The sequence below is a fragment of the Thermochaetoides thermophila genome (assembly GCF_000221225.1).
Source record: "Thermochaetoides thermophila DSM 1495 unplaced genomic scaffold scf7180000011821, whole genome shotgun sequence".
NCBI lineage: Eukaryota > Fungi > Ascomycota > Sordariomycetes > Sordariales > Chaetomiaceae > Thermochaetoides > Thermochaetoides thermophila.
Genome location: NW_006383037.1, coordinates 1,739,341 through 1,856,719, shown reverse-complemented (window position 1 = coordinate 1,856,719; position 117,379 = coordinate 1,739,341). Strand labels below are relative to the sequence as shown.

General features: G+C 51.5%; 32 protein-coding genes and 1 non-coding gene across 33 annotated transcripts; 15 read left to right on the top strand and 18 right to left on the bottom strand.

The window, feature by feature from the left end:
- Positions 1–1,743: 1,743 nt before the first annotated feature.
- On the bottom strand, positions 1,744–2,076 carry CTHT_0064300 (uncharacterized protein; the record flags this gene model as incomplete). Its single annotated transcript, XM_006696672.1, has 1 exon — positions 1,744–2,076. The coding sequence occupies one exon, from the start codon at positions 2,074–2,076 to the stop codon at positions 1,744–1,746; it is 333 nt and encodes a 110-aa protein (XP_006696735.1).
- Positions 2,077–10,440: 8,364 nt separating this feature from the next.
- CTHT_0064290 (uncharacterized protein) lies at positions 10,441–10,884 on the top strand (the record flags this gene model as incomplete). Its single annotated transcript, XM_006696671.1, has 1 exon — positions 10,441–10,884. One exon carries the CDS (start codon positions 10,441–10,443, stop codon positions 10,882–10,884), a length of 444 nt encoding a protein of 147 aa, XP_006696734.1.
- A 278-nt stretch (positions 10,885–11,162) lies between these two features.
- CTHT_0064280 (uncharacterized protein) lies at positions 11,163–12,254 on the bottom strand (the record flags this gene model as incomplete). Its single annotated transcript, XM_006696670.1, has 1 exon — positions 11,163–12,254. One exon carries the CDS (start codon positions 12,252–12,254, stop codon positions 11,163–11,165), a length of 1,092 nt encoding a protein of 363 aa, XP_006696733.1.
- Positions 12,255–13,105: 851 nt separating this feature from the next.
- CTHT_0064270 (uncharacterized protein) lies at positions 13,106–13,966 on the top strand (the record flags this gene model as incomplete). The annotated part of the gene is made up of 3 exons (XM_006696669.1): positions 13,106–13,354; positions 13,415–13,591; positions 13,652–13,966. 3 exons carry the CDS (start codon positions 13,106–13,108, stop codon positions 13,964–13,966), a joined length of 741 nt encoding a protein of 246 aa, XP_006696732.1.
- Positions 13,967–17,303: 3,337 nt separating this feature from the next.
- CTHT_0064260 (uncharacterized protein) lies at positions 17,304–20,624 on the top strand (the record flags this gene model as incomplete). The annotated part of the gene is made up of 1 exon (XM_006696668.1): positions 17,304–20,624. One exon carries the CDS (start codon positions 17,304–17,306, stop codon positions 20,622–20,624), a length of 3,321 nt encoding a protein of 1,106 aa, XP_006696731.1.
- A 3,257-nt stretch (positions 20,625–23,881) lies between these two features.
- Positions 23,882–27,058, bottom strand: CTHT_0064250 (cysteinyl-tRNA synthetase-like protein; the record flags this gene model as incomplete). The annotated part of the gene is made up of 7 exons (XM_006696667.1): positions 23,882–24,114; positions 24,174–24,975; positions 25,023–25,220; positions 25,268–26,212; positions 26,260–26,286; positions 26,341–26,793; positions 26,993–27,058. The coding sequence occupies 7 exons, from the start codon at positions 27,056–27,058 to the stop codon at positions 23,882–23,884; spliced, it is 2,724 nt and encodes a 907-aa protein (XP_006696730.1).
- Positions 27,059–28,981: 1,923 nt separating this feature from the next.
- Positions 28,982–30,979, bottom strand: CTHT_0064240 (isoamyl alcohol oxidase-like protein; the record flags this gene model as incomplete). The annotated part of the gene is made up of 3 exons (XM_006696666.1): positions 28,982–29,898; positions 29,959–30,139; positions 30,194–30,979. The coding sequence occupies 3 exons, from the start codon at positions 30,977–30,979 to the stop codon at positions 28,982–28,984; spliced, it is 1,884 nt and encodes a 627-aa protein (XP_006696729.1).
- A 1,084-nt stretch (positions 30,980–32,063) lies between these two features.
- On the top strand, positions 32,064–32,177 carry CTHT_0064230. The gene is made up of 2 exons: positions 32,064–32,101; positions 32,140–32,177. It is a non-coding gene; the product is annotated as a tRNA-Arg (tRNA).
- A 5,562-nt stretch (positions 32,178–37,739) lies between these two features.
- Positions 37,740–38,606, bottom strand: CTHT_0064220 (uncharacterized protein; the record flags this gene model as incomplete). The annotated part of the gene is made up of 1 exon (XM_006696665.1): positions 37,740–38,606. One exon carries the CDS (start codon positions 38,604–38,606, stop codon positions 37,740–37,742), a length of 867 nt encoding a protein of 288 aa, XP_006696728.1.
- An 82-nt stretch (positions 38,607–38,688) lies between these two features.
- CTHT_0064210 (uncharacterized protein) lies at positions 38,689–40,839 on the bottom strand (the record flags this gene model as incomplete). Its single annotated transcript, XM_006696664.1, has 6 exons — positions 38,689–38,776; positions 38,839–39,338; positions 39,389–39,773; positions 39,826–39,974; positions 40,033–40,174; positions 40,235–40,839. The coding sequence occupies 6 exons, from the start codon at positions 40,837–40,839 to the stop codon at positions 38,689–38,691; spliced, it is 1,869 nt and encodes a 622-aa protein (XP_006696727.1).
- Positions 40,840–41,958: 1,119 nt separating this feature from the next.
- On the bottom strand, positions 41,959–43,085 carry CTHT_0064200 (uncharacterized protein; the record flags this gene model as incomplete). Its single annotated transcript, XM_006696663.1, has 2 exons — positions 41,959–42,705; positions 42,765–43,085. The coding sequence occupies 2 exons, from the start codon at positions 43,083–43,085 to the stop codon at positions 41,959–41,961; spliced, it is 1,068 nt and encodes a 355-aa protein (XP_006696726.1).
- Positions 43,086–44,531: 1,446 nt separating this feature from the next.
- Positions 44,532–46,852, top strand: CTHT_0064190 (uncharacterized protein; the record flags this gene model as incomplete). The annotated part of the gene is made up of 2 exons (XM_006696662.1): positions 44,532–44,679; positions 44,742–46,852. 2 exons carry the CDS (start codon positions 44,532–44,534, stop codon positions 46,850–46,852), a joined length of 2,259 nt encoding a protein of 752 aa, XP_006696725.1.
- Positions 46,853–47,237: 385 nt separating this feature from the next.
- Positions 47,238–47,777, bottom strand: CTHT_0064180 (uncharacterized protein; the record flags this gene model as incomplete). Its single annotated transcript, XM_006696661.1, has 1 exon — positions 47,238–47,777. One exon carries the CDS (start codon positions 47,775–47,777, stop codon positions 47,238–47,240), a length of 540 nt encoding a protein of 179 aa, XP_006696724.1.
- A 763-nt stretch (positions 47,778–48,540) lies between these two features.
- CTHT_0064170 (uncharacterized protein) lies at positions 48,541–49,248 on the bottom strand (the record flags this gene model as incomplete). Its single annotated transcript, XM_006696660.1, has 1 exon — positions 48,541–49,248. One exon carries the CDS (start codon positions 49,246–49,248, stop codon positions 48,541–48,543), a length of 708 nt encoding a protein of 235 aa, XP_006696723.1.
- Positions 49,249–49,784: 536 nt separating this feature from the next.
- Positions 49,785–50,882, bottom strand: CTHT_0064160 (uncharacterized protein; the record flags this gene model as incomplete). Its single annotated transcript, XM_006696659.1, has 2 exons — positions 49,785–50,627; positions 50,679–50,882. The coding sequence occupies 2 exons, from the start codon at positions 50,880–50,882 to the stop codon at positions 49,785–49,787; spliced, it is 1,047 nt and encodes a 348-aa protein (XP_006696722.1).
- A 7,408-nt stretch (positions 50,883–58,290) lies between these two features.
- Positions 58,291–59,079, top strand: CTHT_0064150 (uncharacterized protein; the record flags this gene model as incomplete). The annotated part of the gene is made up of 2 exons (XM_006696658.1): positions 58,291–58,393; positions 58,448–59,079. The coding sequence occupies 2 exons, from the start codon at positions 58,291–58,293 to the stop codon at positions 59,077–59,079; spliced, it is 735 nt and encodes a 244-aa protein (XP_006696721.1).
- A 1,485-nt stretch (positions 59,080–60,564) lies between these two features.
- CTHT_0064140 (uncharacterized protein) lies at positions 60,565–61,011 on the bottom strand (the record flags this gene model as incomplete). Its single annotated transcript, XM_006696657.1, has 1 exon — positions 60,565–61,011. The coding sequence occupies one exon, from the start codon at positions 61,009–61,011 to the stop codon at positions 60,565–60,567; it is 447 nt and encodes a 148-aa protein (XP_006696720.1).
- A 4,004-nt stretch (positions 61,012–65,015) lies between these two features.
- Positions 65,016–68,206, top strand: CTHT_0064130 (uncharacterized protein; the record flags this gene model as incomplete). Its single annotated transcript, XM_006696656.1, has 2 exons — positions 65,016–68,042; positions 68,099–68,206. The coding sequence occupies 2 exons, from the start codon at positions 65,016–65,018 to the stop codon at positions 68,204–68,206; spliced, it is 3,135 nt and encodes a 1,044-aa protein (XP_006696719.1).
- A 1,296-nt stretch (positions 68,207–69,502) lies between these two features.
- Positions 69,503–70,626, top strand: CTHT_0064120 (uncharacterized protein; the record flags this gene model as incomplete). Its single annotated transcript, XM_006696655.1, has 4 exons — positions 69,503–69,510; positions 69,605–69,659; positions 69,738–70,402; positions 70,455–70,626. 4 exons carry the CDS (start codon positions 69,503–69,505, stop codon positions 70,624–70,626), a joined length of 900 nt encoding a protein of 299 aa, XP_006696718.1.
- Positions 70,627–70,897: 271 nt separating this feature from the next.
- On the bottom strand, positions 70,898–71,863 carry CTHT_0064110 (uncharacterized protein; the record flags this gene model as incomplete). Its single annotated transcript, XM_006696654.1, has 4 exons — positions 70,898–71,025; positions 71,076–71,494; positions 71,551–71,735; positions 71,840–71,863. 4 exons carry the CDS (start codon positions 71,861–71,863, stop codon positions 70,898–70,900), a joined length of 756 nt encoding a protein of 251 aa, XP_006696717.1.
- Positions 71,864–73,349: 1,486 nt separating this feature from the next.
- On the top strand, positions 73,350–76,803 carry CTHT_0064100 (putative transcription protein; the record flags this gene model as incomplete). The annotated part of the gene is made up of 4 exons (XM_006696653.1): positions 73,350–73,356; positions 73,443–74,200; positions 74,253–75,710; positions 75,787–76,803. 4 exons carry the CDS (start codon positions 73,350–73,352, stop codon positions 76,801–76,803), a joined length of 3,240 nt encoding a protein of 1,079 aa, XP_006696716.1.
- A 4,422-nt stretch (positions 76,804–81,225) lies between these two features.
- On the bottom strand, positions 81,226–81,980 carry CTHT_0064090 (rhodanese-like domain-containing protein; the record flags this gene model as incomplete). Its single annotated transcript, XM_006696652.1, has 3 exons — positions 81,226–81,419; positions 81,494–81,608; positions 81,786–81,980. The coding sequence occupies 3 exons, from the start codon at positions 81,978–81,980 to the stop codon at positions 81,226–81,228; spliced, it is 504 nt and encodes a 167-aa protein (XP_006696715.1).
- A 5,605-nt stretch (positions 81,981–87,585) lies between these two features.
- On the top strand, positions 87,586–88,997 carry CTHT_0064080 (uncharacterized protein; the record flags this gene model as incomplete). Its single annotated transcript, XM_006696651.1, has 5 exons — positions 87,586–87,815; positions 87,870–88,018; positions 88,074–88,216; positions 88,281–88,449; positions 88,507–88,997. The coding sequence occupies 5 exons, from the start codon at positions 87,586–87,588 to the stop codon at positions 88,995–88,997; spliced, it is 1,182 nt and encodes a 393-aa protein (XP_006696714.1).
- A 637-nt stretch (positions 88,998–89,634) lies between these two features.
- Positions 89,635–92,083, bottom strand: CTHT_0064070 (uncharacterized protein; the record flags this gene model as incomplete). Its single annotated transcript, XM_006696650.1, has 6 exons — positions 89,635–89,964; positions 90,022–90,170; positions 90,240–90,341; positions 90,408–90,716; positions 90,878–91,338; positions 91,488–92,083. The coding sequence occupies 6 exons, from the start codon at positions 92,081–92,083 to the stop codon at positions 89,635–89,637; spliced, it is 1,947 nt and encodes a 648-aa protein (XP_006696713.1).
- Positions 92,084–94,454: 2,371 nt separating this feature from the next.
- Positions 94,455–95,449, top strand: CTHT_0064060 (metalloprotease MEP1-like protein; the record flags this gene model as incomplete). The annotated part of the gene is made up of 3 exons (XM_006696649.1): positions 94,455–94,730; positions 94,792–95,315; positions 95,371–95,449. 3 exons carry the CDS (start codon positions 94,455–94,457, stop codon positions 95,447–95,449), a joined length of 879 nt encoding a protein of 292 aa, XP_006696712.1.
- A 669-nt stretch (positions 95,450–96,118) lies between these two features.
- On the bottom strand, positions 96,119–97,236 carry CTHT_0064050 (uncharacterized protein; the record flags this gene model as incomplete). Its single annotated transcript, XM_006696648.1, has 2 exons — positions 96,119–96,916; positions 97,228–97,236. The coding sequence occupies 2 exons, from the start codon at positions 97,234–97,236 to the stop codon at positions 96,119–96,121; spliced, it is 807 nt and encodes a 268-aa protein (XP_006696711.1).
- A 2,318-nt stretch (positions 97,237–99,554) lies between these two features.
- Positions 99,555–100,226, top strand: CTHT_0064040 (uncharacterized protein; the record flags this gene model as incomplete). Its single annotated transcript, XM_006696647.1, has 1 exon — positions 99,555–100,226. One exon carries the CDS (start codon positions 99,555–99,557, stop codon positions 100,224–100,226), a length of 672 nt encoding a protein of 223 aa, XP_006696710.1.
- A 1,555-nt stretch (positions 100,227–101,781) lies between these two features.
- Positions 101,782–104,860, top strand: CTHT_0064030 (uncharacterized protein; the record flags this gene model as incomplete). Its single annotated transcript, XM_006696646.1, has 3 exons — positions 101,782–103,272; positions 103,323–103,709; positions 103,757–104,860. The coding sequence occupies 3 exons, from the start codon at positions 101,782–101,784 to the stop codon at positions 104,858–104,860; spliced, it is 2,982 nt and encodes a 993-aa protein (XP_006696709.1).
- Positions 104,861–105,527: 667 nt separating this feature from the next.
- CTHT_0064020 (uncharacterized protein) lies at positions 105,528–105,896 on the top strand (the record flags this gene model as incomplete). Its single annotated transcript, XM_006696645.1, has 1 exon — positions 105,528–105,896. The coding sequence occupies one exon, from the start codon at positions 105,528–105,530 to the stop codon at positions 105,894–105,896; it is 369 nt and encodes a 122-aa protein (XP_006696708.1).
- Positions 105,897–106,632: 736 nt separating this feature from the next.
- On the bottom strand, positions 106,633–107,263 carry CTHT_0064010 (uncharacterized protein; the record flags this gene model as incomplete). The annotated part of the gene is made up of 4 exons (XM_006696644.1): positions 106,633–106,776; positions 106,886–106,933; positions 107,007–107,047; positions 107,131–107,263. The coding sequence occupies 4 exons, from the start codon at positions 107,261–107,263 to the stop codon at positions 106,633–106,635; spliced, it is 366 nt and encodes a 121-aa protein (XP_006696707.1).
- A 2,153-nt stretch (positions 107,264–109,416) lies between these two features.
- On the top strand, positions 109,417–110,150 carry CTHT_0064000 (cutinase-like protein; the record flags this gene model as incomplete). The annotated part of the gene is made up of 2 exons (XM_006696643.1): positions 109,417–109,608; positions 109,665–110,150. The coding sequence occupies 2 exons, from the start codon at positions 109,417–109,419 to the stop codon at positions 110,148–110,150; spliced, it is 678 nt and encodes a 225-aa protein (XP_006696706.1).
- Positions 110,151–110,421: 271 nt separating this feature from the next.
- CTHT_0063990 (uncharacterized protein) lies at positions 110,422–111,333 on the bottom strand (the record flags this gene model as incomplete). The annotated part of the gene is made up of 1 exon (XM_006696642.1): positions 110,422–111,333. The coding sequence occupies one exon, from the start codon at positions 111,331–111,333 to the stop codon at positions 110,422–110,424; it is 912 nt and encodes a 303-aa protein (XP_006696705.1).
- A 641-nt stretch (positions 111,334–111,974) lies between these two features.
- CTHT_0063980 (putative covalently-linked cell wall protein) lies at positions 111,975–113,339 on the bottom strand (the record flags this gene model as incomplete). Its single annotated transcript, XM_006696641.1, has 3 exons — positions 111,975–112,288; positions 112,363–112,807; positions 113,157–113,339. The coding sequence occupies 3 exons, from the start codon at positions 113,337–113,339 to the stop codon at positions 111,975–111,977; spliced, it is 942 nt and encodes a 313-aa protein (XP_006696704.1).
- Between the last annotated feature and the right edge of the window lie 4,040 nt (positions 113,340–117,379).

The following is a 117,379-nucleotide window of genomic DNA, read 5'->3' as shown; positions in this document are numbered from 1 at the left end:
TAGTCTTCAATGAGTCCACGTTATGTGACTGGCTCCTCAACTTTGGCAACTTTCTCCGGTGACTTCCCCTTATTCGAGGGCTACAGGGTCGTTCAATGGGCCCTCTGTCTGAGACCGAGTGAGACAGGGGATCAGAAGTACCAGCTGCAGCACGAGATGCAATTCTTGGAGCATGTCACGCACCGCACGGAGAGCAAGTCACGACACTTCCCTGTGCTGCATGCCTGACTGTCTACGGCTGCTGCAACCCCCTCATTATGTCAGGGCAAATTGCCAACGCGTCCTGGGGGACCTGTCGTGCCTCTTGCTCGCATCAACTCATGAATGGTTGGGGTCGAGGTATCGAATATGGGAATGCAGCCCTATCTCGAACAGTGCCACGGTGATGATGCTTGCTCTCGATTCCGGCTCAGCACTTTCAGGACTGCCGATGATGGAAACTATGTCTTCTCTCTTATCAACTGAGATAATCGTCTGTACAGATAGTAAAAGAAGCTTCTGGCCTCATGTGGCTGCACTCCAATCCCCAGGAGGAACCTCCATGTACTCAGGCTGAGACAGTTAGTACATCAGTTCCGCAGCAACCTCACTGGATGCACTACCCGAGTTCTCTTCTTCTCAGCCTCAAATAACTGGTCTTTATTGGATGCTCCTTTCTTCCCAAGTGTAAGTGACCCAGTCCTCTAGCCTGGGTAACACACAACTCCCCCATCTATCGACTGATGACTCGCCTCTATCCTCTCATCTCACATCTTCACCGGCCGACTTACCCTCATTTCCTACACTTCGATGTCACATTCTTTTATCTTGTTGTCTCCAGTAGAGGAAATAAATGAGCCACTAGGGTCCCTTGCCGAAGCTGGATCATGCAGATGAGCATGCTGAGGACAAACTGGAATACTCGGACCAGTGTTTTCCGGCTAAGAGGGAAACTGTGGTGACTTGATAGAGAACAGAGGTGACACGAGTAAAGTTTACTAAACGATGCCTTGGATTGTGAAAGGATTATTAACATGTTCTCGTAGATTCCATGAGGGACCTCGTCGAATTTTAGATCTTGGGTCGATGGAAAGTTGGACGAACCGTATCTAGCACAGAAAGCTTATCTTTGTTTCGCAAATGCATTTTGCGTGAGCTAGCATCTTTTGCGTCATTATGAGCAAGTCTTCTGGAAGTCCCGTTCTCTTCCCTGTGGCTGTTCGGTAGGAATATATGACAAAAGACATGATAGTCAAGGTATGAAATGAGTGGTCATCGGTTCCCCGAGTACACAAAGCTTCATATCATAACCAAACATTTTCCCGTTTGCCCAGGTTATCAACATGGCCATCAGATTTGAACACAGCCTGTTCCTTTAACATCCCATCAACTAATCCATAAGACGTGCGCCCAAACCGCGGCTGGAAGCTCACTTGCCAAGTCGGCTTCACGGCTATGTGTGTAAGACACCGTCAAACGAGGCCGCTAAATGGTTGTTGACAAGGTGGTTAGCGTCTTGTCACAGCTACCAGCTGTTCGTGAGAGAAAATTGGTAAGAACGGACCCTGTAGATCCTCCATGACTGTCTTTCCATGCTTCTCGAGTTAAATCCCCCAGAGAATTGAGAAACATAGGAGAGAAAAGGATAACAAGGAAGAAGGTAGACGTTATCAAGGACAAACGATAGTGTAAAAAAAGAAACAAGAAAAATGGAGTGAAACATGAACGAGCAGAAGAGACATGACGCTATTGTCAACCCACAGATCAAATCCTCCCCTTAATCCTCCCCTCATGCTGCACCCTCAACCGATCCAACTTCATCTCGATTTCCTTAATCTCGGCAGTGGTCCGATCGATCGTCGCGCGCCGGTTGCCCTCCAGCTTCCAGCGCGCAATGTCCTGCGACATCTTCTCGATGCGCCGTTGCTTCTTGTTAATCTCGTCGCAGAGTTTGCAAATGTCTTCCTGAAAATAGGCCGTCATGACCAGACGCAGACCGCACGTCTCGCCCATGCGCCGCTCGCGCGGGCACTGCTCGCGGAAGACGGACCATTTCCAGTAGCCGCAGCGCCAGACTAGTTGGTCGTAGTAGCACATTCTGGGTTTTTAGGTTGGATATATGGTTGTTGTGTTTGTGTTTATGTGTTAGGTCTCCCTGGAATGATATTGAAGACTAGTTTGTAGGGGCGTTGTTGATGAGCAAGATTGTTTATGTGACCCTAAGCTGGTTCAGGGGGTTCACATAGGAGTATACTTGGTGATGGGCGCGGCCGCAATGATGAGGATGACCCTTCGTTAGAAGACAGTGATGACAGTGGAAATTAAGTGACCGATATCTCTCAGTGGGTGGTATCCATACTCTAGATATAAAACAATAGTTATTAGTGTCAGGTTGCCCTACGAACTTTAGCACTTGACGGCACTTGGGGTACCACAACAGCCCACGTACGTACTGCTCTGGGTTGCTTCAATTACCTTGAGGCAAATATACTGGATGGATAGGCCACGGATGCTTGTTAAAATCTTAGAAGGGCGGTTGTACTCGTGAGCCAAATCTGCTCCACAAGGCTCAAGGTGTCGAAGCGGTCAAGGGGTAGCTTGGAGGTCAATGATATGTGTCCCTTTTTGTGTTTGTTAGACAACTGCCACCGACACAATTCGACGTCTAATTCACCGCTTCTTATACCACCCTCGCCGTGTCCTTTGTCCGGTTTCCATCGGACTGGACCATTTTGATCGAAGTGGCCAACTTCGCCATGCATCAATCGGCGTCAAGGGTATGAAAGACACATAGCCGACAGGCTAGAAGCAAGGTGAAGGAAAAGATCCTTTCCCGCTTCCCCGGAATGGCGCGGTAAGCATGGAAGGGTGGGAAGTAGGAAGGGGAAAGATGCCAGTGTCCTGCTTGTACGTACACTCCGTTAAAGAAAGAAAAGAGCCAAGGGCGCAATTCAGCCAGCTGGCAGGCTCGACAGCTTCTTATCCAGAGGGATAGACACCTGTACTCCATATGTTTTGGGAAGGTCACTCACTAACCTCTAGTTAAGTCCACAAAGGATGTCGATAAGGAAGAAGGCCAGCCGGTTGTTGTAGGGAGTCAAGGCATGTACTTGCCGGCTATGTTGTAAGTGAAGTAAGTCCTCGAACCACACCCCGGGTGAGCCATCCTGCGTAATGGCAGCCACCGACTTGAGCCGGCAGACAGGTCCCGTTGATCTGGCCCGCGGAAAGGGGCCATCATCTCTTGGGATGGCCTTCCATAGGAGCCACGTCGTTCATGGCATATGAGAGACAAGAAAAGGCCCGTCCGTCCTGCTTCCCCACCGTGCTGCACAGCGACGCCATCGACTGCTTTGTGCTCGTCTGGAGAAAAGGCTTAACGAGGTTAGATGGGGCGTATTACACGTAAATATATTGTCTCAGTATGTTTGAAAGGGGGGGCAGGTTAGAGAGCTTAGAGAAGAGGGGCAAACGCTTGTCACACTGCTCCGTAGCCTTCCAGATTCCACGCGCGTCTGTCTTGAGCAGGACCTGTATAATTGGGCCGAGATAGGTTTATCGTAGAGAAATTCCCGCTTTGAGCTACTAGGTCAGCCATGGTTACCTTTAGCCCGCTGATATTCCGTTAACCATGCCTCCCTTCCGCGCAGAGGTCTCCATGCATGTTCCATGCACGGGGTAGCGGGGCACGCTTCTTTGCCGATGCCACTGGTCTTTAATGCCCGTTTCTGGACAATGAGACCCACAAAACCTCAAGAAACATCCTTAATGGGGCACTATGAATCTCCAGGGATTCACTTTGTTAGTTCCTGCCTAGACCGGACATGGTCTTGCTCGAGGCCTTGACAACCAGCCCCGCGCTTGATTCTCGACTAGGCCTGACAAGACCCATTCACTAGCAGAAAAAGGGATCTGCCCGTTGAGCTCGGGGAGCCGGCCGGGCGGGGTCCCCCGTCCGGTATCGTTCCATATCCGGAAAACATTGGTCCTTGCCTTGGCCGCCCTGGCCGCGGCCACGGGTCGGTTACGGGGCCAAGGAGGGGCAAGGTCTCCGACATGTGTCCATGATGCCACACACAGACAGAAAGAGAAAAAAAGACAGAAAACTTTGTATCAACTGTTTTTTCATGTAGACAAGGCTCTTGTCGTGCGGGGAGAATGTGCCTTGCATATCCCACCAATAGGGGATAGGAAAAAAGTGGCTGTTTTGCATGATTTGGGGGAGGATGAGGAGAGGGGGGCCAGAGCTTTGAGTGAACTTCTCGACAACAATCGAGGATAATGCTCACTCTTGAAAACGTTTAGTGATCCGAGGAACGGAATAGGAGAATAAGTGTGTGAATTGTTCAGAAGGATGATGTCCTGTTAGTCCACCTTATGCCATTGCAGTTATTAGGAAGGTTTCAAGGACATAATGATATCCAAGGATGCTTTCTTACTCATTAGTAGTTCTCTGATCCCCAAAACACTTATCAGGAGAAAGGCGGGCTGGACGCTCAAAGCACAATGACAGCCCAACTCGGATATCATGGAATGCACCCGCAGTTTGCCACGGTGCGGGACAAATCATGTCAGGTTAAGTTATCTGTTATCCTGATGAGGCAACAGACATTCATTGCCTGGTCCCAAACCTCCTCATGGCGGCAAACACTACTAGAGATTTTTCCTAATCAAGGTTTTAAAACGCCATGATATACGGTGGCAATACACACCTGGGACAAATCTGCGCTTGCCGGCGTCTACGCTCTACAGTGTCAATTTTACAGGCTTACACATGTTTGCTAGAACGGGTCTTCCAGGGGACAGGGTTCCGGTGCATGCAACTTTGTCACTCTCCAGAGCCGGTACAGCAGTCCAATCCGGATTTTACTCACTTCCCCGGAAGGCCTGACCCCTCACGCCTCAACCTTGCTCTCACAAAGTTCTTTAGCTGCAGAGAGCTCCGCTCTTGCCCACATATATGGAGTAGAATCTTCCGCTAAGCGCGCCATGCTCGCAGGACATCTCGCTCACATGAACGAGCGGCCATCTGGCCTGCTCCCCACTATCCCACGAGTCCAGTCCATCACGGAAGCACGGAAGAGGAGTGAAATTGTGATTTGCGTAAGTTTTCGGAGGCTAAAGCCTCTCCATACAGGCAGCTGGAGGGGGAAGGCAGACAGGCAGTAGTAGAGTTATCCCCACAAAACGGCCCGCTCTGAGCCCTGGAGGGTGGGTAGGGTTGTGTGCCAGAGAAATGACGTGGCGACACTTAAGTAGCTAGCGACTGTTGCCTTTTGGGGGAGCTTTGGGAGATATGGTTACAATTGAACGTGATTTTGGATCAGGACCGGCGTCTTCAGCCGTTAGCCAGCTCTCTCCCGTTGTCTGTATCTCAGAGGGAAGGTTTCTCTGGTCTGTCAGCCTCACTTAGAGAAGGATGTTTCCCACAATAGGAAAGAAGTAAAGCGCTTCATCCGCGAACTTCGTGTTTCTGACTTTTGTATGCTAGTCAAGATAAGTCACGTAGAAACGAACGAGGAACCCAAACTAAATCGACACAGGAAAAGAAAAATTCACCACATTCATTATCTAGCCGACCAAGTCCGCGTTGATCTTAGAATGTGACTGGGCCGCAGCGGAAGCGGCCCCGGAACCGAGAACCAGATTACCAAACACCGACCCACGATGCATGTCATTCTCGTCGTGGTGTCGGCGGCCTCTCCCTCGCAGTCCGAGTCCTTAAGACTCTAGTCTCGGTTCTTCGTGACCGCAGGGTTTTGAAGAGTGATGATTGGCGTGACAGGAACCAGCAGGCTCAGCTCGCAGACCTCTCTGGTCACAGTAACTTCCACCTCGTAGAGTTTGTCGTGGGGTAGTGCTACATTGTCCACTGCTAGGTGCGAGCTGCCCGCTGCAACTGAGACTGAGCTCGGATCGAGAATATCGAAACCTTGCCGGCCTTCTTCACTGTTATACCGTATGAACCATGTTTCCAAATGAAAGGCCCACAAACTCGGCCTTGATTTGGTGACCGTATCTGGAGATTTTACTCCTTCCCGCTGTACGTAATGATCTCTGCCAATGCCAGGCTAGCGAGTGGCCGCAGCCGGACCGCGGCAGCGCCAATCTTCCGGCCAGCGTCTGTATATCAGCTGGGAGAACAACTCAAGAGGAACTCGAAGGGGCAGAAGAACGGCAAGGACCCTTGCAAGCTGGTCACTTGGGTTTGAAATTGACCACATAGGAAGCGAAACATAGAGCGCGGTGAAATCAATGTGGACATGGCCGCTAAGAATGCAACCTAGTGGAGCATAGTGAGAGACACAGGGGTGGTTGTAAAGCTGGTCGCCCCCCGCAAGGCCATTGTGTGTTTCTGTGCCCAATGATGAGCTGAACAGAGGGCACAGTTTGAATTTTCCCAGACGCATGAATCCAGTTATCAATTGCACCGATTGAGTGGCTATAATAGATTCAGTCAATCGAGAGGGAGCGGCCCATTTTTGAGAATGGATGGTGACCTTTGTCATTTTTAAAATCATTTAACTCCCTCGTCTGCTGGCATGCGGAGCCGTGGCTTCAGATCAACTTCTCTCTGTGGCTGTCGAACTGTCAATCTAAGGCTTCCCAGAATGGTAATTACAAGCACATGGGACTGATCCAAACATGTTGCTCAGAGTTTTGCGCGAACAGAGCATGACAACACTCAATGACTTGAAATCTGTATCTGCCACTTGCCAATGCTGATGATTGTAGACACAGCTCTGTTGTGCAGCCTTGAAACGTTCAAGAACCGAGATCGGCCTGCACTCATAGTGCACCGTTACTTCGTGGATCTGTAAAAAGACACACAACCAAAATAAATGTTATACTTTCGGATTTAGACATCTCCATGCTTAAGGAAAGCTCTTTGGTCAGCGATAATCTGGTGCAAGACATGTCGAAACATATGAACTGACGTTAAACGACCTGGCGCGCTAACAGCGGGTAACGGGGATCAATCGTTTTAGGCACAGCCTCAACGAGCCCATCTGGGCAACATCATTGGCCAGCCCTAACTTCGGCAGAAGCGGGCCCTGGACGCGGCCACAGGGGCACCCACGTCGCGGAACTACTTCCATCAAAAGACCTTTTGGTGATCAGAATGATGTCTAATATACAAGACAGAGGCAAAAAAATTACTTAGATCTCTACGCTGGATTTCAGATGGTCATGGCTGCCGGCGTATGCATTGGTATGCATTGTCTTGCTGGCTCCTTGCGCACTTTGAGGTTCTGACGGTCAATATATAGCTGGAGCCTGTTCATGGAAATAGCGTCGATAGCCTACGATGCGTTGCGTGAGGGCTCTGAGTTGGCTTGGGCTTAACCTCTTCGGGCCCTCGTTCAACATGATGAAAACCTGCCGCGCCAAGCATTGATGATGATGAGAGTACCCAAGCAAGCTCGAAAAGCTGACAGTCGGAGTGCTTTAGATATTGTTGGTCCTCGGCTTCCTTGACTGTTGTATTGTATTGTATTGTATTTTCGGCCCGTCTCACCCTTAAGGGTCCTTGATCGTGCCCAGACGGCGGCGGGCAAGAGATGATTATGGACTGCCTAAACTACACTATATACACGCGGGAAAGCCCAAAGGAGAGAAAAAGCCGGTGTGTTGCTGCGAGGGGATGGCTTCCTTGACTGAATAGGCATCGTGTGAGTGATGAAGAAACCCGGCCGCAGACGAGCAGGCCAGCCCCGCGTGTTTGAGCCGGCCAACGCGTCAATGCTGTGATGGAGCCAAGAAGTGGGGATTGTATTTTTTAGCTCATGCCTACCCTCAATCTTGAAGAGCTATGATGCTCCGCAAGTGAGCATTAGCTGTCAAGGAAATGGATAATCGAAAAGACGCCTAGCTTGGACCCAAAGTCTCAGCAACCTGCAGACGGGCGGCGTGCATGGCGGGCGGCTGCAGAAGGGCCTGGAGGGGATGCCTGAACAGTGGCACAAGCTTCCCGTCGGAGAGCTATACTGGAAGGTTGGTTTTGTGGCACCCTGGATTGCCAGCCGCGCGTCAGTACGACGCTAAAGCCGCTAAACAGAAGACTCGCAGAAGCAGGCCCTTTGCAGCCCCCTGCGCGTCGGGTTGTGGGAGATGGCAGCGGCACGGTGCAGGAGATGCTAGGCGTAGACAGATTATATGAGTAGTTTTCAGGTGCCGTTTGCGCGTTTCTTAGACTGATTGAAGACAAGAGAGAGAGCTTGCGAGACGTGGGGAAGCTGTTACAGTATTGGTAAGTTTTTCGGTTTGAGCTGTTTTACGGGCTGCCTTGTCTGGGAGAAGGATGCATTGATATTGGCCGTATGTAGGCGAGGACCGCAGCACTTGATGGACTGGACACACAAAGACTTTCTAATCCAACACCTCGAGACTCCAGCAACGGGCTTCGCAAGGGAGCCATACTGACTGGTTTTTTTCTCTTCGCGAAGTCTGGAAATCTGAGACAGTTTGCGAGAAGCTGTGCTGGGAGAGGCGCTGGAAGACTCTACTAACGAGCTAACTATGGTTCGCAGATCGGCTCCACCGTTCCCACATTTGCTTATCGAACGTTATCGCGGAAAGTCCGGACAGAAGCTTACATAAGTGACCTACCCCAGAAACAGTAACACCGAGGGGGAAGTGCCGGCCAGTTGGTAGTGCACTCCAGCGAATTTCGTATTAATCCCTACTAAAGTTTATCTGGTAAACAAAATGATAATATAACGTCAAGCAGTGCTCGTGCTTTATGTTCCAACAATTTAAGAGTTGCACGTCTTCCCTTGGAGGTTATGCCTGTCTTGACCGGACAGACCGAACAACATCACGACTTCCGTGCGCTTAAAAAAGGGAAGGCGGGGAAACAACCAGGGTCATGACAGGGGCGCTCTTGTGGCTGCGCTGCCTGTCGCAGGTCCTCGTCTCAGATGTTCTTGCTGTTGCCTTCTGCTTTCTTGCCTTGCATGCTGGCTTGGTGTAACGCATCTTCCGGTTCGTTCTCTGGCTCTCTTAGCCTACGTCAGCCTTGAGTTCCCCGGCAGTCCCAGCCAGTCAACAATCAGACGAGCTAGAGTCATCTGAGCGTGTATTGTGACCATCGCGACGTCAACACGGAGACGCCGTCACCTTCATCCCTTCGTCACGCTCACTCCCCATTCACAACAACGCCCTGATCATGTCATTAGTCTCTCAACCTGTTCACAGGATTCTGAACTCTCACAATTGAATGTGTCTGCCGGTTATACATACCTGTCCTCCTCTCCTGCTTTCGATCGGCCTGTACTGTGCACCCTCCATCCTCTCCCACCTTATCCCCAAGAACCAGCCACCTCGGTGACTTGGTTGATCGCGCGGGCCATCTCGGCGACCAACTGCTTGACCTGCTTTGTCTTCGGAACTGACGCTACTCTGTGCTCCCTTGCCTAATCCGTCTAACACTGTCCGAGGTATCATTGCCGCCAGCCGCGCCACGCTCCCCATTGCACAACCGTCTTACAGATCTGTTCGCAGCAGATCACACAAAGCTTTGGCTCTAAGTAAGCTGGGCTAGCACATGAGATAGGCGTTCACGTTGCTGGCCCCAAAGCGACCGTCGGCTCAGGGCTAAACTTGGTGAGGTGGCGAGTTGAGCACGAAATCGAAGAGACCATCGGCCATTCGTTTAGTTGCCCCGCGCTCGGTCTGGCCTCCGCAGGAGCGATAGTTCTCGGTACCAGCAAAAAGGCGCTACGGCAAGGTTGGAGACGCCCAGATAGCTGTTGTTGCGTGTGCCGACGACAGTATCCCGCTGCCAACTCATCAGTCCTAAGCTGGTTCACACACGCGCCTCACCCTTTGAGGAAGAGATACACGTCCTCTAGAGGGGACTTGGTTGTGATGGCGCCATTGCTAGTGACACCACGTCAAGGCCAACAGGATCAGATTCAGCCAGTGCTAGCACAACAGCAGACAGACACTTCAGCTCTGGATCTGGGCCATGTCGTCAGTGTACAACTCATCAACAAGACTGACAGGCTCACTCTTTTGGGCCATAGTCCATCGGAGCTTCCCAGTGACATGTCTGTTCAGTGTTCCCTTGTGATTCGACAGCTCTCAGGACACAATGTCCAAGGTTCGGGAGACGTCGAGATGGAAAGCAAAAAGCCGTGTGGTAGCTGGAAGAGTCTGCTCGACTTGCCAAACGAGATCCTGCTTCACATACTGTCCTATGTGGATGTTTGCGATTTGCTGTCAGTGTCGAGAGTATGTCCTCCCTACCCTCTGCCCCCTTGATCTTTCCTTCAGGAGTCGAACTTACAAAACTTCATCACTCTCTTCATCCCCTTCCCACGTTACTACAAGTTCAATCCTCAACCTTGATATGTACCCCGCTAACAATCAAAGGTATGCCGCCGTTTACGAACTCTTTCCGTCTCTCCCTTTCTCCATCGCCAACGCCTACGTCGCGTTCGCGACACTCTGCCGCCCATGCTTTTCTCTGCAACTCGGCCATCCTATGATGAGCTTGTCCGCCGCTCCATCTTGCTCACTCGGACAGCTTGGGCCTCCCGCCGACTCGCTCATAACCTCGCCTCAGCCCGTCTTGCCCGCCGACTGGCCATGCGGCCTTCGGCCGAGGAACTCGTTGCTCGTGCCGTCCTGCCAGAGGAGTGCGTGCCTTCATGGTGGTTCCGAGGCGGGCAGTTACCGAAGAGGAATGGGCCGGCAGTTGCCCCGAGTCTTGTGGAGAAGAAGAGGGCTGTGGAGAGGGAGCGGGTGAAGGATCAATTGAGGGGCTGGTTGGAGAAAGTGTGGATGGTTGAGGTGAAGAAGAAGGAAGAGATGGCGAGGGCTTGGCTCGAGAGGAAAGGCATTGGGAGGGTATGGCGCATGAGGGTTTTCTGGGAACGGATGGCTAGGGGAGAGGCTTAAGTTTTTAAGGGCTGGGCGGCAAATATGTGGATGGCGTTCCGGTTTGGTATGACATACTAGAGGTTTTTGGTTATGGGATGTATGATCTTGGAATGATTCCATAAACCAAATCATGTAACTAGAATTATTTATGACACGTACCGTCATGGTACACGATATTGTACAGACATTTCCGAAGTCCGTTTTGCTGCCACTGAGGCTTTTGCCAGCCTCTTCTTCCGATATCTATGCTCTTCCTTTGCGTTCCTCAAGACTCGGCTTGCCCAACCGTTCATCTTTCAAGCTCGGAAGCGGAACCCATCCCAATCATCATCATCATCATCATCATCATCATCATCCTCATCATCATCCTCATCTTCCTCTTCTTCCTGCACAAGGGTGGTCGCCTTTCCCCCCCTGTCTCCCTTTTCAACTGCTGCTACCCCCTGCCTACCACCAGCGCTCATCACCCTCGCCCTCAACGCCTCTCTTTGCTCTCTTAACCTCCTTGCCCGCGCCTCTAGCTCCTCCATAACCTCAAACTCCTCCTCCAACTTCCTTGTCGCCTCCTCTTTCTCATCCTCCAGCTGTATATCCACCAGCGCCCTCCGCCGCGCCTGCTCTTCCTCTTCTGATTTGGCGGCCACCTCCTCTGCGGTCATCGCTGGTGCTAAGATTACCGCGTCCGGGTTCATCTCCGGGTTGGTGAGTGTTTTTACGGCGGACGGCTGCAGCAGGTCGGCTTCGAAGGCTGACCAGAGGGCTTCGTCTACTTGTTCTTCGGAAGAGGGACCGTTTGGCTGGGTATGGGAGGGGCCATTCGGGAGGGCGGGCTCTGGTTGGGAGGCTGATTCTTCGGTAACAAGGGGGGAGCGTCCGAGGGGCGCGGTTTTAGGTGTCAGGGACATTGGTGTGCCGGAGCCGGTATTGGAGGATGTGCCACCTGGTGTGGCGGGGCGTGAAGGGATTTGGACTTCGAGGCCAAAGCCCATGCCGGGTAGGCGCCGTTGTTCTGAGAGAGTGGTGGCGTCATCCGGCTTGGGGCGTTTTCTGCGCTCATCGTTGGCGTCTTCGCCATTCTCCGCTACGGGTCCCGGCTCATCATGCTTCCTCTTTGCGCTGGGCGCTGCCCTCTCCCCTTCAACGTCGCCTATAAACCCCGCGCGGGGAGGTTCAATCGGTCGTGTGGAAGCTTGTGCTTGCTGCTGCTGGCGCTGTAACCGCTGCCGGTGGCTCGCGCCATGTAGGTGGGTGTCCCAAAGGGACTCGATCTTGATGTACTCCTGGCACAGGGTACAGACGAGCTTGCCATTGTCTAGATATGCAGCGAGCGGGTGGTTTATTCGGCGTGCGGCGCGCTGTTGTCGTAATAGGGCACGGGCATCTGCCATAGTCGAAGGATGAGATTGAAAGCGGTGTAAGTCGTTGGGTGTAGTTGAGGCTAGAGCGTGGCGGGGAGAAAACTGAGGCTTGCGCGATGGGTCAATTGATGACGTAAGGCGACTAGTGAATCCGACAATCTTGATTATGGTGATGTGAGCAAGTTGGATAATTAAATGGCTGGGAACCGCGTCGGCATGGATAAAGAGTCGAGAATGAAGGGAGACGAAACTGTTGCGCTGAAGCTTGTTCAAGAAACTTGGGTCTGCATAGGGTCCACTCACTAGCCACTTCATATGGGTAGCTGCAGCCACAGCCGTTGAGGTTCTCTGTGGCGTAAATCTTCATTAGTCGCATGTATACTGACGATGTCGGATAGAACACTGCAAACAACGCGGCGAGTGTTTTAACGAAAATAATGAAAATTGAGAAGATTCGATACTGAGCAAAAGTACTTACGACCTGAGTCACTTGTTGTGAGGGAAATTGATTTGAAAAGAGCCTGGACATTCTATAACACCAATCATGCCAAGTCCTAATACACCGATAGAGTACCTGGGCCGAGCGAAGCAATGCAATTAAAGGAAATATTGTATTACGGACACAACGTTATTACAATCACCATCGATAGCTGCGCGTGAACGCTGCATTCTGCCCCGCCAACCCAGACTCGGCACAATTAGCTTTCACGAACTTGAAGCTCGCGCCGCCCCGATGGAGGAGCGAATCCCCTAGTATAAGCCAGACTCAGTTGAGCTTATCATTACGAATCTTTTTCCGATCCAGTCGGCGACCAAATGCGACAGTGCCGCGGCAATAAAAATCACACCCCATAAGCCTTGCACATCACTCCATTGACAAGATGGATTCCAGCGAAGACGATGGCAACAAGGTCGCGCACCTTTGGCCTGACCCTCCGGCCTTCTGGAAGGACTTTACACCAGAGAACATTGAACGGTATAACGCGCTCAAGCAAACCTATGCCCAGCAACATGGCCTCAGCTCCGACGCGTTGGTTAGGATCCCTGATGTCCCAGCGGACTTGATCAACCTGCAGCCACCGCCAGAACCAGTTGATGGGAAGTGGAAGCTGTATGGTCAGCAAGAAGCGGTTAGTTACTAGATACCACTGTTTTTCTGGCAAAACTTATGCTGACATACACTCATCTAGCTCGCAAACTCTCTGCAGAGCCTCGAAGATGCGGGCATTCAGCGGCTGGCTCCAGCTAGCGAGACCACCTCTGACAGCAAGCATTTTGATCGCGGATTTGAGCTCAAAAAGTTGGCTAAGTCCCTGCTTGTGAACTATCTTGAGTTGATGGGCATTATGAGCATCAATCCCGCCCATGTAAGTTCTGCTGCTACCCGAGATCATCGTTAGAGAACCCTAGCTAATCCCGTATTCCAGGCCTCTGAAAAAGTCCAAGATATTAAGACTATTGTCCTCAACTTCCACCACATCCTGAATGAATACCGCCCGCACCAGGCTCGTGAGCAGCTTATCCAGCTCATGCAAGACCATCTGGATGCCAAGCGCAACGAGACGGCTGCTGTGCGCGCCGTCGTTGACAAGGCGAAACGCTTGATCGAGGGTCTAGCTAGTATCGAGATCCCGAAGGTCGAAGACGACAACGGTCGGAAGGCTGTTGAGGTGGAGAGGGCAGCGCTTGCCGAGAGGAGGGAGATTGCTGCTTGGCAGGAGGCAGACGCGTTGTTTACTTGAAGGGGGCAGAATGATCATGTTAAGCTCGATGTGAAGAATCACCACCATCTTCTTGGCCTGCTTTCGACACCCCTAAACGGAACATCAATGGGAATACAACATCAACCCGTTGCATTCCCGCCCGCTATTTGCAGCAAGCTGCTGGTTTAAAAGCTACTGATGATGCTGGAGGCCTACCGTATCGGTGGAATTCTGGACTCCAACATCGATATAGCAGTCGCGAACAACAGGAAACAGTCGGCCTGTGTTCAGATGCCAGGTTCCATTATCTTTCGGATGTTACGCAAATATCACAAGCCTTCATCCGCCGCCCGAATTAAGATCTCAACGCGGATGTGGATTGACCTCTACCACTAATGCTAGTAGTGTCTACCAGACACCAGGGCGCAAAAAGGAAGGATGTGGGCTTTATTTTGGGAGATATTTGGATGTGTGCTCATATAGAGCCTAGACAATCCGTGCAGTACTGATCTCCAGCTAGTACACAAACGACCGGCCATCACCCGCAGTTCTATCTCCAAACAAATGGACAGCTTACCATAAAAAGACGGATAATTTCTAGCCAGATCGCCAACTGATGTAAAACATGATACCCGTAACTTGTCAAACAGACTGAATTTTTCTCTCTCAGCCCGAATCAAATCGCAAACGCAGCTGAACACTCAATGCCGATCTCTCACATCGCCAAGCAACACATCACACCCGCCGACAAACGAAAGAGTGAGCTTGGACCTGCATATTATTTGGGTCCGCCCAATCCCCGGCGCCGATTCTAACGCCACAGTCCCCGGCTAAACGGCCTGCGCACAGCGATCCTTGGTGTGAGGTCTTTCTTTTGCGGGACTGGCATCATGGTGATGGGCGTGGCTTGCGGGTAACAGGGGTTGGTGGACGGTTCGGTGGTGTCGGGATCTATTTATGGGGGACTCACCTTGGCTTAGAGAGGAGAAACGTCGATTTATTTTTTACTCTTCTCTGTGCTATCGCCAAGAAGGGAAGTAGACTCACAGTAAACAATGACCAAAATGAATGGGACATTTTTTGTCCCAGCGAAGCCAGCTGCGTTCCTTCTTCGGCCTGCCCGCCATACTTCTCAGATCCGTCTAGGTACCGGTCGCCGCCACTTAACTTCGCTTCTCTTACCTTACCCCGAATGTGCTAGTAATGAGGTCGCTTGTCCTCAAGGAGGGTGGTGCTGTATGTTCCCTTCCTTGTTCGTCTTTACCCTCATGGCTTAGCAACTGACCTGTTGGAAAAGGCGGTGCGAACGAGTCATGCGCGCTCATCGTTGGTGCCTTCCATTGCTGTCCTATTGAGGCTGCCGCGTCTGGAGGATGCAGCAGGGTCTGTGCTGAAGGAGACTTTGAGTGTGGAGGGGTTTGTTGTGCTCTTGGACAGGCGTGCGGTGAAGGGGGAGGATATTGCTTGGATCTTGCGGCAACAGGTGCCGTGGAACAGACGCCGCTGGAAATATCAACCATCACGACTTTCACTAACGGTGTCACAGTGGTATTCTCTTCAACTCGCTCTGTGACGTCAGCAACGGAAAGGTCCTCTGGCCCCTTCAGCCCGTCCTCAACCTCTTCCTCAACCAGCCAAACCCCCTCACATTTCCAGCTCCCGTCCTCATCTCCAACACCATCGCCAACTCCCCTTCCAACGAACCCCACCTCCGCATCTTTACCAACACCGTCCTTACAACCCATCATCCCAAACCACAGCCACGGCTTCTCCATCTCAGGCCAAATTGCCATCGGCATTTTGGTCCCAATCCTCGTCATTCTCATCATCACGGCCCTTTGGTTTTTAGTTTTTCGCCGTTCTGCAAGGTTCCGTCGCCAGGATGACAACTGTGGTGATTTCGGCGAGGATGAGCCCAAGAGGCATGGGCGTGGGCATCGACACATGCAAGCTCCGAGTTCAGATGGTGGGACAGTTGTAGGGTCCATCTCTGGGTCTGCTGGTAGGCGTAGGACTACCAGTATTACGAGGGACACGTCGAGTGTAGGTAGTCCAGCTAGATCTGTGGCAAGAACGGGGACAGCTGTCTTGGTGGGTGTTGGGACAGAGAAAAGGTCTCCTTCTTTAAGTGCATCTGTTCATGTTAAGGCTGAGAAAGGTTGGTTCCGACTAGGACGAGGCGGTCCAGACGAGGAAAGAAACTTTGAGGCGGCTGGCGCTGGCGCTAAGAGCAAGGAGAAGGTCGAGATGTGGGAGCCGACTCGGGGGAGGTCAACTGTGTTTGCGGGGGAGCCACATCCTGGGAAGGAGGTTGTTGTATAGGTAGTGGTTGTGGATGGTTAAGGAGTGGCCTCGGAACGACAGAGAACAACAAGAGAGGGATCTTCAAGTGACAATGGTTCATTCAATATATGTTTCATGTTTTTCAGAGGAAGATCTTGACTCTATTGTCGTTGATTTTGCCTTGACAATATTGTCCAGGCAAAAGGGGCTATTACTCGTTGCATAACCCTCAAAACCAGGGCTCTAGAATTACTTGGCAAGCGGGACCTAAATGCCCTAAATCCAGGCCTGGAAGATAGCTCGGGTAGAGTTTGCTTTACAGCTAAGTCAGCATGCGAACAGAAAACATGAACTTTGCCTTCAGCCTTTACCTTCCATGCCTTCAGGCACTGGTCACCTGCTCCTGAAGGGGGGGGGGGGAGGAAATCGTCCCCCAGTGTGCTCCTGGGCAGGAGTAAGCAATCTTTTTTCAGGATATCCTTCGCCACAGGCCCCGCCGGCTCCGGGCAATCACCATTTGTTGGAATCTTCCCATTCTCTTTGTTTTCTACAGACCATCCATCATTGACAATGAGCAGAAGCCTTCCTTCAAGCAGCGCATCATCCATCGCGTCTTGCAAATACCGCTCTATGAAACACTCTAACAATGTCTAAAAGGATCGATAATATTTTTATCGCGCTGCATCTGTTCTTGTGGACTGGCTGGCGTCTTTGCCCTTTTCTGGTATTGGCCTGGCATGAAGGATCAGGCTGGGAGCGCTGCGGCTGACTTGAGGACAACTCTTGGCTTGCTGCCTAATGGACAGTATCCATCCCGTAACATCAGTAACATCAATGAGGACATAAATCTAACATGACTCAGCCGGCGTTCGGCAATTAAGTCCTCACTTCACTTAGGCTATTCAGTTGGCCGCCGCTTCATTATCTCTCGCCTACAAAAAGCATCAAGACTTCCTCGTCCGGTCCCAAAACAGTCATTCTCCTTGTCTCCCCAAACCACTCTCGCTCTTAACATCCTAGCACAAACACCCAGCACCATCAGGCAAGACCAAGCCAACATCTTAGAGTCATAGTAATTTGAACAGAGACCAATATGGAGACGACAACGGCTTACGATCTCCTCATTATCACGGACGCTACGGGGTCGATGACTTCCTTCCTACGTTCGCTGAATGACTCGATACCCGAGATCATTCGCCTGGCTGCCCTGACTGGCTGCTTTGGGCGCATCGGTCTGCTGGCTTATCGCGACTACGAGCAAGTCTTGGTGGACAGACCTGTCATCGTCTGGTCAGGCTGGTACAGCCAGCGAAGCGACCTGTGTGAGATTGATCATGACTCCTTGCTCTCCACAGCCATGTCCCTCCAACCCATTAGTAACAGCCAGTGCGACTTCCCAGAGGCTTCCAAGACGGCCCTGGCAAAAGCATACAGCGTCATGCGACCCGACGCCACAACCGTCATCATTCTGTACGCTGATGCTCCGCCGCACATGAAGAACAGGACGGTGGGATGGCAATACAGTAACTGGTACGAAGCCGAGCAGCAAGAGCTTCAGAGGCCCGATTCACCATATGGCCCCAGCGCTGCGTGCTTCGCCGATTGGATCCACGCCGGGCATATGCTGGCCGACGCCAAAAAGAAGGCCATTGTCTTCAGCATAATCGATGGCCCTGGTGAAGCACTCCCCTACTATGCCTACCTGTCAGCTCGAACCGGCGGCACCTGCTTGAAGCTGTCGCGCAATGATTCCACGTCCATCTCGGCATTATCTGTCGGCTTGATAATGGCATGGATGGGCGCCACCAAGCAATGCGCGACGCTAAGTACTGAGCGGTTGGCGAATCACATCGTCTTCGAAGGTGGCAAGGAAAACTTTGAATTGGGGGAGCTCGGGCCGGAGGATGACCCGCGAGCGCAGAGCATCTTGAAAGACATTCCTCGCTCTGAGATCACCTTTAATCCTCGTGGTCGTGGTTGCGGTCGCGACGGAATGTGTCCCTCATCAACCCGGTCGCGGAGGATGTGGTCTTCTACGGTCGTGACGCTTGAGGCACTGAATGGCATTGTGCCACGCCGCAAACCTCCTATTGTGGACTTTTCCAAGCGCTACCGCGAGGATGAGGAGTACCGCAAACTGGTTGTCGCTGAGTTAAGCGGTATCATCGACTCGAATGTATTGACTATGGCTCTCAACCCGGTGTTTAGCTCTCTCTGGCGCGCCGTATGCAGCGACCGAAAGAACCCCGCGCGTGAGGAGCTTGTCACCCGCTTTAGCCAACAGGTCGACAAGATTTCGAATGCTCAGCAGCAGGCACGAATGAAGAAGTGGCTGGAGGAATCGTACGACTTTGTAGGCGAGATTCTTCACACTATTCTTTCAGTTCCTGAGGACGCTCGCTTCCCCTGTGTCTTTCTTGATCCCACCCTACGTTTCGAACCTAGTTCGTTGTCCGAAGACACCTCCACAACCTTCACTCGCGATGAGCTTCTTGAGATCGGCCGATCCTGTGATGCGCGTATCCTTCGCCGTATGGGTCGTGTCTTGACGCGTCTGACATACGTTGACACGGCGGATGCCCTCCCCACGCATATCCTTGCCGCCCCGGACAAGGACGTTCCCCGCGTCCCAATGGCTTTGGCTTCACCCAAGTACGGCCGCAAATTCTGGCGTATCCTGCTGCACACCATACTCCCTGGAACCATGCTTGGTTCTCGGCCAGCCGCCCTTCTTGCCGCGCTCAGCCTTCGCATGGGTATCAAGCCATTGGAGCAGGCTGCATTGGAGGAGCTCGTGCATTGGCGTGATAAGTGGAATACCCTTGACTTTCCGGAGACGTGGAGCCTTGGGTGTCTGCAGCTACTACTTGAGGCTGACAAGAAGGCTCAGGCGGCTGGCATGCCGGACGGTGTGCTAAAGGATGTCGATCGCCGGATGTTCGAGACTCTGGTCGACTATAAGCTGCTTGAGTTTAACCTCGATACGAAGCTGACGGCTCGTCTTGGCTGGACACCGAACAAGACCAAGTCTGTCCTTGGCCCCATTGTCATGTGCAGGTGGTGCGGCTATTCAAGGTCGGTGACCATCATGGCTGGAGATGGGGTCTGCGGACGCTGCCTAAAGCTGAATAAGCAATTACCCGTCGGTAAGACTGCAGACGAATATCTTGCTATCGGCGTGTCCAAGTCATATGGTCCCGAGACGCAGGCTAGTTGGGTCGAGTGCTCCATGGCAGAGTGCCGTGCGCAGTATGTGGTGTACGACATCGAGGGACTCCGGGCACGGCCCAAATGCCACTACTGCCGCAATAAGGGAATTGTGTCGCAGGATGATCCAGCTTACCCCCGGTTAACCACCGCGCCGTGCGTGACCTGCTCCCGGTGCTTGAACCGCGTCATCTGGCCTAAAGAGTACCGCCCTGCTGATTTTGACGCCGCAGCCTATGTCTGCCCCGCATGCGTTACTGCGCCAGACAAGACCATCATCGACGAGGAGATTACGCCGCGGAAGTTGATGGCCGAAAACGGCTTATCCTTTCTGCTGCGTAACGACGATGCCGTGCCCGGGGATGTCATCTTCAATGGGCGTTCCATCTTCGCTCTCTTGTCCCCCCTCTCGCCTGAACAGCGTGCTGCCCTACCTGAGAAGCTCGTTGTTCTCCCGGCTTTGCAGGCAGAGTCCGATCTGACCCTTACAATCAACGGCAAGCCCCTCCACAACACTCTCCCCCTTCTCCGCGATCTCAACAACTGGATCTCGTCTCGCAGCGTGCAAACCCACACCTGCACCCTGTGCTTCGATTCTTTTGCACCATCTCTGCTCCGTCTGGCTTGTGGCGGTCGCCGCGGCTGCCGACAACCCATCTGCGCAGGTTGTGTGGATGGCTGGTACGGCGTCAATGCACCTGGCCGGGTGATCAACACGTCAGCGCTGTGCTGTCCCTTCTGCCGGAGGATGCCGAGAGGCAATGGTGTGTTACCGGCACGGGTGAGATTTCTTGCCGGGCTGGGCGATGCGGTGCGTGAGAAGGGTGAATGGGTATATGGCTGGTGTCGCGGGTGTGGCACGGCAAAGAGGTTTGCGGAGCGGCGCTGCGCTGCAGGGGTTACGGATGTGCCGGAGGGCTGGTTATGCAAGGAATGTGAGGAGCAGAGGGCTAGTGAGGGGCTTGTTCGGGGCAAAGAGAAGGAATTTGTTGTGAAGATGTGCCCGCGGTGTGGAGTCGCTACGGAGAAGGTGATCGGGTGTGATCATATCACTTGTCCTTGCGGCGCCCATTGGTGCTTCTACTGCGGGCAGGAGAAGAGTGCGGAGGAGATTTATCGGCATATGGCGCAGGAACATGGCGGTTGGTATAACGGGGCTCCGTGGATGGAAGAGGATGTGGAGGAAGAAGAGATATTTGCTGCATGATGGTCGAGTGGGGATGAATTAGGAGTTTGCGGAGTAGTCTTTGGGAAGCCAGGTTAATGTGGCCTGTAGTTTGTGTGCGATTTACCGAGACTGTTCGAAATTGGGCACCTGCACTAAGCACCGACCAATTGACCATCATACTACAGCTATACGCGACATTCATTGTGCTCCTGCAGCGCTTGTACACAACTAAAGCCTACTTTATTGCTAACCAAGCCCTCTACAACCATGCCTGACCTCCCCAAAGATCACAGCCACAAAAACGGAACGCTTAACTCCAGTCCCCATCCCAGTACCGACATGCTTATTGACATCCCTTGTGAATAGTATGCTACTTCACCGCACCGTCCTACTACTGCCACAACACACCAGCAGCCCAGATCTTTCCCTCCCCATCCCCGTCTCCATCAAAAGGCATCTCAATCGCCCTGCCAAGCCATTCCTTAAGCCAGCACTCTGCCCCGTTATCATCCCCCTGTCCGTTCAGTGATTCTGCTTTGACAGCAAATACTGCCCCTACACAACTATCGTACAATGCGCACGCTTCGAGACAAGCCGCCAAACTCTTGGGCTTTGGAATGCCCACCCCGTTCCCATCTTTACTAGTAGCGGAGGTGATGTTTTGTTCAGGGGCAAAAGTGGGCCCACTTCGTTGCCCCGGAAACAAACCCAATGAGCCGTCGCCACCGGGATAGTTTGCGCCACAGTGGATGCGGAAGGTTTTGTATTTTGTGGTTGTGGATGTTTCTGGAATTGGTGAAGCGTTGGAGTCGTGTGAGGGGACCGTAGTGGTGTAGTTTGTGTTGTGGGAGGATGAGCAGGAGGGGATGTCGAGGTCCAAGTTGACATCAGATGTTCGGTGTTCCGGAAAAGAGGGCATGCCGGTTGAGGAGGTCGTAACGGTATCTGAGTCACTGCTGGAAAAGGGTTAGCTTTAAAGAATAATGGTGAAATTGACAGAGAACTTGCCCCTTACGAACGCCCAACCCCCCAGACACGACACCCACCAGAAGCCCAGTTAACAACAGGATTATCCCCACGGCAATAGCCAACGCCCAAAGCATCAAACTCCTCCAGATTTGTCGTTTCCTCCTCCTTTCCTTTCTTCCTATACCGAGCTTCCACTTCCATCTTCCCGGCGACCCCAATTGATCTGGCGTCCCCTTCTCCCCTTTCCCAGGAATTGACTTAGGAGAGGTCTCTGGACTCCCGACTTCACTCCACGCCCTTTGCAAAGACCGAATCCCTTCTGAATCCCGCGACAATACCCTATCACCGCGTGAGTATCCGACCTGGTGATGGCTCAGCACAGGCGGCGGGAAGGGTAGTTCGAATGCTGCTGGTCGCGGCAAAGTTTCCCCAGTCCTATGCCCGTACCCCGTGGCAATAGTCGTTCCCGCTCTGCTAAGCTCCCTACAGTTATTCCCTGTGCTCCTCCATACCCAATTGCCTATTGTTCCTCGTGTTACCGGCGATACAGGAGAGACGACATCTGGACTTTGTACCCCCGTCCCAGGACTTAACAACGTCCCTGTCGGAAAAACGATGTCCACAACCTCAGGGTAACTCTTTTCCTTCTTGAGACCTCTTTCTTCTGGAGGAACCACCTCAGGGTATGGATATGTTTGAGAAGCGGGGAGCGTGGTGACGGGGATGAGACCGTCGAAGCATTCTTGCTGTGGTCGTTGTGGTCGAGATGGGCGCTGGGGGAGGGGGCTGCTTCGGGGAGGGAATTTAGAGGGGGGCATGGTTGGGCTTGAGGTGCAGGACATTCCTAACAGTGTGTCGGTGGGCACTCCAGCGGACAGAAGTCGACTGAGAACGTCGGGGTTTAGAGGGTATCGCCAATTGAGAGAAGGACGTTGTCGGTAGGTTATGAGTCAAGCTTGAGTGATTTCAGACAAACACCGATTTGTCGATGGCTATGTCGTCGCAGATTGACAGAGTAACAGATTAGAACCTCTTGCATCGCAAGACTTGAGTCGGAGGGATTAGAGGAAGTGAGGATATCCGTTGTCTATGGAATAAGCGAATGTTTGAGCAGATCCTCGTCGCCGTCGATAACCCGTTCAGTCTGGACCGGGATGCCCTTTAGGCGAAGCTTGTGTCAGACCAAAGACAGGATGTGGTGTGATCTGATCTCTTATCCTCCCATCATCCAAACCGTCAACGACGTCGATCTACCTGTCCTTCGGTCCGACAAGATTATCGGCTGCGTTAATCATCTCACAACTCCATGAAGAGGAAAGGAAATAGAACCAAGATTGATGCCTGCTTGCTTTCCCGTGCATCTTCCCTTCGCCCAACTAAACCCTCCCTTTTCCCCCAAAACCCAAACTCCCAACTGTTCAGAAAACGCCGCATTCCCTGGGAATCGAATGCGGCACTGCCCTCATCCCTCACACATCGCCGAGTCCCCAACCTGCTGCCTGTTCGCACAACATCCGACACGAACCATGATCGAACCCCCAACACTGGCTCTGAAACCGGTGAACCAGGCACACCCGGGACCCTCTCGTTCCCCATTTCTGCAACGGGAGCAAGAATTCCCTATTAAGCTGAGAGATCCAAAGCAATCGCGTACATAGCCCTTAAGACCGCCTCTCGCATTTCAGCTATTCGGTTGCCTAAACCGTTCCTGCATGGGGGGCCAAGCAGCCAAGCATGGGTTGCTGCAACTCGAGGAACATTGGACCTCGTTCCTGCGAGGCACAGGCCTGCGGCACGGTAACGAAGCGTCTGCTGCGCCGTACTTGTATCGTAGCAGCGATGCTATGCCCCTCTACCGAATGGACCGGGGATCATAGTAATATTGTGTAAGCGCGCGCGTGGCGGCAAACTTGGCTCGGGAGAATAGCCGCGGTTAATATCTACTTGGATCTTCTATACTCATCGAAGGCTAGCAGTTCATAAAAAATTGGCAAGGAAAAATGCTTTTGTGGAAGATCGCTGCGAGAGTACGATCGGCGAATGGGAGTTTGGCTGGGTTTGCTTGTATTATCCGACATTGGAGAGACACCCGCCAAAGACATTTGGGGGCCATTGCGGCGCATAGCGTACAGAACGCCCCGCTGCAAGTCATCCATTCAAAAACCAACACTCCGTCCCCTAAGCCAAGACACAGATACAAACCGATTCTGAGCGGGGCCTCGGATGGTGACAAGCAACAGCAAGTATCGCTCACCGGAACACTAAAGTTCTCTCGCCAACATATACACATATTTTTACCACCAAACCAACTAAATCATTATGCTAGATCACTGCCCACCAAACTTACTCAACCACTCCTCATGAAGCTTCTTCTGCCGCTCCCACTCCTTCTTGAGCTTCTTGACTTGGCTCTTGGGCACTTCGCCACCATCCGCCAGCTTCGTCGGCAGCCCATCAGCATCAAACTCGGCATACTTAGGATCGCTCTTAAACATCTCTTGAGGCGGGACCTTAGCCTTGGCCCACTTCTCTTCTTCGGCCTTTTCACGGGCTTTGCGGGCTACTCTATGTTAATATTTTTATTGTCAGAAGTTGGTAGAAAAAGAACAGGGGACTCACCCTCCTCCTTCTGCCTGGCCTTCTCCGCCGCAGCGGCAATCTTCTCCTCCCTGGCAGCAATTAACTTGGCCGCCGGCACAAACTTGATCAGACTCGGTTTGTCGACCTGATCATCCAGCTGGACACCAAGATCAGTCAAGTCATAGTCGCGGATGCGGTCACTGAGCGCAAGCACCGCCTTCTTCTTCTCTGACTCGAGCGTGCCCACAATCGAGCGCAGCTCGTCACGCAACCGGGACGTCGCGCGAATGTACGGAAGAGCAAGCTTCTCCATGTCCTTTTCGCCAGATGTCTCGAGGTTGGAGAACTCAGCATCGGGGGTTTGCTCGTCCAAGAGGACCTGGATGGCAGGAGCGTCGAGCCCAAGGGCCTTAATCTCCCCACTAACTCTTTCATAAACTTCCTTGTACGGCTTAACAGCCGTCTTAGGGTCCACGTTCGCTGCAGGTCCGCTTGTGGCTGACGACCAGCCCAACCCATCATACGGCGGCTGCGCCTGGGCATCCAGACCAAAGATACCCACAATTTTGGTCACCCAGCGGGCAACAGCTTCAAGCACGCGCAAGCTGGGCTCGATGGTCTTGTCGTTCATGTAGATGTTGGCAGAGCGCACCAGGCGCAGGATGACCTGCATGGCGGTTGGGGTATCGAAGGAGTTGCGCAGGGCGAGGTCAAGGTCGGTCTTAGCCTGCTCAAGCTCATCGAGAAGAGCTTTCCCGGGACCGTCTTCGAGGGAGATGTCTTTGACACCCTCGGCAAGTTCCTCGGCAGCGATCTTGGCTTTGATGTTGGTGAAGAAGTTCTGCCTTGTCAGTACTCGACTTATCAGAGGCAGGCTTTAGGACATACGTCAATGGTACTCTCCCAAGCATCGGCCTGCTTGCGCATGTCGGAGGATATCTCAACACCGTCGTTCCAGCGACCCATCAGGAAGACAATGCGCATGTTTCGCGCTGTGTACGTCGTCGCCAAAGCATCCTGGATCGTCTGAAAGTTCTTTAAGCTCTTGGACATTTTGCTGCCGGCAATGGACAGATGCCCCATGTGCTACTCCAGTTTAGTTAGGCCCTTCAACGGCAAGAGATGGAACCTACCAGAAAGTAATTGACCCAAGTATGCTCGCCCTTCCCAGCCTCGTAAAAGTAGGCCTCGCTCTGAGCCAGCTCGTTGTCGTGGTGAGGGAAGGCAAGATCGATACCTCCCGAGTGGATGTCCATCTGCTCACCGAGCTTGTCAGACGCCATGACCGAGCATTCAATGTGCCAGCCGGGACGACCAGGGCCCCAAGGACTCGGCCACCAGGGCTCACCCGGCTTGGACTTCTTCCACAGCGCAAAATCACCCGAACGCTTCTTGCCCTCAAGACCCTTGCTCAACGAGCCCTCACCCTCCTCCTGCAGGGCCTTGTCGTTCTTGCTCTCAGGCCTGAGGCGCGCATACGTGTTGCCAGCCTTCTCGAAGGCGGCAATGTCGAAGTAGACAGATCCGTTAGCCTCATAGGCGAAGCCCTTGTCGATGATGCGCTGCACAAAGTTGATAATCTGTGGCACATACTCGGTCACGCGGGTGACTGCATCGGGAGGCAGGACGTTCAGTGCCGTCATGTCGTCATTGAACGCCTTCTCCATGGCCTGTGTCAGGTTCGTGAAGATGGACTGGTCGCTTGTGTCGAAAGTGTCCTTGTAAAGGCTGTCAAGGTAGGGGAGAAGAACCTCCTCCGCGCCATCGAAGCCGGTGCCGTCACGAAGGGCCTGCGCAGCAGCATCCATGGCGCTGATGTGCATCTTCACTTTGGCCTCGGCGTCGCTCGGCTTGCCTTCGCCCGAGAGCGTGCCGCCGGCCAGCACGCGACCGTAGGCAGCATCGCGCCGCTCAATGTAATTGTTCTCGTCCAGAGGCTCGGCGCCAGCCAAAAGAGGCAGATTGCTCTTGGCATAGGCCTGGAAGGCCTTGAAGACCAGCTCGCGGACTTGTTCCGGGGTATAGGGCTTCTCCTTCTCGAGCTCAAGCAGGCGCTTCCTCCGGGCTTTGATGATGATCTAGAGAGTCAGAAAGAGCTTTGGAACGAGGATTGCATGCCACACACCTTATCGTCAATATCGGTGTAGTTCATCTGCACTCGTCAGTCACCTCATTTTAAAACCTCACGCTTTGACCCTTTACTGACCACAAACTTGACCTGGTAACCAAAGTGGTACATCAAGATGCGGCGGATGATGTCGGTCGAGACATAGTTGCGAGCATGGCCGAGATGGCTCAGGTCGTAAGTGGTCGGACCGCAGGCGTACCATGACACCTTGCCCTCCTCGCGAGGGACAAACGGCACGGGTGCGCCGGGCTTGAGAGAGTTGTGCACCGTGATGGGGGTAACCATGGTTGGGGCCCGTGATCGGGGTAGAGAGGAGGAACCAGAACAGAAACGAAAGGAACTGTATCCAACAAATTTACGGCTGCTGATGCTGATGTTGGCAGCGGCACGACGGAGAGCTTGGGGGCTGGGCGACGGCGGAAAGGGTCGAATGGCGCTGGCGGCGGCCACGAATCTCATCCAGACAAGGCTCTCAATTCCAGCAGTCGTCCGGCGCGCAGGGTCCGACTCGAGTCGCCTGCGAGGTGCGAGCTGGTAGAGTCAGAAAGGTCAGCGTGTCGGCGTGTCAAGCTGTGGCTGCGGTGACTCAGTCTCAACAGCCCAAATTGCCTAAGCGTCGGTCAATTCAGCGCCGACGTTTCACTTTCTTTTTTTCGCTTTCAGTGGCTTCCAGGTTAGGTCACAGCTACCTTCCGTCCTAGAGCCTCTTTTCCGCTTCCGCTTTCTGTACCTGCCGCTTGCCCCTCTTCCAGGTTGTTTTGTCGCGTGCCTGAAAACCAGCGCGCCAATCGCGCATTGCGGGGCGTGAGTCTTGCCCCACCTTTTTTGGACCCCTCCCTCGATGGCGCCATAAACTACATTGGGGCACGGACCACATCTTTCCTTGATGCGACTGCCATTTATGGGTTGACTTCGCCGTCTCCGTCCCCTGAGGCGCATGAGCCAGTCTCGATGTGTTGACTCACTGGTCCTGGGACAATTTGTGGTTTGCTTTTCTGAATTTCTACTGGAGATTCAGGTCAGACAAAGACCATGTGCAACGAATTCTTCATCGTCTCGTCTAGACCTGGGCCATGCCTGGTTTGACCTCAGAGGCTGGATGTACTTAAGGATCAAAGAATACCCTGCACCTACAATCTGACTTCTCAGAAGCCAGTTCTTGCTGCTTGGGCTCCCTCTCTCAACAAGCTGTCTACACTCACAACTCCCTACTGGCACCCGTTCTGACCTTTCAACCCCAACTACTAACACCTCGCTCTTTTTCATTAACTACTACTGCCCTGTTCCATGCGCCATCATTAACTTTGAACCCTTTGGAAGGTTACTTTTCAGTGAGACCACTTTTCACATGTGAAGGCTAGTTGACAGTGCCTGCGCAATGTGTGCCACACACCGGGCGGCAGTACCAGTCAATGAGCGAATGCATCATCACTTGTTGATTGAGGCGGAGTATAACTTGCGGGATACTTAAGTTAGTGGTTTCACCTGCTCATCTGCTCGTGCTTTCCTCGAAAAATATGGACGCTAAGAGGTTAATATTCTTTCATGACGCTCATGGCGTCATTCTCAACACAGCGCACAGGCGAAGACTCACCCACTCTCTGTCAGCTATCTGCTTGAGCACTTCTTTGGAAGCATGAGAGACACTGCGAGATCTTGGGAACGTAATAGTGCACGCCTCCTAATGAGGATCCTTCTCTTTTGTTTCGGGTTGTCTTCTGTTTGGGCAGCATAACAGCATCTCCTGCGCCTGGTTCTACCAGAAGTGGTACAGCGACACTTATTTCGTCAAAACCAATCTCCGGTCTTTCCACAATGAGCTTCTTTTGGCAACTGACCTACAGCTGGATAAGCACAACTCATATGTACACACTGCAGACACCGATATGTAATACATATGCAGTGTAAAAATCGACATGCACATCCTTGGTTAGCTGCACATGTATAGCACGACAGCATCGGGCTACTCTTTGATCGCCCCAATGGCTGCCCCGACACTTCCTTCGACAATATCAGGCTCTTGTGTTTGGACCTATTATGACATGATCGAGTTCTTTACTTCACACCAGGCACAGTTCCTGAATCGGATCTCATTTTCACCACATCTCCTCCGCCTCAACCAGACAGCTGCAAACCAGCACAGCACGCCGTTCCCATCACACTGACGGCGCTAGCATCATAGCCGACATCATTAACGTTTACAGCCGTCAACAATCATATCCAGGACTTTATTAGTCCCTAGATAACCTATGCCGGTCTTCTCCAAAAACAACAATCGCAATCACCCATCGGCGGATTCACCTGACGTACACTATGCAGTATGTCGTTGAAGTTCGCTTGTACAACCCAACTAACTCCCCCCCCTTCGTGGCAGGAGTCGACCAGTCACCCCACCAACTAATTGTATTGGCAGTTTGTGAAAGCCTGCTCTACGCCACCTGTTACGCTTACCGGCGTTTCAGGCCTATGCTTCAACCTTATCGATCGATGGGAATGTCCGGAACTTGTGGTCAATGATGAACTATGGGATCAGTTCTGCTTTAGTTGCTTTTTTGTATCTGAGTTGTGTGATGACCCAAGCTGTTGCAATCTGTGCATGACTTCATGCACATACGTACATGTACATCACACCTATGAGATGCAGGTACCTTCCACGTTCAGCTCAAACCTCTCAATTAGATCCCCTCGATCTTATGTGCCGGCACTCCCTCCTGCCCCCTTACTTCCTGCACAACTTTCCATCCTGACTGGGCACCCATTCCTTCTGCCCCGTCACATACCAATCCTCGGACCCAACTGCTGTAGGCGCGTAGAACACCCCGTTCGGATCGTACTTCTTCTTAAGGGAGTACAGTCTAGGATAATACTCGCCATAAAACTCCCTTTGCCAATTCGGCTCATTAATATCCGCCTCACTCATGTATGTTCCACTGCCAGGCGACACGGCCCTCCACTTGGCCAACCAATCTGTCGTGAGCGTCTTGCTCGCCTGCTGGATTTGTGCCAGAGTGGCATTCGCAGGCCAGGTTGCTCCCAGGATGAAGAAAGCACGAGCCTTGCGCCAGGCGGGGTTGACTGCGTTGTTTTGGTTCGCGATGGCGTTGGGTGCCGAGCGAATGTTGTAGCCAACGAGGATGCCGCCGTTGGAGATCGCGTGGCGGACTGCTGCGAGGGTATCGTTGAGCTTACGTGGGTCTTGGAAGTTTTCTTTGGGGAAGAGACGCGAGCCAGAGTGGTTGTCTACCGTGCCGACGGTTTCGGGACCGGGGAAGGCGCCCTGATAAGCTTGGAACACAGAAGGATAGGACGTGATGTTGGGGGTTATTTCAATGCCTAGGTTGGCAAGGTCGTTGAGGTAAGGCTGTACAAGAGAGATCAGTTGCGCGGAGTTCATGTTGTTGGCCCAGAAGGGAGTCATAATGAAGAGGAACTGGTCTGGGCCGATGTTGAAGACGAAGAAGTAGCCGTAGGCGCCGGTGGTGGCGAAGCGGTCAAAGTATTTCATGTAAACGCGGATGCTCTCCCAGAAAGTGTCGGCTGTGACATTGGGAGATGTACCGTAGGCGAAGGTGAGCGTTGAGACGGGAATGCGGGGGTAGGCGCGGACAGTTACTGAGGTGACAATGCCGTATGTGCCTATTATGATGTCATGTCAGGTATCAGCAAAAGTTAGAAAAGGAGCACAAGAAAACCTACTCCCTCCGGCACCGCGCAGAGCCCAGAAGAGATCAGGATACGAACGCTCGTTGACAGTCACGAACCTCCCATCAGGAAGGACTACTTCCATGGAGAGGACCTGGTCGGCGCCCATGCCGAGTAGGCTTGAGAGAGGGGAGTGTCCTCCGCCGGCAATAAAGCCGCCAGCAATACCGACAGTCTACCTTGTCAGTTACACATCACTCACTCGCAACATCTCTCTTAGTGAACTTACCCTGCACTCCCCTCCTACCACAGAGACCCCATACTTCTCCGCTGCAGCATACACTTGCTCCGTGAGCACACCACTTCCCAACTTAAACGCCGGCCCTCGATACCCGCTATGCGCACACTTGTAGTCCTCTACAAACTGGATATCATTCAGCTTATGCGTCCACACCGACAGCGCCCCAGCCCCGACTGATTTTGCATTAAAGTCATGCCCCGTATTCTTCACCACCAGCCTCAAGTTCGCATTCCTCGCAAAGTTCACCGCCAGCTGGATCTGCTTCACATTGGCAGCCGCCACGGAGTACGAGGCATACCCTCCCAACGTGCAGTTCCCTCCATCAGGGAGACAGGAGCGGCCTTGATAGAGAGGGAACATCCCCGAGCCAGGGTCCTCAACATGCAAACGGGGATTTGTCCAACTCTCTCTCACGCGCTGACATTCCTCAGGGTTGTAGTACTCGCCCCATTCAGGGTAGCATGCTGCTGCCAGGGGCACGGTCTTGATCAGGGCGCCGCCGAGGGTCTTGTTGAACTTTGCCCAGGTTTGTGCGCTGGGCCAGGATGACTCGCCTGGGAAAGCTTTGCATTTGAGAGAGGGCTTCGAAGACGTGTTGAAGCCGAAGAGAAATGCGTCAAAAGGGGAAATGTCGCGGGAGGAGAGCTGGACATTTTCCCATGCGAAGCGGTATGGGCATTGAGGGGGTGGGTTGAGCTTGGACTTTGTCGCCTCGACACCGGAGACGGCGATGAGGGTTGTGAGAGTGAGGGACCGGAGGTTGAAGCCGGTCATTTGGATGTCGGGGGCTACTTTGGCCGGAGTCGATCACCGAAGGACTTGCTGTAGGCCGAACTGGATCCCAGAAAACACAGACAAGTCCAGGCATCACTACCCGGGGGATGTGATAATCCCCGGTTTAAATAATGTCTCTCATCGCTGTTGACGCGGTGAGAGTCCCTCGAGGTTACTCTGGGACGGAAATGCTCTTCCCCGAAATTTTCTCCCCTCTTCGTCAGCATCAAGATCGGACTATCCCCTGCAAAAAACCCATGCATCACTGCATCCTTTGCATGCGGTGCTTCTACTCCGGCAACATCGCTGCGCTCTCGGCGATCCTTGCATGCACCGTTGCATCCCTCGTGGCGTGTGGGGAAGCACCGATACCGAGAAAGAGAAATGAAACGGAAACGAACCCACGCGTCCACCAGCCCAGTCACCCCGTCGCCGAGCCCGGTGAGCCGAGCAGTTCAACCTCCCGCAGACAGGGACGCTCGTCTGTTGGTCGAGTCGATATTACGACGCAGCCACACAGTTCCGGGTGTTCCTGGCCCGGCCAGCCGGTCCAGGTTGCGTTCCCGCCGGCCGCGAACCAATCGGGGAGGACGGCCGTATGCAGGTGCAGCAGGATCAGCATGCCGTGTCGTGGCGCCAGTTGACACTGCGTTGGCCCTGGAGATTTATCATCCGAGCCCTACCTGCAGGATGGAAAACCCAAAATCGTGGGACTCGGCTGGAGAGCGCCAGAAAGTTCAGGACTGGGCGGAGTTGAAGAGAAGGAATCTAGAATCAGCCTATGCACATGGAATTGGAGGTTGAGGGCGGCTTGAAGCGAGAGAAGTGTGAGCGAGGGGAATTCCGCGCTTACATTCAGCCTGGCCGAGTTAATAACGAGGTGTCATCCACCGTCTTTCGTTGCAACCCCGGCCACAGCCAACTGCTGCAGTGGAATAGGCATGCATCAAACTATTACCATGCCAATCTTTGTTGGCTGTCGTCATGATTCGATCGCGTAGCCGTTAACGAGAGGCCCAAGCGGCCAGCTTTTCGAGGAGTCCCGCGGCTCTTAGGGTTAGACATTGCCCTGAACCTTCAGCAAGGTCCGCTGGCTCAATGGCAGAGCGTCTGACTACGGTTTGAGATTCCCATCCATCAATGATGAGATCAATGACCAGTTATCAGGAGGTTCCAGGTTCGACCCCTGGGTGGATCGTTTTTGCCCAGCTCAGATCTGCTGTATGGAGCCGTGATGTTAGCGCGCCCCATCTCCGATCTTTTTCGAAGGCAACATTACAGAGGAACCCCACAGCACTTACCAAACGTAATGTCAGCAGGAAGCACCAACAGTAAGAAACACGGGTCATGAAAAGGGTGATATGTTCTGTAGAAGGGCTTGAAGAATTTGTCCAAACAGCTGGTCTCTATCCGTGTTCACGTTGGCTCAGTAATGAGCAAAGGATTGATATGGGGATCATAATGGATCACGTGCTTCCAACTGCACCAACCCAGCAGGTACGATGTGGGTTTTGGGTATTCCCTTCCAAAGTCGACCTCTCTCTTTCCTCTCAAAATATCAACTGGTAAGAGGGCTTCTCATGTGTATGATGCATGTAGCTTCTTCTTTCTCTCTTTTCCCAGCTCCTTCCTTTTTTTCTGTGGAATAAACGCCTTGTCTGGAAGGCAAGAGCGAATGCTCTCTTGCAGCCGCTCGCGGAGCATGGATTACCCCCCATTCTCACCAGACCAAAATTACGGTTTCTTCCCTTCTTCTGCTGCCCACTAGAATTAATGAACATGCCATTGATTAAGTGAATGCATTACCACCTCCATTGGAGTCACCTATGAGGTGGGCCATGATGAAGCAATGTGAAGCCGGTCTGGGAGATGGATGGCGATAAGACTCAGATGTTGCTCCTAGGAGAAGCGAGAAGATGAAAACCGCTTATATGATCATGCTTCTATGAATCTTCTGCTCATTGTAGGACAAGAGGATAATGGTCAGTTTGAAACATGGCAGTGACACAAGGCCTAGTGTCGGGCTGGGAGGGTCGCACCCTCGATGAATTCCCAGAATCTCCAAGAGCTGGAAAGAGTGCAATGCCAAACACTCAAGATTACCAAACAGGGGGTTGAAGAGTACCGAGAAGTTCTTCATAATATGAGTAAATTCGCATCAGAGGTTTGCAGGCAACGATGAAAGCACAGAACAGCATGCTACAGGCCATCAAAACCAAGCTCAAACCACTGCTTGATGCACAAGCCAAAGGAGCCAGATATGGGAAAAGGCTCGATGTTGAGGCTTTTCACAACGCCATCCAAGAGTTCCGCAAAAGTAAAGAAAGAGGCAGAGGGCATAGCCAAGAAGGTCCGACTCGAACTCGAACACCGCATCACGGCGCTCCAGGTGATGGCTAAGAGACTCGAGGAAACTCAACAGACTTGCCAGGTTGGAAACCAGCCAGCAGAGGGAATCCTCCACTAAGAGCGGCAGCACTTCATCAACCAAAAGTGGTACTGCTTCATCGACAGACTAGTCCTACTTCCGGTACCAAGGCTGGTGCCAAGCGATAACCTCAACAAGGTGGTAATACCGAGTCAACTGTTTTTGTGGGCTAAGGTATAAAAATAAAGATATGGACATGAGTGACCTTTTGTGGTCGAGATTGCTAGCAAGATGACTGTTGAATCGCTGTCGTTCCCACCCCGGTCGCTATCATGTGTGCTTTGGGATTCCAGGATGGATTGCGAGAGCTGGTTGTTCATAAAGGTGTTGATGACATGGTCATTTCCGGTTTGAAATATAGAACTGCTGGACAGTTTCTCTCGTTCTAGAAGCCGAGTTTCGTACTGTTCCTGTGATATGAGAGTGTGTGATGCGAATTAATAGATAGACGCAGATGTTCTAGTGCAGGTGTGTGCATGTAAGTTGTCTATCACGTTGTCCGAATGACACGATAACTAAGAATCAGGAGCCTATGATTAAGATGATCAGTAAAGGTTTTTCATTCTGAACATTTTCCTGGGCCTACTATACGTCCTTTGGCTCATCATACCCTCCACTCCACGGCCAGCATGGCACTTATTGAGCCTAGTGAAGAGAATACAGGCGAAAATGCTAGGTCTTAGGTTTATTGGCACACATGCATGTGGATTGACCATTACCCAGGGGTGGCAATTCAGTGGCAATGGCATGGCATGGGTGACATACATAGAAGCTTTTGTGTACTTAATTGTTGATTTATTGATAGCATGCTTGCACGGCAGGGTACCCTCATTCCGTTTATATTATTTGAGCTTAACATCCAATAGCTTGGCACTGTCCAATGCTAATTCTGATCTTGCAACGCTATGCAGATGTAACGGGTGGCTTGGTCTGGTGCAGGAAGGGATCGACAATAGGTCAAATAGGTTAGATGATGACCACTGACGATGTGGGGTGCACAGCGAAGTCAATTACTACGTGTAATAATCTTTCTTGGTCCTCAGTGTCCTTGTGTCAGGGAGAGGAGGAACCAAGGGGAGACTATCATGACCGGGCAGCTTCCTTTATAGAATCCTCATCATGCCTCGGCCATATGGCTCATTCTCTTCGGTCATCCGGCTCTAGACATCTTCCGGATCAACCACGTGTTTGTGCCGCTCACAATCATCCTGTCTCTGGTGTCCCTTGTGTTGGCAGTCGGAGGCATCCCTTTCCTTGGACTGCCGTGTCCATGTGACAGCAGAAGCCATCGACGTGGAAAAACGCATGCGTCCAGTCAGTATCCGATAAAGTGTAAGCTGTATCTGCCCGGAGGACATCAGGCATATGGAAGCTCTCCCTTGCAGTATAAAGTCAAGCAAACCTGGCTGCCTTATACACTCGTAGCTTTAAGCCAAACTGCACCGTCCCGACTGACACCCAGTTCGGTACATTTTTATGTTGCAGTAGCTGTGTTAGTCAACCAGAGCTTTACCAAACAGAGTGCATGCTGACAGCGTAGCACCAACAATGTGATTGCATACATCTAGTCTGGTGTCTCTGTGCTTTCTAGCCGCAGATTTTACAGTATAAAACATGCAACAAAGTTTTGCTTGAAGGCCTGAAATTTGGGCACATCCATGAAGTGCTAATATTTAGGCGCCCTGCACTATGCAAAGAAATTGAAATAGGTTGGGAAATAGTTGGGCAAAGGATCGTTACGTATCACTCGGCAGAGGAGACGTTCCCAAACCCTAGCACAATCCGACGTTCGTCAACTTCTGCCTTTTCCCCAAATACTACGCTGAATAATTTCTTGTCGATATCTGGCTTTTACCTTGATTGGCGATCTCATTCTCACTCCTGAAATGTAATTTTACTATACTCGCCCGGTAACTTATCGAGTCATGACCTTGCTTTATGTAGATGGACACTCTTCTTTCATATTACATCCTCTAAACAGCTGGTGTTGCGGTGTCAACTCCACAAGCCTTAAACATTCCGGTAACTCAATCTACGGTAATTAGTTTATAGCAAATGTCAGCTGTGTTGATGAACATGATTGCAATTTTGAATGTGAGAGAAAGTTGAAGGAGGAGGGCAAACTAACATATGAAACCTGGTATGTTGAGACAGAAACGTATGCTTTGTAACTGTTTCTGCACTAAAAATCCTGCTAACACTATTCATTCATTTTTAAGAGCATATCAAACCAATTTCATGTGTCATTGCGCCTGACCCTTACAAATGATTCAGATTGTTCATGACGTACAACTATCAAAACACATCTGCTCCAGGCTCACAGGTCTATTTTGCCCAAACGACGGACAAACATCATTGGCTTCTGCTTCATCATCTACAACAGCGAAAGTCTCGGAACCAATAAACTCTCAACTCGGCTGCACGTCATTAAACTCGACTTAATCCGAGTAAATCCTAATCATCGAGCTCCGTAGCTACAATAATCCACCTATCGGGGCTATCGTTGTCGGAGCATTGGCGGTCTTACTTGATATGCATGACCATGATCGTTATTGTTTGGATTTTGTGTCAGAATAAGAGGTTAGCGGAGACAGATGCTTTAGTATCGTCATACCTTATGAGAACAGCCACCAGCCTATTCGAAGACAAAGGCCTATAACATGAACCTCCCTGAGCTGCCTGGGAGTGCGCCGCCAGTTGAAGTTGCTTCTTCGGACTCTTTCATGCTCTCAATAAGTTTGGGACCTCAGAGGCCATTTCTCCCAGTAGAATTGCCTAGGGTATTTCGGCCGGAGAGTCTAAGGCTTATGACAACTCAAATTGCACTCCACGAATGAATGATAAACTCTAAACCGGTACGATGACTTGTGTTTGTCTTTCGTTCTTGTATCCACAAAATCAAAGCCATGGAGACAAGAAACGTACTTTCCATCTGCCTAACCCTAAGCCAAGCTCTCGGTCCATTCAATCCCTGAGACTCAAGGTTTCGAGCAGGCTTCTAAAAAGTGCAACCAAGCGCTCATTGCTCTTATTCATCCATAATGGGGAATTTGCAATGCTGTTTGTGCTCACGTCAAGTTTAAAGCATAAGGAAAAAGCAAGCTCGAACCCAGGTTAAACACCACACCTCAACATATACAATATGGCTCCGCAACTTGCCCAGTTGGAAGCTGGAGTTAGCCAGAGAAGAAATCCCCGCCGAAGATTGGTCATTCATTTGAGGCCAAGCCTAACAAAGATAATAATAAAATCGCTCGGTCGGCTTTTCACTGATCTATACGGAGAAATTTTAGTTAGGTCGTGGGTGCTATGTCGGCTGTAAAACTACCGTTAGCATTGTTGGGCCTTGGGTCTCATGTCTCATACGGAAGTGTAATAACGGTTGGTCATTGGGTCCGACTTTGTGGGACAGATAAGCTGTTGGCTGGCTGGGGAGTATATGATCTTATATATACGTGTCGCACGGACTGTCACATGGACACGGCAGTCCAAGGAAAGGGATGCCTCCGACTGCCAACACAAGGGACACCAGAGACAGGATGATTGTGAGCGGCACAAACACGTGGTTGATCCGGAAGATGTCTAGAGCCGGATGACCGAAGAGAATGAGCCATATGGCCGAGGCATGATGAGGATTCTATAAAGGAAGCTGCCCGGTCATGATAGTCTCCCCTTGGTTCCTCCTCTCCCTGACACAAGGACACTGAGGACCAAGAAAGATTATTACACGTAGTAATTGAACTTCGCTGTGCACCCCACATCGTCAGTGGTCATCATCTAACCTATTTGACCTATTGTCGATCCCTTCCTGCACCAGACCAAGTCACCCGTTACACGGACACAGCAGTTCAAGGAAAGGGGTATACCCGACTGCCAACACAAGGGACATCAGAGATAGAACGATTGTGAACGACATAAACACGTGGTTGGAAGAAATATGGAGCCACACGACCGAATGAGCCAGATGGCCGAGGCAGGAGGACGAGACCTGTGAAAAGCCTGGAAGGCCGAGGCACTCACAAGGGCAAGAAAATTCCATAAAGATGCCCGAACACGATGGACTTCTCTTAGTTTTTCCCCTCCCGAACACAAGGACACTGAGGGCCAAGAAAGATTATTACACGTATTGATTACCTTCGCTGTGCATCTCACATCGTCAGTGGCTATCATCTAACTATTTGACCCATCGTCGATCCTTGTCTACACCAGACCAAGTCCCCTGTTACAATACGTGTAGAGAACTGTGGGATAATTGAACAGGTTGTTGCGAGAGTGAAGGAGGTTCCAGTGAAACGGGCTTCATATGCTTAGAAATACGAGATTCCTCCGTTTCTATGACTTTGCTGACTCTCCTGTGTGCTTATCATTCTCATCTTGCCCTTTTGGACAGGCTTGCGCCCTCGCCAGCGCCATCTCCTCCCGTATCCTAGCATCACACACCCCGGGATATGGGCAGTCACACTTGATCTGCTCCCCTCTCCTGACTTTTCTCATAGTTATGGAGTATCTCCCTTTCCTCGGTACCGCAACTCCATCCACGACATCATTCTTCCTCGGCCTTATTGCATGCGTATACCCATACCTCGATGGGCCCATCATCAGAAGCAACGACCTCGGGGGAAGCATGAGATCCCACGACGGATGCACCGTCTCATCTCCTCCCGTCTGAGATGACACTGAACTGGGAGGAGGCGGCGCTGCCCCCTCCCCTTCACTTTGCATGGCCGATCTCCTAGGCAACCTCATTTTCCTAGCATCATTCGGCCCCGCCAGACGAAACGTCATCGGTACAGCGCTCCCAAACGACAAACTATACAACGGTTCCTCAAACATAGAGTGCGTATCCACATGTGGCGGGATTCCTGTCCCGGGAGGATAGTATTGAACGGTGAACTGATCCGGAATACAGTCCTGCAGGGGCAGTCGTGGCAAAAAGGCAGTGATGTAATCGGGAATGGGGGAGTACTCTGTCTCGGATGCACCGAAGGTAGTGTAGTCGAAGTGGTATCCATAATGCTGGGAGACGCGGCGCTTGGGGTTAAGGTCGGGGTCGCGGGCGTGGAAGGCGGCGACCATGGTTGCTTCTTCGGAGGGGGAGATGAAGTCGTGGATGAGGGTGAGTCCGAGGTCAGGCCAGCGATGGATTTTTGTGTTGTCGGGGTCGATTATGGGCTCAGGAGGTAGGGTTTTGAGTGTCATTTTGGCGAGTTCTTTCACTTTTACAAGTCGAGTGTTGGGGTCGAAAATCGGATCAATGAGACGATGAGGGGTGAAATTCACTTTAGCTAAGCCAGCATTGAACCCTAACCTTAGCAACACTGGGGCCTGACGAGTTAACCCTAACCCTATAAGGGCAGAATCCTGACTTCCTAGCACCAGTTAAGAGTACTTGGCGTATGCTCCATTGAAAACAACCACCTAATGAGCAAACCTGAAATCCAACCTTTTACTCCCCTTATCTTTTGTCGTGTTCAAATAATGCTCCTTCTCGTCCGGCGTCATCCTACTCCAAGCCTTTTCCCGTTGATGGTTCCTCCACATATAATACGCCTTCACTAACAAATAAACCACTAAGTTCATGCTCGCAATTCCGACCAACACTCTATTTCCACGTCTATACTCCGGCCGGTCATCCTTCCTGTAGATGTTAGCACTAATAATACTATTCAGTTGCACAGCCATGTTATAAAGCGCCGCCGATACTGTCCTAGTACGAACGGTGTTCGAGTTGCGACTGCACCAGCCAACTTGCATCGGATGTGGCGAGGGATAGGAGAGCAGAACAGTGACCAAGGCATAGGCAGCCCAGCGATCAGTGCCGCTGGGGAGGACTGCGAGAGCAATAACGCAGGGAAGGAGCCAGATTTGCACGAAGGCCCCGAGGAGCGCGCGCTGGTTTATTTTCTCAGAGAGGTAAGTTAAGACGAGCATCTGGGGTTATTAGTAACTGGTGTCTAAGAGTGGAAACAGAATGAGCTCACGTTAACAGTTGTGGCCACTTGGCATGGGATGCTGAGCAGATTGGAGTCGAATGTGTCAAACCCCAGCTGTCTCAGGGTCAAGGTAAGGTATTGGTCGGGAGGACCGGCCGGTATAGAGAAGGTCAGGCCAATGATGTAGATCGGCCAGAGGTCATAGTCACAGAGTGACTCCCACAGCAGCTTCCAGGTGATGGCTTGCCGGTTGTGCATGTCACTCTTGGACGGGTCGTCACGCAGGATGCGGTTGACTAGGATCTTCTCTTCATGTTCTGTGAACCATCCCTTCGGTCGCCATGGAGCTTTGGTTTGTGTTGGTGAGGGAACCATGGCGAAGATGGACCAGATACCGATGGCGAGTGTGAGGAGGCCTTCGATGAGGAACATCCTGTACCCGATCAGGAAAACAGTCTCATTTGGATACAACAGCAACTACATACCATCTCCAACCCTCGTAGCCATGGTAACCACGCAGTCTCAGAAGACCATAGGCCATCAAAGGGGCAATGACGTCGGTCAGACGGTTGGCCATCCAGAAGAGAGCCAGTCGGAAGGGCAACTCCGTGCTCTTGAAAAAGTAAGACATGTACTGCACGAGTTAGCATCATGTAGTAACTCCTATCGACCTTGACTTTAGGGGCACTTACTAGGATTACATCAGGAATGAACCCTCCCTGAAGAAGGCCGATCAAGACGCGAGTCACTAAAAAGCTCGCTCGTCCATTAAGCCAGAACTGAGCAGCACTGACGATACTCCACATGATCATGCACATCGGAATCCAACGGTCACTGTTAGGTCAATTCTCAGTTCCTTCCACAAGTCAGACAAACTGGGGTAAAGGTACTCACGGTCCAATCTTCTTGCTTACCAATTGACTCGGCAGCTCAGCACACAAAAACGCCACCCTAAACACCGTCTGCCCTAGATTATAGTCATTCGTGTCTAGCCCCAAATCCTCTAAAAAGTTATCAGTGTTCGCCTGACTGATGTTACTCCGATCTAAATCGAGCGCAAAGAAGGCAATGCAACTCCACGCCGTTACCTTCCAGTCAATCCTTTTCACAAGTGGCAGCTCCTCGGCCCAGGTCCATCTGAAAGATGGATCAAACCGATGCTTATTCTCGTACTTCTCATGTGGTTGAAAGTATGGCGCCAACTTAGGATCGTCAAACACCGAAGGTTGGGTCGCGATGTCATTGAGGCTGATGCCTGACTTGAGGGGGTCGTTGCTCCACCAGGACCAGAGGGCAGAGAGATTGGTAGCGGGACGCTGCGCGGCGATTTCTTCAGCACGCTGTTCCAGGATGCGTTGGCGGATTGCTTCGGGGTCTTCGAGGGCTTCTTCGTCTTTTTTGTCTTTTTCATTGGTAGAGGTGTTGGACGAGCTGGGATTGTGAGAGGTGTGAATGTGGACGGCGATTTTTTCGTCGTTTTGGTGGGACTGGGGAGCCATAATGATGGGGGACGGTTGATGGAGTAACTCTAAGAAAAGGTAAAGCAGCTTGGGCAGGTTGTCAACGAGATGTAACTACTCTCTTCGTGTTTCTTGGATCTTCAGCAGATGATATGTCTATTTATGTAGTCAGTTACTCGTCATCTCCAAGGAGATACCCCGATATCTCCGAGGTAAAGTCCTCTCTCGATGAGAGGTTTCCCTCCTGCGCTGGAACACGGCATCTTGGCTATTACTGGTATCACCATCTTGCTGCGTGATGTCAAAATCATTGTTATTGGTGTAATGCAACATTCTCCAGCTGGTGGTTGGACCATTGCACTTGTTATCTCCCTTGGCAGATGGCATCAACGGTGATGTCGATGAGAAACAACAGTTGTCAACCTGGGGTTGACAAATCTTCGAAGTGCATCAATGTGGTAGCCAAGAGGGCTTCAATGGAACAAGATGAGGTAACATTACAATAGAGAGAAATGAACAGTATGTCGTGCTTGACGGCAGCGATGTCGATGCACCATCAGTCATGCAGTCTCGCCCATTTCGTTGGTACTGTGTAACAATGAGCATTGTGGAATATGGCATGTAGGAGATGCTCATTCTGCATGTTGTACGAGGCATTATATTGTCAGATTGGTGCTGCGGCTTGTGATAATCTCCTTGATGGATTGCGTGTTTGGCCAAGAGTCGTGCCATGTGTAAAAGAGGCAGGTTGATATCCAACACTGTTCGTATGCCAACTAGTGAAATTTACAACCAATCCTGCTTCCATCTCTCAGCCTCTAATGTCCATAAAAGGCTATTGTTCAAATAAATGACTGCATATGTGCTGTGTCGACACCAACCATTTGGTTATTGTTTGGATATGGTAAGTTAGAGCGGTGATTGGAGGGAGCAACATATGATTTTTTTGGGTTAGGGGGGGAAGGGGGAGCTAAGGCGCATAGATTCTGATCTAGGAGGAAGCTATTACTCTGGCTTGGACAACAGTATTTTCATTCCACATAATTGAAATAACACACAAATGCCTCCCATCCTACCTCTATCCATACCAAAACATCTAATAATGTTGTCCCACATATACCTCGACACACCATCCCTTTTCCCCTTAAGCTCTGACTCCTACTCCCTAACCCTAACCCTAGCAACAACAACCGAGTTCACCACTTGCCCATAAGGATGCACAACCACACAAATCTCCAACCTCTTAAGTAATCCCTCCGTAGCGATCTGCACTTCTGGATACAAACAAGTTCTCATGCCCCACGCACTCCTGACAACCAACAGCGCGCCGGGCCTCATCCTGTCTGCAACTTGCAAGATAATCATCTCCTTCTCGGCCTGCGACATGCCGACTAGCGCGGCCATGTAGACCACATCGAACTCCACTAGGTCTTTCTCTTGCACTGGGTCTGTGACATCTGCACAGATGAACTCCATGCCTTGGCCTGGTGGGCCAAGGGCGAGGGACAGAGAAAGGGAGGAGGAAATGGCCGCGGGGGAGCAGTCAATATTGAGGACTATGGGACCAGATGAGGGTTTGGTCCCTGACAAGGGTTGAGAAACCAATGGGTCGTGCTTTAGGGCGTCTAGAAGGCAGAGGGAAGTGAGTGGCAGGGGACCGGAGCCGATGAAGGCAATGCGAGAGGGTGGTCTCTTGGTTGCGGAGAGGATGGCACAGAGCTCGAGGCGGGTGAGGTCCTCGTAGTTATGGTAGTAGGGGAAGCTTTTTAGGCGGGATTGGACTTCTTCCGGCGTGCATCCACGCAGGATGTAGTCCGTCCAGTGGTGCTCAAGACAAGCTTCCGCTTCGGCACATATCTGCCGAAGGGAGGGGAGCAGAGACTGGAGTGTGGGATTATTGAGTACCTGAGGTGGATTAGTCGGTCATGAAGAGCCTCATTGTTCTCAGTCCGCAGCTGTCATACCTGATTCACAATGTCCTGGTCGTAGATATCGGAACAAAGTGTGACAAGATCTCCCAAGAGACGGTTGATAGTCTTCCCCGGTCTCAAGTCCTTGAGTTTAAGCAATTCTGCGTGGGTCGACACAATACTTTGGACGAGTGACCTGGCTTTCTGTGACTTGGCATCAGCCAGCTCATCCTGTAACAGCTCGGCCTTCTCGACAATGGTGAGAGAATCATGGGAGTCACAGGGACAACAAGGGTGGGGCTTGGACGGGGTGCTCCCCAACCGCCACAACGAGGCAAGCAATGACATCCTCGCTTGCGATATCGACGTCAACATGATCAGATCCTGGGATCGGATGCGAACAACTGACGGTGTGGAAGTCAGTTCATGTGCTAAGTGTGGTAGCACCGGAATATAAGTAGGATGGTAGGACCAGGAGAATACAATCGATTCCAGAATCCTGGACAAGAGAGGACCAAGATATAGAACATGAAAGGCGAGCAGGGCAAACAGAAACAGACAAACGCAAGAGGGCGGACAATTGGACAATTGGCTGCTTCTATATCTGCATATTCGCTCTGTGTCCTGTGGGAAGAAAAATTGTGAGCTGCATGTAACACAGGACCGATTCATCGAATCGAGTACCCACTAGCGCTAGTAGCACCTAATCTTGCATTGTGCACCCACCGCCTGCTCAAGGCAGCGTTCCAGAGCGCTCAATCTCCCGGCTCCCGTCTCCTCCTGCCTGTCATGGCACTGCTGACGGCACGGAGAGTCCTGCGAAGGGCATTGTGCGCTGAGAGGAGACTGAGCTGTGTGGTCCGTAGATCGGCGTTGTGGACTTTTGGCCATCAAGGTTCTTGCAAATCTGGCACGCTGACATTGCTTCGCTTGGCCATTACGGTTCTCAATGTTTCATCGAAGGGCAACCGCTCGGTGAGATCTCGCCGACGAAAGAACTTCCAAGCCGTCCAACGAACCGGAAAGAAGGAGGGGAGAGAAGGGCGGTCAAACGGTCAGGGTAGCAGGAGCGTTGGACGAAAGCAAGGGAATGGGCGGGTCCTCATTTATCAGATTTATTGCCAGATCCATCGCGATCCGGAACGCTCCTGCAGCTGGAGAGGCCTAAAGCCATCAAGGTTCTCACAAACTTCCCGTGTGCTCCTAGGATCCCAAGCAAGCAAGCGGCTGCTGCGTTTGGTGGTTTCACTCACACATTGCTCTGCTCGTTTCCCGCGGGGCTTGAGGCCTCTACTGTGCCGCCGATTATCGTCCGTTCCTCTCGCAAACATACATTAATCCGACCCTCCGGGCCCGGATGTTTGTTATCGCTCTCTAACTTTCTCCTCTGCAAGTCGCGAAGCTCAGTCAACCTGCGGTCGACGATCATCGTCGAAACAGGAAGCTTAACAAGCAAGCTACCAACTCGACCACTAGACGGCTGCGCAATGACATTGTAGGTCATCCGAAACATATCTCGCTGTCAACTCGGGTCAACTTTCGTGCTCCTTCAACCCATCAGGTTCGTGGCATCCCTTTCCTTTCTCCCCTCGGTTCCATCACTGCAATAAATCCGCTCCATAGTTTCTGTTATGGTACTTTGCCGGCCAACATATTCAGCATCCTTCGAGTTTTAAGCTATTTATAGCAAATGCTAACTTTTTGACTTAACAAAGTATCGTACAGGCAGCAAAACAAAAGGTTAGGCACTCTCTCCATCACTCGAGCCTAACTTCAACTATGGGAACCGACACCATACCGTGTTCTGAGAAACTACACGAGATGCCCCACTCCACGGCTTTCGAGCAGCCCACTGCCATGGACAAGGGCCATACTTTGCCAAACGGTCAGCCTCTCAAGCGCTCCTTCGAAGAGTTCCAGTCCTCAAAAAGTGCATTGACTTCCAACAATAATGGCCGTCGAAAGAAATGTAAGTTATGCTACACACCGTGAAGTCTACTTATAAACTCATTATTGACAATTTCTGTCCAGCAACTGTGTCTCTCTGTCCACCGATCTTGGTCGATGTTGTTCCCCTTTGCGACCTTTACTCTGTCATCAACATCGTCATCTTTCCATCATCCAATTACAGCACCATAAACGGAACAAGTAATCAGAATGGGCTTCACAGAGTCAATGGCTCTAATGGCATCAATGGTACCGATCATCGAGCTTCTAATTCTGAGGCCTTTAGCCCTCTTGCAGCTGCTTTGACAGCCATTAGTTTGGGGCCTGCCAACTGGAGCCCCAGTTCCCTCACTGTTTTTACTGCCATCCTGCCCTTACAGGATGGTTACATCTACCGATCTGACTTCCTTCAACTCCGTCTCCAAGACTGCCCTATTCCGATAGTCAAGATTTACGAAAATGTCAAGCCTCTCGAAAAATACAAAGCTTGGACTTTGCCACTCACGACACTGAGGACGGAGGAGGCCCTTGCAAGTGCTATCGAGCAGGGCTATGTAGCAGGTGTCATCCAGTGGGCTTCACTTGAAGCAACCCTATCCGTCGTCGATATGTACGACCATCTGAAGCGTTTGGTGACAGAGCTGCGTTGCCGTCTGCACAACGCTCCTTGGTTAACGTCCAAGCCAATCCCCCGCAAGCGCGTCGCCCTTATACGCGGCCGGCCGAACCTCACAGCTGGTGGCCCTATCTATCGGACAGCAAGAGCTCTTGGCTTAGAGCTTGTGATTGTGGATGAGCCGGGCCACTGGCTACAGCCTGATACGGAAGAAAACAAAATGTATCGAGAAGCTTTCTTAGCAACAGACATGACCGAAGACGAGGGAGTCGTTGACCGGATTGTCAAGTCACTTCGGTCCTACCCTCTTCCAATTCATGGGGTATTCACCCTGTCGGACAACTTCTTCGTCACTGTTGCTCGTGTTGCGGAACTGCTTGGGCTTCCGTGCAACCCGTCCTCGGCGTTTGAGATCTCAGTCGACAAATATCGGTCACGTCTGCTTCAAGAGATGCCTGGCCGAATTCGCCGAGTCAAAACGATGAAAGATTGCAAGGAGTATCTTGAATCTCCAGAAAGGTGGCAAGGGACGTTAATTGTGAAGCCAACCAAGGGCTGGAGCTCTGAGTGCGTTTCTAAAGTCACAAGGGTAGGCGACCTGTGGCCAGCTATCAGCAAGGCCATAGCGCGCCATGGAACAGATGCCGTTATCGAGCCCTTCTACGATGGTCCCGAGATCGACGCTAACTTTATTCTCCAAGACGGCGAAATTCTCTTCAGCGAGATTGCTGATGAGCCGCCCTTCGAAGCCGATTCTCCGGAAGCTAGTCCTGACTCTACATTCTCTCCCGAAGCGCTGACCATGCCCTCAGCTCTTCCAACCATTGAGCAGGAGATAGCGAAATCCACACTTCGTGACCTCCTTCTCAAGGCAGGCTTCCACACTGGGGTTTTCCACGTTGAGGCCCGCATCGTCTGCTCTTCAGCAGTGTATAAAGATGTCGACGGCAGTGGCGTCGTTGATTTGATCCCCAAACATAAGGCAGGACCTGCCAGGTTGCAAGTCTCTGACTCATGCTACAAAATGACCCCAGCTGATCGGCTTTCTGATACAAATGGGGATATCGAAAATCCCGAATGCAAACTGCTCGAGATCAATGCTCGCCCTCCCGGTTACCGTGTGACGGTTCCTGCCCGCCACACCTACGGCGTCGACTACTTTGCTGCCCACATGCTGGCCTGCATCGGCGATACAGATCGTTTGCGCCTGGCAGCCTGCCCGTTCGCCTTCCAAGACTACCCCGAACACATGGCTCTTCCTGCCGCTCAGTACCATTCTCGGATTGTTTATATACCTGCCCCCGCTGCGGGTATTGTTCGCTGGCCTGTTACAGGCGTCCCTCCGTGCGAAGAGCTGAAGCAGCGCAGGCCAGATCTGGCGAACTACATTGTGCTCGGTGTGGATTACTGCGTTCCTGGCGACAAGATTGAGTTGCAGACAGATGGTGCAAGGACGTATGTCGCTCATTTGCTTGTTGTCAGTCGCGAGAGTAGGAGGAAGGCCATTGAGATTGGGAATGAGGTTGCTAGGGAGTACAGAATCATCGTCGAGGGCGGTCAGCAGGCGAAGCAGCCTTAGGGGATGGAATAGCCTCTGGGTACAGATCTCGTGGCGTAATACTGACGACGCACATGAAACCCAATGAGTCTTCCAGGCTCGGCTCAGCGGCGTATCAATATCCGAATTGAAGGACAGGCAAACAATCTGTCCTCAAGCACTAGCCAAAGGTACATGCTAGTGCTGAAAAATCTGGCAATGATCAAGGTTTTGTAGTTGGGTTCTGGCTGGGGTATTGGTTGGCTTTCTGAGTTCCTTGGTATGATCATTTTATTTTTGGCTCCTCTAGATGTTGTATAACACAGATATATTAGATTGTCATGTAGAGTCGTCAAATTGCTGCCAGATTTCTCTTTTTACCCCTTTTTCCCCTCCTCATACGGGCATCATCCCCCACTACACTCCCTCACCTCCCCAACCCATCCTGAATCATAGCATCCACGATTAAGCAATGCCGATCCGCATTCGTCTCGCTGAACTCATTATCATAATTCAACCCATACGGCCAGAAATGCCCACCACCGCAGTTGATCTTAGCATTCTGTCCATCCCAGCTCCTCAGCAGTCTCAATGCATTAGGCCAGTCCTGCGCAGCACACTTCCTATCGAAGGATGCGTGTGTGCCGACACCCAGGGTATGACTGATCTCGTGCAGCGCAGTTCGCTCGTTCATGTAGGCACGATTCGAGCCGAAGCGGATGTTGCCGTTGATGTTGCCATCGGCGGTTTGCACGCTGGGCACGTATTGCACGGTGATGTATTTGTTTGCTCGCGGGGCGAGACGGTTGTAGCGTGCCACGGCCTTGTCCATGGCTGCGGTGATGCGGTTGTAGGCGTCTTGTTGGTCGGGTGTGGGATTGGAGACGCGTTGGAGTGAGTAGGTGAGCCAGGCGGAGGTGGGGGCTGTGAAGGCCAGGGCGGCCGCCAAGAGAGTTGGGAGGTGCATGTTGGCTGTTTACTGAACGTGTTGAAGTGTAAGTGAGGTCAATGATAAATGCGCAAACGTTGTTGAACCTCAAGAATTAGTAGTAAATGATGTTTTTGACTCGAGCCCTTCACATCTTTTAAATACCTCTGAACTCATCGCCAACGGAGGACAACATCCGAAAACACAACTTTCCCCTCCCTCTCTCTTCATGCCTGCAAACCAGGATTCGTGGAAATTCACCATTGTCCCAGAACCGATACCGCTTTCCGTGCTACCACGAACTAGCATTTCCCCCAGATTAGGGTTCACTGGCAACCCCTGGCGCCGTTACGCCGTTTCGTTTCAGCCGTCTGGGGTGCAGCATAAGGTACCATCCGAAAGGTTGACAAGGAAGATCGGCAGATGTGCTCCGGCTGGGCAGGTGATGTCGATATTAAAGTGCCGTGCGTTTATGCTCTGTATAAAGGAGGCACAGAAGCTTAACAGATCACTTTATACAGGATGTCGCTATTGCTAGCAGCCGATCCAACGCTGGGATATTATTACCAGCCTTGATGGCCCCCATTAACACAACGATCTTGCCCAATGGCGTGGCCGAAAACATTGAATGTATGCCAAATAGCTTTGTTCACAAACCAAAACATATCCCCTTGCCCTCGCCCATCAAGATCTTGCCATCCTCCACGCCGAAACCGAATTCTCAAACTCATGGCCCCTTCCCCTACCAACACTTTTCCAATCCATAACCCTACCCTTCACATCCATAGGTACTCTCCCAAGCTCACAACTTCTCCTTCACCAACACAAAACACGCCTCCCCTCTAGCACACACCACCCGTCCCTCATCAGCCCTAACCTCGCCCTCCAAAAAGAACTTCCTCCCATCGCGCTTCACCAACCTCGCACTCACAAGCACAACCTTCACCTCATCCCCTTCTCTCCCACTCCCCGTCTTCACGGGCCGCTCAAACCTCGTGTTCAACCACCCCGTCACAGGCATCACATCATCCCCTCCCTTGAGCCTCCCAGAATTCCTGTTCACAGCAAATACCTGCCCCATTACCTCATCAATGAGTGTGACTACCAACCCCCCATGACAAATACCCTCCCACCCATTCACATCATGCCCCAGCGCCAGGAGGGAATGCACTTCTCCGATCAGATCCTCTGCTGTCTCCGGGAGAACATAAAAAGTCACGTACGCCGGGATGGTACTCAACGTGTTGAGAGTCTTAGACAGAAGCGTATCCAGCCCCGAGGTCGGGGGCTTCAATTGGCGGGAGACTGACTGGTCGATGACAATGCGCGGACGGGACAAGAGTGCATTGCACCAGGGGATGGCGCGGAAGAAGGCAATTTGGGCGGCGGCGGCGCGGGCGTTTTCTTGGGGGAGGTTGGCGGTTGTGAGGTTCGCAGGTGGTGGGGGGATGAATTGGGCTGGGGAGGGGGTTGATGGTTGAATTGATGGGAGTTGTTGTGTTTCTGACATTGTGAGAGCGAGAACTTGCAGTGAAGTAGTGAGCTGACTGAACCCCTGATCCTAATGATGGCGTGGTACGTGTGACTTTATAAGGAGGTATGTATCTATGTATGAGGCTGCAGTGTAGCTTCTAGAACTGGTAATGGAAAAAAAAAGTTGCGATGAACTCAATTCGATTTGAGTATTGAGATCGACGGAAATCCGATTCAAGGCATGTGAAAGGGAATCCCCGTGGTTTAGTACGGCCAGGCCAGGCCCCCGGGTCGGTGGACACCAGAGACGGACAAGGCCCACAGCTGCCGTGGGCGCCGACGCACCAAAGCCGGTTGTGTGCCGAGGTTGGAGATCAGTCAACACTCGATATGTGCATAGATACATCTAACGAATGTTCTATATATAACCGTTGGGTTTTCAAAAGACTAAAAGGACAGATTCTATGATCACTAATCGACCATTGCATGTCTAAGTCTATGAGTCTAGTATTATGGGCAAAATAGGTAATTCAAAAATACCTCAGGCTATCACTTGACAAGCCCCTTGGGGCTTCACAGGCCTAGCGGACCAGGGAAGCTTCCAACCACACCATCCTCACCACCATCAAACAGCGCGTTGATGCCATCCAACGCAGCAAAGTGCTGCGCGAACTCCATGCCTTTCCTGCGCTCATACTCGACCCTCCTCCAATCCCACTCACCATTCTCATCAATCTCTCCCAGGTCATCAGGGGTACCAACCCCCTCAGGACCGCCCCTCCATCCTTCACCAGGCCTTTCCGGCAAGAAACCGCCCGCTTCAATCACCAGCGCCGGGTGAACCGTGAACCTGCCCAGCTTAAAGACATACTTCGAGATGGCCGTCGCAAAAATGTACTTGCTCCAGTCCTCGTCCTTGACCTCCTTCCCGTCCTCGCTACGGACGATTTTTGGCCTGGTTGGACCCACCTTCTTGCCGTCCCAGCTCGTCGGCTTGACCTTGCCCTTCACCACGAAGTGCGTGATAATATACAACCACTTGCGATCCCACGCCAGAATGCGGCTCCACATCTCGTATCCCTGCAGCGGGGCAATTTCGCGACGGAAGGAGCAGAAAACTGCGCCCAAGCCAATGCCGAAGCTACCTTTGACCACCTTACCCTCCTTATCGAGAACGAGCTTGTTTTTCTCATTGTTGGCAATGATGGGGATCGCGGGACCAAGCAAATGAGTGACGTGATGGGAACGGCCAACGTCTAGGTCCGCGAAGTAGGTGCTGTTGGACTTGTGAATGTTATAGTCTGTTTCGAGCAGGGATGTGCGCGAGGAAGCGATACTGTAGTGGAAGAGGGCACGTTGCGGGAGGGACTTGGGACGACGGAAGAGGTGGTAAAGGAAAGTGTGGAAAACGCGGACCTATTGACGTTAGTAACTATGACGTGAAGGCATCGTAATAAGGCAACGTACCGTCCAGGCCAGCGGTAAACTCTTCCAGTTAAGGATGATGAAGATCAACAGCAGGATACGACTCGTACGGCCAGGGCCAGTGAGGAACTGATGCACCACTATCGACCAGTCGACCTGCATGGCGCGGTGGCCAGCGTAGGCCACAGCCGCCGCGCTCATGGGCAGGAATACGGGGTAGAAGAGGGAGAGCGTGCCGACACCCATCTTGACAACAGTCCCGTTGGGACTCAGGGGCGGGCTTTGGGGAGGGACGGTATGATGTCAAGGACGTCGAGATGCTGCCCGAAGGTCAAGGAGTGTGATGCCAAATAGCAGGAAACGGACGACAACGACAAAGTCAACGACAGAACCGCGACGACAACCAAAAAGAAGAAAAAAACAGAGGTTGCTCAAAAACAAGTAAGGAGCATCACCTCACGCCGGAAGGATCGGGCCGTGTTTTAAACCACCATTTTTCTCTGAAGCCACTTTCGCTGTCGCGGGGGAGTGGAGATTCCCGGCTCTTAAAAGTGGGCTCCCGCAATCCAAATCACTGGCGCCAGTTGGTCCGAACCTGCTCGCACCGCCAGCCTGTCGTATTGCTGCGTTCCTAGGTCGTGGAGCCTGTATCGCCGTCGATTGCGTCGCTGTGACAGGTCTGACCCTGCTGCGGCTGTGTGGACACGGAAGTTGCGGTAAGATGCGCTTATGTTCGCGCCGACGGGGTCGCGCGTGGGGTACAGGTCACCCAACAAGATCTGGCCAATCTTGAAAGAGTAAGAGCCGAGGTTCGGAAATCGCTGCGCTTCCTCCTCCGATTCCCGCTACCCTCGCGCTCGGTGCTGACTAGCCCGAGCAGCGATCTCGAGATGGTGTTCCTTTGAACCATTGGATTGGTTTTCGGGCTGCTGGCCAAAATTAGTTTTTGAGAATGCGGTTCGGTTGCGAAATCTGATGTTGGGCACTTTTTTGCAACGTGGGGCCGGAATCGTTCATCTCGGCAGCCAGGGTTAGGGTTATAGCTAGCTGGTGCCTAAGTCGCACGTAAGCAGCCCCTGAACATTCGACTAACATAGCAATGAGCTTCAACTATCCGTTTAACCAGGAAGGTGTTTCTTCGAAGTTTTCAAATTACCTGAAAGCCATCCCAGCACTTTTCTTCAGTCCACAGAGACCAAATCTCCCGTTGATAGTTGCTTAATGTTGGCATATCCGCTCCAAGCTCAAGGAAAACCAGGACCCAAAACGCAATCCAATCATATCCATCGAGTTGGCGTTCCATATTCTCAAATGACAACTTTATATCTTCGTCCTTCGATATTATTAACGTTGGTCTGAATACCAAAGGCTTTATGACTACTGGCCTTACCATAGGGTTGTTCAAAATAGAATCACAAAGTGCAGGTTATACTCGACAGTGTCTATCCGGCACAGGCAAGTTTTCTTGATAGGAGGAAGGTAAGGAGGAAGGCAAGGCTCAATTCTTCTGATAGAGCCTAAGACATACAGCCTTGTTCAGATCTTAATCCAACGTCGGAACTGGGATGGCGAAGACCATCCTTTCTTGTAAACCATCGTTTCGAAATGATGTCTGGGTCTAAGGGAGGCCTGGCTTTAAAGATAATTCGTTTGGATCATGTACGTGAAAAAACGTCACTAGGTTTTATATATCAAGATCCAATTCGCGAGTATGCTTCCTAACAAGTGTAACTATCGGAAGTCTTCCAGGTTGGAGCCCAAACTGACATAGCAAAACGATTTTGTAATTATCGTCATCTTGAACCGTGAACGGTGTTGACTTTCCATACTGCGCTGTTTGCTTGGAATACCCAAAAACTCCACAGAGTTACCATTACGCTCTATGCTCCTTAGTCTCTCGCTATCAAGACACAAAAGAGGGAGGTCGCTGGTCAGATATCTCCAGAGGTTTGAAGTAATGGAGATGGTGCAGGAACAGTCGAAAAATCTCTCTGCCGTCCAAGGCCATCGTGCGTATATATCATCCGGGCCAGCGCAGTACCATGCCAGATTGGATGGATCATGCGTAGAATTGATAATCTCCCATTGAAGTCTAAGGAAGGCTTTACCGCCCTCGCCATATAACAAGGGCATAGGTAACAGTGGACACCCCTTTTCCTTGGACTGCCGTGTCCGTGTGACAGCATATCAACGTCAAAGAGACCGAGCAAACAATAAGCCTGGTCTTCCTTGTTTGATGTGCTGACACCCAATTCATGTTTGGAGCACTGATTTGGCTCAATGGTACCTCTCCGGAAAGAACGCACTTATCGACTAGGCTGGCTTCAGATATCAGTGGAATCAGAGCACTGTCTGTTTTTCCACCTAGGTATCGCCAGCTTTCTGTATAGAAACCAACTTGTTTGGGAGCAATAAGCTCCTACAACTTCCACCCAAACGTAAACTAACGGCTGGTCCCGAAGCCCTTATCATAATCCACATCAACAAGATAGACATAGCACCACCCTGACTCGGCGCATCAACGGTACATCAAATTAGTGGCCTCCGATAACTCAGCACTGCTTGACTTTGTTGATGCATGCTGCATCAATTCAGATGTGGTGAAAATCTTGCTGTCTCACAAGATTACAGCTTTTTTCAAGCTTAGCCCAATCTAATTTCTCCTGGCTTGGGAGAGATTGGACATATCGGTGAAGAGAATCTCTTGATTGCCCCATGTGTGTGACAAAATGGCATGAGGACATCAAGGTCAATACATTCTTCGAGCTGAACTATGTTGCATTGATGAGCCTCATGCTTGCTTTTCATTCACGATTCGCTTAGACGTAGTGCAGAAGAGGTTTGGCAAGATAAGGTTGGTTTCATCCAACACGACTGAGTTAAAGATTAAGAAAACTAACTTGATGGTATCAATAAAACCTAGTCATCACCAGGTACATTGTTGTTAGCTGCAAGTGACCACGGTGTGGTCACCGCTGACCAGCTTGGGTCAGCCTGTGCTCCACTGAGGTCAGGTGCACACTTGACCTTATATAAGAACCATGCTCATTCGCCCTCACGCGTGTGTAGTTTAGAAGGCAGAGTGTTGTTATTCTGCGGCATTCATAGTGCTTGACAGATTCCCTCAGGGCCGCGTGTCCTGCAGGGCAACGCCCAATACTCCCATCCACATCACCATCTTTTTTTGCATCCAACAATTGTTATTGGGTTAAAGTTACCGGCGTGTTCAATATTCCCTGAGGTGATATTGATTGACTTTGATGTAATGACTGATGGGCAGGATATCGCGCTCAAGTGGCACGATGGTATGGACCTGTACGGGTTCAAGAAAAGTGAAAGAATCGAATTGAGTTGAAATGCATTTTCGACTCGTATCACCCATAACGGTGCTCAGTCGTGCCCACGACACCAGCGGCCAAAAGGTAAATATGCACTGACTAGTTTAACCTGTGTACACGCGAGGAAAACGCAAGAAGGATAACCGGAGTATATCCGTGAGATAAAAGGGGTGGTGTTAGAGAAGGGAAGAGATGTAGGGGAAAAAAAAGATGGGCTAGGAGGGAGAGAGTAAGGTATGTAGATGTCCATACAGAGGTTTCTTATTTTCATTCTTCGTCATCAGGGGTGCGCATCGTTCGAGATTGTAGAGTTATGCGTGAGAGAGAGCGGGGAGGACGTTAGAATGGGGATGGTTTGTCCTGTCTGATGGTCCCTGGTTGAGCCGGAAAGTCCGAGTTGGGATTTTCTATTTTTCAAGTAGCTGGTATGAGTGCAAAAAGCTCTAGGGCCTAGGCGGCCAGCAAGTGGGTTGTTAAAGGAGGAGAGGGGGCACTGGAGGAAGTGGTTTCGGGAAACTGTCGCGCCGCAAGAGCAAGTGAAAGTGTGTAAGATCCTTGCAGAAATGCAAGCCTCATGCGAGCACAGAAGGCTCTATGCCAGCGCTGTGACAGCTCCCTCCTCCTCATCTCTCGATGTACGTGGCTATGAAATCTTTGGCCAGAAGACCTATCATTCACAGCGTGAGATATCATTGGCGCATGATTGGGATAGAGATAACTCTTCGAAGCGGAAGAATGAACACCACTCCACCAGTCGCAATCGGCACCGCTAGCAAAACACGCCTGGCACCTCAACCGCGCTCGGCCTCATTACCCAAATATCTGTTGGTTTCGTTGTCAGCAAGCAAGCAGTCTCGTTGGCCTCGTGAAGAAGGATCATGTTATTGAACGCCCTTCACGCTGACAGCCCGTCGCCAAAGCGCGGCTATCGCGTCTCTAGCGTTTAAGAGCCCCACAGCGGAAAGTATCCCGGTTGCTACAGTCGGCCAACATCCACGCGGCTTGGTTCTTAACTATCAAACAGGCAACAAAGAATCCCATCGGTTCAATGCCAAAAGCCTAGAGCTGATCGCCACACCCATCGCACTGGTCCCAAATGCAAGTTGCTGCGTGTAATTGGCGATGGTGGTGGTCAGACTGCCCAGAGCCCATCAATTAAGCGCCGAGTGTTGCGCTGCCGCCTCTACGATTGGCTCATCTTACGCCAGACCCCAGCAAAGGATATTTAGGAAAGCAGTGGCGGTGCAAACACCGATTGCTCGCATAAACGTTCGATCATCGATGTTTGTGTTATGATATTCAGGGTGACATCATGATGCAAGTTGCCGGGATGTTGATGACCACGTGGGTGAGGTGACTGGTCCTGGATGTGGGCGTTATTCGCATTTTTTTCAGAGAAAGAAAGCTTGGAGATTCCTCTCCTAGGCGACATCCTGCTTAACGGAGCCGAAAGCACTTCGTTAGGAAATTGGAAGCGTTCAAAATGCCATGAAGCATGGAGCATAGTCAGACTAACGTAAAGAAATTTCAAGGCAGCATGTATACTATTCAAGCCTCATTCCTCTGCCGACAAGGCCAAGAGAAAGATCTGAAGAACCCAATTTATCCCAGTAAACGCACGTTAGCAGCACTACACCCAAACCCGGGTAAAAAGACCTCGAAACGAACACTTGCGGGCGATCGAAATCGCAGATGATGTCAGTGCATACATGTTCCAGAGCCTTACCCGGGGCCGGCAGTGTACCCCACGCTGGACCGCGGAGATTGCGAACCGGTCCGAATGTAAGAGCTGGAGTCAAAAAGTCATATCCGACCGGCACAGGAAAGAAAGCTGAATGCAAGGCTGCTTAATGGTGATGTTTCGAAACACCGTGTCTGTGCGGATAGGCTTCCTTACAAGCGGTCTTGAAACGGATATTTTCGGTTTTGAAAAGGTTTCGAGAAACTTGTGTTTGGATCTGCGATGGGGAGTCGGGAAAGCTACCAATGCTTCCAGTTTCCCGAAGTCTCGGGACAATGGAAGACTAGCCACTCGAGTCTGCGTTGTCTTGCCACTTGCGGAAGACACATATATGCTCGCATTTAGGATCACCATCTTGAAATCCTCAGCTGCTGTTCTAAAAGATTGTGTACTGCCTTTCATTGATCTTAAGGCTAAATTGGAGCGTGATCGGTTTCAACATCGGTAATTGTTAGCATAGTGATGTAGATCCTTGCTTGTTTTTGTCATCATCCCAAATCTAGAAGGTCACAACTGTTCCCTTACACCTACAGGCGAAAGGAAGGATAGAAGGTGTTGGGGAGAATCAAGCCATTTCCATGAAACACGGACATGACTCCATGCCATGGAGGACGGAGCTATCCGGTCGCTCATGAACTTTCCTTTACTGCTTCCAGATCCAAGAATCTATAGCGTCAACGAGCAAGTATGCATGGAATGCTGTCGGGCTCGTGGTGAAGAGAGGTGGAGGTCGGATGAAGCAAGTCAGGAACGTTCGTTGCAGCGGACAGGTGGTGCGGACGCCCCTGTCACCGATGTCCTATAAATCACAGGCCACAAAGCGGGCTGACAAGAAATCTCAATGTACGCTGAAGTGCTCCAATTGTACATGCAGAGCCCAGCGAGACGACTACGAGAAAGGTATCCACGGCGAAGATCTCAAAGCATCAAGATCGGACGTTGTAACCGAGCCAAAGCGACGGACATACAAAAAAATTTTAAGGTTTGGCCGCAACAAGCGCGATAACGCACAGACTATGCCAAAACAAGAACAAGCTTCTTTGATCTGTTGAGTTTAACAGCTCACCAGCCAAGAAGCCAAGCCAGATCTGTTAGCCGCCCTATACTTTGTGGAGTCCACAACAGTTGCAACGCTCGCGTGTTTGGTGCTTTCATTCCCGCGCACCGAACTATTGAGGAGCGCACAGCTCGATGTTAATTCAGAAGGCTGTTGGGAGAAAGACTGTTGCTTTCATCATTCTACTACAGTCACAGCTGAAGCCTCGTTGCCTGGTTCTTCTCTGTGTGGCGTTCTCGGGATCCCACGCCGTGGCTGCGGACCAAACCCAGAAACCAGCAATCTGTTCTGTTCTCTAGCGCTGGGCGAACCCTCATTTTACAGCCCAGGTCAGGCGGCCTATCGTCAAGGCCAGGCGGTTACTGTGTTGCGTCCGGGAGCGGGGGCTTGGAAGAACTGTTTAGAAATCGTGATAGCGCGTTGCCAAAATTCATCTTCAATTCGCCAATTTTACATCAGCATAATATTAGTAGCCCACATGAAAAGCGGCGGAGTCATGTAAGACGTGCACCAGCCCGTCCCGGCCAGAAAGACGTTGGACAGGGCTAGCCCCGGACCGCGGACCGAAGGGGTTTGCGCTACCCACATCCAGCGCCTAAAGCAAAGGTCCTTGGAGTCGGCGATGTTATCAACTAGCACAACAGACTGTCACAAGGAACGCAGAGATCCCGCACTTGTCTGCGCAAACCCTTCATCTCGAACTGACCTTCGCATATGCGATGCTTCGCAGGCGATGGAACGTTCTGGGGGCATCGTGCAGCTTTCGAGACGTGGCATGCTGGGTACGTACGGCCGTGCCGCCTTAGCGCCTGCATCTTCCCGTCCCCCTGTCTGGCCGCCGTCGTCTTTCCCCACAGAGCTTCCAGAGATTCGCTGACGGAAGCGCCGTTTTGCTCGCTCGCCGCGCCGACGGGTCCCGTTTGTCTCCTTGTCTCCGTCCTTCCAGATTACGAAGCCTTCCTTGAGTGAGGCCTGTACTTCCTGAGCGCTCGCATCACAAGGACAGACGAACCCGGGCCACTGCAGGTTTGTGGATTCGCTTTTCGTGCATGTACAAGTGTACTCCCACAGTCCGTTCTTTAAGATCCAGTATATGTCCCCGTTTGCTTCCTCGCTCCGTTTGCACATTCCCTTTCTACTAACCCTTATTCATCCCACATCTTCGGAGTTTAGTTCTGACTTCTGATCTCGGAGTGGCATTGGCAGAGCTGTAGGAGCTATCCTCTTACGGATTCCCAGACCACAGCCCTGCTCACTACTCCAAGCCATTTTTATTGTGGTGCAAGGAGATATAAGGCCTGGAGTCTTCCCATCTTCAACTTCTCAGTCCATCGGCAGGCTTGGTCACCACAACTCTTAACATTTTCCTTTCTTTGGGTTGAGTTCATTTGCTTCCATCCACTTCTACATATCTCTTCAAGTCACGTAGTTTAGAAGAAAACTGCTCTGGAAGCAGTCTAACTTACATCGGATACGCCTTCTGGTTTTTTTCTTGAAGTACTGTTTTCATACATCACAATGGTTTCCGTGTGGAAGCTCTTTGCTTCATTTGCGGTTGCAGGCTTTGCTGCTCCAAGCTGCAGACCACCCGCAACTCTTACACTTCCTAAAGTTGGTGGTGGTAAGTCTCACCGGCACTACGACTATCTGGTCTTCAACAGCTAACATCTATCAGGCACAGAACTCCCTCCGCCGCCCCCGACACTAACACTAAAAAAGATCGCCCTTGGCCACGGCATCCAAAACTACACCTGCGAGTCGACAACCGGCGAAGCCAAAGCGACCGGCGCCTTGGCAGTCCTCTACGACGTCACATCTCTCCATCCCTCCGCCACTGGTCGTAACACCCTTTCCCCCATCGTCTGGAATAAGCTCCCATCCACTCTGCTGTGGACAAACCCTCTCCCTCTGAACCCTCTGCCAACAGTGCACTTCGGTGCCGACCCAGCTAATCCGTTCCCGGAGCCCTCTTCTCTGCGTCTCCACAGTCTCCCAGAGATCAAATTTCTAGGCCATCACTTCTTCGATGCCCAGTCCACACCGACATTCGACCTGAAGATAGCCAACCTCAAGGCTAGCGTCGCCAAGACCGGCGCTGTTGATGCCCCGAGGAATGCGGACAAGGGAATCCTCGGTACTGGGGCGGTCTCGTGGCTGGAGCTGGGGGATAACGGCAAGGGCTTGTCACAAGGTGTGAGCAAAGTCTACCGGGTTATTACGGCCGGAGGGGTAGCACAAAAGTGCGAGGTTGCCGGAGCTGGTGCGCAGAGTGTGCCGTATACGACTTACTATTGGTTCTATGGGTGAGGTGTGGACCTTGGAGTCTTGCATTCAAGGAATTGCCATCTTGGAAGATGCTTAACCCAGGGTTTAGGGCATCACACAGGATGAAAATGGGAAATGAATCCTGTTGGCAGGGTGGGAGTGGTTATTTATATCTCCCCCCTCCGTTGGTCAGAGGGATCTGACATCATCCCATCCACGACACACGTTTTGCATTAGCCTCTTGGTTTTCGTTTCGTGTTTTCTTATTTTCGCTCCGATATGGCGTTTGCATGTCACACATTTTATTTCTGCGGTTTTGTTTTGCTTTTTGGCCTTAAGGTCCGGTTTGGGATCTTCGTCTTTTGGATGCATCCATATCGTTCCACGAATATTGGGATATCAAAATAGTTATGACAAACGAGTTGGACGAGTCTACCGATGGGAAGAATAGAACGGCATGCAATGAGGAAGCGTATGAACTGCAGTCTGTACCTCTCGATGTTTTTGGCTCCAAGCATGTTGGCCTCATGATTTCGCTTCATAACTCAGGGACTTGGTTTTCAGGTGAAATGGCATCCATGCTAAGAATAACACCGCAATAATATTATGGAAGGATATTTCACCGATCTGACTGTCCAAATCTTAAACAAGGCCTTTGCGATCGAACTTTGCCCAAAAATCTCTCAGTCCTTTAGAACCTCATTGAGTCCAATAATAGCATCACCGCCTTGCTATCATCTCCTGCAATACTAGTATGAACGCTGATGTCCTTTCCACTCTTCCTTTATCCGTTGGAAGCACCACCCATCTTCGCTCACTCTTTCGTTGATGCCCGAGTGGTGACGTGACCCCTTCTGTTTCTCTTTGCCCTTGTGTTCCTTGATCCATCATTTTGAATATCAAAGAGGAAGTCCTCGATATACCTTGGCCAATTTCGGCTCATCTTAAGTAACATATCAGTAGCAGTCTATCCATCCGGGTGATGTTGCAAGTAACTCGGCAGGCCCTCAAACCTGATGAAGAGAGCACAAGACAAATGCCAAGAGGCGATCTTGGCAGGGGTAAGTAAATAAACAGTAGCTACAAGACAGAGTCCATACCCAAGCCCATACTCATAATTTTCGTAGATCAGGCAACATACTTCAGACATACATACTTCTGTTAAGGCATTTAAAAACAAAAATGTGTCACGCCTTCGGAGACTTTATCGTTGAGATGAGTCATCAAGGCATCTCACCATTGTCCCAGCAACCTTCGGGGTGAGCCGACAGTTCAGACGGTATGCCACCATCCTCTCGACACACATGCAACAATGAGCGCACGATGATGACCTCTCCCAAAAAGTTTATAGCATCATTAATCGTTATCTGATAGGCAACGACCTAGCAAGAAGCCCTGTTGTTGGCCAAAAGTAATTCTATCTCACTAGAACTCATCATGATCAGCCATATATCCGTCGGCCCAGCAAATAAATTGCAAACCATGTATCATGCATCCTCCAGGAAACCGTTTTGTATCATTTACCACCTAATCTTCACTGCTCGGAATCTCATAAAACATCATCTTTCTTCGCTCGACAGTCTGCGGCGAGAACCGAAACTCCTTGTGCGCCTCAGTTACCGAATTTTCTTCCTCCTCTGCCTCAGATGTGGTTTCAATGATCCTTTCATCATCGTCACTCAGCGCAATACCGATCAGATTGTCTTGCTGACGAGCCTGCGACTCCAGCAGACTATCCGGACGGAAAAGCTGTGACGCAGGAATGCAACGAGGGTTGAGACACATCTCTGACACATCATCTTGAATTTGGCCGAACATGCTTTCCTGGGATTCGAGCTGTGATTGAGGGAGAATGTTCCGTTCTTCGAGGATCATGCCTTCGGGAGACAACTGTACGCCGTCCAGCAGGGGAAAGGTCTCAGGGGTTGGAGAACAGATGGTATTAGTGAGCCTCTTACGGGGCTTTTTCAGCATGGGTTGTGATTGATTTTGGCTAAGCGTTTGAGTTAACAGACCAAGAGATTGACTGTCCCCAATAACTTGTGTTGCTGGCAAACTGGACAGCATGTCATCTAGTTGCTGTAATCTATCAGTTACTGGATTCGGCAGTGGTAAGGATCGCTTAAAACGTAAACGCACCACAGGTTTCTTCGGCTTCCGTTTGGGAGCTCCAATTCTTGAACCCCTGTTTTGTGTTTGTTTCTTTGGTGCAGCCGGCTCTGCAGAAGTTCTCTGCATACTGGCTGGCTGCTTGGCTGATCTGAGGGATTGGGAGCGTTGAGTCTTTTGAGCTAGCTTTGATGATTGGTTGCGCTTTGCTCTTTTTTTGTAAATTTCGGCTGTACGTTTGGACGGCTTTCGTTTTTGGCGCTTTGGTTGAAGCTGCTGCTGAAGTTCACATTCATGTTTAAGAGGGTGTTCAACTTCAGGGTGTGGATCAGGCTCAGCTGGAACTTCACATTCGGATTCAGGCATGGATGCATTTGCAAAATTAGGCTCATTCTCACACCCAAACAAAGGCCTGAGCTCGATGTCTGCCTCTGATTGCTGCATTGCTTGTGGCTGTGGGATTGGAATTGAATCAGCTGCCATGTGATGCTGTAATTCACCTTCTGGTTGAAGGACCGTCTCGTCCACCGGGTCGGGAAGTTTGGAAATCACATGCTCCTGAATGGCTGGGCGCTCCGGAATGGCAAAAGACGGTGGTATGATGCTGATGAAGTTAGCCCAATGATTTAACGTGCGAGAGAGTTTGGCTCACTCGAACTTGATAATTCTGTCATACGTATACTCGCTTTGTTGCTGAAGTATCAAGTTGGCATCATTGAACTCTGTTTGACCAAACTTCCAGACTCCTATCAAAGGATCATCTGGACGTTCTTTGACGTGGAAAGCTAATGTCCAGCTCTTGTTGTCTGTATTATTTAGCACTCCATCACGGATAATAATGAGATTGCAGGCGGCTTACCCTTCCACGATGGAAGACGACTCAGATAATCTCCCAGAATCCACAGTTCAGAATTACCTGTTGAGGTGGAGATCTTTCCAATCCCAGCCCTCCAGACATCGATCACACACCTTCCATCGGACTCATACTTCAAATTGATTGTGTAATGTTCAGAAAGGCTGTCCTGTACCCATGTTTTTTCTTTAAGATATATGATACGGAAGCTGACAAGCTGCTCACTCTCTAGAAGGGGAAAAATGTCGTCGATCTTTCGGAATCAATGTTAGCCAGGTACTCAAGCTTCAAGGTTTTTCTTACCAAAATTCCCAAGAAACGGCTAACTCCGTAGTCGGCGCCATGCCGTAGAAACACCGAAAAGCCTTCGTCTCGTAGGAGCTCTTTCTCATAAACCTGAAGAGGCGAACCCCCGGTAACCATGTCTGTAAAAGAACGAGAAGTGAAGTTGTCGATCGGGATGACCTGGAAACAGTGAGGCGGAAAGGAGTGTCTAGATTTGCAGGCCATCATTAGAGTATAGCAGACAAGAAAGCAGAGGCCTCTTCGGGCGGAAGTAATATACCTGGCATATAATATTTGGCTGATCTTATTCGTATGTCAGTCAATTTGCCAGCCATCTCCTGGTGCCAGTTTGCCTTACAGTAGCGCCAAACAGAACTTTGCGGAGCTCAAAATCTCGCTGTGGTCTAACCGCTGTGGTGAACCAGCCGTTTTCTGGTTGGATATCCATGACTGAAAGTTTGAAGAGCATTCGATTCCCCAAGAGAGACTGCCTAGAAGTCGTGCATAAAAGCTCTCGACGATGTAAAATGTGTATTAAAGAACTATAGCTGTCTCCCAGCAGATTCTATTCATCACCTCTCGCGTCGCATCTCAATTGACAGCCTGAAGCCAATGTCCCCCAGTGAAACGGCTGCCTGCAGATTTGACATCTGTCCGGGAAGGAGCAAACAGCCGGCGCGAGAGAAGACGAAAGCAGGAGCAGTCATCGTTGCTCCCACCTACAGTTGTGATCGACTTTCGCATGCGCCACTTTACTGAGATTCAATGGTGGGAAAACACCATCTTACTTGGCAGATGGTGATTTCGTCCTTAGTTTTGGCCTAAGCGACGCATGCTTTGAGCAGACTGGGTTTGATCAGGGCTTGGCCAAGGGCTGCTCGGGACGATCTGGAAGAACTCGAAACAAGTGCTTCAGCAGCTAAGCATTGGATCAAACGGCAACCTTGATCACCAGTACGAAGTCGTCAATATGGGCTAGCCACCGTAGAAACCGACATCATGGAGATCGGAGTACAAGAGACCCGGACGAGTCAGGACCCTACGGTGTTCCCGAGCCATGACCCCACAAGCCCTGGGTTACCTACAGAACGGCAGATGCCTCGGTCTCCGTCATCAGATCGTCGATCGGATCTCGACAGCTCGCAAACCGTCACACTCGGCCGTGCAAACCCCTGTTTACGTTTGCGCCTTCCGATCGCGATCATGCCTTTTCCCAAGAGAACACTTCATCGGCGGATGTAACCAGCGCAATCTCGAGATCCACAAGGCTGGTTGGGAGATCCGTGGCCCCGCCTCCGCGTGGCTTGGCGTGCTGTGACCCCACCCGAACCTTGAACTAAAAGCAAACGTAGACGTCATGAAAAAATTGAAGGACAGAGAGATATTGGCGAAAAACTGTTAGGGATGTCTTTGTGTACGTAGGAAAGGCCCTTGAAAAGTGACTGTGCAGATGTTTCCCGCTCTACCATGGGGTTTGAGGTTCCAAGCGTTGGGTTGATGTGGGCTGTGCAGGCTCCAGGTGGCTGGTGCGCCCCCACTCAGGGGTCGCGGCGCGACGTGGAGCAACGGGGTACGGCGGACGGGAAAGGCAATTTCCCTGACAAAGACGTGGCCAAGCAAACTTTTGCTTCTAGCGAATGGGTCCTCGATGGGCAACCACAAAAGAGCCTCGGGAGGACCGTTCAGTCAAAATGCCAATTAAATCCGTCAATACATGGATAGACTCGAGTGAATGGCCGTTGTGGCCGACGTGCTATGTCACGCCGCCTGCAGCTGAATTTTTTCTGTCCGAAAAGGCGACTTGGAAGCACGGGATGACGGTGGCACGGTAGGCGCGGTGGGCACGGGCTTCGCGAATCGCAGCGAGTTGGCGGCTGCCAAGTTAGGTCTTGGCCTGAGTGGGCCGCCCTGAGGGAAGCAGTGGATCTGTGGGCCATGGCCTTCCTGCGTCCTCCTGCGCTGCTTCCTGCGTCCTGCCTCTCGGTTGACTCCTGGTTCACAACCGTCACCTCACTTCAGCGAAAGGGCAGGAGCCATCCGCTCTCACCATCTCTATCTCCATCCCTCACCTACAACGCCGGACAGACCTGGCCCTTTCCAGCCACTTCTTGCCCACTATTCTTGCATCTTATCTATCAATCTCTTGTACGCCATCCCTTCTCTCGACTCGTGGATGGGCCAGCCTGAAACCGACTTTTAGAAACCCGGATCGCCTCCCAGATCACTGCCGCTGTCCCCAGAGTCCTGCTTCCGACCGACGCCCCAGGGCAAAAGCGTGCACTCAGCGACCCCACTGGCCTCATCTTCCGTGAATTTGAGACTTTCGACGTCTGCCCCTGATCGGCCACATCACCCATCGCTGTTTTTTATCGTGACGTGCAGTGGGGGGATACGTACCATGATACACCGGCCTTGACTTGCTGGACGCGCGGTAACTGGCGGAGGACTCCTTTTGGGTGTGACACGCTCTGGAAGACGGTCGGCCGCTCCGTGTCTGGGACGCGTTGAACCGACCCAGAACAGCCCTAACTCATTTTTTTTCTCGGCCCTAGCGACGCCAGCAGTCAGTTTGACCGACGTTGAACAGGCCTTGGCTGCAACATATTCGGAGTACAAGCCTCTAATTTTCCCCTTCTCGGCAGCCTCAGCCTTCCCAACCACCCACTACACTCTCCACAACCCCCTCAGCTCCCGCGACTCGGCCTTATACCCCTTCCTCGCCAAAATAAACATGGAGGCCCGCCGGTCACGGTCAAGTCATAAGGTCTCGATGACCATCGAAGAAGACGAGGCCACCGTCACACATCGCATGATGCAGTTTGCCGACGAGTGCATCGAGACAAAAACAGTCACTACCACAACCACAACAAAGCGGTCCTACCCGCCTATTTTTCTCCGCGAACCTCGCGACGTCCGCTCGCTCGATTCCAAAGAGTATCCCCTTGCCTCGAAGCCCACCCCGCCCGAACTGCAACGATTGACGTTCGAGATCGACGATTTTCAGACAGTGGGCTGGGATGAAGACGAAGAAGAGGACGACATTCTGGATTCTCAGGTGAGCACTGCGGGTGGCATCATTGGTTTTGTGCACTCTCCTGCTCACACGACGGCCCAACTTCAGGCTCGGCGGTCACAGAGTACCGACTACGTTCGTGACATAAAAGTCGAGCCCGGTATAGAGAGCCCCATGGCGGCTGCCTCGCAAACTCCCGTCCCTCCTCCAGAGCTCCTACAGCCGCGTAGGTCGCGCAGATCAATAATCCGGGCAGTTTCGCCTATCCACACCCCCATGCTTACTAGGAGTTCGCGCCTTGCTGCCGCTAAGCCCGCACTCATCGCGTATGCCCAGCCAGACAAGCTCCGTCGTGCTGCTACGCGTGGGTCTCGTCGAGAGGCCGAAAAGGCCATACGCAGGCCCTCTGGACTTTTTACAACTCCAGATAACTCCGAATTAGCCATTAGCCGATCCACGAATATGCGTCCCTTTCCTACGGACAGTTTTGATACGGGTGTTAGCCAATCTACAGCCGTTTATGACGCAGCAAGTCCGACTGGGGATGACTCCCAAGCAGCATTCAGCAATGTTGCCACTCCACCCATTACAGATACCGATCTTCGGCCGTTCGAAGCGACCGATGACCCGCTGAGCATTGGTCGCAGCCCAGCTTCTAGGCGAAGCATTAACGCGGTAGCAGCACAGGATGTCAGTTTGCCAAGTCCGCGACTTTCACCTACGTTAGCAGCCGCTCAATTGCAAAGCCACGCCGATGACGATGCCGACGACTACGAGACATCCTTTTCGACTCAACTAGTGCGTTCTCGGCAAAACTGGGCAGATGAGACTCAGATCACCGAAGATAGTCACGACGGTGCAGGGCCTATGGATCTTTCTCCCGTCCACTACGAAAATTCGATATCGCGATCACGATCTGGCCGTCCCCGTTACGTGGATCCCGCAACCATGCTTAATACCTTCGATGCTATGCCAGATAAGCTGAAAACATGGATGATGTTTCAGTTTCTCCGGCGTTGCTCGAGGAATACTCTTCATGTCGTCGCTGACGTGGTCAACCCAGCTTTGAAAACGGATTTCCTCAAGCAGCTCCCGCTTGAGCTCAGCTGGCACGTTCTCTCCTATCTCGATCATCGCGACCTGTGCCGCGCTGCACAGGTGTCGAAACATTGGCGTAGAATTGTGGACGGCAACGAAAGGGGTTGGAAAGAGCTTTTTGACCGCGATGGGTTTGTCCTCGCTCCGGGGGAACTTGAGCGGGCCATTAAGGAAGGCTGGGGTTGGCAGGATCCTTATGGGCCTTATGAATACGAGAGGGATCTGACCAAGCCCGACCGGATGACGGCTAGCGAGTCGGAGCTCATGCAATCCGTTGTTAAGAGCGAGAAGATTGAGCCGGCTCCCAAGACTAGGGCAGCTAAGCGAAAGCGTGCCCTCACCAGTCTTAACGAGCGGGCGGCCAAGCGTCGCGCTGGTGTCGACGGGAAAGTTGACGGCAAGAACTCGCAGACTGCCAAGATGCTCAAGTTTGAAGGCCCTATTTCGGCTGCTAATGCCGCCGCGCTTGCTGTCCCTGATCCCGGCATTGGTCTTCCGAGCTTACGGCAGCTTCACTTGTTCAAGTCACTCTATCGTCGCCACTACCTCATTCGCAGAAGCTGGATGAGCGGAGACGCCAAGCCCAGGCATATCGCTCTTGCTGCTCATCCTCGCCATGTCATTACCTGTCTCCAGTTTGACGACGACAAGATTATTACAGGCAGTGACGACACGCTCATTCATGTCTACGACACTAAGACAGGCCAGCTACGGAAACGGCTCGAGGGTCACGAGGGCGGTGTGTGGGCGCTGCAGTATGAGGGCAACACTCTGGTGTCTGCAGGCACGGACCGGTCAGTTCGTGTGTGGGACATCCAGAAGGGCCAATGCACGCACACTTTCTACGGCCACACTAGTACTGTGCGCTGTCTTCAGATCCTCATGCCCTCTGATACCGGCAAGGTTGACGCTGATGGTAAGCCCATCATGATGCCGCCAAAGCCGCTGATCATCACGGGTTCTCGCGACAGCCAACTGCGCATTTGGCGCCTACCCGAGCCGGGCTCGCGGCGCTATATCCAGACCGGGCCGCCCCCTAATGACGAGCAGTGCCCGTACTTTATCCGGATCCTGTCCGGACACAACCACTCCGTTCGCGCTATCGCCGCTCATGGAGACACCCTCGTGTCAGGCAGCTATGACACCACAGTCCGCGTCTGGCGTATCAGCACAGGCGAGCTGCTGCACACACTTGTGGGTCACAACCAGAAGGTGTATTCGGTTGTCTTGGATCACAGACGCAACCGGTGCATTTCCGGCTCCATGGATTCGACCGTCAAGATCTGGGATCTCAACAAGGGCGAGATGCTCTACAACCTTGAAGGCCACTCTATGTTGGTGGGCCTTCTGGATCTTCGCGAGGGCAGGCTCGTCTCGGCCGCCGCGGATAGTAGCCTGCGGATTTGGGATCCCGAGACGGGCAAGTGTAAGAAGGTCCTCGACGCCCATACCGGCGCCATCACATGTTTCCAGCATGACGGAAGCAAGGTCATTTCCGGCAGCGAGAAAACGGTCAAGCTGTGGGATATCGAGACAGGCGACTGCGTCCAGGATCTTCTTACCGATCTCAACAGCGTCTGGCAGGTTAAGTTTGACTGGCGCCGGTGTGTGGCGGCTGTTCAGAGGGGGAACCTTACTTATCTTGAGGTATGTCATCCAATGAGTTTTGTTTGACGAACGATTTGCTAACGAAGTCTTTGCAGATCCTCGACTTTGGCGCAGCCCGCGATGGCTACAAGCCTGACGAGCTTGGACATCGCATCCTGCTCAACCAGGACGAAGTCCAGCGTTTGGTTGAAGAGGAATCCTGAGTCAGCATCCCCACATCTTTGAGAGATAATCGTTGTCTCTTCACGTCAAGTAAACAAGATCAGAGTACGAATACAGCATCATTTCGGGCTTTACATCCTTCGCCCTCAGCAGTATTGGGTTCCGGGAGCAATTTGGTCTGTTGTTCGACGGGCCCAAGTATATGCTTTCCTCAATCGAGTGTGTACACAGAGTCATCAGCACGCTGGGCGCTTGGGAGATGGCTGCTTCCAGATTTTCTTACTTTGTTGTACGGTATGGCCGTGATTGCGGTTATCACTATAGGGCATGGCATCATGCGTGTGAAACGGATGGATGGTTGGTTCGTTGACATGATGGATGGACAAGGAAGTAATGGATGGGATTGTACTTGCAATGGCGGGTTCTTTTTACACGTACGAAGTATTATCTGGTTGGTTGGCCTTTTATTTCCCAAGGTTTCACGGTCATCAAGTCTGGCGGGAATGGCATAGCAATGCAGAGCAGAGCAGGCGGCTGTATCAACGTACATTTTTTTACTCCTGACGTGTGTTTGCTATGACTGACTGACTGGGTTGATTTGGCTTGATTGAGTTGATTCACTGAGTGAGTGGTTGGCTGTGGATTATTGATACCTAAACAATGAATGAGATGGGCATTTCTTTACGAGCGAGCATGTGGGTTGGTGACGAGGGCGAGGGTAATGGTGTTTAGTGCATCGTGCATGAAGTTATTGGGGGACTTACCCAAGTGCAAAGTGACGGGTATGGAAGCCGCATACTTGATAAGTATGTTATCATGATAAAGGGACGAATGAATAAATATTCCCTGCTTTTTTGGCTTTATCATGATCGCTTCCCACAATCCATTGTGCCGTCGTTGTGATGTGAGCTTGATGTTCGAAGGCTACGAGTGGGTGGAGACGAACACCTAGCCCCAGCCGCCAAGCCCACCGTTCCCGAAGCCAAGTCTTATCGCGGGGTGATCCCAACAACCCGGCAGGGGCAGCAGGGCCTTTCCCCAGGGTCAGGCGGACCCTTGAAACCAGCCTGACAAGTTCATTTTCTCCAGCCTTGCTCTCGCCTCAAGTTGTTGGGCCGCCCTGTGTTGGATGGTCTGCCTAAACCTTAGCAGTTCCCCTACTTTCTTCCGCAGCATCTCTTGGGATTTCCTAACATCGTTTGCTTCCTCCAATGATTCGTCCCTACGGAATTTTGGGCATTGGATTTGTGACTTTTGCTCGCCGTCTTTTTAACTTGCCGTTGCTCCGATTTTTTTTTTCTCTGAGTAGGGAGAGATGGCGTCAACAAGAGGTGGGAATGGAGAGGTAATGGGGGCTATTGGGCGGTTCTGGAGGGCAGGTTCCAAACTCAAGGAAATGACTTGCAAGAACCGGATGGGGCTGACATGATATTACAGAGGAGCTATGCGTCTGATTATATTGGATTTATCTCTTTGTTTTTGGGATATACCTATGTAGGTTCTCACCCGATCTATCCGACGACTGAACTTATACACCTTCAGAACAACATCCAACTAACCTGCGACCTTCAGCTCGTCTTCACAGCCCGCCCCTTCCACCGCCTTTTCACCCTCCACGACACACGCATCTCCTTCCCGCACGCCGAACATGAACGTGTCCCCCTCGGCCAAGCCCTCCTCTACTCCCTCGCCACGCCCATGATCGTCATGACCATCGTCAACCTCCTCCGCCGCGCCCCCGCCCGCAACCACCACCTTAGCTTGATGCCCTTCCTGCTCGCCATGATCTTGACGCCCTTCGTCACGGAGGTGATTAAGAATGCTGTAGGCAGGCCCAGGCCGGATTTACTGGCAAGGTGTATCCCCGCCAAGGGGACACCTACTGACAAGTTGGTGGGAATTGAGGTGTGCACGCAGGATGATGATTTTATCCTACAGGACGGGTGGCGCAGCTTCCCTAGTGGACACAGCAGTTTTGCGTTTTGTGGACTGGGGTATCTCAGTTTGTGGTTGTGTGGGCAAGCGAAGGTGTTTGTGCTTAGACAGAAGGGGGAGGAGAGGTCAGCTGTTGTGGTGAGAGGTGATTTTATCAAGGCGATGGTGTGCGGCTCACCGTTGATTGGGGCGATTTTGATTGCAGTCAGTCGGACGCAGGATTATCGGCATGATGTGTGGGACGTTTCGGTGGGTGCTCTATTAGGGTTTGCGATCGGGTGGTGGAGTTACAGGAGATATTGGTATGTATACCGTGTTTTTGATTATGACCTTGGAGATGCTAATGTTTCACAGGCCCCGGCTTACCAGCCCCTACTGCAACGAGCCCTATGCTGCGCCGCTGCCAATCGAGGAAGCGGCGGCGGCGGCGAGGTATGGACGGGTTAGGGACGAGGAGGAGGCTGTGAGCTTGGGAAGGGGAGAGGACAGAAATGTAGGCTTTGAGCTGAACGAAATAAGATCGTAATTCAGGCGTGCTGACGCAGATCCTTCCAGGCAATCTCCCTGCTCGATCCGTAAGAAGTATTGTTACCCCCCGAAAAATTATTACTCCCAGTATTCATAAGGCATAGCATAAGCTATAGTAAGCAGGTTTTAGATCAGATACACGGTTGGAATCGGAATACCCTGGGACATTGGCATAGCAGGAACGGTAAGGCATATTGGCAGGAGTCCACATCAGACAGCACTAAAAGCAGTCCTATTACCGCGCGGTCAATATGACGCAGGACTCTATCCTACTTCTCTTCCGTCGTCTCGTCCTTGGCCAGGTCATGCTTCTTCAACAGCGCCGTGATCTCTTCGGCGCTCCATAGCTTGTGGTAGATTTTGCCGTCTTTGGTCTTGCCCACCGTAGCAAACTCGACTGTCCAAAGTTAGCGGACGTCCGGCGTCGATGGAGAGTCTGGTACTCACTCTTGTCACTGCTCAACTTCGTCGCGTCCATGGTTTTGCTCAGCACTTTGACAGCCAAGTCGCACGCCTCTTCGAGCGTGCAGTCCTCCTTGTAGTCCTGCTTGAGCAAGCTTTGGGCGCTCGCGTGGTTGGCGCCCGAACTAGTCGCCTTCCACCCGCCATAGTTTCCCGAGGGGTTGCTCAGATACAACTGGAACTCACGCTGCGGGTCCCAACCGGCGTAGATGAAAGAGACGCCAAAGGGCCGCAGACCACCGTGTTGTGTGTAGCCCTGCTTCAGATCGCACAGCCGCCGCACCAGCTGCTCACACGGAATGTCTTCGTTGTAGGTCAGCAGGTACCGTTGGGCAACTTGCCGTGCGAAGTTGATCAGGATGTTGGCATCGGCTGTCATGCCGGCCACAGCGCAGATCATGTTGCTGGGGAGAGCGTCAGCCTAAGTGAAAGAGAGATGACTGGGGAGAGGGATACCGACTCATTGATCACGTAGAGCTTCTCTGCTGATGTGTCCTGCTCGAGCAGCTTTGAGGTGACCTTGCGCTCGGCAGCCAGGACAATCCCATCCTTAGCCAGAATGCCAATAGCAGTGCCGGCGTGGGAAATGGCCTCTAGGGCATACTCGACCTGGTAGAGACGGCCATCGGGAGAGAAGATGGTTGTCTAGACGGTTGGGTAAGCTTCCGTTCGCCCCCGACAAGGCCAGTATTTTGCGCGCTCGACAGACACAGGACAAAGTCGGCGTCGCCAACAGGGAGCCGACTTACGCGGGAATCGTATCTTCTCGCCATGGCGACTGGTTACTGGGGCAGGAGCAGGAGGGGAGGGTGAAATAGACGAGGATGACGATGGCGGGGTAGATTGGGCCTTCGGGGAAGCGTTTCTCGAGGTTGCTGCGGGAACAGAAGTTGGATGGGTTCAAGGAAAGGGTCCACCCAAGGGTCGCGGTACCGTGGTGAGCAATGCTGAGGTCGGGCGTTGGTTTGGTGTTGATGTAGGACCTCCAACTCCAGACTCTAGACTCCAGTGCACTACAGCGTAGCTCGCCTGTTCTGCCGCCAGGCTAAGGCTGGAGCTCCAGGCAAGCGCTAACACGCGTAACCTGCCACAAAGCTTGGCATCTTGGCTTGCCTTGCCGTTTGGTGGGGTCATGGTACAGTGTGAATCATGACACATTCTGAACTGTGTGAGTATCCCCGCAGAAGCCCCTCCCAAAAAGGTGGACCCTCCTGATGATTAGATAAGCACCTTCGTCATGTTTCTGAGCCTGTTTTCCCGGCATCCCGCAAACTCTCCTCCTGCATCCTGCGACTTCTTACTGCCCGCCTTCAGTCCCATCAATCCGTCCCAAAAAGACGGCCAAATAGCACGGCTAACCACACAAAGACTTCCATAGCGCCCCGGCACCCATCGTCGCATGTGTGCGGCGATCAACTGGCGTTGAGTTTCAGTCGTGCCCAGGACAAAGCCACGCATTTGCCAACGATCAACTGCGAAGCAGTGCCAATTTGTTCTAACAATTGCGGCACGCGCTCCATTGAGGCCGGACTTTTGTTTTTGGAGCTGGAGCTGCGCGCCACCCATACTCGGCGCGTTGGAGCTTGGGCCATCAGCCGCAACTCCCGCTTCGCTGCACTTCACTTACACTTGCTCAACTCCGGTTGACAAGAACAGCACACGCACAGCACAAATTCGCATTCCCCTTCCATCCAAACCCTTACTCCGTCTGTCCCAACCCACCAATATCAATCATTACAACCCAAAACCACAGACACGCCTCTAAGAGGGAAGCACAACTGTCAAGATCCAACTGCTTGCAGTCGGAGTGCTACGGGTGCTTGGTGCGATAGAATCGGGGATAATTTCTGTCTCTGTTTCACAGTCTCGGTCTGCTCTGAAGATTGCCGTCGTTAGTTCCATGCAAGCGTAAAATTCCTGACTGGATCTGGCCAAACGTGATCTCTACCATCCACATCCTATCCTCATTCCCTTCATCTACTCTACTGAGTTCTGCTGCGTGCAACCTTCCACCGGCGTGTGCTTTGAGCAATCAGCCATCTGCAGCGTTGCCGCTTGCAAAGTGCCCGCTTGGTTGCCAGTAGAGACACGCGCAGTTCCAGGTTCGCTTACAGAACACAAAGAGGAGGCACCTGTTGACGGCAGTTGGCAGCCGGTCGATTGTCCATCCTGCCACAGATTGCGGATTGCGCATCACAGACGGGGTTGCTTGAAGTGAGCATTGCTTCGATCCCAGATCCCAGATCCCGCAGCGCGACCATGTCTGGTAAGCATCTTCGCCGAAAACATCCCTCATGCTCCTTCTTTCCACTCCCACATCCCACTCTGCAAGTTGCTGTTCCCTGAAAAAAGCTTTCCCTCTTCCGATACGCCGAGACGAGGAGAGGACCGTCGTGTCATCCTGGCGCGCAACTACTCCGAGGATGGCGCTTCGTCGCAGCACTCGCATCATCAACCAGCAGCATCTACAGAAGCAGCAGCTAGCGGATCAGCAGCAGCAACAGTCGCTAACCTCCCATCAAACAGCAGCGCCAGACCCGGAACCGCGCCGGTCGGTCCGAGCAACCAAGGGTCAACACAAGGCCCTCGAGCAGCTCGACCTCCTCAGCGAGCCCCCGAAGCGCCGCGGCGGCGGCGGTAAGAAGAAGAAGGCCGCGCCCGAGCCAGAAGAGCAGCCCGAGGAAGAGATCATCCGCTGCGTCTGCGGCGCTACTGAACAAGATGAGGACTCGGGTGAGCCCTGGATCGCCTGCGACCAGTGCGGCGCTTGGCAACATAACATCTGCATGGGCATGAGCCAGTACACGGAAGACTTGCCTAAGGAGTACTTCTGTGAGCTGTGCAGGCCCGAGAACCATAAGGAACTGCTGGCGGGCATTCAGGCTGGCGAACGGCCGTGGGAAGCTCGTCGCAAGGCATATGAGGAGGAGAAGGCTGAGAAGAGGAAGAGAGGCCCCAAGAAGGGCAAGAAGCGCGCTAGCGATCAAAAGGAAGAGGCTTTGCAAAAGGCAAAACAATCTCCCCCGCCGCCGCCTGAGCCGAAAAAAGAGGTTAAGGCCGCTGGCCAGAAGCGCAAAACTACAGATGGGGTCCAGGAGAAGGAAGCGAAGGTGAGTTGTGTGTCTGTTTTGTCTCATTAGTTCTTGACTGACGTATCGACAGCAGAAGATTCGCAAGGTTACGGAGACCCAAGCGGTACCCGTGCAGCCGCCGGCAGCCCCGTCAGCTTCGTCAGCCCCGGCAGCCCCGCCAGCGCCGTCGGCACCATCAGCACCATCTACGACTCCTGCAAGCGAAGCGAGTCCCAAGATTTCGGAGCTCCCAGACACTCGCCAGGGTCCTGCGAAACTCCTATGCAAGTCGCTTAACTTTTCTCTCGGCATCGCTGACAAGAATGGGCAAGTTCCAAACGATGGCATGTCCATTGCGGAGCGCGCTGAGCGCTTCGCACTTGAGATCGAGCGTGCAGTGCATGACAGCCACCCGACGACCAGCTCCTATGCCAGCCAAATCCGTACACTGGCCTTCAATCTCAAGGGTAATCCCGAGCTTACTACCCGGCTACTGGAAAAAAACCTAACCCCGGCCATGTTGGCATCCATGACGACGGAGGAGCTTGCGTCTAAGGAGCTGCAGAGGGAAACGGCTGAAATGAGAGCAAGGGCTGAGAAGCAGTCGATCAAGATTACGGATGATTTCCCAAGGATCAGGAAAACACATAAAGGTGAAGAGTTCATCAGTGATGATGGGTTTGCTGAGATTAGCGAAGAAATCCCATCAGCTCCGGTACGCCGGCCAACAGCCCCTAAGCAGGAACCGAAGGAGACTACCGAGATGCTCCAGGATGCTTCGCGAAGATCCAGCTCAGCACAGACGTCTCCTACAAGGGCAGATTTTGACCTCAACAAGGTCTTTTCAAGCGTCAAGGCCCCTAGTGTACCACAAACTCAGGTGCCGGCCCCGTTACCGACAGCACCAGCTGCTGGCCCAGGCGTCGATCCCGATGTCGACCGCCTGCTTGATGATGGCACCCAGTCACCGCCATACTCCCCTAAGGAGGAACTTGATCCGGATGTCGTCTGGCGCGGGAATCTCGTCATGAACACACTGGCCAACGTCTCGGTGATAGCCAAGCACGCTGGAGGTGCCAACCTTAGCGAGACCATTGGGTTGCCGTGGAACAAATTGATTCCCAAGACTCTGACGGTCTGCGGCCGCATCGACGAGCAGCAGGCCATCGTCTACCTGTGCAGTCTCAGGTACAGCCTGCCGACTGACGTGGTGGTCGTCAACCTCGAGCCAACGACGCCTGCTGCCAGGGAAGGTATGCAGAAGCTAATCGATTACTTTGTGTCGAAGAAGCGGTATGGTGTGATTGGGGATAAGGGAGTTGCCAATGTTCGTGATACCTACCTTGTGCCTGTCCTGCCCGGAGCGCCGCAGCCCGAGTTCATGCTCAACCTTGCGGACAACTACATCCCCGAGCAAAGGACCGAGCCCATGATGCTCGCCGTGTTCGTTTATAGGAATGATCCCGAAACCATCCAGCGCATTCACGGCACCACCGACCCGAACCACGTCATTAAGATGCACCAAGCCGCTGCCCAGGCCCAAGCCCAAGTCCAAGCACACGGCGCGGGGGCCCCCAATTCCGGAGTTCAGGGCTCCCCAGGAAACCCGACGCCCATGCAAACAGGCTTCCAGGCTCCTCCTGTCCGGCAGCAGTCCATCTCAGCCCCCGCCTTCTCCCCTACTTCTCCGCAAGGTCCCTTCCCCCAGTACCCCTCCCCCGCAACGGCACCCCGTCCAGCATCCGCCTGCTTCCCATCCCCCTCAACAACACCACCCTGCGGCCGCGGCCTCGCCTCCTCAGCCTCCGAAACCCCCCGCCCCGTTCATCCCCCCGAACCCGGACGAGCGACAACGGCAAGGGGAAGCCATCGCCCGTGAGGTCTTGGGGCCGTTGATTACGTCTCCGACGGTTGCGTTCTTGTTGCCGCAGGCTCATAATATGCATCGGAAGGAGTGGGAGGTGATTAAGCGGATCTTTGAGGCTGATCCACGCGCGAGGGAGGATCTGCCTTACTTGAGTAATGTGTTGGAGAAGCAGAGCCAGGCCCAGCAGGCTCAGCAACAGCAGTTGCAACAGCAGCAAAGGGAGCGGGAGAGATTGGCGCAGCAGATGGCTGCTGGGGGGCATCAGCAGGTTCATCCAGTGTATCAACAACAGCAGCAGCATCACCCTGCCCAAGGTCAGCCGCATCCACAGGTTCATCCGCAGTATCATCACCATCAAGCTCAGCAACAGCAGCATCCCGGTGTTGCACCGCATCCCCCTCCTCCGCAACCGCAACCTCATACCCATCAAGTTCAGCCTGCTCAACACCAGCATCAACCTCAATCGCAGGTGCAACATGCTCCCCCTCAACAGCAACAACCGCATCCTCATCCGGCTCCAATCCGCCAAACCCCTATCCCTCCTCCTCCAATCCCTCCCATGCCTGCTGCCCCAACGACGACTGCTGGCGGTCCCCCAAGGCAGACACCTATTCCTCCGCCGCAGATCCCGCCTCCTCCTCCACACCCACAGCCAACTCAAGCTCCGATTCCAACGGCGATCCCGGCGCCAGTTAATAAGGGGACTATGGCTCCTGCTTCTGTTGTTGGCGTACCACAGGGCCAGGGCCAAGGACAATCTCAGCAGCAGGGTTAGGAGACTCAGACTTAGACTGGCAAGTCGCTCAAGAGGGGTAGGGATGGGTTGGTAAAAGGGAAAAGGGAAAGGACCAGGGCGTGAGGGTTTGAGGGTGGTGTGCATGGGATCGACGAGTGGGAGGGATGTTTGGAGTCTTAGCCATTCTTTACATTGGCTGTTGTGTTTGATCAGACAAGACTGAGGGCTGGAGGTTGAGTTTTCATGGTGAGGATAGTTGCTTTTGTGTTGTTTCTACATGTTCGCCCTATTCGTTTGGTCTCTTTACTTGGCTGTTGTCCGGTTTCTCTTTCTTCTGGTCAGGGTTGGGGATAGGCGGGTTAGGAGCCAACAAAAAAAGTTAAAATTTGTGATGGGAAAGGTGGGGGAGAATGTGCTGGCAACCAACCAATCAACCAACCACTGCATGGTATTGGTGAGCATTGCAGGAGGTGTGTCTGGCTAATTTAATCGCGGAGTGTTTGTTCATGTACGTATGAGGGCTATGGATGAATGGTCGCTGTATTTTGGTTCAGCGGTCCCTTTTCTTCCCCTAAAGAACTTGAAAGCAGGAGTTCCTGAGGAACATGGCCAGCTGTAAGGTACCTAGCTAAGGGCAGAACGAGGGAGAGATGCAGATGCCTAATGTAACCGTGTAGCTACGAGGTGGACAGCTAGGTTCACTGTTAGGTCTTAACCTAATGCTAGTCTTGATTGACGGCCTTTTTTTTTTTTTACACCTGTTTGTGCTCTGTTTTCGTCCATCCAACAATCTAAGTACTGCCAGACTTCAGTCCTCTCTCTTTTGCCATCATTCTGCTTCAAAATACAGTTGTCCAGCTGCTTACTGCTTCCTTCTTGATTTCGTCATCACCAGGCTGCCATAATGGAAAACTCCCTCTCGCTCACTCTTAAATATTTCACTTCAACCATGGTTACTCTCACAAAGCGGATTATTGCCATCCAGAACACCGTGGTCCCAATGGAAATCGTTCGTCACATCCTGATGTTCAAATGCAAATATTCTTGCCCGAATCTGGAACACTAAGAAGCTGCTCCGGGAATTGTTTGAACGATCGACTAAGGTTCTGGATGAAAACAAACAATGGATTCCCTAACCTCTGAGTCGAAGGATGATAGATCAGTTGTGATTTCTTATTGCAGGAACCATTGTATGATTTGGATCCCTCTCTCTCTCCTTCATCCAAATTGAATAACTCTTGCGCTTAGGTTATCTTCAAGAAGTTTGTTGTCAAGGACTGTGAGAGCGATCCAGTCGCACTTGAAAACTGAAATATTCTTTCCAGCTATTTTTCCAGAGCCGACGACCGAATCCTTTAACGTATCGCGATCAAGACAGAGGAGATAAGACGCCTAAGAGATGTAGTAAGTCTATTGTTCAATCATCCTAGGCACCTTGAATGATTTTTGAATATTATTAGTATTGTTGGCTTTTTAGCGTAACATCACTACACGAAGCATGTCTATCAATAATACTGAACCACTGAAAAAGATTAGAACGTTCCTCCAGCCTTTTCGTGAGTTTTGTGATGGGATCGCTCAAAATGATAACCCGAAAAAAATCTGGGTCTCCAGCTTTTGCTGGAGAACGTGGCCACATACAAAAACCGAAACTCGACGTTCAGCAAAAAAATTTTATAGAGCGAGAGAGTGATGGAAAACACCCCCCCATCAATCCCGGACTGGCTCTAAACAAGGCAGTTGACAGTCCTCTGGATCTAGAGACCGCACCATCTAACATTGGTAGACATCAGATCTCCAAGAAAACCAGCGATGGTATAGAGCAATGGCAGAAACCAGCTCCTTGGCGGCGCGGCTGCCCTCACGGATTAGCAAGAAGAGCTCGTGCTGACTGGTTCCCGGGCGACGTTTGGGCAGGAAGACCGTCGACGACGTCGATGGCGGCTGCTGCAGGTCTGGGAGCTGGAGACGCGCTAGAGCCTCGGAGATCTCGAGGGCTGCAGGCCCATACTTGTCCACAAGCAGTTATCACTGACAGCTACTTAGCTGGGTTCAGAAGAGATGAGGGATAAGCAAGGCCAGAGTGAAAAGGTTTAATTAGTCTCGTAAGGTTCTCCATCTGCTCTCGAAAGAGCTTGAGATCTAGAGCTGAAAATAAGAGATCATCATGTAAATGGGGGAAAAAGAAATTGAAAGTAAAATTAAATGAGGGATTGAGGAACTGATGGGGGAGGAGCGAGGAAAGTTACAGCCTGCTCGAGATCACCATAAAGATAAGCAGCTAGGCTCCATCAGAACATTTCAGTCACCGATTTGACGGTAGCCGAGGCCAAGGGGCTTCATTGGCTCCATGAGCGTGAATACTTTCAATTCATGAACTAGAGCGCCGTTCCCTTGCACGGACGCTCGATCTCTGACTGGACGACTCTTCCAAGCATTGGCCGCCTTATTTATTCCTCAGGTACACGATCAGGGTTGCATAAGTTGAAGGCATCTTAATGTCCGAAGCCCTCGAAAACTGTGTCGACGTTTGGTGATGCTGAAGTTGGCGAAGGCTGGACAGCGAAGTGCACCCGCAAATGTCGCCAGATATTATGAATATGGAGGGGACTCCTTGGCTGAAGATATGGGCGAAGCCGACTTCAAGTGGCCTGCTGGATACCGGACCCGTTTCTGGTAGAGAAACCTGGCAATGTCCCATTGGTTGGCCACCCATTTGAGAATGACTGCAAGCGCATAGGTGATACCAGAGGCTATATCGGTAGTAATAACAAGCTGGTAAAGCGTTGTGACTGTAGATTCCTCTCCCTCAAACATTGGAGCATTGGAGTGAAGAGTGCCCGGCAGGGATAGCAGTGTTAGCGCTAGCGAAGATTGTATGGATAAAAATAATGCTCAGCTTAACATAAGGGATGACTGACGCGTGCTGCACCGTTGTAAAATTCGGAGGTAAATAAAGCACCATCATGATTGTAAGCGCAACGACATAGCGGTTGAGAATCTCATGGGTTTGATATCGAGGGAGCAAACACTGCTTGGCATTGACGCAGTGGATAAACTAATTGCGTGTTGGCTGCGTGTGAGGATGGTTGGTCGAAACTCTCGGACTGCATGGAGAGAGTAACCAGTACTAATGTGGGTGCACAGAGCTTTGAAGTCCTTATGGTAAGGCTGAAAATTATTGGATTGACAAGGAGACAGTAACGCTTCCACAGATTGAAGTATTTTGGACAAGCCAAAAGCCGGAATCTGATCTTCGAAACGTCGTTTGAACGATCTCAGGCATGCGTCCAGGAGCTCGAATTGTTTCGTGTTTTTAAAAATTTAAAATTTGATCCAAGCGATAAATAGGGAGTTACAAGAGTTGATCTCAACGCGCCTGAATACTATAACGGACGCTACTGGCAAATAATACAGACTATTGGGGTATGGCAGCTGTGTGTTGGTTTGTTGTTGAGAACCCCAAAGAGGACAGTGTTCTTTGGCAAAATGGGCAGATAGTTTGCGAGCATCACTCTCAGGCAAGAAAGGCTTTTACGACGAATTGCAGAGAAGTCCGAAGAAATCAGGGGTCTCAGAGATGGGGCAAGTGTTTAACCAGCAATTGTACTCCCCTTGACCTTGGGACATAACCGGCAGGTGTCAGGATAACTAATTCATTATCTCACATTAGCTCTTTGGTGCGACATCTTTGCGCGAAGCATCTAGGTCTACCGTGATGAACCGATATTCATTGTTTTCCATTGTCATCGTTTTGTTTGTCCCTCCAAATTATACGGCAGTATGTCTAGATGCCACTTCCCATTACTTCCAGGTTTCTGTGGCTACAAACGCAACATTGAAGTAATATCTCGCATGTATTGGACTCTCTTCAGTACTCCTTTATTCGAGGATTACGCCCGAAACACCAACATCAAAAAGTTCACAATTGCCACAGCAATTGTAAGCATTGCTACCTATGCAATTTCGTTTTTACTTCTTTGAGTAGCAGATTGGTGAGAAGTGACTCAGTCATTACAGGCGAAATTGAAGCAGGTTGCACAAGATTGGTGGACTCAACCGGTTGTGGTTTGGAAATTTTACTCGTCATGTCTACACCAGAACATCATCAGGACCTCTTGGCGGAGAGGATGTAGAGCTATCCAGCTAGCTGGCCCAGGTCAAAGCCAACATGAACCTGTTTCAGCACCAGCTCAAAATCCACCACCACCACCACCCCCCCGGCAACAGCAGCAAAAAACCTGGTGGGAGCATCAAGCAGGGACGTCTCAGACCCCGAATATCACCCATACCTCACTACACAACCGCCCCCATATCAGCCTTATCAGCAACCGTCATCCTAACCCAGTGGACGTGCCAGAACCTAGAACCCGAATAACAATCCCACTTGTTCCTGTAAGCGACTCGACAACCATACGGCGAAAAATACGGTGGATAAAGTGCTGCACAGCAACCAAGCACTCAGTGACCGCCATCAAGCTTCTTCCACACCTCTGCATTGTACCCGTCCATCCACTCAACATACTCGGGTCCTGCATTTACCCATCCCTTGATCCCGCCTTCTAAGATGAGACTCTCCATGGTGGTGTCGCCCACACGGGAGATGTGGTCGGCAAGCCAAGCAGCTGATCTGGGGCCACGACCGCTGGAGGAGCCTGGGGGTTGTTAGGAAAAATCGGGATTGGCAATGGGCAAGGAGTAGGATAGTTGAAGAAATAAGAGGACGAACCGCAATAGAAGATAGCTTTCTTAACGCCCGCTGCCTTGAAGACAGTGTACACGCTTGCAATAGTGGGGTAGAGGCTTTGAGCGGGGAGATTGATTGAGCCTTGGACAGTCCCTCCCTGAGATTTGGATCAGAATAATTTTTGCGTTTGGAAAGCTGTTATATTCTTGTTTTGTAACAATTCCATGCTAAATTGTTCTTGCAAGACAGTCCAGGTAATTGATTCCAACACCGGGATGGCACATTGCGGGACAAGTTGTAGCCTATCTAGTAACATCTACAGATGTATACATACCTCGAAGTCGTTCCTTCTCACATCAACCAGAATGAAGTCTCTCTCTCCCAAAGATTTCGTCTTTAGCATTTGCAATACTTCTTCGCGCGAAATTCTCGCAGGCTTGGACTGGGGCTCTGGGTAGGCTGCCCACCATGGTGTTGCGGAGGGAGCTGCCTCCTGCGGCTGGGCTGGAGCTGGTTGGCGGTCGCACATTGTTCAATAGGACTATGTTTGATGTATTCTGAGACTTCAACTATAATTCGGCCAGTTCTTCGATGTATTATTTCTCAAAGTTGTGGTTGAAGTGCTGATCTTCAACTGCTGAGGTTCAAAGTGGGGTGTATACGACCCCACCGTAAAGCGGGGCTTTTGATGCCAAGATCCAAGGTCGTTGTCGGATCGCATTTTTGTCCTGCATCGTGGGTCCCGACCCACTTACTTAGGCTTGGCAAGTCTCCCCAAACAGTCGAACCGTCTCCCGTGTCTCCCATGTGGAAAAGGGTTGAACTTTAGCAGACCTCTCATCTCTGCTTAAACCTGATCACCTCGTCGACAATGCCTCTCGGTTTACATATACGGTGTGATTACGCTCACATCTTTTTGCTGCGAAATCTGTGGCTGTCCGTTTTCTCTCCCTCGAGGCTCTCGAGTGGGACAAGTCATACCGATGATTAATCCCGATTACGATGGCCGCAGAAGAAACATGATCAGGTTTGTTGCGAACTACTTTTAAACAAGTGTAGGATCATGCCTCAGAATGCTCTTGGAAAGCTTTCTCGGTGCTTCCAGGGATACTTCTAGTCGATGGGCTGAATTACTGATATCAAGACTTGATATCAGACTTCACCTATATGCTCTCCCGATAACCAGATCAAAAGATCCAGGCACAAAATGTTGGCAGAAGATGAGGCTCTGACTCCAGCTATTTGGGTTCCAGAGCCACTTAGTTTTGAAACTCTTCCCACTTTCTGGTTTATGAATACTGGCATTTGGGCCCGACCAAGATTGAGACCCCTGTTGTGATGAGACGCCAGCACCGCGCAGAGGTTAGCCGACTGTAACGGGGGACTTGGTCTGGTGCAGGCAGGGATTGACAATGGGTCAAATGAATTAGATGATAGCGACTGATGATGTGGGGTGCACGACGAAGTCAATTAATACGTGTAATAATCTTTCTTGGTTCTCGTGTCCTTGTGTTAGGAAGAGGAAGAACCAAGAGAAGTCCCTTCATCGTGTCCGGGCAGCTTCTTTTATGGAATCCCCTTGTTCTTGTGAGTGCCGCGGCCTACCAGGCTTTTCAGTGGTCTCGTCCTCCTGCCTCGGCCATCTGGCTCATTCGGTCGTGTGGCTCCATATATCTTCAGAAATCAACCACGTGTTTGCCGTTAACAATCATTCTATCTCTTGTATCCCTTGTATTGGCAGTTGGGATACCCCTTTCCTTGGACTGCCGTGTCCGTGTGACACCGATTCCTTGTCTAGCTACCCTTTTGCCAGCTAAATAGAAGGCGGCAAGCTTGTACCTTCAAGATATAATATGTGTCACAGCATATGCATTCACAGGCACACTGAAACATTGAAAAGACATGCTATTTACAAATAGGGTCGGTGGTGGGAGAGTGACTATGAGGTTATGGTGTTTCTGTTTCGCCAATCTGCTACAATATCCTCTTCATTTTTGAAATCTAGCCCTTTCATTATCCTTCAAATCAGTAATAATAACTATCTCGACCAGTAAACTGCCTGGAATACCTTCCGTCCGGCTGGTTATGGAAGCATTGATGCAGATGCTTGTACGACATTTTCTGCACCCTGCGTGATAGCTTTCGGCTGTGACTAAACTATGAAAATATCATAGGCATCAAGCAGGACGGCGGATTACCGTGAGCAACAGGGAAAAAAAAATAAGCGCTGATATCACAAACGTGCTTTCCATTAGCAATTTTTCAGCTAACCTTTGTTCCAATATTCTATTACGAATCCAAGTTCCGACACACACAGCAAAAGCACTGTCCTCGGGGACATCCTCTTACTGGAAAATAGATTGAAACAACCATCACTGAAGGAATCTTTACGACCTCTCAAAAGTTGTATGGGACCCATTTGCCCTGTTACCATGTAAGGTTCTATCGCTTATCTTGTCCTATTTCCCAAGAGACTCCATCATAGCACTTAGAATTGCCTCGCTGTGCGTGTTTTCTGAGACGCAGGGTTGGAGCCTCTTCTGGAAGATACAGATTGAACAGGGACATGCCATGGTTATTTAAACTCCATCAAGCTCTCGAAAGAGCATGGTCCGTTACCAGAGGCTTTTAGCTTCAGGTTCCTCTATTTTGGATCACAACCTACACGACACCTCGTTACGGGATGAAAGGAGTACTTTGCAGTTACAAACAGAAGGCGTATATGGGTAACTTGTGAACCATTTGTAATTCCATACTAACAGAAAACGAAACAAGGTGCTTTCAATAGCTGCGATTTCGATGCGGTCTACTTTAGCGACGGTATATTCATGCCGCCTGTTTAGGACCAAGCAGGCCAGGCGATCACGGCGATGGTACAGTGATCAAACAACAACTCATGTCGTCTCATGAGGACGTACAAGGCCGATCATCGATACTCACTCTCTGCTGGGATACGCAAACCGAGGCGCTGGTAAAATATTCATCCGCGTCCCAGGTGAACTGCGCTCCGTACGAGCCCCGTGGAACGGGTTCCTTTCTACGAACCTTACTCGAGAGTGCACGCTCACCCCTCCTGCTAATTGAATCACCTGTTTCGGGTTTATCATATGCTCTTCCAGACACAATTCCGGAGCTCCGCCGGTTCCTACTGATGTGCAGGCATGCAATGCTGACTTCCATATCAGCAAAGGACATTCTTGATTTGACTAATCTTGCTTCGTAAGCAGGTAGCACTTAATTCAGTGAAATACCTGTTCCTACCCAGATTTTTGCATTTCTAATAACACGATCAAGAAGTATCATCAACATTTGTGTTCTGTGCAGAAAGCAACTTCCTTGCGGGCCTGCAAACACATTTCCGCAACCAGGGCTCCCAGCGTCCGTGGCGTTACCTGTAGGCTTGACTAAATTCTTATTAGGAGGGCATCATCGATCGTATTGGGCTTCTAGTAAAGCTTATTGATTCGTTCGCTCAACTCGCAGAGTCTCAGTATCACTTTGCTATTACATCCTCTAGTCAAGCACCGCTAACCGGCTGCTCCTACTCGAGCCTCAAAAGCTTCAAACTTGGTCCCCATTACAGACCTTTGCGCAACTAGAGACATACCCAAGCGTTGCATCGACCCTCACAAATCAGCGATACAGATCAGAGTTCATAGGGCACAGGGTCTGGCGTTGGGCCACGACCACCTGGGACCTTACCCGCCTAGCAGAGCTTCGTGCACTGACTACGACGGAAATAGTAACACCTTCCGATAGTGTCAATGGGGTACAATGTCCACGTCATTAGCTTCTCTACGATGTTGACAACGCCGTTTCAAGACAAGGACGTCGACTCGCACACCATGAACCTAGATAACAACCAAATGTCTGGGAAAGATAAAGTGCGAAGAGGTGCGGTTCGAGATCGATGGCAAGGAGGGTGAGAGCGTTGTGAAAATTTACATATCGCAGGCTAAGCTGGGATTTGATACAGGTCGCTGAAGGTGAGTTTTGGGGCGACGGTAGATAAGTATGATAATGGTGAGCTAGACCTAATGGATAACCTCATGAACAGATTCGTACGAACGGGGACCGAGAGGTTACATTCGGCAAACCGGCGCCAAGTCCGTCAGTTGCCTGATATTCTATGGCCGCGCTGGAGAGCACAGTAATCGCAGGCATTGTGGCCGCTTTCTGGCCGGTACAAATCTGGAAAAGGGGATTTCCCGTAAGTCCATATCTCTTGTCTGAGGTAACTATGCTGATGAAAGGCAATGCTGATCCATGTCTGTTTCAGAGCTTTGCGCTCGTACTTATCCCAGACAATACCGAACAGATGATGCTGTGAGGATGATGGGATTATAGGATATGGCTCGACCTACAAAATTTTCATTCGTACTCGTCGTTGTTCAACACACAGCCAGCATTTAGAGATACTCGGCAAAAGTCATGCTGACCGGCCTAAATTGTCCGATGACGCGGCAGACGCAGCCGGCTCACGGAAGAGTGGAGGGTGTGTGATACTTGCTGTATCCAGCAAATCACGTTTGGGGGTAAACTAATCGCCTCTTACCGTGAGGAGTTGGAATTCCTATGGATGAGAAGAATTCTGGATGTTTGCTTACCTGCTTGTTCTCGAGAGTTCCTTAGGGGCACGTGGATACAACGTCGGCTAACGATGCCGTGAGAGATCTCGTCTGTTTTAGTCGCGCTGCTATTTGCCCAGCAAGGTGTCAATGGCAGGGAAGAAAGTCTTGTTGCAACAATCGCATTTTCAAGTTGGTCACCGCTGCGACGTTGCTCGGTTGCTGTGACCGGGAAGGTAGATCTGACCCCCCAGGGTTCACCAACGCTTAGGACCTTTGCTAGAAGACCTGTCTTGACTGGGCTGTAGAGAATTAACATAAAGCCACATCAGTGAGTTCTCCTGGATCTCAAGGCCAACAGAAGCGTTGGGCTTGTTTATTTGGGCAGAGGGGTGATAAAATTAAACCGTAGTATGACGAGCCCTGCCACGGCAGCGAAACTGCCGAGAAGCTAGATCGGAGAGGACCACTTGGGTAAAAGCTTGACAGGGGTGACACTCCGTCATGCACACCCCCTACCCTCCCAAACTCAGCAACTGCTGAAGCAGGAAACCCAAGCAGAGAAAAAGCCTAATCAAGCAAGCGTCAAATAAACAAGCTTGCCAGACAAAATGAAATAGCGGGGCACACTTTATAGCGTTTTACCCGGCCATGCTAAACTCCCCAAACGAAACATTTCCATCCCTCTCCGAACAACCCGATTCGCTGCTGAAACCTCCGACAAGAACTTTCCTGCCCACTCCGGCAACTGACCGGCATCCTGCAACTTTTCTTGCTGCTGTTGCCGCCGCCGCCTCCGCCGCCGTAGACCTACCTACCGAAGGAACGAAAACCTCAACGAAGCGGAGATGAAAAATCCGGGGAAGTGCTCCGCTTGGCAGAATCGTTCGTCTTTTGCGAGCCAATGGGGATGCTGCCGTTCTCAGCATCCGACTCCCTGGGGTCCTTGGTGCTGTCACTGGTTGCAAGCTTGCCTGCCTTTTCGCTGTGGGATGTGGGTTGTCTCCCTTGTCCGAGGCCCGGTTCCGGACGGGAGGAAGGTTTGGGTGATATCGAGGGTCCATATGGATATTGAATGTGATGCGGATGTTGAGATCTGCTTGGTTGGGGAGACTGGGGTAGTGAGCAGGGTGAGTTCAGGTGATGTGTCGCCGATATTGAGGTGGTCTTGTGTGTTCACTTCCGTGAGCTTCTCGGAGACGGTTGCCGAGAACTTTCGTGGTTTTGGGTAACTTGCGACGTCGACGACGAGGCAGCAGAAACCGAGCAACGGGGTATCGGAGACCTTTACCGGGGCCAATGGTGATCCTGGTGATATTGCATGGATGACGACAGTAATTTCCTCCGCATGAAACGTCGTTTCTTCGCCCGCTCTTTCCTGTGATGGCACGGAAGCCCATGGAGAAACGATATCCCCCACTTCCCGGGAGCCAGTGCAGGTGTTAATAAGAAGGGTGTGGAAGCCAACACCGGGCCATCTTGGCCTTGAAGGTTTCTTCTCGTCCTTCCTCGCCTCTCCACAAGTTGGGCACTGCTGGGCCGCAGACGAAGCATCACCTAACGATCATGGCTCTAAAGACTTTCTTGACCAGCCTCTTGCTGGCGTCGCCTTTGGCGCTGGCCCATCCAGGGCACAGGGAGAAGGTGTATGCGCACTCCGCGCAACCTCTTGAGCGCAAGTCCCTTCGTCACTGCGAAAGGGAGTTCAACGATCCCGAGTTCATCAAGAGGACAGCTGAGGGCTATGGCCGGGAGCTCGCCAGAGTGCGGAGGTCATTGGGCTATCACATGGACGAGTAAGAGTGGTTGCTGTTGCGAACGTCGAATTCAGATGTGGCTGACAAGCTCAGGTCCAAGCTTGGCCCCCGGGACTACCTCTCGGTCTCACGGATTGACCACAAGAGCAATAAGCCGGTGTCGAAGGATATGGATCTCAGCACACTCTTCTCTGACTATGGGTCGTGCATGCTGACTCCTGTTGTCGATCTGGGCCCGCTGTGTAAGTGGTTAGGTTATGGCAGACGTATGGAGAAAATGTCACTGACACTTCGCAGATGTCCAGGGCGAGGAGGTCAGGAAGAACATTACCAACGGCGAGCGCGGTATTCCCTTGACACTCGTCATCCAAGTGGTCGATTACTCGACCTGCCAGGTCGTGCCGAACGCTTATGTCGACATCTGGAGCGCGAACTCGACTGTGAGTGCTGGATGATTTGGCAAACAGCCCTAGCCCTGAATTCCAGACTAACGCCTCACTTCAGGGTATCTACGTCGGTGTTCAAGGCTATCCGGGCATGGGTGACCCGAACGATGCGTCCATCCTGCAGGGAACAACACTTCGTGGTGTCCAGCCGACTGACTCCCACGGCATTGCTTCCTTCGACTCCCTCTTCCCTGGTCACTACGAGGGACGCGCAACTCACATCCACAGTGAGTAGCCCTGGTGTCCTTTTGTATCTTTGATCCAGCTGACTGACGTCCACTCAGCCCTCGTCTACCTCGGTGCCCAGAAGCTCCCGAACAACACCATTACCGGCGGTCGCGCGGCGCACATCGGCCAGATCTACTTCGACCAGTCCCTAATCTCTCAGGTGGAGTCTCGGGCGCCATACAACACGAACCGCATGCCCATTACACCAAACACGGCCGATTTCCTCTTTATGCAGGGGGCGAACGGTGACGACCCGATCGTGCGGTACGCGCTTGTCGGCAATGACCTGTCTGAGGGTCTCTTCGCATGGATCCGCTTTGGCATCAACCAGAACGCCAACCACCCCATCAACCCGGCCGCTTTCTGGACTGAGAAGGGCGGCGTTATGAACCCTACTGGCCCGATCTCGCAGATCGGTGGCGGTGGCGGCTTCTTCCCTGGCTTCCCCGGCTTCCCCGGCTTCCCTGGCTTCCCTGGCGGTGGCGGCAGCGGCTGGCCTTGGGGCTGGTTCAAGAAGCGCGGCGCGAAGGCTGAGAAGAAGAACTAAATGGCGTATTACTATTGAATGATGGCAGAGGTCACGTAGAGATGCGATTCAGGAGTAGTTTCATTGGATCATGCAATAGGGATACTGGACAATCCATTATCAATTAGCGTCTGGCGCGACCTATCATGTATTGGCCAGCATTGCTTCCTTGTATAACATGTCGATGCAAATGAAATATGGCGGCCCGCGTCGTGTAGTCCTCCATTGCTGTGAGTCGGGTTGCAAATGCAGAACTTTTGTCAATCGAGATCATTTCTGGCACAAATGGATTCGAAGTTGCGGGACAGCATAGGTTTGGTAAACTTACGGTCCATAGGTCAGTAGCTATCCAATAGGATCAGTTCCATGGCGTTTCCGTGATGCATACACACCTGCACGATACAGACCTTTGTTGCGTAAATTACGCATGGTGCACAAAGGAAGACACCTTGTCACGTCCGCTCTACTTTTATAGCTCTCGCACTCTAACACCACCGACTTTACAGTGTCGAAATATTCCCCAAACCATGATCAATTAATTGATGCACAAAGGTCTACTTATAATAATGCTTGACTGCATCTCCATCTTCTCCATAGGGCGTCATGCTACAAACGTGGTAGCCATCCGTGGATCTCCTTCCTTTGCTTCCATCATCAATCACACTTTCAACTTGTCCAACAGAGCTCCCAACTGCCGATTCTCAAATAGACCCATCCTCTTCCCCAGTATTTTGAGCTCCATTTGCAGAGCATGCAATGCCCTGCGCGTATACTCGAGGCTTCCTCCCGCTCTCATCTGCTCTAGGATCAAATTCTTTTGCTCTTTCGACAGACGACCATCCGAATGCCGCTGAGACAACAAGTTGCAGATCAAATTTGTGCGCATTGTTCCGTCAGGCTTTTCTCGGCACCGTCCTAGGGCATGGATCAATGGAAGGGAAAACTTGCCCTCATCCAGGTCTTCACAGAACCCCTTCTGCTTGGTGTACTTTTGTTTTTGTTGCATGTTAGCTGGGAACAAGTCGAGTGAAATGCACTGACTTACGTCTGATGAGGTTAAATTCATGTAGTCATCGCGAATCTGGAAGAGACGCCCCAAAAGTGACATGAACCGAATCAAGACCTTGACATCTGGCTTTCGAGGAGAGTTTGACAGGGCATCAAGCATTCTTGCCAGCATGCGAAACAGCCCAGCTGTTTCTTTGGACATGTCAGCAAGCAGATACACTTTAACATGAAATCTTTTAAACAACAGGATCTTACTTCCGTCTACCATGGCAAGGTACTCGGCTTCTGAAGGACACTTCATCATCCTTGTCCATGACAGATCATTGCTTTGGCCGACATACAAGTCATGAAGTTCATCTGGCAATAGATTCCGTCAGCTGTGATCAAGTGATCGTGGGAATGGACAAGAACTGGGTCACTTACCACAGAATACATCTAGACATTTCTCGTTCTCCAGACGCCTCACCTCTCTCAGCGCTTCCAAGAAACGGTATCCAGCTGCATTGATGGCCAAACCTTGCCCAAACACCAAGTGGACAGCGGGTTGGCCACGTCTCAAAACTGAGGAGTCTTGGATGTCGTCCATCAATAAGGATGCACCATGGAGTAAGTTAACGATCTTTTTTACTCTAGTGACTTGCTCTATCGGAATCTCAAACCAGAAGTTCAAGGAGTCAATAGCCGTATCTCGGATGCCCTTCGATGGAAGGGAGTCGAGATAATCGGACGGAGCTTTCAAAAGCTGTATGTACGTTAACTCATTCCGCTCAAGTACAAGAACAGGAGAGTGGAGAATCATCTGACCTCTGTGCCCAGCTCAGGGGCATCTTGCACCGCAGCATTTGCGACAAGTTGACCAGCATATGTTGTCGGATCAGTCTCCTACTTATGACCATCGGCTCTCCTCTTGTCCTCCACCACTGTTTGCCGGGTGTCGATTGGCTTGGCCATTTCATCACTTGTCAGCGGGTCTGTTGTATCTCTCGTCTGGTTCCTCTCCATCGTTTTGAGTTTCCAATCTTGTTCTTGCTCTGGGCGGAAACGGGGGCACTCTGCGGACCAAAACACATGCCCGCCAGCAAAAAGACGAAGGTTGTCTAGAAGCCTCAGTCCGTCCTTGCTGATATCAGGTCTTGAATTCTTATCCTCCGCAATCTTGAGATACTCGTCACGAAGCTCCTTGGCTCTCTCGATGCATGTTGATTTTGCTTGGTCAAGGGTCATTCCATGTTTCTCCATCAGAACACGAATTGCATTCATGGGACCTTGAGTCGCCCCTGATTTTTGAGTCCCACCATACTCCTTTTCCCACGAAAAGAGGTCGTTCACCAAGACCATATGGAGCCAAAGGGGTCTGGAAATTTTGAAACACTCTTTTCGTTCATATTCTGGCATTTTCAAGGCCAATGCGAAGATAACGAAGTGAAATCCCGGTCTAGATGGCACGTTAGACAAACCCTCACTGGCCATAGCTTCTTCACATGTCATAAGTGGGGTACGTACAGCAAACCACCATCAATGATTCGAGAGTCAAGGTATTCGTCCAAATCAGGAGCTTCAGAGCGAGTTTTGTCTTTCATCAAAGCTAGCATCCAGTTCTCTATCTCGCGCAATATCATCTCCGCGCCATCGGGGTCGAGGTCGATCACTGCTCTCACAAAGTTGCAGAGGATCTCTTCGAAGGTAAGGCCATGTTCCTGTCCATTTCTAACCAAGTCTTTGTTCGACTTGATGCATTCCAGGGTTCTCCAAGCATCAGCTGCAAATGGGGCTATTACTTGCACAGGGGACTCGGCATGGTCGATGGCGTCATCAACCAAGTTGAAGAGTTCGAAAAAGTACGCAACATGTTCAATCCGATCCGGCAATGCCTCTGGAACACAAAGCGCCACACTGTTGAACTTGAGACCCATTCCGCCGCCAGTGAAGCCCGGAGGAAAGTCGCCGAAAAGCTGCTTCCAGTCTCTTTGCGCTCGAAGGCATCCACGATCCGCAAGTTCATTGTCGCGATGTGCTCGTACCGGCAACTTGCCGATCAGATCGCAGACCCAGGGACTCGATGGATCAAAATTAACAGGATCCGAGTAGCGGTACTCCATTTTAGACCTTAGTTCGTTCAAGGCGTGATGATGATGCAGACACTGATAGCAGCTAAAAGTGTGAAAGGCTGAGAAAAAGCAAAGCAAGCAGTTAAGGACGCTTCACCCTACGAAGATCGTGATGAAGGAACTAGCAGGTTGCTAAGGAGCATTTGGTTGTGGGTATTAACACAGTTGGTGAACAAGATAAAATTGCCTGATCCTGAGATCATTGTCCGGCAAACAGCTTCACTTCAGGCAGGAACTACCTCTACGGCTTAGGTAGGCACAAGACTCATTCAGAGAAGGAATATCTCCCTTTGCAGGCTCATAGCATATTGAATTCGCAAGCTAATCTGCTACTTTATACCCTCCTCGGGTCACACAACTAACATTTGTGCCACGATCGACGACCGTCTCCCCCTCGGAAGTTATGAATCCGAGAGGATAGGTTATCGCCTTCTCACAAGAGCCCGGGTGTTTTTGGCCCTCCTAATTGATCAGTCCGTTCGCAGCCCTCCTCTGTCACACCTGCACTGAGTCCAGAATTTTGAATCTCTAGGATTCCAAACCATCCGAGGGCCCCCGCTTCTTCCAAGGTCCTGGTTCACTTCTGGCGAGAGAGCCTGCTATCTCCAGGCCCAACCCCCCCTCCTCCAGCTTGACCACCTCATCGTTTCTGTCTACCGATGCTAATAATCTCTCATGCGATAACCTGAATGATCGTTGTCGACACGATCTTCCGACATCGTGGAATCGACTAGGTTTCTGCTGTTCTCAGGAGTTCAGCACGTAGAGACGGACGAATCTGGGTCGTGGGTCAGCTCCTTGAACGGTTTCCGCTAGCCCATTTCCAATGGCGGGCCGCGCCGTATGGCGCGCGGGAGGGCTAGCTGGGGTGGGTAAGGCCCGCAAAGGACGATTAAGAGAGCAATTCCATCTGCAGGATTACATGATCAAGCTTCGCCACCTGATCTGGAACAACCTGTCGAGATAAACATCAGAACATCACCCTTGCAAAAGTGGACCACGATCGCAAACGAGGATGCAAAATGCCTCAAATGGTAAAAGAACACGTGAAAGCCGGGGGCCTCGAGATAGCAACATCTCAACTTTTGTGTTTCTATCATCATCGAGGGTCAGGCGTGCAGCTCGCTGCTGCCACCTGAGTAGGTGTGAATATGCCCGCGCAATGTCAGCTTTTGCCCACGTCGCCTACAGCCTTCCCAAAATGATTTTCAATTTTGGGCAAATGCAGCACGACAATGATAGAGATGAAGTTCTGGGAGATGGAAGTGGCTTTTGTGAGTAGCGAGCGTATGTCCACAAGACCCCTTACTAATCTCGGCCTTTAGGGCCAGAGACACCCCACCTCAGCGTTGCAGCAGCCTCAAAACTCCTGCCTAAATGACGACTTGGCTGCGCTTGGCAAAAGCCGTTGGACAGCGTTATCTAGTGCCCCGCAACGGGCCCAACTGCCCTATCAGGGAGGTCACTGTTAGATTGCCGTAGCGCTGCTCCCACTCCGCAGCCGCGCCCGTGGAGCGCCCCTAGCCTTCTGCATTATTTCCAATACGACCGCAGGGGTCTGCTATCTGGGGCATTCTCTTGGCGGGGCCCAAGTACCGGGCAAACAACGACATTGGGCGAAAGCTAAGCTCATGATATCGGCCATCTCGGGACATGTCATGCATCAGACCCCGGCCATGATCCCGATACCGCAGTGCCCCCTGAGGCGACATGCTGTGGCCGGGCACACAACGTGGGATCAGCCAGGGGTTTCCCGCTTGGAGCCTTGGACCAGGCTTGCCCTCGATAACTATGTGCTTGTGTGATACAACCGTCAACATAGTGGCCAATCTGGTGGAAAACAGACCATGTCCCCGAGTTACGGGCCATATCTCGCACAACCACACCTCAAAGACGGGACAAACGGTTCACTGAAGTTGATCCTTCGAGCCGCAGGCTGCAACTGGTATCGCAAAGCGCTCGCTCCTGCATATCTCCCTCTCCGATGAGGAAGGCAGTCAGCAAACCAGCCTAAGGCAGCCATCTAAAGGATTAGGTCACATCGTCAGTGGACATAGCCGTGATCAGGTCCGCTATGGCCCGTTTGCACTCGACCTTCCAGAATGCGACAAGAGCACCGGCCATTCTGGGTATAGGCTACCGGCCACCACGCGTAGGCGTCCGCGGGGGCGACGATCATAGTTCACGACGGGCCAAGCACCATCAAACCACCCAAATATAGTCTGCACGGCGCAATGCTCTATATAAGCCTTTGTCAACTCCCGGCTATGGCTGGCAAAGGTCTTCTTTACCACTGCCCTTGACATCTAATCCTCAAAGGTAGGCGAGCACCCCAAACCAAGCCTTCCGGTCATCAATCAAAATGCGTTTCGCTCCGGTCTTCCTTGCCGCTGTCGCGGCCCAGGGCGCCATGGCTGCCCCCCGCCGCCCCGGCGATGCTGTCGCGACTAAGGGCAAGGTCTTCTCTTGCGGTGCGCCCGAGCCCAGCCCCGAGCATATCAAGATCTCGCAGGCCTTCGCCACCCAGGAGCTTCAGGCTCTTGCCTCGGGCAACTACTCCATCAAGGCTGTCACCACCATTGACGCCTACTTCCATGTTGTCGCCAAGAACACCTCCCTCAGCGGTGGCTACCTGACCGTATGTACACTCTCACACTTACTCAGGACGTTGCTTGGGATAACGCTAACACTTCACATAGGATGCCATGCTCAACAACCAGCTCAACGTTCTCAACGCCGCCTATGCTCCTCACGGCTTCCAGTTCAACCTCAAGGGTATCACCCGTACCGTCAATGCCAACTGGGCTGATGACACCAAGGGCTACGAGATGACCATGAAGAGGTCCCTCCGCAAGGGCACCTACCGTACCCTGAATGTCTACTACCTGTACGAGATGGGTAGTAACCTCGGCTACTGCTACTTCCCTCAGTCCGTCACCTCGGGCTCGACTGCGTTCTACCGCGACGGTTGCACCGTCCTCTACAGCACCGTCCCCGGTGGCTCTCTCACCAACTACAACCTCGGCCACACCACCACCCACGAGGTTGGCCACTGGATGGGTCTCTACCATACCTTCCAGGGCGGCTGCACTGGCAGCGGTGACTACGTCTCCGATACCCCCGCTCAGGCCTCCGCCTCCAGCGGCTGCCCGATTGGCCGTGACTCTTGCCCGTCTCAGCCTGGTCTTGACCCCATCCACAACTACATGGACTACTCTTATGAGTGAGTATCCCTAAGACTCAAACTCGCATCCGATCAAAAACTAACAGGATAACAGCTCGTGCTACGAGGAGTTCACCGCCGGTCAGCAGGCTCGCATGGTCAGCTACTGGAACAACTACCGCGCTGGCAAGTAAATGGAGATTAAGACAAGTCTCTCTGACATGAAGCCAGCTGCTGTCTGACTCATGACATTTTGCCCCTGATGAGTAACGAGTGAAAGCTGAATATATGGGAAGTGGAGGATCTGTTGGGATTTTGTACTCAACTCCCCTATTTTCTTCGTGCACATAGTTTGTATCGCCAGTACATAGCCGCTCTAGACATTTGTCCAGCAAGAAATCTACTTGTTTATACCGCCAGCTGCTGTGCCATCCTGCAATGATGTTATTGCCTTTACCCCTGCATTTGCTGCAGCGTTAGGGTTAGGGTTGATGTGAAGCTTCTCGCCCCCTGAGCCCCTTTTTTCCGAAATTACACAAATCAGGGGTTTTAGAAGTAAACAAACATCAATCCACTTCGAAGAAAAACTATTCATCGCTTCGAACATGCTCAATTATGCCAAGTTTGATAGCGCTGTGACGAGTGATGATGCTGTCTGGAATACTGTTACAGCCAGATGCCCTATGAAGCGTATCCAACAATTTGCCTACCGCACCACATCCAAGACTCTCCAAGACTGCGTGCGTAGTTCGTTATGTTTTCCCAGCGGTCAAGCAAAGTCTTTGTCCTCAACTTGGATGCGATCCTTGAGTCTAACCGATTGAGAAACCTCACTATCCTTCCGCAAACCAGTCGTTCGGGTCCTACTCCTCACCCTGCTGATTACCTTGTCCTCCCACCCCATTCCGCTCCGCACTCACGGCCTCCTGACCTGCATCACTGGGTTTTCTGTACCGATCCGAATCGTCCACGGGACCAAGGTAGTACCAGTGCAATGCGCCAGGCGAATTGTCCCGGAAATATCGCTCCATCTGGCGCCAACCGCACTTAACTTCGATCTCGACGAATGGTGACGTGTAACCGTGTGCTTCATAACAGACTTCCATCATGACGAGTTTTATCTCCGCGCGGGTTGCTGTGCGAAGATCAATCGTCATCGTCGGGATGGGTACGCGCAGGGCCTTGGTCACGCTGGGATGCACAAGGTAAAGCTTCTCGGTCTTCAACAGCCTTACCGCAGCCATGATATCCCGGTCGGGTTCCCAATCCAGGCTGTCATTCACCGCATGATCGATCCCCGACCCCAGCTCTACCCCCAACACAGGCAGCGTCAACCCTTCCGGCAACCCCACAATCTTCTTGGCGCTCTCCATAAACGTTGACACATGCTCCAAACACAATAGGTCCCTCTTCCGATTGTACCGTATCGTAAAATACCTCCCCGACTTGCCAGACAGAATATCCTCCCGGACCGACAAGGTGTCTGGCAAGCAGCGGAGCACCTCGTGGTACGCCTCACGACAAGTCAGCAACAGGTTGAAGATAGGCGCCGAGTAGTGGTCAACCAGGCCGAACTGCACGTCCGTGATGCCGGTGCTGGAGACGAGTAGGGGGTTGGCGCGCAGGGTTAGGGTGATGATGCGCGGGGGGATGGCGAGTTCCTAGATCTGGGAGCGAATTTCGAAGGGAAGGAGGGGGAAGAGCTCGAAGTGGGCGAGGGGCATTGGGCTGGTGGGAGAGAAGGGTTTGGTTGATGTGGTGGGGCGAGGAGTTGGGGCGTTCGTGCCAGGTTTACGGCAGGTTAGGAGCTGCGTAAAATTATCCCAAACATGGCTTATAAGAAAGGATAAAGGCATGATTTGAGGACTGAAAATAACAATGCTGAATGTTAATGTCGGTCTTGATGACGGTGTTGTCTCGTCGACGGCCAGAAGTCCGCTTGATTGGCCTGATAAGGGTTCCTGCTCTGAACATGAAGCATTAGCACATGGCTCTTTCCCTTTCGAAACAATTGAAGTTGCAAATGCAAGCAAGTCTTCACCACGTCAATGGAGATTGAACTGTACCCTTGTTTTGTGTGATTTATCCGTGCCAAGAGATAGATCTCGCTTTCAAGTGCACTCTTTTAAGGGCTTCAGATAGCTGAAAAATATGCATAATCCGTCGATCATGGATGGCTCCCTGCACTAACAAATTGATCAGAGAAAAGCGTTTACACCTCCTTCTCTGCGGCTGCCTATGAAAAAACAACACCATGAACTGCACCTAGGCACCCAATTCGTCATCTAGACCAATTTATCTTAGGAAGGAACTCATGGAGTTATTCTCTTAACTCGAAGCTTTGCCGTCCCCCTTCTCAGATATGACTTTCCACCTTTGATGTAGGCGTATCAAACACATTTGCCGATCTTCTAGCAGTGCATTTCGTCCCAACTTCTACGACCCTCTCTGATTAAGTTTGTAATGTGAATATCACTTGTTTCAAGACCGCGATTACCAATGTCAGAACAAGACCACTTAGACGTTGTTTATTATTATAATCAGTCGGTGCCATAGGGAGCTGTACCATTACATTTTACGATTTGAAGCTGCGATTTCGTCCAGCTATGATACAGGCAGTCAATCAAGAACGCAGCGCTGGCAAAGAAACTCCAGCAGTCTACTGGTGATAATCAGTTAACTGTGAATACCGCGATATTTGGCCCTACGACTCGCAAGGTCCCGAGAGAACTGAGACCAATAGAACCACCTTTAACAGTTTCCAGTCAGCACAAAATCGATGAAAAACTAGAAGAGAATTCTCAAGAGACTATAGCTAGCTAATCCCATTTACATTTAGCAAGAGAAAGTCTCTTCGCACCGTATAACGTGGATCCCAAGTACTGTAAACAAATCATGATCAACGATATCATACCTTGCTAACCGAATAGAATAAATAGCAACCGAGAAGTGAAAAATGAATGAAAGAATAAAAAAAGGAATAGATGCAAAAGGAGAAGCACAGGCATCGTAGTTTCTCGCTCTGCGATAAACTGAGATCAGTGAGAGAAAGCCATCATTAAGGCCCAAATAAGCAATGGTAACAGTGGCAGGCAAACCAATGACTTCGACTATCAATATGTATATGGAATTATCCATCCCCCAGAGCCATGCTGAGGATCCCTCGGTCAGCAATAGAAACAGTTGTCAACCTACGACTGGTGACGACGTTAACCACATACTCCACTGTGTGAGGACCCCAGTCCCTCAGGTTCTGCAACTCGGCCACTGCCTTCGAACCCATCTCAGGGGACTGTGGAATTGTCACACTCCCCGAAAACGAAAAAAAAAAAAGCCTATCAATAACCTCTAGCCAATCAGAGTTCTGGATTGAGGTAGACCTATAAAACCAATGCAGCAGCCTTGATATTGAGACAATGTATTCTTGCGCAATACTTCAAATGTGATTTGAAAAGAGATTATGGCTCCCGTGAGAAATCAACTCTAAAAATGCTAATTATTATTAGTTGTATGTTGAAGGTGCATCAGATATACTAACTTGTACGGTTATCATTGAAATAGCTATAGGTTGAGCCTACTGATAGGTCTTTTTTTTTTTTTTTTTACCTTTAAGGGAATGGGCCAAAGTTGCAGCAAAGGAGATATCGACGGCTTCGGAGAGATGCGGTAAAAGGCAGTATTCTCACTCTATCTTTTATCTTGTCTCGTTATCTGTACTCGCTTCGAGGAGCATACTTGTTGTCCTTCATCACGCGATATCCATTCTCCATTTCGTGGACCTAAACTTCAGCTAACCATACAGTACATGGTCGAATTCCATCACTTACCATGTCAACGCCATCACATGAGACATTCACTTTAGCGCAATTGTGGCGCCGATGCATAGCTAGCGTGGCAGCGCAAATACGAGAGTTGCTGCAGCAGGTAGAGCTCCGACGGATATTTTTCGGCCAATAAGGGCGAGGTATGGACACCGTCACGCTTACAGGGCGGACCACCTCTCACCTATTTTGACCTCGTGGACTGCGATCCACTTCCGAGCTCGTGTTCAAGACTTCAAGTCTTAACCTCACTCCCGGTGGGCCTTGAATTGTTATATGGTTGTGTATTTGGGACCTTCGAAGGCGTATAAGATGTAGATGTCTGCCGAAAATCTTGTTCTGCTGTTGTACGACAAAGGTTAGACAGTTCCAAACACCATTGAGAAACTTGGACCCGAATTTTGGGTTTCTTTCCGGTGTGGAAAGCGCTCAAAACCAACGAAACGTCCCAAGTCTCTGCACCCATCTGCATCTCCAAATGAGCCAGAAAAGAGTTTCCATCTTTTCTTTCCTCTTACATTCTTTTTTATATGTCTCCCTGGCAAGCGCCGCAGTCACCCCTACCTTCAAGGACTACTTCTTCCGTTTCACGCACAGTAACCCGCCCAGAGAGGTGCTTACCTACCAACGTCTGCGTGGCAACTTCACCAACACCCCGGGCGTCACCCCCGCACCCCACAACCCGCAAGATCACTTCAACCGTATCAGCCTGTACAACGCCGAGCCGGAGCCACACGGTCCCCTGTACGTCGTTCCGACGAACCCGCATCCCCCTCCGGTCCCGGGTTACTACGGACTGAGTGCACGTGCCGGTATTCCCGATGCATGGCAGCTCATCTACACGTACCGTCTCGAGGAGGAGCAATCGTTTGGCTTCCGGTATGAGGATTGGAGGCTGAAGAGATCGAAGTGCAAGCCTACGCTGAAAATCTGGTATGGGCCGGAGCAGGATGTGGAGGATGGATGGAGGTGGTATGCTGTTAAAGGGGTTTCGCCGATGACGGGGTTTGAGCAGTGGACTGCATGGTGGGTGAAGCTATCTGATGCGAACGAGGGGGCGTTTGCGGACACAGAGATTGTGCCAGTTGGGTTAGAATTGGTTGAGGCCGGACCAGTGAACTCGAATGCTCCAGGTGGTGTCGAGGAGTAATGTAGAGCTGGACAACTTGAGAGCTGTTTTTGTGAAGACAAAGAGAAAATTGGGTTAATGAAGTCGAAAGGATCGTGCTCGCCTGTGACCTACCCGCTAGTACTTGACAGCATCTTGCGTTTGGCGGGGAGATTGAGCTCTTGATCCCAAAAATGCCACATGGACTTATCAGATTCAGTGCTATTAGACTTGATATTGACGCAAAAAGAGGAGTGGAGAACTATACTTGGTTTCCGGGTAAAGACAAGTAGTGGTGCCCTAAAAAAAATTTCATTGGAAAGAAAGGCCTCAGAGTATGGTGTGAGGTCAAAGAAACTTCACGCACTGCAAGAGATGGAACGACAGACTCAGCAGTGCACAGTCGCTAGGTGCGATCAATGCTCGATTTCATATTAACTTTGGATCAGCTCAGTGGAATTGATGTCTATAGCAGGATCTAAGCTATCCGAACCAAGCTTCAGGACTAAGTAGAGCAAGTGACGAACATTCCGGCTATCCCTATCTCTCTCATTCAGTGCTTTAAGGCATAATATCATTATAAGTTACAAGTTTGTTTAATCCCATCTTTGACATCTAACATTTGACTTATCGGCAATCCTCTGATTCCCAGCACTAGATGGGGCTCCCAAATCTTTTTACCCCTATTTAAAATCGCAAGTTCATAGTAAAGTGGGAAATATTCAACGAAGAGAATAGAATATGTTATGGCTGGTAATGGGGTCGGCGGCTGCCCCACAAACGGCGTAGAAGGCGGCCGATATAAAAATACAACGCCCGACAAAGTAAACTGGGACCTGCTGGCATAGCTGAGCGAGAATCATGTCACTGTCATACAGAAACCCACGGCTGCGACCATTGCTGTCGCTTAAGTTAATGTCAACTAAATGATTGTAGTAGAAGGTCCAGGATCTCCAAGAATTTTTAATTTCTGGCTTCCAGTATTTATTACGTTTGCCAGTTTCCCACCCCCCTTTCTTCCGTTTTTATTCCTTTCCATCTTGCCACTCTTTCTATCTCTCTGTTTTATTTGTTGAACCAGGTCACGCAAACTTTTCTTTGGTTCCTCTGCATGGATGGTACATTGTTTCTTGTAAAAAGAGGCTGCTGTTTCATGATTGTCAATGTGTTCAATGGAAAGAATATGCCGTTGATCACTTTGCGTCACCTGCTTCGGAACTTAACTATGTTTCCTACCATTTTCGACTCACTTTCCTTGAAAAAACACATCTGATTGGTTAATTCAATACTGTGGGCTTTTTAAGTGGACTATTGGCTAGTGGTTGCGCTATCATCAGAGTTACTTGGACAAGTTCCTGCATGCAAAGCACGTGACTGCCAACTCATCCACGCTGCAACATATCATGTCCCTGATGCCAAACAGAACCCAACAAAAGAACCAAGTTCTTTATCCTATCTTAATCAAATCACCTCGCTTATTTTCCTCCCACAGTCCGGGTGTTTCTTGTTGGAAATCGTTTAGTGTCAGACGCTGCCCTAATCACAGCAGGTGTGGAATCCTTCATTCACATTCACCGCCAGACCATCATCCTGCAGTATGGAGCCTATCGGTGTCGCTAGCCTCACACGGCTCTTCAGCAACTGCATAGAATGCTTCCATCTTGCGCAGCAAGGCCGCTATCTCGGCCGGGATTACCATATTCTTGAAACCAAGTTCATGAACCAGCGCCTACGCCTTTTGGCATGGGGTCGTGCATGTGGCTTGGCCCCTCAGAATATCACCCCTCCCAAGGTGGCTAACATCACTTGGACCGAAGATGCACGCATTGCAGTCTCAGATACTTTAACTCGGATTTCCTGCCTCTTTGAGGAACGTCGCAAGCTCCACGAAGTGTATGGCTTGAGAGTAATGGGGGACTGTATTCGGGGGAGGAGGAGATCCTCTGCGTCTAAAGCCTTGGAACCAATAGTCAATCTTGCCCTAAAGCTGCAGAGTCATGCCGCACACTCAGGGGTCGGAAACTTCGCAGCAAACTTCTTATCCTCGGGCAAACATCCTGGGACAGATGTGAAAACGCCAATGCGCTGGGTGATCTCCGACAAGGCCAAGTTTGCCGAACTGATACAGCATCTAAAGGATTTCATCGACGATCTGGAAAACCTTACCAGCCCTTTCAACGTTTCTCAACTCCAGAGAGAGCTCATCCGTGCCGAAATGGATAGCATCAATGACACTGACGAGCTCGCAATCATCGAGGAAGCTCACATCGGCACCTCTGACCCCGTGGCAGACGCCGCAACCCTCAGATTGGCCCAGATCCAAGCCAGCGCAAAAGTAGGCCCCACACCAGAGCTCACCATAACCGACTACGACGTCAAGGACCCCCAACCCCCTCCATATGACCCTCCAAGTCCCCAAGATGACGAACCAGACTGGTACCTTATCACACCCCCCTCGTCAGCCAAGTCCTCCAGTGTCCAAACCTGGTTCAGTCACCAAGAACTTCACCGTGTCATTTGTGAGACCAGGTCAGCCCGTATCTTCCTTGACCCGCCAACTTATTACTCTGTCGGGCCCCGTGAATCAACTCAATGGCTCTTCATCGACCAGGACTCGCCTCTCAAGAACCCCGAGGCGTTGCACCTCTCGGGTTGTAGGCCCCTGAAGAACTTGAAGGGATACCTCGCGCAGAATTCGCAGCTCTTCTTCCTAGTGTTTAGGGAATACACGTGCTCACATGAATTCGGCACGTTCAGGGAGGTTGTCCCTTCTGAGCCGAAGATCTACATTGCTTCGGAGGCGTTGGCGAAGGAGTTGAAGAAGTTGATGGGGGAGTTCTGGAAACGAGACGCGGGTATGTGGCCTGATTTTGCGGTGGGGATGGAGTTGAGCTGGCCATATGAGTGGTACTTGTATAATTGGGAAAGAATTCGAGCGCACTTGGCCAATATGACGAGACCGGTTACCGAAGTCGAGGCTGCGACTGAGACTCTGCTCAAGATTGTGGAGAAGCATAGTCGGGGGTTGTTCCAGAGTCTGGAGAGTTTGAAGAGCACGATCACTTGGTCATTGCTTCCTTTCATATTTGTGAGTCGCCCTGCAGGCTCTGAATGCCCTGTTAACTCACCACCTGTCAGGCCCCTGGCGAGCTAGTTGTCCAATTATCTCCAAATAACGACAATGATATCGCTGTCTTCCAGCAAAGTGGCATTCCTCGGGTCATCCAAACAACGGATGAACCTTCTGAAGAAGTCCTCGAGATTCCGGTGAAACGCCACAAGCACGATTGGTACTGTGGGGATCAGTCCACGTCCGAGTTCCATCTCCGCATCCCGCGGTCCCTGTTCGGAGACAAGTCAAGAGAGAAAGGCGGCATTCCCGTCGCTATTTCTTCCCTACAAGTTGTGCCGCTATCGCTGGCCAAGGACTGTGACCCGGAGTACCTCATCCAACGTGGTAAGAAGGTTGAAGAGCTGACCCGCGGGCTAGGCTTAGTGGTCTATACCGACCCACATCAGGACAGTGTAAGCCCCCTTCCTTCCCCTCCCCCAAACCCGGCTAACAAACCCAGCTCAACGGCGAGTACATCCTCGATCTCAACCTGTATACCCAACAAACCTCCCTCTCCCCTCAAACCCCCAAATGGACACCCCCATCCAAGCCTCAACACCTCTCCCCCAACTCCTCATCCTCCTCTCTCTCTCAACAATCCGACGCCCTCCGCAAGCGCATCCGCGCCCTCTACCGCATACCCCCCTCTGTCGACAAAGACCGACAGCTAGACAACAAAACCCTGCAATGTATGCCCTACGCCCTACCGGGCTTCTCCCTGCGCGACCACGTCTGGCGGAAGCTCCTTGTGCGCAACATGCAACCCAAACAATGGCCGGACGCAGAGATTGAGGAGTTATTAGTGGGAAATGAAGCGGTGGGGTCGCTGAAGAGATTGCTTACGCCGTGGGAGAAAGAGAGTGTGAGGAGTTGGTGTCAAGGGACGAATGAAAGCGAGGAGGGTTGTCAGACAAGGGTGGTGATCGGGTTGGATGGGGGGAATATCGAGGCTGCGTTGAGCATCGCATCGAGGGTGACAAAGAGGGGAATGTATCGGATTCAGTTATCGCGTTGGGCTGGGGAGCTGGAGGCGGTGTTTAGCAAGGCGAAGGTGCACAACCTAAGATGGGGGTGCATCTTCGTTATTGAGGACATCCTCGAGGCGTTAGTCGCACAGCCAGATGTCACTGCGCGCGAGAAGCAAGTCATCAAGCCAGTGGTCCAGTTCCTCGATACTTTCAGTGGCATTGCTATCTTGAAAATGCCTGGGGCGTCGCGGCTGAAGTCAGAACCGAGACATAAGGTCCTGGCGCAGCAGCTGATAGAGATTGAGAGCAGGTTGTGCAGTTTTCTCTCCCTCCTGCAAACTGAATCGCTCCCAGCCGTCCGGTACGAGCTGTGGGCATGTGGCATACAGCAGCGACTCAATCCGCAATGTGGGTTCACAGCGAACCAGGCTCCGGCACGGCTGAAGACGCTTTCACAGTATGATTTGCGGTGGAAGACAATCCAGTCTATCATCCAGGCGGTCGTGCCGATGGGTTCCGAACCAGAGAAGATTAAGTGGGCGCAGTTGGAGGAGTTGTGCAAGCAGCATACCGCTCTTTCTATGCGAGGCCCTTAAAGTCGTAAGAGGGAACGCGTGTCTGAAAGGACTGATGGGTGGTTGGCTTCATGTGTTCTGGGTATATGATGGTTTGGGGGTTCGTCCACTTGTCTCTGAATAGATTGCTTTACAGATTCATTCTGTAATCACTTTCTACGGAAGGAAATATCTTAGTATGTCATACCATGCATTCTGACCTTCCAATATACTATCTCTTGAAGATCTCGGTCCTAACGACACCGATTGTTCTTGAGGCTTGGGGGACGATGACTGAGGTGGGGCGCCCAGGGGCGTTGTCCGTTGCCCATGGGCAACGGACAACACCAACTTTGTCCCTGGGTCTGCTCTTCGGGGTGAAATATCAAGGTGACTAAGAGAGTATTTTTTTTCTTTCCGAGAGAGGTGCCAACAAGGCGCAATCTTAGAGACAATATGTCCGCAGTCGAGTCCGCGAGACACTTTGCTTCTGGCATATCGTCCCCGTCGTAGGCGACAAGGAGAAATGTTAGCACTTTGCGGCAGATGATATCTGGCCAGCTGAACTCCAACAGCGCCGACTCTGGCGTTTAGACTGAAGTCGATATGTATCCATAGTTTTGCATGACGTCCCATACCCAACTTGCCAAATGAGTCGACTGACGAGCTTGGCCTGCATCTGTTTCTGTTGCTATGTGTCAACCACAGTATGCCACCCAGCGCCGATCTGACCCATCCCTTTACCCCCTCCCTCGCTCCCGTGGCCTGTAAGACTAAACAAGGAACGCCAAGACTGGTACGAAGCCTCAGGTGGCCGTCCAAGAAGTTCGGTCACGTGGGCGGCTTCTTGGAGTACGCCGCTGAGGAGCTGTGGTCACCCCAGGGGCGCGCCGTCACCGTGCAAGGTGTGTGGACTCCATTCTTTGCCCAGATCGGCGAGGCGTGGGCGCTCGTAGCGTCTGCTGCTTCGTCTGGTCGCTCGACGAAGCAGGTCTTCGACACGCGCCCAGCGCGGCGCCGGCTCGGAATCTCACTCCTGCTGCGACTTGTTGAGCGCAACGGCATCCTCGGACTGTAGGTCGCCTTGTTCTCGCCCCGGGACGCGAGCTCACGGATCCGGTAATATTGAGGACTCGCGAGTGGCAACTGCTTTCTGGATAGAGGAGCTAGTGACCCGTGTCGAGAATTTGGTGAGGAGGATAAAGCTGCCGGTTCATGCTATCTTTACTGGCGGTCGTTTTGCAACTATTCGGGACCGCGAGCTTGATTCCGTGGAGACGGCAGCCGATGGCTGCTGAGGGTCGTTATCGACATGGACAGGAGGGTCCCTGGTCAGGAAGAGGATGATGACTGGGAGTGGGAAAGGATTTGTGAGCGTATGAGGTCGGAGGAGTGAGTGGAGGATATTATATGATATGGGGAAGGGGCAATGGGATCGGGAAGTTTCCTTTGGGGCTCTTCGGGTTAGCATTTCGGTTTACGTTGGTCTCTTTCTCTGGCGTGGAGACCGCAGGCCATTGTTGTGGGAGGGGTCATGCAATGGATTTCATGGCTTTAAATTGTGATGGTTGGCGACAAAGCTCAAGTTATCGTGTATATCTTGAGCTCTTTTTGGAACAATGACAGAATTATCTGGAATATTTCAATGTTATACAAAGTCAGCTGCCTGTTCTTAAGTGACCTATCTAATGACTTGTCACATCTTGACAGCAACTTGTCTCCCCCCTTGAACTGCATCGCATCTTCTCTTGCAAAACACCTTTCTCCCAACAGGATCAACCCTCACATTAGGTCGATCATTGCTCGACGCCCCTTCATTGCCGCCGTCCTGTTGACATCCTCCTTTCCTTCTTCATGGCCTGGGACTCAGCCTTCCTACGTAGTATCGCTTCGTCCTCTTCCTGCAGCTCCTTATCGATGATGGCACCTTTGTGCGGTTTGTTGCCGTGCAATGTCGCCTGGCAAAAGAATTAACACCTAGCCTTAGGAAACAAATGGATAGGGCTCTTGCTCAGATGCTCAAATCATTCGGATGGATGGAAGAAGGAGAGCGGTATTAATGCTTACGGCGAAGGTAGGATCTTTCTGGAGTCTTTCTTGGCGTTTCTTTTCGATCTGTTGGGGACATGATGAGCTCTCTCGTTATATGGACGAAGCATGAAAGAGTTGGTGAAGTATTAAGACGAACCTCTTTCTCCCTGAGGCGGTTTACTTCATCCATTTGGCTTTCTGTGCCACAATGTCAAGTCTTAGTAAGGCATTCGGTCGGATTCTCTCAAAACTTGAGATTCTGTATGGAGTTCAGGACATACTGTTTAGGAATGCCTTGACATTTTCTCCAGAACGCCGCGTCAGCTCCTCGACTTCCTCCTGCCTGGTGTTTTTTTGGTTGGAGGACTCGTATAGACTGGGGAAGCCGACGTTGGAGTGGCCTTGGAAGGACATTTTGCTGACAATTGCTAGGCTATACTTGTAGAGTATGGGGGTTCAGCTGTTTAGTAGAGAAACCAAAGTTTGGAAGTTTATGTTCAGAGCTTCTGAAGAGTGAATAGATGAGAAATCTGATAGGATGTCGTTGGAAATGGTCATGTGGTGTTGGAAGCGTGGTGCAAGTGGCGCTCCCCGCATCGACGTCATGGCGTTGTATATTGCCGCTTACTGCTCGTCATTGACTGGAGCACACGGCAGCTTATGGGTGTAGGATGGATTATCCTTGGTTTCATTGAAGACGGTTATCAGTACGTTGGTACTGGGATTGAACTGCCGAACAGTCCAGACTTTTGTTTCAATCAGGTGCATCAGTCAAGCATATTGCTTTTACGAACTTGCCGTTAAAGGTTCAGAGTCATTGATACCCACTATGCATGTCTTGCTTTTTTTTGTTTTGCTTTTTTTTCTATTTCACTAATTGCTGCTTCTCCCGCAAATGTTGGAAGGAAGGCCAGATTTGGAGAGTGACGCCGACAAGGGTTGTGATAAATCTTGGCGGTAAACTGGGGTCAATCACCTCGTAATTGACAATTGACCACAACCGGACCTTTGTTTCACCAAAGATAGCACTCCCGGCGTAGGGCTGAAGTGTGTAACATCTCAGCCGCAGCCTCGCCCTCAGCCTTAGGTCTGGTCAAGTCTCAAAGACGATCATCAGGAGCAGCAGATAATAACCATGTTTCACCTTTTTTGATGGCAGGATCCGAGGGAACGGGAAATGCCGACATGCTGTGACACAATATTGTGACTCGAGAAGCTGGGCATTTTCTTTGGCATCGTTCGCAAGCAAGATGGCCTGCGACGTGGGCAGTGGTTTTAGAGCAGACGGGTACGGTCTTGATGCAAGGGACACAAATATGTTTGAGCTGCTGTCATTGTCAGCCATCGTTGTCGCCTCGTCCGTTAACTCAATCTCTCGCCACCAACCTCAATTTTCCTCGACCTCGACTTCCTCGGTCCTCGGGATCTTTGTTCGTCTCGTAGAAAACATCTAGCCCCTCATTTTCAGAAACTATCGATGCATCACCACTCACCGACACAATCCCTCTGATCCCATGATGATATTGAGGAGGAGGAGTCATGCCTAGCGTAAGCACAACGCTCGCAAGCACACCCGATTTAGGCCAAGCTCACGATCCCCTCATCCAGCCTTCCCAATCTTGTCGACGCCCCTCGGTGTCCTTTGCTCCGTTTTGTAGATCATTGGGCATTGTTTCGATCATGCCTCGGCACTTGGGCCAGGCATTGTAGAATTTGGAAGAAACGGAAAATAAGAAAAACGTGTTCGTGTTAGACCCGATCTGAAACAGGAGCCCGATGTTACAGCACTGCGCTAGTACCCTGCAAACGCCACACCCAAGATCAGGGAACCGGGTCATCCGCGATGCGGAGAAGAGACAGGCGCTTCCCAATTCCCGGGCGCTCGTGAACAGAACCAGGGTCGGATCGCGATCCCAGTGACGGGATCACTCGGAATCTCCTCATCAAATTGATCTAATCACATCACTTCCCCAGATTTTGCAAGCTCGGTCCGCGGCTACTCAGTGCTCCAACTCTTCTGCTCTGCATTGTAACGCTGCAGTCACCAAAATGCGGGGTGCGTCTTGTTCGCATGGCTTGGGTGTAAGCAAGCAGGGGCGGAGGTGTAAAGGTGGCCTTCACTGGGCGACTGGCGAAAGCCTCGCGGTGATGGTGGAGCTTCGATCGCAGTTTTCTGCAACGGCGCGTGGCCCCGGTCGCGCCGCCCAGCCGGGCGCCAAACCCGAAAGGGGAATGTTTGCGGCAGCCGCGGCAGTCAGTGTTGGGGACGCGCTGCAAGGTCGGGGCTCAGGGGCGTAAAACACACTGTCTGGTGGTTGACTAGAGGGAGCAGTAGGAACAGTATGGGAGGGGGAATGAGATCGGATGAGTGTAAGACGATTTTGGAATTCAAACGCTCGGCGTGAGGAGGCACGATGGGGATGAGTATAAAGAGAGGATCGATTCCGGCGTTGAGAATGGTGTTCTTCGCTCAACAGCTCGGGCTTCTCTGCTCTGGATAGCTAGAGATCTGAAAAGAAACGAAACTCTCCATCTGACCAACTTCTTGAAACTCCAACACCTTCACCATGAAGTTCCTCTCCCTCCTTGCTGCCGCCGGCCTGGTCGCCGCCCTTCCCACTGTTCCCGTTGAGGAGACTGCTTCTCATCTCGAAGCTCGCCAGTCCACGACGCGCAATGATCTTGAGAATGGCAGCTCCAACAACTGCCCGGGTGTTATCTTCATCTTTGCCCGTGCCTCGACCGAGCCGGGCAACATGGTATGTCTCTCTCAGCCCCCAACTCCTAACAGAGCAAGAATGCTAATACCAACAAGGGCATCAGCGCCGGCCCGAACGTCGCCAACGGCCTAGCCGTACGCTACGGCTCCAACCTCTGGGTCCAGGGCGTCGGCGGTCCCTACACTGCCTCTCTGGCCGACAACTTCCTCCCCGCAGGCACCTCTCGCGCGGCCATCGAGGAAGCCAAGCGCCTGTTCAACCTTGCCAGCACCAAGTGCCCGAACGCAGCGATCGTCGCAGGCGGGTATAGCCAGGGCACGGCGGTGATGAGCAACGCGATCAGCGAGCTGTCGTCGAGCGTGCGCGACAAGATCAAGGGCGTTGTGCTGTTTGGTTACACCAAGAACTTGCAGAATGGCGGGAAGATCCCGAATTATCCGAATGATCGCCTCGAAGTGTACTGCAATGTGTCGGATGCGGTGTGCTGGGGCACGTTGTTCATTACGCCGGCGCATTTCTTGTATACGATCGAGTCGACTATTAGTGCACCACAGTTTTTGATTAGGAGGATTGGACTCTGAAGAGGTGGGTCAGGGGTCGAAGAAGATGGATTGGAGGGAGAGCTGGCGCCAGAAGGAGAGAAGGGGAGGGAAGGGAGATGATGCTGATCATGGTGATCCTGATGTGATGACTTATCGATTCTGTTTCTATTGTTAACTCTGTGCACATACACTTCCACAATATACTCACCCATGGGTCAACATTGGTCCAAACATGAGTGATATCCATGATTCCTGGTACTTCCCATGCAAACCATCTAATCACCACCATTGCCGTCGCAAACAGCCAAGCTCACTTCTGCCTGATATTCTTAGCCTTCCTCTTCTTAAACACCACAGCCGGCTCCCCCGCACCCTCTTTCTGCTCCTCGACCTCCTTCAACGCAGCATCAACCCCTACTGTCTCGCTAATCTCCTTCTTGACCTTAGGTGACCCCTCCGCCTTCACTTCCCCTTTGTCCTTCCCGTCCTCGACGTCTTCCTCCTTAACTTCCGTCTCTTCCTCCTTCACCTTCTTCTCCTCCTTCTTCGTCTTCAAAAGAGGCCCCTTCAACAACTCCTCCAATTCCGCATCTTCCTGCGTCGGCATAGCCTTCGAGTCGACCCCCCACTTTCTAGGCTTCTTAAACAGCCCCTTAATCGCCTCTTCTTGTTCCTTCTCCTCCTCCGTTTGTTCCCTCTCTCTCTTCACTCCCACTGCGCGGCCTTCCGCAGACGCAGCTTCCTCACTGCTGTTGGTCTTCTCCCCTTCAGGGGTGTGCTCGATGATTTTTGTAGACGTAACAGTCCATTCCCCTGCCATCGCCATGTTCCCTCGTAGCTCAGTCGGGATGTTGACACCCAGCTCAGCAAGTTGCTCCAGCTGTCTTTGTCTCTCGGCCTCAGAAATCGTCGCCGGCGGCACACCGTATATACCCCCACTCGGTTTTGTTCCCCCAGCACTTGTCTTCTGCCCGAGCCCTGTCGACAAACTGCTCGGCTTGCCCGAAACAACGCCATTTAACCTCTCGATCTCCTTCCGCGCCCTCTCCTTCTCCTTCTCCTGCTGCTCGGCGGCGCGGTGTAGGTCACGCAGGGCGCGCTTGACGGCAGCCTGATGCTTGGCGGTGGCCTCGTGGTTGGTGCGCTCGAGCTTGGTGTCGCGGACGTAGGTCTGGCAGTGCTTGCACCAGTATTTGGGCGTTGATTTCCAGTAGTCGGCCATTTTGATTCGATGTACAGGTTAGGTTGTGTGAGCGAATCTCCGATGGAAGATATTGGACGAGGTAGTGGGTGAGGAATTGAATTCTGGATGCCGTCCTTGAGAATATTGGAGGTTGACGTTGATGGAAAGTTGGTTGCGCAGCGTCATGCCGCCGTTGTCGCGACAGCCACAAAACGGGATGGTAACTTTACATCACAATACACCTCACGCCATACGTACAGTAACTTACATACACATTTCCTGTCTTGGCGCTACGCGAGAACCTTGACGGCCACACCCCACCATCACAACTGACCTCACATCACCACCATCAAGAAGAGAACCACATCAGATTGGCGTAAACCATTATACTTAGCTGCATAATTAAGCCCCGGAACGCTAGAAGGCTCCTCATCCTTCTCTGTGTGTTCATTTTTGAGCAAACCTTATCATACAAGCGACAGAGCCGACCATCAGAAACCCCCAATGTCTCACCACGTGGAGAATCCCCGTGTCCCTCCATCCATTTCCATTCTCCACGATCAGTGCGAAAGTTAACGCAAAGCCAGATTAGAATGTTGCGGCCATGCTGCGTCCCTTCCAGCTGTAGTGCAAGACTACGTGTTCTCGAGGCAAGTCCGATGAGGAGTGTCGAGATGAGCTCAGGCCAGGAGAACCAAAGCGACACCGATGATTGCCGCTACAAGAGCGCCCACGAGGATACCGCCTACGAGAGGAGCGGCTCCGTTCTCATTGGCCGGGGGGGCTTCAGTGGGCTGGAATGGGCCAACTGGAGTCGTGGTCGCAGGCGGAGCCTGAATCTGCCCGTCGCTAATCTGTGTCACAAGGGGAACGGTAACTGTTGCGGGGATTCCGGTGACCTGGATCTGCCCATCAGAAATTTGGGTGATCAAGGGTGTGGCAGTGATGGTGGCCACGGGGCCGGTGCAGGGGGCTGTGTGGCCCTGGATCTGCCCTGTCGGAGAGTTAGCGAAGAGTTCTCAGAGCAGAGCAGAAGTTGGGTGACAGAGGAAGAAAAAACGGACTTACCATCATCGATTTGGCAAATTGGGATTACCTTGTCGGTAGTGATCACTTGCGGTTGACCATCCGAGAGAGGAATCACGATGGTGGTCAGAATTGTGGCAGAACCAATAACAGTCTGAGTAGGGGCTCCGGAGTTCTCAGTCGCATCATTGCATGGGATAACAATGATGTCAACAGGCTCGCATTGCGGAGCCCAGTACCGGTCGTAGAGATTGTAAAAGTCTCCGGAACGGCACTGATAGAAGGTCGTGGTCGCACCAAGAGCAAGGGTCGAATTTTCGGGGCAGAACGAGAAACCAGCCGTGTAGATTGCGCCAGCCTGGGGCGGATTATCGAACTGGAATTGAAAGTTCGACGCGATGTAGCCTGTACGATTGAAAGCATCCTTGATGACAGTGTCGCGAAGGGTTGAGACCAAGACACCGTCACCTGAGCAAGTGGCCCGCTTCTGAGCTGAGTCAGCTTCGAGTTCACGATGCCAGTAATGACCATTGTTGAGAAGCGTAGGCAAAATTCTTCAAGACAAACACAAGCAAGCATGAAGCTCTGGTGGCTGGGAAGGAGGGGAGTTCAAAATTTGAGATCTTGGGTCGACCTGTGAGAAGTGGGAAAAAGCTCAAAAAGGGAGGGGGGAGTGGAGGGACTGATCGGGAGACAACATAACATGACAAAGTCATGTTCTGGGAGGCTCGAAAGCTGAGAAGAAAGGAAGAACTGAAGAATGATTGGATGGATGGATGGATAAAAAGAGGGGGGAAAATGACAAAAGTCAAAAACATGATCGTTGGAAGACTTACCATGAGGGCGGCGGAACGGGATTCGGCATCAGTGATCTGGACAACGGTGATCTCAAACTTGCCATCAATGGATGGAATGCAACCAACAGGAACAGAGCCAGGAGGAGAAATGGGCTCGGTGACACCCTGGGCAGCAACCGAAGCCACCGCACAGGCAGCCAGAGTAAAAGCCTGGATCTTCATGGTACCAGCCTGCTCCAAGTGCGAGAAGAAGAGGAGAAGATGTTCTATTTCTGTGTGGCTGCTGCGAAGGCGGTAGCAGAATAAAGCAGGCAGGGAAGTATGTGTCTGGATCGGGGAAAAGTGAAAGCCGGGGAAGCACTGGAGGAGGATTTTATAGTTTCGGGGCTGGGCCGGCGGGGTCGCGCATCGCGCGTCCGGCTCCGGGCGGGTCTAGCTTCGGGGATCCTAACCTCGGGCACCAGATGTCTGTGCCAGCAAAGGAGAAAGGGTTCACCAGCTTGCACGAGACGTCGGCACAAGAAACGGGTGGAGGGAGGTACGTGCTGCTCTCGACGGGTCCTGCTTCGTCCACCGGATGTTGGCACCAGCAGTGAGCAGAGAAGTGAGCAGCGAGCTGGCGCAGCGGGCTGGAACGGCACAAGTTACACGGGGTTGCGGTACCTGCCCGTCAAGTCAAGGTCGGCGATAGCTGTTAGGAGTGACAGCAGGCAGCTGACAACGGCTGAGTACTGCACACCACAACCAACCTGGGGGTCATCTAGGACAGTTATAACGGGCAGATCGTTTTGGCGTGTTCGCCTGCTGCTGGAAGCTCGAACAGGTCACAATGAGCCCAATAGCAAAGCCGTGTCCGTGGGCACAACCTGGGCAGCACAGTCAGCAAAAGAGCTGTGGACAGATGTGAAATCTTCACTCGATACTCAGCGTGACAGCCAGAAAGAGCGGAAGACAGGTAAGCACTAGTCCTGTTCTCGGGAGTCACTCGATAGCGGACCAAATGTTGTAAAAGATTCCTTCGGAACTGGACCAAGCAAGCTGTACCAAGTACTAACACTTGGTAGTCCAAGCCCTGTGATGACAGCGTCCAAAGCAGTTTGAGCTGTTTTCAAACTCCTGGTGTCTATTGACAACAAGTCAGCAACCATGGACAAATTCTGTCTAGTAAACTTCATCTGATGAGGTAGAGGAGTATAATCGAGGTCACGTCCACCAACGATAATCGGTTGCGAAAATTCTATCAGTGTCGGTACTAACAATCAATTGTCCCAGGCAATCGTGAGTCACTATTACAGTTGGGTGTGAAAAGTCAGTTGTGATCCTTAGATGGAATGGCTAGCAACAGCACCAGTCTTCTCAGTCACAGTCAGCAGCGACTCAGGACGGACGGAATGCACGTAAGCTCCTCTGCAACAATCGGTACTCAGCGAGTGGCGATAAACACTAACACGTTTGCGATAACAGTCGGTCGTGTTAATAATGCAATGATCTCTCAATCCTTGGGATTACTATCAGTACCAGCTACGACAGGCTAAGCCAAGTTTATCACAATTAAATGGACTCACAAACTTGGATGAACACATACACTCGGTTCTGAAATCAAGAGCAAAATTGGGCGTGAAAGTCGATTGTATTAGTCACGTAAGTCGATTTTTTTTTGTTGGCTGCCCAGTAGATCGAATAGCGTTAAGCGATTTGAGATGTATACAACAATGGTGAGGACTCTGGTTGGCCGAGCTGTCGACAGTGAGGTCCAGCCAACTCTATCGCAACGAACGGGATGCGACGGCTGACAGTGTGCCTGGCTGGCAGCAAGATGTCAAAAGTGAGCAAAAGAGGCTCAAGTGACAGCTTCCATCGGGTATGCACTCGATGGAGCACCAAATGTTCTTATTGACGCTGGCTCCTGTCCATGTGTTGGAACAAGAGACATGGATAGGATGAGAGACAACAGACTGGTCAGGTGTCCATCCGGACTTATTCATGGACAAACCCATCATCTGGCGTGTCGCCCGGACTGATGTGCAGGTCCCAAGCTATGCAGATGCAGGGAACCGCCTGCTGTCCTTGGGAGACAGTTTGCCTGTTGGACATAGGAGTCATGTTTCACAGCCTTGGTGGTGTCACCATTGGATTGGAGAGTCCATCTTTGGCAGGTCAATGTGTTGCTGATGTGAATGGAGATCACGTCTAAGTTGAGTTCCTACAAAATATCTGCTAGGCAGTCTGAAGTTCCATGAATGATGCGAAATGTGAAATGCTTGCTGATCAGGACTGTTAAACACATGGCATGTAACACGCAACCACAGTCAGCCCACTAGGGAGCATCCAACGCACTGGTGCAGGAACGGACCCAAATGCAATTGGATGCCGGTATGCTAACGCCCCCGTCCGACAGGGAATGTCTTCTCCGAGCCAGTCCCAACTACCCGACGAATGCTCACTTGTGCACTTGTCTGCTGCTTTCATCATCCCGCACGCTGAGAAGAATCAGCCCTGATGCATTGGGCGGGCATATAGCCTGGTGTTTTGAGAACTGTTTCTTTCGTCAGGTTTCTGGGCGATCGAATTTGTAGCAAGTCCTTGGCCGATGTCTCAGGTCACGGACTGAAAACAGATGATGTCCGGCTGTCGCAAAACTTGCTGGACCTTGTGTAATATAGAGAGAACTGCATCCCCAGCGGAGCATCCACTTACTGGGCTACATACATGAGGCCCCACCCGATAGAGGATCAAAGGATCAAGGGTCTATTAGTATACTGTTCCCTGACCAGGGGCAAACAAAAAAAACAAGCTCGATCTGTGTGTTCATCCAAGCAACACCGGCTGTCCTGGTGGTGAATGGTTAATAATATCAAGCATCAAAGCTTGTGATGTCTGTACCTGTTTGCCGTGACCGCAGTGACTTCGGTGCAAGTCTGTGTGCTTATCGCCAACCCAATCTCCCTGTCTGACACGGGAAGCAATGGCAAACATTGAAACTGAAAACCAATTGCTTGGTGTGAGCATCTTTCCCAGAGCAGCGGTTACTTGCAGCTTAGGAGGTAAACAGTAGGCGCCTTGCACTGAAGATGTGGACAATGTTGGGGGCTTGTGTCAAGCAGTTTCCAACGGCCGGGTCGGCTATATGGTTCTGGGTATTCTCGAACATGTTTACGAGTAGAAGGTCAAAAGCGGACAACCTGCGAAGTATGAGCTCTCAGAACTCAAAATCAGGTTTCCAAATAGATTAGAGCCTTCATTGAGTCCATGCGCTGGAGAAAACAGGAAAAGACAATCATTGACAAGACGACTGAACACCCACATAGGTCAGTTTGACTTTCCATCGTCAAATCTTTCTCCTCAAACTCCACTTCAGTGGATCATTCATGGTGGGGTTCATGGCAAAGGACCCCACACCAACTTCTGGCTTGGCATGCTAGGCAGGCTTGGTCGAAGAAGCTTCCCCACCTCCGTCACCGACGACCGCCATTGGCTGAGGGCTTCAAAGGTCGAAACTCTCATATATCAGAGTAAAAGATGGCATGGCAATCTAAATTTGGAGTTCTAGCTGTCATAGAATCAAAATATATTCATGTGTCTCTTACATTTCTCGCCCGCCAGGCCACTGCAGGCCAGAGCTAGAAAAAGCAGTGTGCGGTTTCCCTGGTACAAAACCGGGAGGAAGACACGATGCCGACTGAATGAGATGGGCGGAAATTTTGACTTCAAAAATTCAGGCAAACTATTGGGGATACTTGTAACTGCCTTCACAATTCAATCTTCTCGTTAGCGCTCTCACAGCCCTCTCAAACACTTCGGTTCCTCGGGGCTGGAGCCCTAGACAGGCAAGGACCTCTCACATCGACTTTGAACCAGCCCGACCTCACTCTGTATGATTTTGCCGATGTGATTTATCACAAGCTACTAGCCTCTACTGTCGCAGCGTGTACCGCCATCACGGGCGTTGCACCCTCGGTTGAACGGTGGAGATACTACCGAGAGGACACCCCAGGCACGGATGTCACAATGTCGTGACCAGTCGTCATGCCCGGCATTGCATCCGGCTGGGTGGGAGTTTTAGCCTAACGGGAGTAACAAGCCAGATCTGGCATCAGTTTCTGTAAAAATGGGAGTTGTCAACATGCTCAAACCATCAAGTTTTCATTCTCCGAAGTCGCTGTGAACACAAGTCTGGGCGATAGACGGCATAAGCTGCGAAATCGACAATACATATGCTAGCCTGTCTCAGATCACTTTAAGCGCAAACAACGGGCGATGGC